The sequence below is a fragment of the Epinephelus lanceolatus genome, chromosome 9, assembly GCF_041903045.1.
Source record: "Epinephelus lanceolatus isolate andai-2023 chromosome 9, ASM4190304v1, whole genome shotgun sequence".
Lineage (NCBI taxonomy): Eukaryota > Metazoa > Chordata > Actinopteri > Perciformes > Serranidae > Epinephelus > Epinephelus lanceolatus.
The window spans coordinates 26583715-26727893 of NC_135742.1; the positions used below are offsets into that span (position 1 = coordinate 26583715).

General features: G+C 41.7%; 6 protein-coding genes across 10 annotated transcripts; 5 read left to right on the forward strand and 1 right to left on the reverse strand.

Moving 5' to 3' along the window:
* Window positions 1–814: 814 nt before the first annotated feature.
* Window positions 815–68397, reverse strand: LOC117253022 (single-stranded DNA-binding protein 2). Of its 4 annotated transcripts, none has more exons than XM_033620344.2 (17): window positions 68259–68397; window positions 39460–39532; window positions 35609–35670; window positions 35171–35255; window positions 11805–11894; window positions 10337–10396; window positions 9623–9689; window positions 8337–8407; window positions 8168–8235; window positions 7728–7776; window positions 7592–7627; window positions 6686–6740; window positions 6050–6120; window positions 5871–5949; window positions 5713–5741; window positions 5505–5603; window positions 815–2995 (listed from the first exon to the last, which is right to left on the reverse strand). In XM_033620344.2, exons 1-17 carry the CDS (start codon window positions 68312–68314, stop codon window positions 2966–2968), a joined length of 1080 nt encoding a protein of 359 aa, XP_033476235.2. In that variant the 5' UTR covers window positions 68315–68397; the 3' UTR covers window positions 815–2965. The 4 variants fall into 4 exon arrangements, with proteins under 4 accessions (XP_033476235.2, XP_078026901.1, XP_033476234.2 ...); XM_078170775.1 differs by lacking the exon at window positions 68259–68397 and adding an exon at window positions 68047–68166; XM_033620343.2 differs by lacking the exon at window positions 68259–68397 and adding an exon at window positions 42557–42754.
* A 26900-nt stretch (window positions 68398–95297) lies between these two features.
* Window positions 95298–105936, forward strand: LOC117252706 (arrestin domain-containing protein 3-like). Its single transcript, XM_033619790.2, has 6 exons — window positions 95298–95765; window positions 95860–95929; window positions 96257–96404; window positions 98617–98719; window positions 98828–99093; window positions 101474–105936. Exons 1-6 carry the CDS (start codon window positions 95489–95491, stop codon window positions 101570–101572), a joined length of 963 nt encoding a protein of 320 aa, XP_033475681.1. The 5' UTR covers window positions 95298–95488; the 3' UTR covers window positions 101573–105936.
* A 141-nt stretch (window positions 105937–106077) lies between these two features.
* On the forward strand, window positions 106078–110355 carry LOC117253170 (arrestin domain-containing protein 3-like). The gene is made up of 6 exons (XM_033620548.2): window positions 106078–106375; window positions 106771–106831; window positions 107074–107224; window positions 107336–107432; window positions 109667–109923; window positions 110020–110355. The coding sequence occupies exons 1-6, from the start codon at window positions 106120–106122 to the stop codon at window positions 110143–110145; spliced, it is 948 nt and encodes a 315-aa protein (XP_033476439.1). The 5' UTR covers window positions 106078–106119; the 3' UTR covers window positions 110146–110355.
* A 4212-nt stretch (window positions 110356–114567) lies between these two features.
* LOC117253169 (arrestin domain-containing protein 3-like) lies at window positions 114568–124912 on the forward strand. Its single transcript, XM_033620547.2, has 7 exons — window positions 114568–114881; window positions 116252–116296; window positions 117478–117538; window positions 117788–117938; window positions 118405–118501; window positions 118582–118838; window positions 123353–124912. Exons 1-7 carry the CDS (start codon window positions 114620–114622, stop codon window positions 123629–123631), a joined length of 1152 nt encoding a protein of 383 aa, XP_033476438.2. The 5' UTR covers window positions 114568–114619; the 3' UTR covers window positions 123632–124912.
* Window positions 124913–126504: 1592 nt separating this feature from the next.
* LOC117252257 (arrestin domain-containing protein 3-like) lies at window positions 126505–132762 on the forward strand. 2 transcript variants are annotated; one of them, XM_033619009.2, is made up of 7 exons: window positions 126505–126882; window positions 126981–127041; window positions 127130–127277; window positions 127381–127477; window positions 130081–130337; window positions 130839–131092; window positions 131286–132762. In XM_033619009.2, exons 1-6 carry the CDS (start codon window positions 126624–126626, stop codon window positions 131082–131084), a joined length of 1068 nt encoding a protein of 355 aa, XP_033474900.1. In that variant the 5' UTR covers window positions 126505–126623; the 3' UTR covers window positions 131085–131092; window positions 131286–132762. The 2 variants fall into 2 exon arrangements, with proteins under 2 accessions (XP_033474900.1, XP_033474899.1); XM_033619008.2 differs by having other exon boundaries at window positions 130839–132762.
* A 38-nt stretch (window positions 132763–132800) lies between these two features.
* Window positions 132801–134970, forward strand: LOC144464282 (arrestin domain-containing protein 3-like). Its single transcript, XM_078170779.1, has 6 exons — window positions 132801–133348; window positions 133477–133537; window positions 133656–133827; window positions 133989–134076; window positions 134166–134422; window positions 134668–134970. The coding sequence occupies exons 1-6, from the start codon at window positions 133090–133092 to the stop codon at window positions 134794–134796; spliced, it is 966 nt and encodes a 321-aa protein (XP_078026905.1). The 5' UTR covers window positions 132801–133089; the 3' UTR covers window positions 134797–134970.
* The last annotated feature ends 9209 nt before the right edge of the window (window positions 134971–144179 follow it).

Here is a 144179-nt window from a genome sequence, read left to right on the forward strand (position 1 = left end):
AGTCCTAAAACTTGTTCCCTCGTCTTGAATTCAGTGGGTTTCTTGAATGGGTTTGATAAGATGCCTGAAAAAAGGTCTGTGACTGGCACAAGCTTCAGAGATTTTCACGTCTTGCTGTATGAAAATATGTCAGTAAATACTTTCCTTGTATTTTTTAAAGCTTTTACATGTCTCAAAAAAGGCGATTACTAACAAGTGGCTAAGCGAGACTACAGATGTTGCCAGGGACATTTAACATCATCATTCCCAACATGGAAATTCATCTGCTAACTAGACTGGTCTGCCTTCACAGTGTTGTGTTGTGTTTATACTTGCGCTATATTTTTTTTTTGGTTGTTTTTGAAAAACTACCGTTAATGTTAATGTTAGCCTAACGTTAGCGTTTTACTTCTGGAAATTGCATTTATGCCTCAAAAATGATTTAAGTGGTGTTCATTTGTGAAGATAATCTTGCTGAACAAAACCTGCTAATATCATAAGCCAATCAAAAACTCCTATGGGCTCTTGGTCGGGAGAACCCGGGCGATGCTAACTTCCAGGCTGGCCTACAAAACAACGTTGTCCCTGCAGCACTCCACAAAAAAAATCTTGCCTTTCCCCTACTAGGATAGAAGTGTATGGATCACAGTTAGTGGTTTTTCTTTCACATTGCAGACACTTCTCTGCTTCACAACACAGAGCAGATTGCACCAAAGCACACGACTTAGAGAGGCATAACTCGTGATAACACTTTGTCTACAATATACACCCTGAAGTGACTGCGCTCATGTCCACACACGCAGTCCTCACAAACGACAAGAGCTGACACTGTGACTAAGGGAAGAGAAGCTTTATACTAGCATATTCAAAACCCATGAAATACTTCTCTGTGTATTTACAAAAACATAATACAAGAATAAAAAAGAGAAAATGAACACGTCACAAATGGAGTCCCACATACTGCCACAAAACAGAAAAACATGACCCAATTTACAAATGCATCTTCTTGTACTCCCACTTATGGCTTCAATCTAACACACACACAAAAAAAAAAAAAAAATCAAAATAAAATATCTCTGTTCAGTTGTGATGGTGCGTCATCAGTCCATCCCTCCCTTTTGCATGAATTCTCTCCAGTTTTTTTCTTTAAATAATAATAATATCAAATACACATACGAGACAGAGGAGCTACATTTGTGAGCTGTACACTTTGCAGTAAGAGAGGGGAGAGGAAAATGTTCACAGGCATTATCGTCCGTTTGTACACAATGATAATACATTTTGGGCAGTGAAAAAAGTCTAAAACATTGATTTAAAAACAAGCTTGTTTTTAGCTTTCTGTACCAACAAACCTTTCACATCACACTGAGATCACAGTTTATCCGGATGGCAATAAAGTATGAGTGACCAAAGTGACTTTATAAGCTTGTGTCTTACAGTTTACGCTCAATACTGGTCATGTGTCTTTGATTTGTCTCTGTCTTTTTAACGTTTTACGTCCAGAGAATGTGGGCCATTGTATCCATTTTGCAACTGTTGCTGCAGGACATAAACTGATAAATCATTTGGATAAAAGTTTAAATAACTAGAGACGAGAGAGGCCTCAAAAAAAAAAAAAAATCAATAATAAAAAAAAAAAAATCGTATGACTGCATGCACAAATTCAGTATCCCCTCTTGTAAGATAACACAGTCCCAAAAAAAACTCAGCTATCCTAAACTTTGCCCTGTGCCTGTGCAGTCAACAGAATGTAAAACCCTCCAAATGTAAGCCACTCACACTGGGAAGTCTAACAGTGTGAACGCAACAAAGGTTTATCACTGAATACAGAACGACGCCATGCTTAATTATAGAAAACATTTTCAGTCTGTACTACTGGGTATCGACCTTTGTGCTAACCGTATTCCTCAGTGTCAGTGTAGTGACTGATCTGATTTAAAGAGAGACTATGTCAACTTGAAAAAGAAGTAACACATTCTTCCTCTTATGAATAGAAAGTTAAATTAATAGGCATTGCTCAATTCAGTACACGCAGGGATTTTGTTTCTACAGCCTTGCTTGGTCAGGTATGACTGGTAGCGCTGTTAACTGAAGTTGCATCGTCTCGCCTTAGGCCTCGAACAAAGCACTTTATTTTTCTCAAAAACCATTCGATAGATGCGGACAAATATTTCAGTTGAAGCCTTTCTGCAAATCGTGGTTAAAGAGCTAACTTTAAAGAGATTTCACATTTCCCACATTTGTGGCTTGAGTTTGGGGAGCGCAGAAAAAAGAAACGGCCCATAGTATAAAACATGAAACACAATGTTAGTGGTCTTAAAGATTCAGACAACCACAAAAGTTGAAAAGACAAACACCTGCACAAGCCTCAGATAAACTTATTGGTAATATTGTGATGTCTCTCCAATTCTCTTTCAGTTATGGACAAATTAATTTGTAAAGAAAAGAAAAAAAAAAGTTCCTTGTGAGACCCACTTAGATTAAATTTGACAATCAAAAAGTATCTGTTATTTTTCAAACCCTTGGAAATTTAAACTTTAGCATAAATAGGATACTGGCCGTTTGTTTTTGGGCATGAACTCTGTAATATGATGCCAAAGGCAGACACGTCTGTCTGTGACTGGAGTGTGTGCACAGTCTCATACACACCGTATGCAAATATACAAAGAGTTCTCCTCCAGGTTGTTTCAATTTGGTTCCTTTGTACAGTCTCATAGTTGCAGAGGAAGAACTGATGAATGTAGCAGAGTCACCACTTAGAACGGGAGAAGAAACAGGAGAGAGAGACGTGGACAGGAACAACGGAGGAGTGGGGTGGGTGGGGTGGGGAGGGGAGGACGGAGCCTGGGGCAACTGTCCTGACTAGGCAGGTGGTGGTGGAGGTGGTGAAGTCACTGGCCTAGATGACATCACATCCTGTCTCTCTGCTTTTCACCGATCCACACCAGGTTACTGGGCGACTGAACCAAACCTGCGTCCAGAGCCTTCACACGCTCATTGTCATGTTCGGAGAATACTGCAGAGATACAATGGGAAGAAAAGCGTGTGTGAGTATTTTTCACCATTATACACCAAAATCCCTCCAAATGCAATGGTTAAAGTCAAATATTTTTTTTATGAATGTTTAAAGGTATACTATGCAGTAATTGTCATTACTTTTGTATGAGTCTATACATTGTTTTTTAGGAAAAACCTTCATAGTATACCTTTAACTTTAGTTAAAGGAAAAGTTCGACAATTTGGGAATTATGTTTGTGTTTTAGGGTTGTCAAATTAACACATTAATTTTGATTAATTTATCACAAAGAAATACCATGTTAAAAAAATCAACACTGATTAATTGTGTTCCATGGTGACCTTTGACCCGGTGTGTCATTGAAGGCCACAGTGCCTTTGTCACATGACGGAGGGAGACGATGCTGCTTGGCCCAATGAATGGAACATTAGCATTTTAAAAACGCCCAGATGGAACTGTTGATAGGAGCACCGTTCTCTGCATTTTATACAGTAAGGAATTTTCGTACAATCGCAGTAATTAAAACCTGAAATATCACCTCAGCGCAAAGCATTTAGCAGCAAACTCAGAGGTCCAAGCTGGCACAGCCTCTGATGCTAGTGCTAGAAGTCAGCCTCATCACGATCAGGGCCCGTATTCACAAAGAATCCTAAGACTAAAGGTAGCTCTTAGTGATGTCATTCTTAGAATTCCTCAAATTCTAAGATTTTTCTTAGAATTTCTTAGAATCTTTGGATTGCAGCGCATACCAGCGCTTCTCACATTCATCGCTTGTGCGTAAAAGGAGAGGGAACGACGCATTGATTTGTCGGGCAATGCGCTCCCAAGTCTACATCTTCTCTTGTGTCGTGATCCCGGGACCGAATTTCCCTCTTAAAACTCCTTTGTTCTCCTCCACAAGCTGCGCCAACAGCAGGCACTGCTCTTCTGTCCAGTTCGGCTTTCTCGTTCTTTTTTTCTCCATTTCATTTGTTGTTTTGGCCATTCTGCCAAATCAAATCGCTTTTTACAAGGCCAGCAATCACAGTAATTGCTGACAGCTGATTCTGCGTCCACCATTAATATCAAGTAGATTAAGTAGTAAAATTACCAGCATGGCGAGTAAACATAACAATAAGCAAATCAATATAATAATCGGCATGTGAATGAGGTACGTTCAAACATTTTGAAGCTGTGTAACAATTAATTTAATTTTGCTGAGTTTCATCATCATGACATAAAATTATTTTCACGATTACACATTTCTTAATAGCCTGCAGTCTAAGTTCTATGATCGGTTGATTTCACTGTCCATTCATTACTAGGAGCGCATTTTTTTCAGATTTTTTTTTCTTTCTTTTTTTCCTTTTTGTAACAACCAATCACAGCTTTTAGAAGAATGCGTCATACCTAGTAACGGGGTCAACCACACCTCACTAAGATAAAAGTTTCTGTCCCCTCCTTGCTCAGAGTTGCTCTCAGAAACTTCCTGAATCCCTCTTAAGCTAAGATTCCTTGCTAGGAATTTTTAGGCTAAGTTAGGAGCTCTCTGAGAGGACTCTGAGAATCTTCGTGAATATGGGCCCAGGCATTCAGACACAAACTGAGTGAGTCTACCTGTGACCGACTGACAAAATTGCAATGGACTACAGACCAGTTTCGGTGGTAGACACATATGCCAAAATTCATTCATTCATTCATTCATCTTCTAACCGCTTCATCCTCTTGAGGGTTGCGGGGGGGCTGGAGCCTATCCCAGCTGACATTGGGCGAGAGGCAGGGTACACCCTGGACAGGCCGCCAGACTATCGCAGGGCTGACACATAGAGACAAACAACCATTCACACCTATGGACAATTTAGAGTTATCAATTAACCTAGTCCCCAATCTGCATGTCTTTGGACTGTGGGAGGAAGCCAGAGTGCCTGGAGAGAACCCACGCTGACACGGGGAGAATGTGCAAACTCCGCACAGAAGGGCTCCCACACCCGGGATCAAACCAGCAACCCTCTTGCTGTGAGGCGACAGTGCTAACCACCACACCACCGTGCCACCCTGCCAAAATTCATCTGAATTTAAATTTTTTAAATACTTTCACATTTTTATTAAATTCAGATTAATTAATCACCGAGCATGTAATTAATCAGATAATCTTTTTAATCATTTGACAGCCCTACATCCACACATCTTGTTTATTTAATCCAAAGTGACTTCCTGGAGTATTGCTGTCACAGTGTGGTTGCCAAGCAACAGTTGGAAACTCCTTCACATGACATATTACGTGTATCACTTAAGAGATGCTAAGTGGATTTCTTCTTCTTTGGACAGAGTCATTTGTTTCCCCAGAGCCAACTAGCTGCTGGCTGTAGTTTCATATTTAGCGTACAGATTTGAGAGTGGTATCAATCTTTTCATCTAACTCTCTGCAAGGAAACAAATAAGAGTATTGGCCAAAATGCCAAACTATTCAGACCCATTTTTAACCTAACTTTGGTATTAAGTTTTGAGATCCCGCTAACTTCTGACTTACACTTTCATTCTGAAAAGGGTTAAGGAAGTTTCCTCCCATCTCTCCATCCTCCCTGGGGGTCCCAGGCTGGTTACTCATACTTAGGTTACCAGGAGAGTTCTGAAAAAAAGATTGTAAGACAGATTATTGGTAACTGAATGCTACTAAAGCTATGGAAGAAAAATACTGCAATTTTAAAATGGAGTTTCAAGGTAGCATCTTGTCTCACCTTGGGGAGACTGTCCATATCACCTGACCCTGAGAGAGGGAACACAAGGATGAACACAAACCACCATTATTGAATGAAAACTGGTTTTACTTAAATTAGGGGAAGAAAATATAACCAGATTAGTGTCAGATTTAGTGTCAGTGCAGCACACACTGTACCTAATGATCCATTCATGTGATGGGGCTCCATGCCAGCCATGCCACCTAATGGACCGTCGCCACCTGCACCCATAGGGAACTGAGGAGAACATACACAGGAGACATCACAGAATGATTACATCCACACACAATGTCTACAACCAGACACAGTGATGTATACAGAGAGAGAAATGTCTCACATTTGGTCGGCTTCCCCCTGGAGGGACTGTGTTTATCATAGTGTACATGTTGTCACCAGAGTTGGTTGAATCTGACGGAGAAACATTAAGAGGATGAAAAAGCATAAACATGTGTACTGTGAAAGTAAGATGAAGATTAAACAAATAAGGTTATCATTTAATAAGGAAGCACTATTATGAAACATTAGGGTTTTTTTTTTTTTTTTTAAATCGTGACTTTTCTCGCAGCCTGCTTCATGGACTTTGGTTTGAGTGGGCATCTGAGGATACACAGAACTATGCTTTGTAACTGTCTAAACTAAAAGTTAGTGTCCAGATATGGTGACCGTAACATGACTATAGTATGACTTTTAAATGGCTTTTTGGGATTGGAGGAAAGTTGTTATCATTTGGCAAACAGCCAGTCACTTTGACTTTCTTTGTCTCTATAATATGTAATGGATATAGTCTCTTTCACACACTGAGACAATTTCTGTATAAGAAGATCTGTATTTGTCTCCTTATAATTACAATTATTTTACTTAAACTCTTTTGGTGTTTGGTGTGTATTGATAATGTGACTGGGTGCTTCACATCTTCACAGTTTTCCATGACAGTACAAACTCACACTCACGCACATGGATACACAAGCCTTACCTGCTGGACTCGGCATTATTGGAGTGCCGGGTGGCCCCCCTCCTCCTGGAGGTCCCTGAAATCACAGGTGGTTTCCGTAAGATTCATTAATGAACTAATAAATTTCAGCCCATACAGCTAGTGAATAAAGACAGTATAATGGGGACCTGTTATACTTTTTCTCATTTTCTGTCAAATCTGTAAGAATGATGGATGTTCATATTAAGCGTGGCCATTGTATGTAAAAGGAACCCATGTAACAAAGGTACTGATTTCAGGGGGACGCAAAGGACACCTCCCCCTCAATATTTACAACCTGTGCATTTCTCCCTCCCCTAATAAAAACATTCAAGTTGCTGAGGGCAAAATCGTAGACATTTACACCGTAAATTGATGTGGATGAAACCACAAATTGGTGCATTAAAAATCTCCAGAATGCAAAAAATTACATGTTTGATTCTTAAAATGTTCTGGTAGAGTACCCCCAACCCCCCCATTGCATATGTTCCCTCACCTCCAAATATGGAAAGGAGAAATGTATGCCCCTGTGTGTGAGCAAAAGCCTGTTATTGTCTACTTTTGAGACCAGCTGACCTCAGCTCCTGACGAATTTCTTGTTGATCTGCTACAGGCATGTAGCCCACACTGCTTCGTGTGCCTACATGCACTAACAGAAATATGCAGTCTTGGTTGCTGATGTTATTAATTTCTCCCTGATTTCTGATCATATTCCTGCTGGATCAAGGTTGTGTTTAGAAGGGTGGGCTGGATCTTAAAGAGACAGGCGCAAAAACGTAGCGGTTGGATATAGGTGTTCCAGCACCTACAGTTTTGAACATTAAAGCATTTACATATATATTTTAGTCGAAAACTTAAATACAAATATGACCCTGAAAATAATCATAATTTAAACTCAAACATACATACCACGTAACTTCCTGGAGATGCAGAAGAGTATGGGGTCTGGAAAAAAAAGAAGGAAAAAAAAGAAAAGAAGAGAAATCATTAAAGAAATGAAATATCTGTTAAACCTTGTCTTGGGTGTCTTTGTAAGAGCACTTACCGAATTGGAGTTTGGAGGATTTGGCCAGGGTCTACCCCCACCAGGTCCCCTGGAACACACACACAATTATACACTTTAGTTGTCCGCTTTTGGCAAGCATCTTTGTTTCCAATTCATTTGGGCAGCGTTGGCAACAACAAGCTCCTCTCTTGCCAGCGAGAGGTGATGGGAACAACAAGTTTCAAAAAAAAGAAAAGAAGAAAAGAAAACAAAATAGAGGAAAGCTGGCTTCTCGCTCCGCTTCCAGTCCTCTAAGAGCCAAGAACATACAGTAAAGTGTAATTAAAAGCTACAGAAAGCAAATGGCTGACTGCATCTACTGTCGAGAGAGATTAAAGACTTTTGCAGTTTAATGTCCCTCTGAGTGAAAGGTCAGTTACATTGTGTGTGTGTTTGTGTGTGTGTGAGTGTGTAGATCACATTATGTTGCTACCACTCACATGTTCATGCCGGGCATCCCAGGACCAACCAGGGCATTCAGTGGAGGTCTCATCCCACCTCCATAGCCCTGAAACAGAAGACACCAAATGTCCTCATTGATGTCTACACGAGAGTAACTGTCAGAACCAACGCTTTGTATATATCCCCTGAAATCATCTGGTCCCGTACCTGGGGCCCGAGCGGTACCATGCCTCTGGGTGGAGTCATCCGCTGCATCGGTCCTCCCATATTTGGATGTCCTGAACCACAGGAAAACTGTGAAACTACAACCGACCATCCGTTTGTTCCACATGAGTGTATTTGGGTGTGACTGGGGTGAGTTTTCTATTATTCAGTCAGCAATTTCCCGTCATGTGTTTTTATTTTCTACTGTACTCTCTTCAAAAAAGCCTGTTCCCTTCATGTAATGTTGTATTTTACACCTCCATCTGGACACCGCATTGTTGCAAAACCCTTAGAAGGCATCAATTTCTGAGATGATGGGACTAACCATCATACAAAATTCAAATACAGTGTTTTTTTTTCATTCTAATGTTGAGTTTAACAGTAACTGAACATTCTGCGTCTTTTTACTTCTGCATAATTCATGTGCTGTCTGAAGGAGTAAGTAGTATGTGTAAACAGGGTTGTACTTAAAGGGTAAGAAGAGATCTTTTTATTACTATCTACAAATCCCACAAATAGACTAAACTAACAATGAACTCATTCACATTAAATTTGGTACAGACATCCATAGTCCCCACAGGATGAATCCTACTGACTTGGTGACGCCCTGACTTTTTCGCACCTATGATGGTGACAGTTGTGATTTTGAGATGACATTCATGTTCCCGGCAGTGGTGCAGTAGTTAGCACTGTTGCCTCACAGCAAGGAGCTTTCAGGTTTCCAGCCGGCCATTTGGGCCTTCCGTGTGGAGTTTGCATGTTCAGTGGGTTTTCTCTGTGTCTTAACACTTGGTGATTGGTCATTGCTGACTTTAAAATGCCTGTAGGTGTGAATGTGAGCATGAATGGTTGTCTCTATGTGTCAGCCCTGTGATAGTCAGGCGACCTGTCCAGGGTGTACCCTGCCTCTCACCCAGTGTCAGCTGGGATAGGCTCCCCCATCAAGTCAAATTTAAATTCATGACTAAATACCTGCAAAGCTAAAGACATTCATATTATCCTTTTAGTGCTAATTAAATATGTTAGCATTGCCACTGGGAGCATGTTAGCATGCCAACATTAGCATTTAGGTCAAAATGCCACTGTGCCAAAGTGCAGCTTTATAGAACTGTGGCTGTAGACTCTTAATCTTGTAAATAGTTCTGGGACATCAGTTCTATGATAAAAGCTCTATCAGGCTGTGACTCTGTCTGTCTGTCTATCTGTTCCTCAACAGGCTGGGTGCTGACTGAGCACATGTGCTGTAACATCATGTGTCTGTGTTTGTGCATACCAGTGTGTGTGCATACCTTGCTGTCTTGTGGGGTCCATTCCACTGGGCAACATAGGCTGACTACCTGGGACTCCTCCAAGTCCCTGCAGAGGGAAAAGAAGACCCATCCCCTCATTATCATCACAGTAACACAGATACTGTCCATTTATACTAATTCATTTATTTCTTTATTTTCTATTTTTGTTTGCCAAATCATTTGGCCCCATTCCGCATGGGATGACAAAATTATAGTACAAACATCTCCCGGTCTTGCTTATATAAAGCATGTGAAAAAAGAAAAGGAAAGAGACACAAAAACAGTATCCCAAATGAACTGTTATCATGTAAAACTATTAAATTTCTACAGATTATCTAGATAATCTGCTTTTCTTCTTATAAATTAATACCGTCTAGTTTTAACAGTCAAAGGCAACATAGCAGATCTCAAGTTAGCACACTGAGATCTCCTTTTAAACAAGTTATACACAGCATAAGTGTCTGTACCATAATTCAGTTTTTATCATTGTAAAAGTACATAGTTTTGGCTACGTCAGTATGTCACCAGCCCACTGACCTTTGTCCTTTGCAAACAAGCCTTTTCTAAACAAACCAACACTGAGCTTTTGACTATTAAAACAAACCCAGAATTGGGAAACAGTGTGCTCACAGGTTTATTTTTAGACCAAGAGCCAATCATTTCTAACTAGCTACAGTTCTGTCTGCCACCTGCAGGTGTCAGTGTGGCTCTTACCTGATTCGGTAATCTAAGAGGTGGTCTGGGTCCTCCGGGGTATCGAGGTGACATGAACGGCTGAAATTAAATTAAAAACATTAAAGCAGGCTGAATCACAAACACACAGGACTGCTATTTTAATACCTCGCCCACAGAAACAATAATGGTGTACAAACTGCACAGAGCACCATATGGGGAGTTTTCTCACACTTCAAAACAGGAAACCGGCCACTGCAAAAATCTGCTGTTGAGTTTTGGGCACATTTAACAACAGTTCCATGACAGCAGACTCAGTACGCCAACCACATTTTCATTGGACTGGATTTATGGAAAAAGAATGAAAGACTAAGATGAGGTTGGTTAATAATGATGTCAGTGTTATGTGTTAACTGTGAGCAGTTTGGCAGCAGGAGTGAGAAGCTCTTTTGCAGCTGCGAGTGGGTTTTCACTTGTCCTCACCACAGACAGTAGCAATGCTGTTGCTATGTCTGCTGAACCGATGCCACTGTGGTCAGAGGAGCCAGTCTGCAGCGTCGGGGAAGCAATGCAATGTGTTGCCACTAGAGAGCAATGGTCCACTTGTTTTGATCAGGGTCTCCTCTTTAATTACCCCTCGTCTCATCTCCCAGCTGTGCTGAATGTCCATCAAAGGAAAACACCTACACTATTCTAAGTCTATTGAAGCTCTATAATGATTTACATTCCTGTTTTCATACATGCACGAACAAATAAATGCAAACAACTAAACACAGAAAGTAATAAACTGAATGAATGAATAAATGACACTGAAAGCTAGACGTTATATGTCTGTGAGCACGGCTGTGCATTGTCTGTGATGTGCAATGCTTTGCTAATAAATATAATTATGTGATATTCTCCGATCTCGTCCATATGCAAATCATTTTATGGAGCCCGAATGGAGAACTGGCAATCTGGCAATTGTTGCGTTTCTTTCACCGATAGGTCCTGACAACACCTTGTCTTCAAAGAACAATTGATCTTCAGAAGGAGATGGAAAAGGATGTTTGGAGTTTTTTTGAAAGCGGAGCTGAGAAATGCCTATGAAGGATATTGATCTGCGTGTCAGATGCAAGCGTCTGAGTTTGACTGATAATGACGGCTGATCAATGTGCAACTGGCAGAGTCATTCTGATGGAGAACAGCGATGATCTGGGGCGAAGCTGCACGTGTGACTTTTTGTTTGCGAGACATTCATTTCAACTGTCAGGCCCTTTTCTGTCCGTTTTGAGAAACACACAGAGGTGCACCCCCCACACACAGAGGTGCACCCCCCACACACAAAGGTTCTGTACATGAACACAAACAGTGAAGTATTCATGAATTAAATTCTCACATATGGAAATATTCAATAGAACTATTCAGTGGCCTGAAGGCCCCAAAGAAAACTCTCTTTCCTCTCTTTCACTTTCTGTATGTTAGTATGTGTGTGTGTGTGTGTGTGTGTGTGTGTGTGTGTACCATATACCTGAAAGAATCCCGGAGGGACTGGCCCCACTGGCATGCCCTCTCCTGGGGGAAGGTTCCCAAGGACGGGGCTGGGAGCTGCTGCAGCACTCTGGAGGATGCAAACACACACAAAGAAACAGAGTTAAAATCACAACTCAAACCAGTCTGCAGACACTCAACACTTCTTTGCTCAGCAGTGGTGGAAAGTAACTTAGTATATTTAGTCAAGCACTGTAGTTCACATTACTGGAGTTTTTCTATTTAATGCTATCATACAGTTGCATGCAGAATAATATACATTCACCAGCCACTTTATTAGGTACACCTGTTCAACTGCTCATTAACACAGATAGCTAATCAGCCAATCACGTGGCAGCAACTCAATGCAAGACGACCTGCTGAAGTTCAAACCGAGCATCAGAGTGGGGAAGAAAGGTGATTTAAGTGACTTTGAACGTGGCATGGTTGTTGGTGCCAAATAGGCTGGTCTGAGTGTTTCAGAAACTGCTGATCTACTGGGATTTTCATGCACAACTATCTCTAGGGTTTACAGAGGATGGTGCCAAAAAGAGGAAATATCCAGTGAGCAGCAGTTCTCTGGGTGAAAATGCCTTGTTGATGCCAGAGGTCAGAGGAGAATGGCCAGACTGGTTCAATATGATAGAAAGGCAACAGTCAAATAACCACTTGTTACAACCAAGGTATGCAGAAGACAGAAGACCATCTCTGAACCAACAACATGTCGAACCGTGAAGCAGATGGGCTACAGCAGCAGAAGACTGTGCCGGGTGCCACTCCTGTCAGCTAACAACAGGAAACTGAGGCTATAATAACACGCAGGCTCACCAAAACTGGACAACAGAAGATTGAAAAAACGTTGCCTGGTCTGATGAGTCTGGATTTCTGCTGCGACATTCAGATGGTGGAGTAAACAGCATGAAAGCATGTATCTACCCTGCCTTGTATCAACAGTTCAGGCTGCTGCTGCTGGTGTAATGTGTAATACAGTGTAATACAGTAAAAATGATTAAAAACAGTAACAGTATAACACTCACAGGGACATTTTTATCTGAGTACTGAGTGTTGAATTTTGACTTTTGCTACTTCAGATGCCTGCTGCTTATGGTCTGGCACCTGGTTGCTTCCTTTTATAAAGCCCTGACCTCACCTGAGCTCTGTGGGGGTTCACGCCCATAACAACAAACAGAGAAAGGAAGAAAAGAAGAAAATGCAGGCAGAGGGCAGAAAAATACACTGACACATATTTCTGGTGGGTCATAAGTGACGATTGAGAGGGATTACTTCTGTATGAGTCTATAAATAGTTTTTTTTAGGACAGTCCTGTATAATATATCTTAAAGTAAAGGATCTGAATTCAATTGCTCAGTCAATACCTACAATACAGCACCTCTTCTGAACACGCCACCAATAAAAGCCATGACAACAAAAAGAAAATCTGCAATCCAAAGGTCTTCCCCAATGTCTCACTTGCCGTCTCTCCCTCAGTGGGATATTTCCTGTTCCTGCAGATACCCTGCCATGCTGGCACAGGTTTATTTTTATACCTTGTGTTTTTTGTTGTGCTTGTCCCAGACGGGCGGCGCTGGCACATTTCAGCACAGCCTCCGTCTGCTTCCTGTGGCATTGTACTACTAACTAACCCGGAGTTACCACCCAGCACGGGCCTCTTCCTCGTCCTCATTAAGTCTAGAGACCAGACAACATGCAGTGTGGGAGAGTGTGCATCCATATATATGATAATGTGTGAAGAGTGCGCACATAAAGACAGCGTGCCTATGTCTGTGTGTATTATTTTTATTTTTTTTAACTATCTGCCCACTCTGTCCTATTTCTCTGATCTCCCCTCTCGCTTTCTCTCCCTCTCTGAAGGCATCGGCTGGGTGTAAAGAGCTCCAGTGAAATTCACCCACAGTCTCTGAAGTTTCCGCCAGCTGACTTTTTAGGTCAGACAGGAACAGGGTTTAATCAGAGCTGAGATAAAAGCGGACTGACGACACTCCTGTATCCTCCTCTGCTCCACCCCACCACCCTCACTATTCCCTCGTCCTCCCTCATTCTCCTTCACATCTCCCAATCGTTAATGTTCGGCAACAGGGAACAGGATGCCGTGCAGCTTTTTGATTCAATATTCTGTTGCAAACAGAGCTTGTGTTTGTCTCAGCAGATGAATGTACAGATGGACGCAGATGGATATTGTATCTCTATAGTTCAGCGGTGGGAGACTGGATTTGTTTGTGTGTGTGTGTTTGTCTGAGTGTACGACGTCATGCACAGCATCAAGTGTGTGTTGTGAATTTGTGAGAGTTTTTCCCCCTTTCTTTCCCTCTTCCTTCTCGCACCCTGGATTACCCAGAATGCCTTTACTCCCTGGCAGCCTGGAGGTCTGCTGAGTTTGCCTTCACGCACAGAGAGGGAGAGAGAAAGAGAGGGAGCAAAAGAGGAGAAAGGAGGACAAAGCAGAGATTATAAGTGTGTGTGTGTGTGTGTGTGTGTGTGTGTGTGTGTGTGTGTGTACACTGTGAGTGTGTGAGTGCACTTAATGTTTGTTTGTGCGGGGAAAGGAGAACTGGGGGAGTGAAAAAAAAAAAATCTACCTGACCTGCTGACAAAGCAGCATTTTCCAAATACAGCAACAAGAAAAAAAAAAAATAAATAAAAAACACGGCAGGATGTATTTGCCTGCCCCAAAACCAGCACCACCCAGAAAACAAAAACAACACTGGCAACAACACATCAACTGCTCTGGTGCTGACAGTCTCTCTCGATTATGACAAATCAGATTGACTCAAATGACATTAGAAAATTAGAATGAATCACGCTGAGAAGGAATCACAAAGCCTATTTAAAAGAGAGGCTGTGAATCTTTTTTTTTTTTTTTTTGCATAAACCTGGACCAGTTACACAATTTGCATAGTGATGCTTGTGTAAAAATTGTGCAGCAGCATCTATATTACTAGACATTTTGTGAATAGGCTTATTTGCTATCTTGCGGAGAGCTAGATTAATGTCACTCTCATATTTGTGCAGTTAATATAAAGCTACCACAAGCAATTGGTTAGCTTAGCTTAGCTTAGCACAAAGCCTGCCCAGGTAGCCAAAGTGACCTGGAGCTGAATTGGCCTGAACTCGGCATGCTGGAGAGATGTAACAATGACATGTTACACTGCTAAAGAATGGTCATCTACCAGTGTATTTCTGCCACTGGTGTGCTGAGATGCCTATCCAGGTGTGCCATGGGATTTTGTGATAACCACACATACTGCAATATTCAACTGGGTCTGTACAAAAAGTTACAAATACATTTTTAATTGACTGTATCAATATGTTGTGGGCACCCATTTCTTAATAAATAGTCAAACTCTAGTTAAAAAATGTAATTGATTTTAATTTATTTAAAAAAAAAAAAAAACCTTAACAGGAAACGTGTTTGTAGCCGTGCACATGTGGGAATCTTAAGTGTGTGACATATCAAGAGCCCTGATTGGCAGCCAGTGTGTGACAGATATAAATACAGGTGTGCCTTGAGATTTTGGCTTGCCCTTTGGTGTGCCTTGGGCACACAATGTTTGAAAACCACAGGGCTAGAGCAATAAATCAGCCGGGCTAACATATCGGCAAACATGAGATTGCTGCAGGTGTACTGGCATCTGCTTATATGTTGGTCGATCAGTAACAAGGAACTGCAGAGCAGAAATGTTAAAAATATGTTTCAGACCATTTAGAAACATTATCACAGTTACATCGATTGTCCAAAAGAGAGAGCTCACATCAACTACACTTTGTTCCTCTAAAAAACTAATTTCAGGGACTCTGAAAATTTAAAAATGATCAGCCCACCTCTTAAACATTGGTATTGACCTGCAAAAATTCTAAATCTGCTGGAATACAATAAAAATGACACTAACCACACACTCACACGTTGGACCTGAAAGTTGTTTCACTCAAGCAGTGAGAAAACAATCTACGACGTCAGTTAAATTGGACTGATAACAATATGAGGGACATTCAAAGAGTCCGTGGCAAACAATCGATAACGCCTTAAGCACCTATAGACTCATAAAACCTGGTATCTTTTAAATACTGGCAAGAGTTGGTGCTTATTTCAACATTTAGAAAAAAAAGGAAATGCTTACGACTCTCTCAGTTTCACTAACAACCTTCATCTGCTGACTTGTGGACAGTTACAGAGAATTATTCGAGCAACACTTAATGTTTATTCCATTGGTAACGACTACGATAACAGTTAGATTAAACATGCTGATGTGCCAACACCTTAACTGTATTCAAACACTGCACCGCTCATGGCTGTTGATAACTGTGTGAGCCTGCAGGGCTTCACCTGCTCTAATATGAACACATCAGTGTGGTGCGATTAGCTCCAGTTAGCTACAACAGCGCGGTGACCAGGAAGTTAATGTTTACTGTCGGCTGTCATTATTACACCACTGTAAATTAGACTCAGTGAATTCTTGTTAGCCGGTTCTGTTTAAATACTGATTCACAGCCAAGCTCAACATATTCCAGCACTTAACCTTTGTAAACATCAAGCACACACACATTGTTACACGCTTTTAATGAGTCCATCATTTACACTTCTCATACATCAGTGTTTACACTTTTCTGACAAGGCCGAGCGACAGGGACAATGAGATATTGAGCTGGTGGCTTTACACATTAACACACTGTATCATAGCACGCATTATTGTGTGTCTTGTGTAGTCTTTGTACATGTTTCACTGAGCTCAAACACAGTCAAGTACTTCTCATAATATTAATGGCACTTGACCTAATGGAGTTGACTGCTGATTCAATTTGAGAACAAATTGTAGAGCCCATTATAAGAGCCGCATTATCTCACAAATTCAGAAACTGGTAAATGAAAGCTAACTTGCTGCTGTTGTTGTCGTGTTACTTTGGAGCAGGTTAAGGAACAGGAGCCAACCTTTGCATCCCAAACCACTCCAAATTATCTGAACACACTCAGCCAGCGCTCTGCCCCCTCCCCTGTCTTTGTCTCTGAGATCCCAAAAAGACCTCAGCCTGAAGACACTGAAAACAAGACAATCAATTAATCTGTTTGTCCATTCAGCCTTTGCATTTCATGAGTCATCAAACTGCTCAATGCTTCGCTCTTAGCGGTTTGTTGTGTACTGTGATCTCACCGCATTCGTAGTCACTGCATGGCGACGTAACCAAAAGGTGTTTGTGATGAAACCTGAGGCGGTGGAACGGCCCCCGCGTGTCCTCAGATGAACACCTGCATCTCCTGGCAAACTCATTTGTTGCATAAATTATTCAAACTACCCCCCTCCAGGAGGACGCTACAGTATACCAGACATACACAACAAGACATTCAGTACAGTGCACTACAACATCACTAAATGTGCACTGAAGTATGCCGCTCCTCTGCAAAGACAGAATGTCAAAAAAGAGGGTAAAATGAGAAGAAGTATGTGCCAAAATAGATTCTGATGTGATTTAAAAACTGGCGAATAGTCTATGTATTTCATGTGGACTGCTTAGTCATGGTTTGTGTGTAGGACTGTGTGCATTTGTTTCCTGAGGCGGTACAGAATCACCAAGATATACATGATACATACACCCACAAAAACATACAAAGAAAGATTTGAGATAAATGTTTCAAAAGGTAAAACAGTGTAACACTGGATGTACAGTGGGGGAAAGTCTTATTAGTTATAATGTGCAGTATGATGTTAACTTTAACTCTTATCCTGGTTGGAATCATAAGCAAATATTTCTATATGTCAGACTGACTGTTAAATGTGGTCAACAAAGTCAGATATCTGGGTGACATCATCTCTCTATGCACAGTATGCTAGCATGTAAGTTTCACATGTGTACAGCTGTTTTCAGAGCCCTCTGTACTCCACCATACACAGCCTGCTTGTGGTGCAGTTATAGTGAAGCAAAAATGCAAAAGCTTCAGGTGGCATGTAATGATGCATTCAGGATCTTGCTCAGGGTCCCGAGACAGACATGTGCAAGTCATATGTTTGTGGCTGCTAATATTCCCACCCCGGAATTTTATGTACAAAAGTATGTGTGGATTTAAAAAATGTAATTATAATAGCATTAACTGGGCCCACACAAAGTGACACAATGGAGTCCTCTTGTTTTTGGGAACAGTGGAACAAATGTCTGTATGTGTCTGAATCAGGGGCGTCGTAGTGGGGAGGAAAGTGGGAGTGATTACCCAGGGCCCCAGTGGGAGGGGGGTGCTCAAATAGCCTGGAATGAAAAGTTTGGTTCTGTGTGGCTTTTTTATCTAAGTAATTAGAGCCATGACTAAATTAAAGTTTGTTGAATAAACTGGTTGAGAGAGTAAACTTTGTATAGAGACTCTCTGAGGCCGCTCTCACCCCTTAAAGATGCAAAATAGTTTAGTCCACATCTGCACTAGGATTAGTATTTAAAAACATCATAAGTAACTGTTTATGATGATAAATGGACTGCATATGTACAGCGCTTTTCTAGTCACTCAAAGCGCTTTTACACTACATGTCACATTCACCCATTCACACACACATTCACACACTGGTGGCCGAGGCTGCCATACAAGGTGCCACCAGCTACTCAGTAACCATTCACTCGCACTCACACACCAATGGAACAGCCATCAGGGGCCATTTGGGGTTCAGTATCTTGCCCAAAGATACTTAAGCACGCGGGCTGGAGGAGCTGGGGATCGAAACCATCAATTGTCCATTTGGTGGATGACCCACTCTACCTGAGCCACAGCCGCCACACCAGCATCAGGCAACTGTACGTCCCCAAAAACAGAAAATTGGGGTTCCAAAACAGAAAAGACAGAAAGACAGATAGAAAGGAAAGGATAACAAAGCTATGGCTATGCTCTCCATTCACAAAACATGATTTTACTGTCTATACTGAGGTTAAGTACAGAGTTTTGCAAGCGAGCATTTATGTATGCAGCTCCTTATACGTGGAATCTTCTGCAGAAGGAATTAAAGTTGCACTCATTGGTTCCTCTCGGCCGTTTCAAAGCAGCGTTGCAGGATTTTTGTGCACAATCTTCTATATGCCAATGTCACAGTGTGTCATAACTGGTCCTTGTAATCATGTGTAGTTGCCATTTTTTGCGTTTTTATGGTGCATTTCTGGTATATATTAACATACCTTTTGGCTTTTCTTTGTAGTAGTCTGATTTTGTGTTTTATATTGCTTGTTTAAGAGCTTTACATTCTTATTCTGTATTTTTTTTTTTGTTATATGTTTTCTGTCTGTAACTTATGTAGCTGCCTGTCTTGAAAAACACTGATCAAGAGAGGAGGAAGACCCAGACCCAGAAGTTGGTGCTACATCCCTGTTTTTTTTATCACAGTACATTATACTAATATGGACAAATGTGTGTGAAATAAAGCCAAATTGAAATGTCAATATCAAAAAGGACTTTGCATGAGTTTGAGGTCAAGTCGTCTGAGTACAGGTTCAGATGTGTGAGGCCTAAATAGGAGAAGGAAGACCATAACAGTGCTACACACATTGCGTCCAATGTGTCCAATTTCTCCATCCGAAATGACGCATTTGCCAATATATGATCACGTTGCTTTTATCTTATCAAGCATCCTTTGCTTGACAGGACACTGGAATGAGTGCTGGGATAAGAGATGACTCATCATGGACAAAACAAAGCAAACATTTACAGTAGATTGAAAACATTTTATATGAAGTGATCCGATATATGCGTTACCGTAGAACACACAAAAACTGTTGAAGGAAGTGCAGACGCTGAGATGTTGTGCAATTACACTTCAGTTCGCTACTTTACAACCTAATCAGACTTTCTTAATCCCATCAGACTAAAGGGCTCAGTAATACTTAATGAGATAACTCGCAAACTCTTTCATCCCTATATGTTTACTGATTGTGTTCCTTGCTAATGTCTCTGCGTAATGCATGCATACTGTGTGTGTGTGTGCGTGTGTGTGTGTGTGTGTGAGTGAAGGTGGGGAGTCATTTTCATTCAATACTTCAGAGACCGAGAGACACTCAGAGATGCGTGAGTGGAATCTCAAAAGGCTGTCTGTGTCTATCTTCTCTCTCGCTGTCTCTCTGTCTGTTTATCGCTCGCTCTCTCTCACACACACACACACACACACACACACTCACGGTCCCAACCTGCATCGGCCGTTGTCTGCTTTCTCCACCTCTCTGTCTCTCAGAGGCACACTTCTCGCACAAATCAGCCCTGTCTCGTTTTTTTTCGACTCATGTACCACCCCATAACAATTTGTTTCTATCACACATCTGGAAGTTGACTTCAAGGATCGGGCTGGTGATATTCTATATTTTTCTTGTCAACAAATCCCACTGTTGCCTCCTTCCTCCATTGTTGTCAAAAAAACTATTAGATGCACACAAATGAGCTGCATTGTGGCACTGGGTGACATGTTTCTTCATCATGGGTGCTGCTCTTTGTTTGGAATCAGTTCCACATACACTGTCCTACTGTGGTAAATATACAACTTAACACGTTTTCACATTAAGAGTGTCACAATTCTCCAAATCCATAATTCTATTGGACTTTCAATATTGAGGTCATGATTTGATTAAGTTTCTGACTTAAACATTTTTTTTCAGCATTGACTAGACTATGAAGTCTTATTTATAAAGAACAGATCATTGACTTTATGTCCTGACACCTGTCATTTACATTTTCAAATTCATCTCTGAATGAAGCTACAGGGTATCAAGTGTGAAATGACCGCCACATATTTTTGGAATGTACCACGAGGGCTGCCCCATAATAGTCAACCAAACGTTAGTTGACCAGACAGGTCATTAGTTGACAAGATTTTATTGGTTGCTTAGTCGTAAAAGAAAAAAAAGAAAAGAAAAAGTGAACGTCTATTAGGAGCTGTGACTTGTTTAAGTAAATCAAAACCTATATGTCTGGACCGTGTGGGGGTTCAATTTGAAAGGACAGACACAGGAAGAGGCCACGCTCAGCAGTCAGACAGGAGTCACGTTACAAACCAATCACAGCCGACAGATGTCTTTCTCTTCTTACGTAAATATTCTGATAAATACGGAAAAGTTGATCATGTTAGAGCAGGGCTACCCAGAGCTTTACATCTGCCCCACGGACGATAGGCCTACACACTTATAAACAGCGCCTGGAAGAAGATCAGCTCTGCACTCAGGATTTCAGGTAAACAGGTTATAGCTATGATGCTTGCAAAGGTTGCTTAGCAACCTCAGAAGCAAACCTGCTGCCATGCTCTTGAAAAGCTGGCACAAAAAAGGCACAAGAGTAGCGCCCAGTATCGTACCGACGTAGTTTGGTTGGTACCCTTAACTGAAAGTAATGAGTTCAGTACCAAACTCTGGTGGCCATGGTGTCTGGAGGGAAAATGCACAACCTGCTTTTGATTTCGACGATCAAAATTGAATGTTCATTTAAATCAATTTTAAATTAAGAACTGAAATAGTGACACCCTTAATGTATATAAATAAATATACCATATAATATTTATATAATGATTCCAAACAAATGTACAACCACAGTTGTTTTAAGGAAATTAGGAAAATGAAATTACACAATTGTGAACAAGGAAGGAAGGAATAAGTGGGATTGAGGTCGACCCCACAGACAGGATAATACAGTCTAAAGGTACTGACAGACTAATGTATTATTGGCTTTGGTTACTGGATGGAATTTGCTGAGAAAAACCATATACTCCAGCCTTATCATTTAAACTACTACTTCTATGTGAAATTATTTATGAGAGCTGCAACTAATGATCATTTTTAGTGTGAATGACTGGTGATTTTCTCTATTAATTGCTTGTTTGCTCTATAAAATGTCATAAAATCCCCACAATGACGGGGTGTGGAAGAGTTACCACTGAGTCTCAAGGCCACACGCAGTACAACAGGATCTACAAATGACACACCACACAGGAAGGAACTCCGTCCCTCCTCCCTCTTTCCCTCTTTCCCACTCCCTCCATCCTCTCAAATGCCATTAGTCCACTTCCTGAATGAAGGAGGGAGGGGAGGGAATGGAAAGAGGAGATACTACCAGTCTGCATGACACACACACACTCACATACACACCCACAGTCAAAAGTAGAAACACATTCACTAGAGCGTGAGAGCAAAAACACAATAAGACAATTGATTTCTGCATTAGTGTAAATGCACAGAATACTTTTGTAGTGTGTCAGTCACTGACAAAAGCATAACTAGAGCATATATATATCTATATCTACTGTAAGACTGATGTATAGCTGTATAACTATGTGTTTTAACTAAGAAATAAATGCCAGGCAGCACAGAAGTAAGAGAGACAGAGGGTTAGAAGAAGAAGTGCAGCGCAGAGATGAGAATGGGTGTGCTCTGCTTTTAACCATGTATTATTCACAGTCTCCTGTGGCGACCAGAGACAGATCAACACGCTCCACTGTCCAATCCTAAACCAAACTCACTTTTCAATTTCAAGGCAGATAAGCTTAAAATCGCCCTCTGGCATTCAAAGCTCCCTTTCTTAACCAAAACATGCCATATGTTACACCAGTAAAACACAGCAGCGAGTGGAAGAAAGTGGATCTCTGCTCGTTAGAAACAATATCTGACTGTGTGCAAGCTGCCAAGGAAGAAAAAAGAAATAACGTCAGTGTCCATGTGTTTGTTGTTAGATGCATGTTTTTATATTGTCTTAAATGCAATCCTGATTATACTTCACTGTTGCCGTAAATAGTCATAGAACGTTAAATGTTTATGAATAAATGTTCTAACCTTAACCCTTTGGCCCCCACTCGGAAACCCCCAGATGGCACGATTACTCTCATTCATAGTCTCAGTATGTGCATCAAGGGATTGTAACATCTAATACTAAACAGAGCTTGTGAGCCATCTTTAAAGGAGCTGCATACAATAGTCAGGGCATATCTGCGATTCAGAGCCTGATTCATGTTGTCTTCACATGGCTCTCAACATGGAGGTGGGCCGAGCTGGTGGCTATGAGCTAACAACAGTGCTGACGGAACTGAAGTTATGTAAAATGTCTAATAACAAGGTTATTTGTGGATGTTAACATCATGACGCTTTGCAAACACTGGGTTTTGGTCTCCATACCTCACAACTAAATGCCATTATTCTACGTCATGACCTAACCTGTTTAGAACAGTGGTTCCCAACTGGTCCAGCCCCGGGGTCCAGATTTCTCCTTAGTCATCAGTTCAAGGTCCACACAGTTAAATATATTCAGCGTCATAGTTGTGTTTGGTCGTTGAACTAGTTTGCTGTCTCTGTCAGGTAGTTGACCATTAGTCACTCATTCTACAGCAGGAGACAGCACTTCAAAACAAAAGCCCTGTACTGGAAATTCACTGTACTTCAAAATAACGTATATTTTTTACAAACTTGACACGTTCGTAAATCACTTGAAGTCCATTCAGAATGGACCTGCGACCCACTTTTGGATCGTGACCCACCAGTTGGGAACCACTACTTAACAATGTAACTTAAACCAACAAAATAACCTCATCAGTCGTCATAATTCTACATCAAACGGACGTTGGCATTAGACGTTGTCCTGACATTGAATTTTGGTCACCCTATGTCCAAACCTAAATCTGGGGTCTGGGCGACGTTTCTACAACAATGCTGTGTGTCAGGAGTCCAGGACAGCATTATAACCCTACCCTATGAGCGCATATAAGGACTCAAATGCACTAACATGCACACGCCACCAGACCGTCTTCCAAAACAACAGACGGAGAAAGTTGAATTCCAGCCCACACAGAGGAAGTGTTACATCATTCTCTGCTCGGGATGCCATTACTCCACTATATCTTTATGTAGAAAATAGTTGTATGCTGCCATATCTATACTCTAAATGTCATGTACAGCTCTTTTAAAGATTTGACTTCAGTGGGAACCAGGGGCTTAGGGCTGGGTGCCACAGTCAGGCTTGGAAAGGCTGAAAGTATGGAGAGGTTAACTAACGCGAAGCATGTTTTGGTCTTTTCATTGCATCGGGTAAACTATCTTATCCTTTAATTGCTGAGTGCTGGGAATGCAGTGACATCACCAACAAGAGGTAAGATGGAGCAAGAAACACAAGCTGTCAGACAATTCCCACATCTCTGGGGTTACTAGAATCTGCAGACACGAAGGCCAAAACAACAAAAATTAGACCCAAGTCATAACAAAGTCAGAATTTCCTTTAACAAAAGAAAAGAGAATCTGAGTTGAACAGAAATGAAGGGAAAGGTCAACCTATTTCAACAGCCCTGTGTTCACCCCCAATCCTTCTACATCTTTCAATCTTTATTACTTCCAGCAGCACATTATCCCCCACAACAGAATTCCCCACAGCACCACTCTCTAGTGTAACATTACAAGTGATTACCAGGTAAAATGGCTGCACAACACTAATCTACTTGGTCTCACTGGGTGATTACAGGTAGGGCGATATCAGCTGTGCAGGGGGGTGACACGAGGGGGGCACTGGCCGTGTTTCCTTTATCACTGATGTCATTATCGACCCTTGTAAACATCTCTGAGGCTGCGAGGAGCTGTATAATATGTGAGGTGGAGCCGTGGGCTGATGCACTGTCAGATACACATACAGAGCTGAAAATGATAGTCACTTTGGCGCTTGGGAGCCACACTTCTCCCACCACTATCTGGCTTGGTTCAACGACACGGGGGAGATAAGGGAGATGGACTGAACACAGAGGAGAGGAAAGGGTACAGAGACATGGAGGAAGATTTAAAAGCCACGGCTTCAGATGAAGAGGAGACTATGCTGTGGTCTTTTCTATCTGGCAGATTGCTGCAAAGACAGAATATTGATTCAGCTGAAATCCACAGATTGTATGATCTTCAACACTGTATCGATCCAATTCTTTTAAGATATATTAGAGTGCAATTGCAGCATTTGAAAAGTGGATTGGAATTAGAAAACTGGCAGAATTGTAATACTCCTCAATCCAAGCCACAGGAAGAACTACTCAGAAGTCACTTTCTGTGTCTTACCTTGCAGTCCTTATAGCGCGAGAGGGGCAGACACAAGAGACAGTGCAAGATAAGAATATGGGTGTCTACAACAGCAAAAAAAAACAAAAAACGCCAGGGTTAGTTGGGGTCAAAGAGATAACGTGCTGGTCTGATCGTGTCAGCATTCTCGCTTCGCCCTCCTGCTCTCCCTCTGTAGTCCTGCTGCAACTTCTACAGCTCAATTTTTGGATCACTCACCATAATCCCTTTCACGCACACAACCTGTCGGGTTGCTGCTGTGTAAACTTTGTGCAACATTTCTATAACTTCTCTCCCAGTTGGGTCGGGGAAGACTGGATGTTATATTACACAATGTCTGATGCTAACTTTGACTGATGTCAAACTGACATATTTTATCCCGGTCTCTTAAATATTTTAGAAAATTTCAACTCTGACTCCAGTTAGAATTTCACAGCTCACACAGCACTGTATCACCTCTCCTCACACTGCTGCAGACACACAACATATGCTCCTGACTAAGCCCCTTATTTTCATAATCAATAACATTAATACCCGCAGCCAAACTGGAAACCACTCTTCCGTAGCCCACCGCTCTGTTAGCGCTTGCTCTCATTCTTACACCTTCTTGTCTTCCGCTGCCCCCAGTTAACCTCTCCCCTCCACTCTGCGCCATGCCCTAGTCTGTGCCCCCGCCTGCTGCAGAGCAGCAAGGCGTGCATATGTCAATATCACATTAACACTCCACCTCGTTCATGTCCAAACACGCATGTGACATGACTCAGCGTAACACGCTGGTGGAAAACACGCTCCTCTGAGACCAGAGGGCTGCGTGCAACAGGCCAGCGAAAGAGGAAGGAAGATGATAAGAGACATAAAGAGGAATGCAGAGGGACGGAGAGCGGGGACAGTGATAGGCAGAGGAGATGAAAAAGGGAGAAAAAACTGCTGATGTGAAAGAGAAAGGGAGGAAGCAGTGTAGAGAGTGAGGGGGGACAAGCAGGGGAGGGAGAAATGGGAGAGATTGTGATGTTTTTCTATAAAAATGCAGAGAAGTAGCATACAAGCATACAGCAAGTGTTCAACACTGACAATTCCCTTATTCTGTTTTTATTTTCAAACTGTTGGAGATCGTGACGACCGTTTCCAATTCTCCTCAACCTATGGAAATTCCCGTTCTTTTTCTCCCTTCACTCCCTCCACACTCGGCTCACTCTTCATTGCCATGGCAATGATGTTACAGTGAGTCACCTCCACATCTCCCTCCTCCTCAACACCGCCGAGAAGGAACATGGGAGCATGTGAGAGAGAGACAGAGAGACACAGACAGAGAGAGAGGGAGAGAGACAGAGGAGGAGAAAGGGCTCTGTTTCCCTGGAAACAGACTGGGGGTCTCCCCAACCCCCATTGGTTCTCAACTGGTTGGAATCAGCTTGTTACCCACAATGCTTGGAGCCAACAGAGTCTCTGTTTCTAGGTTGTCTCTGTCCTCTCTGTTTTGCTCTGTCTCCTCATATGCATGCGCACACAAACATACACAGGTTCAGAATTCAAGTTTGCATTTCATGCTGCTGAATCAAGCCAGGTTTGTTTTACGCTGATCAATAATAAGATAATAACACATCCGTCCCTGACAGGACCTTACCATGTTTTCTTTTGTAATTACTGCAGTCAGGAGTGACTGGATTTACAACTGCTCCTCTGAAACAATGTGTCGCAGTTTGCAGCACTTTTAATATCATTTCCTGATGAATTACGGTAATGTAAAAAAAAAAAAAAAAATGCAACCCCGGGGGGAAAGAAATGAATTAGTTTGAGGAACTAACTAATAATCAGTTAATAATGTTTCCAGTAAGAGGTAAAATTATCTTCAAAAGGTTCAATGCAGCTGGTGGTAATTGCAACAATATGCAAGAAGGGCTTGGAAAAACAAGTATCGATGCTTCAGCTCAGACTGAGGGTTAGAAAAGTTTTGTTGAGATGTGAATTGGTGGAGCTTGTTGGGAGGCAGCTTTGCCTGAGAAGACGACTTCAGGGGAAAGAAAGTCCCACAGTCAATAACGTAGCTGCAAAGAAGTTGGATTGTTGAGGTGGAATACTGATTTGATCTGGGCTCATAGGAGTGGCTCTGAATGGGATTATTTTATCTAGGAAAGCACAGTGATTTGAAGCATTCTTTCAATTTGAGCGTTGTTTGTGAGAGTTTGGAGACAGAAAACAAGTCAAATTAGAGTATTAGGTAATTATAAGGGCCCTCACACACCAGGCCAACAGTCCACCATTGGTCAATCTTGGGCTGTTGGTTTATCCAGCACCGTTGGCACTAGTCGGCCCTTTTTGGCCCTTGTTGGCCGACTAGTGTCAAAGACGGTATGAGATCTAAACAAATGTGTTAATGCGCTAACTGGCTAGAATTAGACGTTTTCCCTTTTTAATGACAGTTACAGACCACCTCCGCCCGCTGATAGGGAGAGTTAGGGTGCTTTCACCCCACCCTTCCAGTTCATTTGCCCCCCAAAGTGTTGTTTATTTAAGCAGGTGTGAACACAGCAATCGCACCAAAACAACCAGACCGAGACCTTCTTGAAGCAGTGGTCTTCATCCGGTTACAAACGAACTCTGGTGCAGTTCTTTTGCGGTGAGAACGTATTCTGTCCTCAATCCGAACCAACTGCAGTCACATGACACATTGTTTGGGTTAAACATGAGCATGTTACAGTCCCAGAGGATTATTAATGTGCGCCTCCTCCTGTACTGCCTTAATATGGACATTCAGCACATCCAATGCATCAAAACATTGTTCTCTAGTTGGAGCCGCGCCTCGTTTTCAAACTGTATGGTTTGACTAAAATGAACTATGACAGCAATATAGTCCACGATGACCAGCGCTAAAATCAACCTGCGTAGTTGTCCCTCCATTGTGACATTAGAAATGTCACATTTATCTTGCAAGTGTACTCTTCTGTAATGTTTTGTTTACTTCCTGGATCTTTCCCGCATGGAAATTCTGACCAATCAAGAGCAGCTTTCTCGCACAAGGCATTTTACCTGGTCTGCTTGTAAATGCTGCCATGAAAACAGGAACCAACTCTAGGTACTTATGCAACTTTGTAACAAAATTAGTCCCTGATCAAAGCAAGCGAACTCTAGGTCTGTAATTACCCTTACTTCCTCTTACAAAGGCGCATTAAATGTGCTTCGCTGTTGGCTGTAGTCTTCGCGGTGTGTTCTGGTACAACTTTTTGGTGGCAACACAACCTTTGTCGCCACTAGTTCTTTAATGTTGGTTTGGTGTGTCTGAGCCTTAACAAAGTCTTTCGGCCCGTTAGTGACAAAACAGAAAAGCACCTACGTCCAAAATGAAGAGGGTTTATCCTCTAGCGAGCGTGACTGTGCTTAGTGAATTTCATGGCACTCTGACCTTCATGTTCTTTGACTTCCAATGAACAAGTCGTCGGCATTTTAGTCAGAAAACATTGACTCAGAGTGCCATCCTTGCAGTGCGAGAGAGAAATTAAACATTAATAATTAATAATTTAACAGTACAGCATATTTGATTGCAACTTTCTGGGAATCACTGTGTGTTAGTGGGTTATTAAAGCTGCAGAACATCAGTACTTACAGAAAAGGGAATCAGGCCTATTTTATGAGAAGAAACAAAGCTTGTACCAAAAAGACCACAGAAAATAGAAAACATGTCCATGGTCAAGTGTATGTAAGTGTCCTTCTGTTTAGTGTAGCAGCGCACGTTCATAATGTACACTGCATGTTTCTCAATGTGGGCGGGAGCTGTTTTCAGTTAAGCCCCAGGGTCGTTGCCCCCTCCTGTCCTTCATTCAAGCACACACAGTGCAGTACAGTATGCACGCACTTGTTTTTCCCAGAGTGCATCAGGATGTAGATAAATAAAACAGTCCTGTGTGTTACTACATATTTACAAATGTGTGTATCCCTTAGCTGCGCAATCAAGACAGAATATGTGTGCTGGTGTTAAATTGAGCAGTGTGAATACATTTCCATGCATGAGTGAGAGAGTTATGAATGTGAGATCTGGCAGCGTGAGATGGAGCATTTTTATCAAAGGGGGTTGCTGTTGGCGCTGCCTCTTGATCTCTTCTTCCCCTCTAACTGCCGTGTGCCTGCCATCTCCCACAGCGATGCCACACAATGATACCAGGCTCTCCTTGCTTTGAGTTGCCTGTAACACCGCTGCCTACAGCCGGTGGGGCACAATGACAGTAGTTTTTATTGCAGTTTTATCATTTTTGCCAAGTAGCAAAAAAAAAAAAACAAACAGTCGGCCCTAACCCGGACGTGGGGCCTCACAAAGGTCTCTCTTGATAAAGCTAACGGGTCATGAAAACATTAAAGGGATAGGACAGAAATATATACCACTGAAACACAACACTAATCCTTTTTTCCTTTTAGAGGGTTAGGGTTCAAACACCTACACCTTTTCAGCCATTATAAATAAAACTAATTGCAACTACAGTACGCCTAGACCATGGCCATAACATGAGTTAAGCCGAAACAATCTGTTGATCAATCCATCCGTCGCTCAAAAGAAAATTAATGTACAACTACTTCAATAATCGAATATTGGCTTCAGCAATTTTTCATCTTTCACCTTCTCTGTCAGCCTGTCATCTCCTCATTTTAAATATGGTTCTTTCTTGCAGCCGTCATGCACGCCCTCCACCTCCCCATCACATCACCACCCAGTCTCTACGTATTCATCACCCTCATATCCCTCAGCAGTCAGCAGCCTCAGAGTCATCAGCCACCACCGCCACCACCACCAGTGTCTGGGCTCCATGGGGGGATTTATATGCTGCCGCTCAGATGTCCCTTAATCACAAAATATCTCCCGCTATGCTCCAAGCGCCAAAGACTTCTGGTTAATCTTAATCAGCACAAATCATCTGTTAATCTGTACAATCATGTTCTGTATTAGATATTATCTTTACTTCATTCTTCTGTCTCTCCTGATTGAAATGGCCTATGTTGGGGCATTTTATGACCCAAACAATTCATCAAAAAATAATCTATCATTAACACACAACATAAGCAACATTTAGTTGTGAAGTAATACTTTAAGACACTCATTGGAATGTCTGTTAAGTTGCTATCGATCACTGAATGAGATAACACAACGGGGACTGAGCCGTGGCCCACTGATGACAGCCCTTGCATTTGTAGTAGCCTATTACAGACTGTCTGTGGTGACTTTCCTGGGAAAAACCACAAGTGGCGCAAGGTCATTAATCCACTCTCACATACATGGAAACATACACACACATACACCATCCATGCTGTGGTAACTCTCATCTCACCCGCTGCAGGGCTTGTGACACGAGCCGCACACTGCAACTACCTTTATTGTCACAGGTGCCACCGAAGACAATGATACGGCGATCATCGAGATTGCAACTTTAAAGACGTAAATTAAAACTGAATAAAAAAATCACTCTGGTATCAGGACTCTGTGCAAAAAAAACCCCTTTCATTAGACTAAATGAAATTGCCTTATCGCACTGGCATAATTTAATTTGGTAGAAAAACATATTTAAAGATAAAAAATAAGGTGAACTATATATTTTTGCTTTAGCCTTGGTGTCAGCACATTTCTCAAAATTTTGTGGTATTTTTATGAGTCAAAATATCCATCAGCCAGTCTGTCTTTCTGTGTGTCTGCATTGCAGTTTTTCAAATTTAATGCCCATCTTTGCCTGCCATCCTGAGAGGCTGCATGCCAAGCTGATTCTGCACATGTGCAGTTTTTGAGAAAAACATATTAAGCAAGAAGTCCAGTGTGATATTAACTGTACATGTTGAGGCCATTACAAAAGACTTTCACAACCACCTGCTAATTTCACTTCACAGCATGTTTTCATCCACAATAATCACTTTTTATACAAAAACCCACAATTCATGCTGTTGGACTCATGTCTTTTTTTTTTTTTAAACCAACGACTTGCTTCAGTTAATAAGCACATTCTTATCTGGAGGCTGCACAGCACAACCAGTACAAGTGTCGGACACTGATAATCTCCTCAAATCAGGAGTGAGATATCTTTCTGAGTGTTTTTTTTCATCAGCTCTCCCAAACTCCCCCAAATTTTTCTAACTCATCAGCCTTTCTACCACCAGTCTCCCTCGCCAACATCTATCTCTCCCAACGTTTGCGAGAATAATCCACTGAGGGTTTGAAGTTTAAACATGTAGAGTGTGACTGGATAATTATTGTGCAAACTCACAGTGCCACACACAAATACACAACCACGCACCACTGCACTCAACACAACTTATATGGAAATGTTTGTATTTCAATTAAATAGAGTGTTTTTCAGTACAGCAAACATTTTAAAAGGTCTAAATGTCATAATGTAGCAGACGAAATGCAGCTAATATGCTCAATATTGTTTCCACCAGTCTTACAAGCAATTTCATGCTGGCTCGATTCTTTCCTGCTCCGCTTTAATTTGACCGTATTTTGTTAAAGATCACAGAAATTAGGTGGGACAAAAGTTTGGTGTCGCAAGAGAAAACACACAGTTCAAAACAGAAGATTACCTTCATATTAATCTCCATTTATTTACAATTATTATTATTATTATTAGACCTTGAAATATTGCATGATGTGGAGTATTTGCTGGAAGATGTTACAGCTGAATGACAGCTGTTACCTTTCAACTTTCACACTAATGACTCTTTCAGGACGAGCCTGAAATGACCCGCATGGACTAATGACTTCTTCTTCAAAGACAGAAAAGCACCAGCAGCTGACATTTGTCTCTAATAAGGCGATTTCCGGGCCAAGCATAAGAATTTAAAAATAACTTGTTTTTATGACTTCATGGCCCCTCGCAAATGGAAACCGCTCATTTAGTATAAAGAACACAATTTACAAAGCACTTAACAGAACTGTAAACGGCCTTTCTGATGCCTGAAAAGCATCGTCTGAGGATGGAAATCAATAACATTGCATCTCTCTTCACTGTGTTCATAAGTCTTTTCTTTCTTTCCCTTTTAACAATGGATTGCTGGATTAATGTCCTGGAAGACCATCCTCGCGCACTCGAGTCTGGTGATATGATTAAGACATGCTGCACACAGCAGCACAGAGCTGCATGATATGCAAAGCTATATTGCAATTATTTTGGATGGATATTGTGATATGCATTGTAATTTTTGTAGGAATAGTATTTTTTGCATTTCATTTTCACTGCAAAGTCTGGTCCAAACAAGCCTTTTGCCTTAAGTCTGGAATATGTTTTGCAGGCCGGAGCATCTCTGTAGCACCACAATGCTTCATTTATAATGGTAGGTTGGGACACATTCATCATAAAATTGCAGCTCCTGCAAATGGAAATTGCACTTAGCCATATTGCAGTTCTATATCTTGATTATTATGCAGACCTACAGCCGCATGCAAAGCATCATGCACATGTAACCAGGCAGAGCAGAAACACTCTGTTAAGACAATTCCTTTAAATCAGATTTACTCAAAGCCAATTGTATCTACAGTAGGTAGTTCAAACTGGGATAATCGTGCAAATCAAGTCAAAAGCCTTGTCACAATCCCATCAATTATCAAAAGGAAGGGACCCAAAGACGATGTGAACGAGCTCCTACATCTCCCCAGCATTAATTAGGACTTCACTCAGTAATTAGCTATCTGAAAATAATTACCATCAAAATGTCTGATTAAAATCTCCATCAGCCTCAAAGTCAGGAGACTGAGAGAGAGACACCAACATCAAATTAAGGCGTGCTACTTTTTCCAACGACGGCCACCGCGGTTGTCCCCTCATTTTGCTTTAATTGAGCGGCAGATATGTGAGTAGTACCTCTGATTGGATCTGAGAAGCAGCGCAGCATTGGAACAGTTGATTGAAAGTGACCTTGGTCTAATTACAATTGGTCTAATTATAATTCTCTGATTACATCCCTGCAGGAAATGTAAGAATAAGATGTTGCTGGTGGCCTCCGCTAATGACGTTAAGACAGGTTCTGAGTGATTCCTGAGCTGAGCTGATTCTGATCAGATAAAAAGACACAACAAGATATTGTTGTTGTCATCTTGAACACAATTGGATCGAATCACTCTAAATGTGTTTGGTTTTTAGGTGCTGCGAAAAGATGAATTGATAATTTAAAGAAGAAATGTCTCCTCTTTTTGGACAGTTTGTCCCGCTTTTTTGACTCATTCTCTCTCCCCTGTTTTTCTCCCCCTCTGTCTTCTCTGTCTGTCTGTCTCCCAGGGCTGAGGTCGTGCTGCCCTCCAGCTCCCTTCCTAGCAGCCAGGATGACATCATCACATAGCTGCCTCGTCCTTGGAGTGCCTATTCATCACCCTGATCATCATCGCCGGCATCAGCAGCATCACCTGCGTATGCGCACACGTTTACACAAGCACATACACCTACTGTCAGAAGATAAAAGAGGAGAGAGCCCCCACCGGTTCTGCAGGATTGCGAGCCTAAAACGAAAAGAGGGGCAGAACCAGAGAGAGAGAGAGAGGAGGGGAGAGGAGAGGAGTGGAGAGAAGAGGAGGGACGATCCTGCTGGGGTAGGCAGAAACCCCTGACCTGTGCACTTCCAACAATACATCTCAATAAACCACAGTACAGACAAATCTGATGAGTCAGACTTAGTGGGAAAACAACAACATAAAAAGCAGAGGAGAAGACCCCTCCACACCTCCCTGTCCTCCTCCTCCTCCACGTCGCAGCTTCCCACGAGGAGAGCCGCACTTCCTCTCTCTTAGTCACCAGCTAATCTAAAACTTCAAGAGCCCTGGCACTGCTCGCTGAATTCCGGTTACTGGACGGCGCATGACTGAATAAACCGATGCCTTGATGTGCGGGAATTACAGCAGTGAAATGGAGCCACACTGAGAAAACACAGCAATAAACAATGTTTCCACCACACGGGCCACTGTCTGCCTGCCCGGTCTGCTCCTCAGCGCAATGTGCTCACAATACTATGGCAGGATATGTGCATGTGCCGGATTCATGTCGCAGGTACTGCGATCATTAAGCATTATGTTCTCCACGCTTTGTTATCACATGCTTTGAACATCACACCAGGCACTCAATTAAACACCACTTCAGATGAAATGAGATTCATAAGGAGATAAAACTATTTTACAGGGTTGTTAAGACAAGTTGCAGCCGCACGATAAGCAAACAGTGTTAAGTATGTTGTTCTGGGCTTTGATGTGAGAAACTGATGAAGACTGTTGAATCCAAATCCTAAGCCGTAATTTTTTTGCGCTTTTAGATGTTATTATTGTAATCAAAAAACAGCAGCAAGCAAGCCACTCATTCACGTTACAATCGTCTATATGGATCTTTCCATGATCTAAACTAGTAAGCCAAATTTTTCAAAGTGAGTAACAGGGCTGAACAATGTGGATGAAATCACGTATCACAATATTTTTTGACAAATACTTTCAATATAGCGACAATATTGTAGGTACTCTTGCAAAATATTTACACAATGAGATTTTTGATAACACTAATCAGTAATGTGGATATAATGACTAAGTGGGTAAAGGCAAATAATATAACAGCTAGGAAAGTCTGGTGAGTTCAGAAACTTAAGTCAGTTTGCTGTAATACAGCCTTTAAAACCGGGAAAAGACAACACTTACAATATCTAAAATCTAAGCCGATATCTAATCTCATATCACCGATATAATATCGATGGACTGCCCAGCCCTATTATGTAATGTAAATTCAATTAATCAGTCTTAGGTTCTTACTTTCACATTTTAACACCAGTTTAAAGATATCTCCTATGTGGACACCAAAGTGTTCGATATTAAATAAATAAAAAGATGTTATGAAATTAATATTTAAATAAATATAGACAGTTTTGATATATTTTTTTAGATTCTAACATTATCTAATTATATCGTATCCTGCTTCTTTTCATAACGACACTTTACTGCAGGTTATTTTTTATTTCATTTAAGCAGTAGCTTTTTACAGAAGCGTAAAGCATTCACTTGAGAGAAAAAAATCATTATTTGCAAAGCCATTTTTCCTAAAGATCATCTTATTTCAACACTGCTTCTTATTATCACAAAGTCTTCATCAATCAAGACAAACAGGGCAGAGCTATTTATGTAGCCAACAACCAAACTCAGTACAACAAACAAAGCTTTATAATTATGTGTTGGAACTGTTTCAGCTGCTTCTACACAGTATTATTCATTTAATAATAAAAATAATTGTTGATTTATTTACATAATATCTAACACTTGCGGTTTTCCATATAATATGGTGTTAATCGGACAGTGACATTAAGCCAGGGAGAACAGAGAAAGCTGCATCAGTGCAGACTCACATAGTCATGGAAGGCCTTGGCTTCACTCGAGTGTTCACATGTGTCTCTTCTCTCTGGAGCCGCACAGTACAGGTCCCAGAAAACACTGCGACACACAAGAGAGACAGTCAGAGAGAAGCGTGATGGCAAAAACAGAAACATTAAAGCCTGACAGATAAAAATAATAGTCCATTTTGCAGGCAGGGTAATCCAGCATCGAGGCAATAAGTGCAATTCTATTATCATCATCGGAGTACACAACTTTAGGAGAGCGCGTTACAATTAGCAAACAGCAACCTGAGGAAGAGCTTTCGGGGACAATTAATGAGATGGAGATAAATTAAAACAGGAGAGAAAGGAGGGAGAACACTCATTTTAATTAATATTGTCAATGATGGAATGGAGAAAAACAGCATGAGGAGGAACGTAACTTGAATCATTAGACATAAAAACACTCACCACCACCATGAATGGAGGAACCCCGGAGGTTCTCCTAATGTGATGTTCTTCTCCCATCGGATCTGCAGACAGACAGACAGAGAGAGACAGAGTCAGAGAGAGATGCTTCAGAAACACGTTAAGTATGAAAACATGCCCGACATCTGAATTACCTGCTTTACATGGCTGGAGAGGGTGCAAGGGAATTCTTATAACACATGCCATTATGTAATTATATTATGATTCTCATGCCATGGAATCATAAGTGGATAAGTGAATCTATCTGTGCTTGAAAGCCCGTTTATTCACAAGTGTGTGTGTGTGTGTGTGTGTGTGTGTGTGTGTGTGTGTGTGTAAGAGCCAGGGGATATGCAGAGTCTGAGGTCAGGAACATGTACCAGCCTGAGGAGCCCAATCAAACCTTTGTATAACCCACACACCCTTCAGCCTAGTCATCTACCACAGTGTCTGTCCTTCTGCTTCCAGTGTTTCATTCACTTTGCTTCTGTCTGGCCGTCCTTACAGTGGCTTTCTACCCTGTATTACTTTACTCATTTTTCCTTCCTCCATTCCTTCCTTCCTTCCTTTCTTCCTAATGTGTGTCCAAGTCACAACTGAATAAAGAGCTGTTTATATTGTTCTGAACGGACACACTGGACAATGAGATGCTCAAATTCTGACCACCTTCTCACCTGTTATACCTAACCCTGTGTCACTTTAAAGGCCGGGGGCAATTCATAAATGATTTTTTGGGGGGTTACAGGTTGTGTTAATAAAGCCCTTCTCACAACAAGCTGCATAGTATTAAGGGGTCCTGGATGCTATCAGAGTTCAGGGTAACATTAGCAGCTCTGTCCTGCTATATAGGATCTGGAGTTTACACCCCAGAAACCCCAAGCAAACTCTTTATCTTAGATAGTTGGTCCTCATATTCAATGTTTTTTCTCTTGCAATGTTAAAAAGGGAACATACTGTTTTAAAAATACCAACAATAAAGCATAGATCTAACCTCTGTCTTACCTGTCCAAGTGCTGCATGTAAGTTAAGCAGCCAAATAGGGAATTGAGGAGTCTGACCAACTCCTGAAACTAACATTAGCATACTGCACTAACTATCCTCTATCCTCTATGTTCCCAGGGTCCTGCGTTCCCAAGGGCCAACTCTAGCCTTGTGTTGAGTTTTGAGCACGAGTCTCTTGATGTAAACCAACATTGTAGGAGATTAATAGGAGCTATTTTTGCAGTTCAAATGAAAAATCAGAACAAAACAAAACAAACAACTGCTGCTTGAATAGTTAAAAAAAAAAATCCATCCAGCCACTGTGTGTAGGCTATAAGCTGTGGGTGAGTGATTTCAACATATTGACCCCGGACAACATACATTAAACACTTGACCTTGGGAGACAACATATAACTCTTTAAAAGGTCTCTTTAATGTGCCATATCCAGAGGATATAGAGCTGGGAACAGAGGACGCTGGATACATAGATTTGCTCCCTCTTCTGATAGAAATCTGCTTGGCACAGTTGTAATTTTAGCTGGAAAAAATGAATGATTGCTGGCTAGAAATGAGAAGCTACTTTGGTCTAATAGACACATACAGCAAAGGAACAAAAAGACACACAAAAAAAATACATACAATAAAATTCACATCTACAGTAAGATTGTTGTGCATGACACGCACTGGTCGTCTGAAATCAAGGACCTATTGCTTTCAAAATTACAATGAATTCCAAGTGATACATCTGCCACTGTTATCATTGCATAATGTGCCGTGCCAGAACAGAAAGACAGGCAGATGTTGCAACAGCACCTAATGGGGGCGGGGCTTAGCAAATGGTTAATTCCACCACTGTGTTCCAGTGAAAGGTGTGGGAGAAGACCGTTTCATCTGACAAACACTTCAATTGAAGCATTTTGACGCCCTCCGTCAAGGTTAGTGACTAACATGAGCGCTGCTGACATCACCCACAGTGGGGATGATTTATGTTTGCAGACAGTGTCAACTGACGTGACAAAGCACAGAAGAAAGCACACAGTTTGAGCAGCACACAGTTTGAGCAGCAGCTGTGGGCAGCAGTCGGGCTTCTCCTATCACACTATGACGCCATTGTTTAGTCTGCCTCACCTCTCCATAAACACACTTACATCACTTTTAAGAATGACCTCATGATCGTCTTCATGAACTGAAATGTTTCATATGGGTGAAAGAATACGACTATTGTACCACCTGCTCTGCTAGTGGAGTGAACAAGCTCTAAAATAACAGGAACAACTGAATCACTTCAAATCAGACCGTCCTGACCTCAGCTGCACATCAGACACAGTGACTTTTAGAAGGAATGTCTTGCTTTGAAGTTTTTTCTTGTTGGGTCAGGAACTGCCTCTCTTTGTTTATGCCACATGCTTTCAGTCCAAGTTAGCAGTTCTAGTAAAGACATCAGTTAACTTGAAACATTATAGGCGGCCAGCAGTTTCCATACACACTGTGACAAAGAAGGATTTACCCCCTCATCGTTGCTCACATGGCACAAAAGATGCAGCATGGGCATGACATCCTTCATTTCTCACATTTAATTGGCTGTGGCTCAGTCCAAACACGTCTGCAGACAGTTCGGGTCAGGACACTTTTTAGCGTGCTCCTTTATTCCCCCTTTCATCTGGAAAGAAAATAGCATTGACTGCGCCCGCATATCCTGTCTTCTTGTGGTCTGCGCTCCCGGGAGGTTTGTTCATTTACCTTCACCATGTTACAGCGAGATGCCTTTAGCGTGATTACTGGCAGATGTAGGCTGCGTGTTGCAGGGGCTGCTCTCATTGCTTGGGAAAGCCTTATTTTTTACGTCGAGGTATTTGGGTCTGATTCGTGACTTGTCTTTCTGGGCTCTTGTTTCCTGAGCCTGAGGATACACTGTAAACAGATGTGGATGATAAAAAGTGGATAACAGGCCTTTAAAACTGTGTTTCACTCCACCACCACTACCACTCCAGCGAGAGCTACATTATAGGGTAATGTTTACCCTGTGTGTGTGTATGCATGCTCATGCGTGCACGGCCATGTGTATTGGATACAAGTGGCTGTGTTTATACTTGTTGCACTCTTAGCTAATGCGTTCCCACACTTGAATGCGACGCCGCCTATCCCATTCATCTGCCACATCTGCCGAAGAAAGAGCAAGTGATACGGCAGAGAGGAAAGGGTGTCAGGGAGAGTCCACGGTATGTGTGTGTGTGTATGCACATGAACAAATCAGAGTGATGAGAATTGGTGCCAGCTGATGATGTAACCTTTTCCATCCCCCTCTCTTTGTTCTCCTCTTCCTCTGGCCAATGTACAACCAGCCTCCAGCCGCTGTCTCCTACATTGTAATTTACCGTCATTTACAGCAAAGCACCGGAATCAGCTGACCTCCTTTTCACCCCGTCACCTTTTTACCTCTGCAGAATTAAAGTGAGGACAAGCTCGCTTCGCAGGAACAGCAGTGGAGAGGTAGATCAAAAAGACAGGGGATGGATCACAAAGAGAAGGTGGGGGAATAAGAGAGGACGAGAGTGAAATTGAAAGAGATCGACTGAGACGGGGCCGCAGAGCGGATCAGTGAATGATGTCAGTCGAAGACGTCAGCGGCAGGCCGAGGATCGTAACTCTCCCCACGCTCCGGCTCCAGTCCCACTAAATGCAACACTAATGTTAAAAAGCCCGTCTGCTGCTCCTGCTAACCTGTTGGCTCAGCACTGTGAGGCCAGACTAATTCAATTAGCTGCTACACTTACTGGACATGTTGTATTAGGGTCAGACCACCTTTCAGAGTGGACACATAAAGTACATGTGCTGTACTCTCACAAATATGTACACCAGTTTTTGAGGCTTACCTCTGAGAGGAAGGTCTGTGCTGACTTCTGTGCTCCTACATGCAGCAGGTACTCGTACACATACAGAGCTAACCTGCACGGAGAGATAGAGAACACAGTGGGAGGAAATGGGTCAGTTTGTTCTTCAAGATCCAAACAGTAAACAACAGATGTTAGCAGAGTAAAAAAAACAGCTCAGAAATATGACAAAATTGAACATCATAAGGAGCAGAGGCAACATATGTACAGTAAGAGATAGACAGTTCAGAAAAAACTAAGCATTTGAAATCCCCTGAAGATCCACCTCATGTATCCCTAAGTTTGAGCATCTTTAAGTTTTAAGTTCTAACTTTGGGGCCAGAAAACAACTGCTTTGGGAGCTAAGACAATTATACTTCCCACTCCGTATTTAAGATAAATCCATATTTAGGAGGGAGTTTCTCCCAGGATTGCCTAAAAATAAAGATGAAGGAGCCTACGCATGGATACAGATTGCCAAGCAGCTCCGAGATGCAACGCGCAGTGATGTGTGAGGGCGTCACAGTCCGTTACAAATCTCATGAGAAACCTAAAGACACACACCAGCTTAGGAGCACTAATCATCTCCCCAATGCCAAACAACAGTCAGGGCACCCTTTAAAGACATTTGAAATTCGCCCGACGTTATGCTAAACCTAAAACCCACCTGTTTGAAGAACAAACAGCGTGTTGATAAGAGTATGCTCGGTAGGGATTGCACTGTAAAACACCTCACCCTCGTGCCTCGGGCTCTCCGCAGACTTCCTCCCAAGGCTTTGATCACAGTAAGAATTAATTACAGGCTTGATTTGTTAATCAATTCTCCTCCCAGTGTGTCTGTGCTGGTACTAACAGCAACTTAGAGAAGAGGGGGAGCAGTGATGATCTACCAGGTCTATAAATACAAGATAAACATTGATCCACAGAAGATCAATAGCAGATCACACTGACTCCTAACAGCACCCTGTAGAGTTGGTCAGGAGGTCTAGTGTAACAACATATGGTCACTGCACATAAGGAAGGAGAGGTTTGTAGTGGATTTAAAGGGACAGGTCATCCCAAAATCAAAATGTGCCACTTATCAATCTAGATTGTTTTGGTGTGAGCAGCCGAGGGCTGGAGAAATCGCATCTTACTGTAGGAACTATTTTCTTTCTACCGACCTACACTCTCCAAGCGAGATGTAAACATTAATGGTGTCCTCCTCGGCTGAGCTGTAACGTTAACTCGCTCAGTGGTGCACGGTGAGCTAGCAGTAGATACATGCTTCCTTCTGCACGGTGATACAGGTGGCGGGTGTAATTCAGTAGAAAGAAAATAGTTCTTACATGAAACTGCTCACAACAAGATCTGTAGTAGGCCTGCCCCTTGAAAGTCGGAGATTCAAATCATCAATCACAGACCCCTCAAATGATGAGATTGTTTCAAGTCAAACAGTCGTTATTGTTTTTTGCTAGTCAGTGTGATGTGCAATGTATTTCTGGTGACAGTTTGGTCCCCAGATTTTGCTAAGTGAGCACTCTTGACTTGACATGATGCAGCAGGACTGAGGAGGAGAGACTTTGCACCGTAAGGCTCTGAGATAACATTATCTCTCTCTTCTGCTTAGAGGCAGTGAATTTACAGCTCACAGCAACTTAATACGACAGTCTCTGGCTTTTGTCGGCGAAAAAATGTTGCTGCAAACTTCCTATCCAACTTCATTTAGCTTGTTTACTATATTAAGTGAATGCCGCTGTCACAATGAACATATCGCTGAACCCCATTCAAACTTTAACACTTTATGAGAAAAAAACGTTTCATTGAATACTGGTAGTCGACTGATTCGATTGACATAATTCTGTGTTGGTACAGCCCTAGTCTGTGGATTATCTGTAGTAGTGTCTGTATGATCTCTGGAGAGAGACACTGCTCTTTTGTTTTCATGTGTACTTTTTTGGCACCACAGCACCACAAGCTGAGTGCCATTTAACTCCATTAAATTTGAGAGAAGGCAGACATCTCTATGGCCAATATCTCCAACACTCTTACTACAACTCACACCAAAACTATCTAGATTTATAGATAGCACCAAAAATGAGAGGAAAAGTATGTATTTTGGTTTTGGGGTGAACTGTCCCTTTATCAAAGGGAGCAATGAGTACATTTGTGCTTAAAGATATGTCACGCAGGATATTTCTAAAAAACAATTAGACTCATACAAAAGAAATCCTTCTCAGTTTGTCAATTACAACGCCCTGAAAGTGTGTGACAGTGTATTTTTCTGCAGAGACCCTGCCTGTATTTTATAGACGTGTACCCCCCACAGCGCTCAGGTGAGGTCCGGCTTTTTAAAAAGGTAGTGACCAGCTGCCAGACTGTAAGCAGCAGGCATCTGAGGGCAGAAAAAACTCAAGAAACATCCAAGAGATTATCTGGTGTGGCTTTTACTTTCACTTTCGCTGGCGAGTGTGTTCATATAAAGTAACTGACAACTCTGCATATTATACCTTTGTATTCACAGTTCCCCTTAAATCATATTTAACAGATTAAGGGCAAGACTGGTGGTATTCTCAAGTGTTTTCATATTCCTGAGATGCACTGTATATAAATATTTAGCCACATAAAAAAAAAAACAAAAAAACAAAACCTCAGTTAGAGGTCAGTGCACTGAGGTAAAATGGAACCTCAAGTGTGTTACCTAAGCAGATTGTTGGTAACATTTGAGAAATGGTAATTAATGCATGCTTGGCATTTATGCATGAAAAATTACTGACATGATTAGCTGATGAAGATCAATATGTTATTTGACTAACTGGTTACATGACTAATCGTTCTGCATTCTGATGTACAGATAGATAAGACAGACAATATAAAAACCTTAAGTTGAAGCATGACACAGCACAAGACTTTGGCGTGTCTGTGTGTGTTTGTGTCACGTGTGTATGATTGTATATTGTCAGGTGTGAAAGATGGTCACACTGAGACAGCAGCTGTCCTAGAGCCTCCACTGAAAGGTGCTACCAGGCTGCTGTAGCCGATCCACACACCTCCATATCGAGGTAAAAATAAACTCCCCAGACAGCCCTGTCTGCCTGTCTGAGGATGATGGACTGCACACCTTTCTGCTCTGCACACAGGTACTCCGTCTCCTCCAAAACCCCTCTCCTCCATTTCCATCTCTCCTCTTCATCACTTTCATCCTCAGTCTCCCCTCTTCCTCCTCCTCCTCTTACTGTCTTGATGGCTCTGCTTTCTTCTTGCACTCCTTTTGGTAAGAGGCCATGTTTGTTTAATGATGAAAGGATGAAGGGAAGCAGCAGAAGCTCTTCCTCACCATGCTCGCCTCCCCTTTTCCATCCCTTCCCCTCTCTCTCCGTTCTCCCCGTGGCCTGGCAGTAATGTTTAACCAAAGAGATAGAGACAGAATGTTTCACAGGGACAAGGTTAACGGAACAGTGAGAGGCTTGACAAAACTCTTGACACCTCGACAACAGAACATGAATAAAAGATGCAGCCATTTTTTTTTTCAAGGCACTGTACAGCTCTGAACATTCCCAGGTACAAACTCGTCGAGTCGCTCTGTGCTGCATCGTTTTCCTGTCAACCTGTCTAAATGTGTCACTCTCCCCTGTGAACCCTAACATCAGCCACAGCAGCGTCAGTACAGATCTGTTTATTAATACTGAAAGATCTCACGTCGCTGCGGTGAATACGTTCACAGCGATGACGACGAGCCTGACGGACTGTGCGAATTAATTCATTGTGTCAGTGGGGATAAACCAAAGAAATGAAAGTGTGTCCTCAGCATGCGTTGGCCTGTATCCAGTCAGCTACCCATTACCACATAAAAACACAGGCTCCCTCAGTAGCTGCCTTGGAGGCAGACTGAAAGGTCTGACCTATGATTGATTCCACAGGAGCTGTAAGATGTGACCTTTGGCCCTGATATAGAGAAAGGGTCAAAGAAAGTGAGGAAACCTGGTAAAGGTGAAGGCATGAGGGCGGCGCTGGGGGGGAAAGGTGATCCGATGAAAGGAAGAGAAACATTACAGGGTGTCAAAGGTATGCAGGTTAATGCAAGTTTCGTAGAAAACATGAAAGGCAGGGGAAAAAATGAAGGATCTGATTCATTCAATGCTCCTGACCTTAAACACAATGGTTTTAATGCGCCGACGCCTGCGGAAATACATACATAAATCAGACTTCTACTTATTTATTAAATTTATAACTTATTTATGTAACACGCCAACAGAAGGCAGAGCTGAAACGGGGCTGATAAGCAGACAGCAAAGCAGCAGAAGACGCCACTTTGTTAGTGTTCAATATCTATTGAACTTTAACTCAAACTACTAATTTCCTCAAAGACGAGTGATAGGCTTTGAAAACACAAAACCCTCTCACGCTGCTCTCTCATTGTTCACTTACAACTTGTTCAGCTGAGCCTCCCGCTGATATTTATATATAAAAAAAAAGCACCCAACTATGTGGAACTCGATTGACTGACAAGTCAAAATAAAGAGCGGAGATAAGGTTTGAGGATTAGAGCACGGTGGACTGTTCAAGGTTAAGAATCCTCTACATCTGACACAATAAAGTGGAAGCATTACAAAGACTCTCTTGTCATTAAATAAACTGTCACTTTAAATAATCTTTGCGTTAGGATTTTAGGTAAAAAAGTGCTCAAACTGAGGGAGCCAATGCATTTCTAATGGTTCCTGACTCCGTATTAGTCGCTTCACATTAAAGCTCTTTTGGTGTTTGCCCTTGCTGTCGGACACAGACCAGAAAATTGAAGATATTTTTTTTAATACCTGCACATCTACCCTGGAAATTTGAGTTGTAAATAAGAACCACTTTACATTAATCACAACCAGGATGATTGAAGTGATCAGGTGCCTCCCACTTTGTTTCTTCTCCCCCCGTACATGCTGTGTGTGTGTGTGTGTGTGTGTGTGTGTGTGTGTGTGTGTGTGTAGGGGGGTGTACAAATGCAAAGGCAGGACAAGTGAGTGGACAGAAGTGGAGAAGGTGGGGCAGAGTGAGACTTTAAGATCCACACCTGACTCTTTTCTCCTTCAAACTGAAGCAGTTTTGTCTTCTGTGAGTCACATTTAATTAAATTCATATTTGCAACCAAACCCACCCTGACTGCTCCTGTGAGTCTGCAGAAGACCAGACAGCCAGCGAGCTTAATGACGGCAGCAGGCAGAAACAGCGCCCAGCGTCTATGTTGCTCTCTTACTGAGCTGTACAGAGAGCAGTGCAGGAAGATGAGAGTAGCTCGGAGCTCAACCACAACCTCAGCTTACGACAAAGACCTGAACCAATTTTTCCCAAATCAGCATTTAGGAGGGACCAGTAGATCACTGCTAATCAATTTACTGCCATGGCGATCAAAGTCTGGCGGAGCTTCAAATGACAACAGACAATGGCTTCACTGATTGGATTTGCCTGTTATAGATTAGCTCCAGATTATTTCACCCTTGTTAAAGATGAAATGGAAAAGTGATTATACCTCTGATCTAAATCGCCATGTTAATTGACATATTTACAAGACTTGCCGCTGTGCTGACATAGCCTAATAACACCTATTTGAAAAGTAATAAAATCCTAAAGACATTGTTGCCTGTAAACATCCCCACCGGTGATACACACAAGTCACTGCTTCAGACGTGTGACAATTACGATAAACCAGTGATACCTTGCTCCCATGATGCATTTTAAGTGAAACTGTCTGGTGTGTCACAGCTTTTCTTTTATAGCTGCAGATATGTTTCTGTTTAAGCTGTAAAGATGCACTGTCTTATCCACAGTTGAGACAGCAGCGTCTCACCCCATCTAAGTAAGATGTTATCCATCTGCCTTCTTTGCCCAAATTAAATTCTGGTGTTGGGTGTGGGCAGTGGCAGGAAATCGTCTCTGCCCACAGGAAGTGATGAATACAAACCGTCTCCTCAGCCGCAGTCAAGAGAGCGATCCAGTCAGAGAAAGTTGTCTTATCCCTTTTGGTACTTAGTAATTATGACACATTGTAAACTTCACAGAGTGCGCTGAGTGGGGTTAAATGTTGCATGTCAAATTACATGATATCTAGACCTGCTTTTCTGGCCACTTGGGGGCAGCGCAACAAGCTGAAAACCAAACATTAACAGATTAAAAAGTTGATATGGAGAACTTGTAAGCAAACAGTGGCTAGTTCACACAACTGTCGGACACTTATTAACATCAGCATTCACTTAAAGTTTTGTTTATGGCCACCTGATGAATGTAACTTCTTTTAGCTCTGTTTTGTTCTCCACCAACTCCTGAGGGAAATATCCGGCTCTTCAGCCGCTATATACTCCATTTTCCTTTTCATCAGCATACCACTGTCTTTGTCTGTCTATTGGTGCTAGGCAGGTAGGGTATAATGGGTTTTTAGAGCTGTTTTCATTGGAAAAACAACTGCCTGGAAATGACACTAATAGAAGCATTGAGACTGAACTAAAACAGTCAAGTTGCAGCCTAGAAAACCAAAACAAGGGTTTAAATATGATAAAAGATTTACTGCGTCGGATTATAATTCTTTGTGGATTTATAACTATGACTTCTATCATATCACAATCATTACTAATATAAAAATTGTTGATTATAACGGCTTCAAGTCAAATTTTAGAGCAGTTACATGACGTGATGTCATATGACGATACAGGTATGTATATAGATATGACTTTGTGACTTTATTTTCTGTATGAAGTTATCAAATATGAAAATGTTCCATTTAAATCATACATCGTGAGGGTACTGTAAATCTCACTGCACAGCAAGGTGATTCCTCCAAGTTTTAAAACTAGAGCATTATTGCTTTCTAAGAAGTAGTGCCCCAATTAAGCCTATTATATGCCTTTCAGTGACACGTGTTATACTAACCCCTTTTACACTGCCTGTTCAAGGTGGGAATATCACACCGTTTGGCAGCCTTGCCATGCTGTATGTAAGGTGCCATGGCAGAATGGGTGGACAAAGTGGTCTCGCCTTTAAGCTGCCATGGGAGGTTGTAACTATGGTTAAACAGTCTCTGTATAAACAGGACAGCTGGCAGGTCGGGTGTGACATTTTGACGTGTGACCCACTGTGAGAGATTTAAAAAGTAGATGTTAGCAGTTAGCAGCTAACATCTAAAATAAGAAGAGCAGCCGTAAATGTCTGCAAATTGGTAAACAATGAGATTCGGGAGTTACTACCCTCTGAGCAAAGGACAAGATGAGACGCCATATAACAGGGACACTAAATGTTTGTTTTTCCATGTTTTACCATTGTTATTGTTCATAAGCACTACCTACGCATATGTTATGTCACACTAGAGACTGACACTGTTGTGTAACATGTCATGCCCGTTGTGCCTCTTTTGATTCGACAATGCCGGCATGCAGTCTATAATCACACACTGGAGTGAAATGATGCCGCCGTCATTTGGATCTGGTTAAAAAAGCAAAGGTGGCATGTAGGGTTACTTTGTAGTGGCCCTACAGATCTCTGTGTAGAAAGAGCTAACGTGCCATCAGACACAGTGACTGGTAAATTGGCATTTATGGGGATACTGTTAACTATTATTATAAAGTCTGAAAAAAAAACAGAGAGTGCAGTTTTCAAGTTAAGCAGTCATGTCCATTGAACAACAGCTGCAGACTGAAGTCTCAGTGTTAACCAGGGATTAACTTGTGATGTCTCTTATGAACAGGTCAAGCACAGGTTGAACACTTGTTCAGCAGAGCGTGTTAAACACAGAGTTCCTGTATTTAACAAAAGTGTAAAATACATGTTATTCTCCTATTTTGGTAAAATTTGACAAGTGATTTCTGATAGACAAATGAACGAAATATAAGAACAAACAGCCAACAGAGTAAAACATATCCCCCTATCCAATTCCGTTGAAAATTACAGAAAGAGAGAGAAAATGAGAGAAAGAGAGTGATGGGGTGACGGGAGCGTAGCAGAGAGAGATGAAAGGTTTTGGTGAAGAGACGAGAGTGAAGAAGGGGGATTAGAGACACAGGGAGAAAAAAAAGGCAGATGGGGAGGATGGAGGTGATGGGTGCTAGCGGATGAGCCCCAAGATGAATACTCGTGAGATCTGTAAACTTTCATATTCTAATGTTGAGGATTCTCACTGAGCGGTGTCTCAGTTAGCCAAGCACCCTGCTGTGACCTCCTTCTGCAAATTAACACAAAACCCTGCAATGAAAACAGCCCGGCTAAAGAAGACCTGATTCCTACCATTCTCTAAGAGAAAGAGCAAATGACTGCACGCTGTGCTGAAAACACAACATAAAGAAAAGACATAATAAAAGATACATAGGCGTACCATGCCGCTGAGTATGCACTGGATTTCATTATATTTTTATAAATGAATTTCAATGGGTTCTGTGCGAGACGTAACAACAATGGAAAAGTAATCCTAGATTGAACTAAGTCGCAGTCAGGAAGTTGAAATACTGTAATTATCTCCTGGATATGCTTACCTACTACAAAAGACTAAATTGCCGTCTTAAATCTCTGCTGTGTGTGTTCACAGCAAAGAATAATGTTAGTGGAAGTGACACTGTGAAGTATGCACTGAGAGCTATAGTGTCTTTGAAGCACTTTGCTTTCAAGCGAATGGAACACTTTACAGAATAATAAAGCAATAAGGTGAAATAAAGTGACTCCTTTAAATTCCCCATGGACACAATAGCAATAATATCTTACAATAAATTAGACCTGCAATAAACTCCAGTTTGGTAAAGCTCATGAAGTTTCCTTACAGCATCATTTTCAATGTATTTTGTCTTGTTGTTAATCAAATATCCCACAGTATGTCTTTCATTCAGTGTTTGTGAGAATCTACCTGTGCCTCTTTGTTAATGCAGCTTGTTTGGTGTGTGTTGCCATGATTTTTGAGATACTTTTCTTGCCATGTTACATAACTTTGCAGCATATAGGACTGATGCAATACAGACAGTGACAGCAGTAACCGCAAGTACAAAGGCAGCCAGTTCAAAACTGAGCCAAGTTGATTTCCACTTAGCAACATGCATCAGTTTTATAAGGGCCGTCAGCATTGAAACAAGTCAGTTTTAAGGCTTTCAATGTAAGTACTATAAAGTCAGATGTTCTAAAGCCTTGATCTGAAACCTTGATTTCTGAGGCTGATAAAAAAAATCAGATATTGTTATACAGCCAGTAGTATTTTTTTTAACATAATATAAATGAAGAGTCTCGATGCCTCTTGATCTTATTTTCATTTTTTGAAGGGACAGTTCAACCCAAAATAGAAGATTTTTTCCCCCTATCTGCAGTGCCATTTATCAGTCTACACTGTCTTGGTGTGAGTTGCTGAGTGCTGGAGAGATCGGCCGTAGAGATGTCTGCCTTCTCTCACATATAATGGAACTAGATGGCACTTGGCTCGTGGCGCTCAAAGTGCCAAAACAATACATTTGAAAATCTGACAACAATGTCTCTTTCCTGAAATACTCCAGATGATGCACAGACCTTGTTGTGGACAGTTTCATGTAGGAACCATTTTCTTTCTACCAAACTACACCAGCCAACTGTTTCACAGTGCAGAAGGAAGTGTGCAACTAGTTATGGACAAGAGGCTCATGCTTGTGACAGTGCAAGACTTGAACATTAATGGCATCCTCCTCACAAATGCGCGTATTCTAGGATAGAGAAGGAATGGCCCGTCCTATGCTCCCGAAGATTGGCTAGCACTTGCTGCCTTTGTTGGTTGGACAGGTTGGGTTTGGGCAAGACGAGTAGGAAAGGTTAAGGTTAGGGTAAGAATGTCAGGGTAAGCCAACAGGAGGCAGAGTAAGGAGGGCCATTCCTTCACTATCCTAGTAATTGCAAATTCGCTTCCTCTTCGGCTGAGCTGTAATGTTAGCTAGCTCAGTGGTGCTAAGTGAGCTAGCTGTAGATGCACACTTCCTTCAGCACTTTGATACAGTTGGTGGGTGTACTTTAGTAGAAAAAAATAGTTCCTACATGAAACTGCTCACAACAAGCTCTGTGGATTATTTTGAGTAACCGGGTCATGATTTCTGGAAAGACATATTGCTGGTAAATTTTTCACATGTATTTTTTGGCACTTTACTTTGAGCATCCAAAGCTGAGTGCAATTTAGTTCCATTATATTAGAGAGAAGGCAGACTTCTCTACAGCTAATATCTCCAACACTCTGCAACTCACACCAAAACAGTCTACACTGATAAACAGCACAACAAGAAGAGGGAAATATGTATTTTTGATTTTGGGGTGAACTGTCCCTTTAAGAATCGTGACAACAAAACACTAACACTGACATTTTAAGTGTAAAAATCAACTTTTATGTGCCCTCTGCCAAACAAAACATGCAATGGTTTGAAATTACCTCAAACTTATTTTGATAATGCTGTGCTGCAATTTCTTGTGAATTATCTGCTGACATACAAATACACAGACACATCTGCGATAAGATAATCGGCTGCATATTCACCTGGCTGATTCATTGTTCTAGCTCTATTGTTTTAGCATTACCATATATGCATTACACTGCTGGGCTATGTGTTCTAAGGTATTCCTGTTATTTTGTGCCCCCTTTATAATAATCATATGATGAGACTGAATCTCCTGCACGCAGCAGCAGTAAAGATCTGTAGTTGAAAGTTGTTTACTCCTTTGTTTGTATCCTTGCCCACTAACAGCACTGTCCTCTCATAACTCCGAACCTCAACACAGAGCCGCGGGCCACAAGAGCAATACAAATCCCAGACACCTGTCTTTGACTCAGATGTAGAATCATCAACATTATCATCACCATCACGCCCAGTCTACAGCCAAGCCAAGCAGACTCCCGCTCTGCAATCAAGCCTCCAAAAAGCCCACCATCAAACAGATGCCACCTGTGGATGAGGAGAGCGTTGGCAGCTCGGGCTCCAGACAGCTCTGGCGAGAATAGAGAGGGACCCCGCCATAAAAGAGAGCGCAGCGATCAAGCTGCTGCCCCTGCTGAGGACAGCCCTGTGTGTGACAGCCAAACACTTTCCCTGATTAATCAAGCCTAGCAGCGGGGCTTTATGTGCCATTAAGAGCCTTGCTAAATGACTTCACTTCATTCATTAAAGTGGAGCATCCTCTGCGGGTAGAGGGGGCTGCGCTCGCCAGACAGACAGACAGACAGACAGACAGACAGACAAGTGAAAGCTGGGAGAGAGATGGTGGTAGGGCAGCGATGAGGGTGGCAGGGGCACTGAGGCAAGATAAACAACGACAAATATAGACCCATTACAATGCTGAATAATTCATCCTATACGCAGGGCTTCAGGAAAACAACAGAGAAAAAAAAAACAACAGCCCAAACAACCATGGGGATTATGGAGCCTTTATACAGTGAGGAGCATCTTCAAAACAAGGCTATTTATGCACACACCTTGTCTGGGAAAGGTACATCGACAAGATCACGGTCAAATCGCTTTATGTGGAAAATCAAGTTCCAGTGGACTAATCCCTGATGCATTTTCATTAGGCAAAAAGATAGTTTTAATGAATCTGTAGAGGGGAGTTAGACAGTGAGGTGTGAGTGGATTCATTGTTTGAAAGTGCTGTGAGCTGCATACAGTAGACGCTTTGTTTGAGCTTTTCTTTTAACTCTTCTGCAAGCACAAACATGGATACAGTAAAACTCACACACACGGGTTTGAAAGAGGAAAAAGCCAGAAAAGAGGAAGATTATGGAATGCAAAGGCAATGACACACACTGATAGTATTGAGGGAAGGACAAAGATAGGTAATTTACCAGTCAACAGAGAGATAAAGATGTAGCGATGGAGGGTAAGATAAAGAGATAAAGATTAGCAGCAACAAGAGGACTGGAGGGTAGAGAGGAAGAGAGGAGAAGAGGGAGAGAGAAAGAGGTAGAGAAAGAGAGATGGAGAGAGAGACACAGAAGAGGGAGAGAGTAAATGATTAATGAAAGGAGCTGGGAAGCGCAGCGAAGGGAGGTCAGGACGGAGCACAAGAGGAGTGATGCTGCAGCCTGTGAGCGAAACTGAAAAGGACAACATTATGAACATGCCTGCTGCTGTCACACACCTTTATCAGGGAGGATCTCTGAGAGAGACTGAGCTGGTATTAAGCTGACGCATCCCTATAAACGCTAGATTAGCACAAGTGGAACTGAACACGTCTTGGGAAAAAAAAATGGGAATTGCAGTCTGTAAATGAGACAATCTCTCCTCTTTTAATTCATAGAGGCAAAACTAGTTGGTTACTATGGCTTTGAGAGGTTTTGTGTTCTGTGTTTTACTGTTTTTTACTACCAGTCAGAGACCCCTAATATGGCTGAGATTCCTTTAAACTGAGTCAGTGTGTAGTGTACTTCTGTGGACTTTTTGGTCCCCAGATTTTGCTGCAGAGTGAGCACTCGTTGCTTTCATGTTGCTCTCCCATACAGGCAGCTGCAGACACAGACCCAGGGTGAGTCTGGAGGCAGCTGCCTGGAGGAAGAGAGGCTTGGCCCGATGAGGCTCCAAGATAACGTTATCTTCCACCTTCTGCTTAGAAGTTGTGAATTTACAGCTCACTGCAACTTAATATGATACAGTCTCCGGCTTTTGTTATGTTGGTGCACATTTCCAATCTGTCTTAGCATGGTTAGCACCCATTAGCTCGGAGGGCTTGTCTTCTATAATACATGAATGTCTGTCATCTTCAGTGTCCCACTGAACTTTATTCAACCTCTCAAACTCTATATGGAACAAAAGGAGCAAATAATGGTATCTGATTCGACTGATATCATTCGTCTGACACAGCCCTAATATTTAAGAGCATCAAATAACATGAAAACCTGCTTGTAGATAAAGTTTCTCTCATTATGTTGGAAGAAAACAACCATCAACATTGAGATGTATTATTTAAGTGTGACTTCCATTAGACTCCTTCAACTATCTCAGTCAAATACATGCCTTCAATTAATCCCCAACTGGCAGTGTGCTGTGGTTCTATCGCTGGCTGCTCGCTGATGCATTTCTAATTGGTATTTTTGCTGATGGTCACAAGTTAAATCTATATTCTCCATTACCCTTCCGCGGCATCCCCTGAGGCCTCTCTAATGGCCCCTGCTAAAGGCAGAGCACTTGTATTGAGATATTCATATAGAGTGTATTGTCTCTGACGCTGACTGGCCTCTGCATATACTTCAGGTTTGGCGCACAGTGAAGAGTCGGGAAGAGCAGTGAAAAGTTCACTCCAGCTTTGAAGATTAACAAAACACGCATCATAATCCGGCATTGGAGGCAGCCTGAGGAAAGACACTCGTACTCAAATAAACTGCGCTTTATCTGCCCGCGTTCCCTGTTTTGTCTCCACTGAGATGGTCTCACACGCTGCTTTGCTGAGCAAATGTTTGTCGTAGCCTTTATCCCTCTCACTTCCACAACACATAGTAAAGCCCTTAGTGGAGCATTGGCTGGGTGACAGGCCCGAATGCTCCAACACTGGCTTGGCAAAGATCGGTGAAGCCTGGAGCTGGCTGACTTCAGAACTGTGTGAGAGGTTGACCAGGCACGCAAAGAAAATCTCTATGACATTACGCAGGTGGCTGATAAATGCTGTCACATGAGTTAACTGAACTCAGGGGATAATGATGCTGACATGAAGCTCTATACTGAACATCCTGCAATCTGCTGACATTAAAGGAATACTTCACGCATGAAATGATTGTTTGTAAATCATATACTCACCACCGTTACATTAAATTTGTGAAGAAAATTTTATTTTTCTCACATGCCTTTATGGTGAACGAAGAATCCAAAAACAGAAAATCCTTGATGAATTGACGTCATAGGCGACTGCGTTAACCAACAGCAAAACTATATCAAAACCTCCATTTACAACTCTCATACAACTTCTGCAGTATAATCCAAGTGCAATCTTATTCAGTCATATGTTCAGTACTTCCCAAACATGTGCATTTCTGCTAAAATCTTAGGATTTAAAACACTTCTGCCTATTAGTATCACGCCTGCATTCAATTGAGCAGAGTTTAACACATATGCTTGCCTGTGCATGCTGCTCAGACTGTTAATGTGGAAGTGTGTGTGTGTGGAAATGCACGTGTTTGGGAAGATCTGAGCATATATGACTGGATAATTTAAACTTTTATGGATTCTTTGTTCACCGTGGACGCACTGTTCAAAATTCAACATCACACCAGGTAAGTAATTGATATACAAATTATAATTTTTTGGGTGAAGTATTCCTTTAAGATGACAAGTTTTTCATAGTTCACATAATCATACATGTGGCTGCAAACAGTGAAGCAGCTTTCAGGGAAGTGTTCCTCCTGCAGAGAGGAGGAATGTGCCAGTGGAAGGGTGAAATGTCATGCGTAAAAGTATGAGTCAAAAGAATGAAGCTCATATCCTGAAGGAGAGTAAGACTCCTGCGTTCTTTGGCTCACCTCAGTGTAAACCTTGTGTTTACCTTTCATTAACTCAAGATCCCAGAATCCTCCCCCTCCCCCTCCTCACCCTTGGGACAGTCCAATACAAGGTGAACATAAAGGCTGTAAAACACACTTGAAAGGCAAATATTAAAGCAGCAGAGATAATACTGTTTGAGTTATGAATTGTTAATAGATGTGCATGAAAGACAACGCTCAGTTTTTGTTGTTTGTATTAACGCACTTGCTTGAGTTATATTTTTATGTCTACTCATTCACTGGAATGCACAAGTTTTATAAAGGCAAATACCCTCCACAGCCAAGATGCAACATATCTTAACTTGATTTAGGCTGATCAACTCATCGACCAATCAGCCACCATGCACGACTGAGGACTAAAATGTTGCAATAAACAACAGCCGATTCTGCCATTGCTTTCTTGATCCTCTATGAGAGAGAAAAATAAGTAACCCGAGCTACATGGTGAACAGGATGGAAACTGATAACAGCCAACTTATCAAGATACTCTGACCACAAGCACAACTGCAGTTGCAAACCTCCACCCTTCACTGTAAGGACAGCACAGACTCCAAAAGACTCCACCCAGACTGAGTTATCAACAAATATGTTGCTCATGAAAAACAGCACACAGACAGAGCACAAAGTCTAACAGACAGAACAGAAAGTGAACGATGTAGTGAATGAGTAAATAATGTGTAAACCACATCCTCTAATTGAGCTAAGTGTTGAAATGTCTTTGTGGAGGCAAAATGCAAATGAATGAACGTACAGCACAATATAGATGAGACACTTCTGCAACAAGATAATTAAAAGTGTTGATGCAATGTTGAATCTGGGCTCATAATAAAGAACTGATGTGTGGTTACAGCCTCGTGTTACATTAAATACAAAACAATTACGCTTCACATTCAGTATCATGAGGAAAAGTAGGATCTCCAAGCAGGTATGGGTATGACTTCACTACATGTTTTGGTGTAAACAATTTCAGGGCTGTAACTAACAATTGTTTTCATCATTGATTAATCCGCTGATCATTTTTTTGGTCAATAAAATGCAGGAAAACAGTGAAAAATGCCCATCACGATTTCCTAAAGCACAAGGTCATGTCATTGTAGTGCAAAACCTAAAGATATTCAGTTTACTATCACATAAGACAAATAAAAGCATGACATTGTCATAAGTTAGAAGCTGGGGTGGGGTAATGTATTTTTGATTATCAAACCTAATTGTTTCTAACATAGGCTGGACAATATGGCCTATAAATAATACTGTGACATTTTTAGGCTTTATAGTTATACATAATATATATCATGTTATTTCGAAATCGTCCCTAAACTACTGTAGACTATTAAAATACTAATCTACTAAATAAACCACTGTCACAGTAAAGTTAAATTGAGTACTGTGACAATACATTTAAATAAAGTACTGTTATAAAAAAGTTAAAGTACTTATAATAAAGTTAAACAAATTACGATTGCAATAAAGTCAAAGTTAGAATAAAGTTAAAATAAAGTTGAATTAAGTATTGTTCTGATAAAGTTCAATAAAGTACTGTTGTAATTAAGTTAAATAAAGTATTGTTATAATTAAGTTAAATAAAGTACTGTTGTAATAAAGTCAAATAAAATATTGCTATGATAGAATTAAATAAAGTACTGTCATTATAAAGTTCAAGTATTGTTATAATAAAGTTAAATAAAGTACTGTTGCAATAAAGTTAAATAAATTACTGATGTAATAAAGTTAAATAAAGTACTGTCATTACAAAGTTCAAGTATTGTTATAATAAAGTTAAATAAGGTACTGCTATAATAAAGTTAAATAAAGCATTGTAATAAAGAAATGAATCAAAGTGAAACCACTGGTGTTTTTATTTTGGAGCACCCTGCTCATCTTCGTCCGCACGTGTTGACGTATGTTAACTAACAGTTGTCTAGTTCATACATCAATAATGTTTGCAGGTTGCACTGGTGCTCCATGGTCGCAAAATGCAACTAAATGGTTGTAGTCTGGAGCACTTCAGATACAAAAACAAACGCCTCGCCTCACACACTATCACCCTGGTCTGGATGGGTGGGAGAGTTTATCTGACATATGATGTTTGTGCCAGTAGCTTAAAAAAAATGGCGAGACAATTTTTACTTGATGTTCGCAATGGTTACTACATACATCTCACATGGAACAAGCCCTGGAACATCAAATATCGATATATCGCCCAGGCTCTATTTCCAACATTTTAGTTTTCGTCCATTCACTCACGTTTCTAGTTGTATTTTTCTGTTTGTCGATTCCTGCTTTGTGTCAGTGGAATGTCCGTAGTAAGACAAAACTAAGCTGTTCGCCTTGATTGTGGCTTAACATTGATAAATTCATCAATGTGCTGTGTGCTTGGTTTGTTCAGTGGGTGGTGTGCACCAGACTATACAGACTGACTGGTGGCAGCTCTGGCAGGATACACTCCCACACTCACATCTTGAAAACAGCAAATTAGTGCAGCTGCAACTAAGACTTGAAAATACAATACAATAAAGAAGGAAGCATTCCCCCACCCGATACAGGCACAATCAGACAAAGTGAAACAGTTCTTGTTCTGTCAGCAGTGCAGAGACTCCACTGTCTCACACAGCAGACAACAATGCCCAGGGCTGAGATAACAGGAAATGCCAGCTTATCAGAGAGCGGGTGAAACAGAGAGAGAGCGTGATGGGAAGCTCACTGTTTACCAACACACTAATTGAGCAAAAATCCAGTTGTGCCCTTTATATAAAAATCTGTCATTTACATATTAGGTTTCAGCCAGTAAGGTTTTTCTACAAGTGGAATTTGTTTGCAGAACATGTAAAGTGGATAAATCAAATAAAAGCGGGGGCAAATCCATCACTTTCTTAATTCAAGTTCCATTTCATTGGCTTTGATTTGTTTAGATTGAGTCACCTCTCATGGGGAGTTTGTTTAATTTCACAGCTGAAAGAACACCAATGATTTTTAGGAGTGTTTTCCTTGTTCAACTTTCTCTACAAGCTATTACTGTAAATCTTGAATGCAACACAGCCATAAAGCCCGGAATATTAAACTCCTGTTTACAGAGGGAACTTAAGAGTTTGATGACAACACTTAGCGATCATACGAGGTTAATTACTGTATTCTTTTAAAGTCTATTTCCAGCGTTTCACAGGAAGAGGGGAGCTTAATGGATTGTGAGTGTAGAGGCAGTTATACATGTAGCAAAAATATTCCCCAGTTCTTTATAAATTGCCAAAACACTGGTATGTATTATGCTGGAAGACGATTTACCAATTTACTACAATATAAAGCAGAGAGCCCAGCAAACCCTCGAATTTGAGAAGTCTGAGCCGGCTTAAATTTGACACTTTGGGTACATCCGATAAATTAAAATAAAATAAAATTAAAAAAAAATAAAATAATTGCAGATTATTTGTCTGTTGATCAGCTAATGGGTTAAATGTGCTACAAACTACAGTGCAACATCAAAAATGGCGACGAAGTTGAATAAACAACTCTCTAAAACAACAAAAATTGAACACTGCAACCTTCATATAGGTAGTGTTTATTGTGGTGCTGCTGTATTAGACTGCATTAGTTTGAGCTGGGAGTGCCTAATAGATGGCTGACTTAGTGAATGAGCTCTAAAAGACAACACAATTGAGTATTTGTGAAGTCTGGCCCCTACATTTCTAGCTGGTGCCTGTTTATTTTATCTCTTATACCTTGCTTACATTAGCTCCATGAATTGAATGAAAATGTTCTCTCTCGCCTGATTTTAATATTACAAGCATAGACTGTATAAAGAAATGGATGTAGCTATTATGACGTTACCCATTAGTTTGTAGTCTGCCATTTTGAAGCAAGGTAGCAAGGAGTGGATCTGAATCAACAACTGTAGTGATGCCTCATAGACAGCCTGTCACTCAAGCAGCACTACCCTTAAACATGCATAACTTTGAGCCTTAATTAAATGTAAATGGATGAGTTCATATAAAGATTCACCCCTATACAGTTGTCATGGATGTTGAAATTAGCTATAAAGACCAAAACTGTTTTTTGTACCAGGCTGTAAACATGTATATTTCTGTTTAAAAGTTGGGCATTTTAGCATGGGGGTCTACAGGGATTGACTTCTGGAGCCAGCCTCAAGTGGACATTCAAAGAACTGCAGTTTTGGCACTTCTACGTGGCTTAATTTTTCAGCCCAACATTGCCGCTTAGTTATAAGATGACTCTTATTAGTTGATGGGTACTCATGCATAAATCAAGCTAAATAACTAAGGCCTAGTCCACACTTACAGTTCTTAAAATAGGGTCATTCTCAAAAGAAAATCCTGTCCACACAAGCATTGTTTTAAAAAAATCTCTGTCCAAGCAAAAACACTGACAACAACAACTGAAGTGCTGACAAGACTCTGCCAAACCAAGGAATAGTAGGAATGACCTCTTGTGCAATCTGACACCTGTGTTCATGTTCCAGTGGAGAAGTAACTGTACATGTCAGGTTGAAAAGGTGGACATGTGAAAAATAAATATCCAGATTGTAGAGGAACAATAAAATTATAGTATAAAACACAATAATGAATGTTCTGTTAATGTCGGACATTGCCTAATGCAATTTAAAATAGTACATAAGCTGCATATTTTTAGTAGATAGTTTCTTCTCTGTGCGACAAGCGTCAATAAACCATTATGCTATAATGTGTCCTAAGATTCAGAGGTACTGGTGCAACATTTTCCATACAATGTCAGACATTCTTGATTCAAGCATTGAGCCTGAACCTCACATCAGCTCAAGGACGACTTATCAACTATGTCCTTATGTCAGCTAAGACATGCTTGCTGATGTTGTGGAAGGGTAAAAATATTCCTAATGTGAATATGTGGCTTGATGATGTCGTCAGTGCACCCGAGATGGAGAGGATCAGATATAATAGAAATGAGCAGTTGAATTTATTTGATGCCATCTGGCAACCTTTTATTCAATATCTGGAGAGGATAACAGTGTAAGGATCCTTCCATTTTGTTTTGGGTGTCTAGGTTGGGTGGGTTGAGTGCTTTATGTTTTTCTTTTTTTCTCTTTTTGTTCTATTGTGGGTTTTATTCTTACTCATATAAATTCTGGACAAGAACAGTGTCTGTATCAATTGTGTAAATACACTTATTATTTCCAAAATATTCATGTACGTGTGGGTTAGGTCTGAGGCTAAAGGCTACCAGGTGTCCAAGGCAAAAAAATAAAATAAAAATAAAACTTAGCACACGTACCAGCTCATAATCGATGTAGAAGACATGTTAATAAACTGTTTAAATAAAGCAAATCTTCTTGTATCGCAGTGGAGAGCTAGTTAGTCCTCGTATTACAATTATAAATATGATAAGGATCAATGTAAGATCACACTGTTGTTTTGTTCTCTGACGGGACCATCACTGTTCAGGGGAGGGATTACTTCACACACTCACACACACGATCCTGTCGCATAAATTTTTACAGTAGATTGAGTTGTTTCACTTTAGGATAATCTTTTTCTTTTACACACACCCCACTCTTCCTTTCACAAACACACACACACACAAAGTGAGGCTGAGGTATTTCCTTGCTGCCACACACACCTCCCTGCCCCTAGCATACAGTATGTGACAGCCCAGGACACTCTCCTCTCCCGCCCGCCACGCACACCGTCCAGTGACACATCGTCATTGTTCACCTCGCACAATGCAACATTCCACAATCAGCAGCAACTCCAACAAAACCAAAGGGAGAAGGAGACGACTGGGAGGACGGCGTTGCTCTAATCTTATAGGATTAGAATTCCTTTCTACGGGCTCTAATGGGCCTCTATTCTTTTGAACAACAGAGCTTCGAGATGAGATAAAAGAAACTGATACAGATGAAGGCAATCTAGAGCAATTTGGGGAAGAATGTGAGGCTATTAAGGCCTGCACAGAGGCTCGGGAGGAAGTATAAATAAATGACTAACCATTCAGACAAATACATCTTGCTGCAACGTGAGGGTGTATAAACTAGTAGTAAAATTTATGCACCGAGGTGTCTGTAAATTAATAGCGCCAGTTAATAACAAGAAGAACACACTCAGAAAAGACAGTGAAATAAATAAATAAATTGAATTTAGTTAACTGTACTGGTAGCTGCCAACACTGGCGCTATCCTGATGAACAGCCTCACTGTTGCCTTGCTCTGCACCTTGTGTCACTCATTTATCCTCCCTGCTTCTCAATGGATGAGAAATGGCATTTAGTGGACCTTAAAAAGTCAAGAACTCAATGTCAGAGAATTAAATCCTGAGCGAGAGGATATACTGCCTTGCATTCAGAGGGGAGAAAATGTCATGAAGGACTTTATATGGATCAGTGGACAGACGGCCTGTATGTTGGTCAAGTAAGGACAGTACATTTAAGGAGAATTAAAGCGAAGAACTCTGTGGCTTAACTTCACAAAACAGACAAGGGACAATTGAGGCCAAGACATAGAAGAACTGAGGTCTATGCAGAGAGGAGGCACAGTAAGAGAAAACGTGTGTGTGTGTGTGTGTGTGTGTGTGTGTGCAGGAGAAAGAGAGAGGGATACAGAGAGAGAGTGTCTGAAGCAGTTCCTAAGCCTGGCCGTCACGCATGCTTAACCTTGCGCTAGCGCCTGTGCGATGCAGCTTGCATATCAATGATGGAGGGATATCAGCAGAGAGGCCTCCAACCAACCTCCACTACACTCGGAAGGCGGGGAAAGCATAGCAGCATCCGCAGTTACACTATACACAGCAATATGCAAGTTAAACCACGCTGGTGAGCACGAGAGCAGTTGTCACACACTGAAAGTGAGGGTGATACAGCTGGGGGGCACTAATAAAAAAAATGGGAAAAGATGACTATTATTCACACGTACTATTACACAGGACAGGTAAGGTAAATAAATAAAAGTGCTAAAATAATTTATGTTCCAGAAAATCTGAGAAATAAGAGCAACAAGCTGGGCTTCTCTCATCTGAGCCCAGAGACAGTGAGTGTTGTTTCCACTGACAGCATTTACTTTTGGCTGGAACTCTCAGGTTACAGGAAGCGCTTTGAGGGAGCGTCCCTACCGCGCTGTGGTTTGGAGCGAAGCCGTGCATATTTGGGGTCACCAGGGGCAAAAAGAAAAAAAAAAAAGTCCTAACAAAACCACAAGTGCTACCACTAACGACACGAACAAAGCCTGACAGCATGGATCGCAGTTTACAATCATGGTCAACAAAGCGTACAATGAAATACCCCCCCTCGTCTCTGCTCCGTGTCTTACACTCATCTACAGTGCACTGATCTGAATCCTCCACTCCCTGAATGTCAGTATCTCACTCCAAAGATAAAGCTGAGACACTGTAACTGTTGCAGGGAGGATGTTCCTTGAAGAGAACTGAAGAGAAAGGAAAGATATGTTGTGTTCCTAATTAAAGCAGAGGCATTCAGGGACACCCATGGGGTCTTCAGGGACCAACACCGGGTGATAAACTAACTCATCTGTACCCTCCATCTTTTGAAGGGAGTGATAAAAGACTTTGAGGATGCTGTGCCCTCTCCTCCGCTCTTCCCCTTCTCACCCGCGTGCTATCTGATGCCGACGGAGGCCTTTTGTCACGTCGATCCTTCTCAAGGACCCCAAGGCGTCCTGTGAGAATGCCTTCTACAGGGTCCTCTCTGTTGATTGACATGTCACCCCTTTTTCTGCCTGCGTCGATCAGAGGCTGTCTCCCCCCGCCTCACACAGCTCAATAAGAGGCCGCTGCTTTGATAGCAGTTCTGTGGCAAGTTACATCTCTGGCAGCAGGGATAAGAGAGAGACTAGGAGGGATGCCAGCAGATAAAAGAGGACTTTTAACAGCCTCTATGTGTTCAGCAGGTTAAAAAGTGTTTTCTATCAGGGCCTTGTCAAACTGTCATCATCACTTTCGTTTGAAGACAGCTCTGTATACCCAGAGAAAAAAAAAAAAGAAAACATATCAGAGGTTTTCTTGTAATCCCAGACTGATGCTAATCTAAAACGCTGCAAGGATTAAATACATCTGCAGCAGTTTTAAGTCGATATCTTTCACTGACCGTCAGTGTTGCTGGAAGACAACAAACGGAGAGCGGTGACAGTTCTCCGTGTTCTCACAGTTGTTCACAAGCGTCCCATGAGAGCTGAAGAGGCTATTAGCTGTGTAATGATCACTGGATGTTGTAGTTTGCGTTCACACAGGCAGCGTGACAGACAGATGGAGGTTGATTTTGAGGGATGAAACATATGGGGAAAGTGCTGTAAGCAGACAGCTCAGATGGGCTTACAGACTTACACACGCAGTATGCTCTCTGTTGACCCAAAGCGGCAAAGAGCGGAGACAGACACACACACATTATCACACACTTTTATATTGTTCTCTGGAGCTAAAGCCGAGGTCCACCATGTGGCTTTATGTTTGGGGTTAAAGGGTTCCTTTTTACTCCGGCACTGGACTTGAGCCAACAGAACCAGGTGTGGCCACTTACCAGTGTAAGTGATCCACAGAAAGAGTGAGATGTGTGCAGAGTGCAGAGGTCCGACACACAGTCATTATGGAGCATTAGACCATGAGGTCCTGCAGGATATCACCTGACCTCGTCTGACCTGGACACAAAAACTCTCCCTTTCCCTTCGGATCTTTCTCCGATTCAGCCCGTCTTTTTTTAACCTCTCAACTGTTGAACTTATGTCGACTTTTAAATGTGATAGTTTGAAGCTCATTTTCCATACTCTGCGTCCCATTTCACCCGCCAAGTTGACCAGGAACATATGCTTATCCTCTGGCTACATTCTTTTCTTCACGCTCTAACAAATGATCCCACTCTCTCCTTCCCCTAATGAGTGCGCCTCCATCATTTCTCAAGGACACCGAGATGTAGTAAACAAACAAAAAACTCATCAATTACATTCATAAGGTGGCAGCTGGCACGGACAGAATCAGATTCCCCGCACAGTCGATGCAAGGCATTGTGAGCATACACTGTGTGTGTGTGTGTGTGTGTGTGTGTGAGATACTGCTCTATTTTTATTGTAGTTCTCCTGTAATGCGACTCACTGTCAGAGCCAGAGTGGCAGCCTGAATTGCTTCTGTCGGATAAACACTCCCAGCATGCACTGCTTTGCCTCAGTCTGCGCAATGCTGCATTGGCAGCCTCCTGGCAGGATTCTGAGGTGTCTCGGTTCAGAAGTAGCTGTGTGTGTGTGTGTGTGTGTGTGTGTGTGTGTGCAGAATGATGATCCTTACTAGAAATGCTTAAGTCTGCACCAGATTTATGGCTGGCACCTGAACTACAATACCACCTATGATACTTGGCCTTTTCACAAATGTGCATTTACAGTTTGTGCTTTTCAGTCTGATGAGTAAAAAAACAGTTGTACTTTCTAGGAAAAAAATCCACAAAAGCAGATATGCTGTATACGTCTGTGAGTCCAACAGAAATAGAGAGCAGCGAGAAGACTTGCAAGCATGTGTATTTGAAGTAGTGTTTGTTCCATGATTCACTACACAGCAAAGAAAAAAAAAGGAATGTGTACTATGTGCTGCAATGCAACTCACACAGGACCACAATCCCAGAACTATGTGGAATGTGTCCTCTAACTGCCAGTGACTGAAACCTACACTCGTCGAACAACTGCAGTACACAGTCAGTGGTCGTGTACTGTCACTTCGAATCAAAATCAAGTGCAGACCGTAACACAGGTACAGCCAGAGAGAGGGAGCGAGAGGAGAGAGTGGAACAGTGTTGCTGTCTGAGACCCACTGTGAGCGTTTGCTACAGGCACACGGGTGTAAAGACTGCTCCCTATTCATATTTCTGTTGTCTTAAACCTTAAAGGATCAGTTCAAACAAATCAGAAGCTACATATTTGTGGTGGTATGAGTGGTATCTAGCTCTGCAGACAGTTTGGGTTTTATTTGCACATGTCCCTGTTACTCAGCATAATCCATACACCATGCTGCCAACAGTTTGTGACTGCAACCACAGTACTTCCTGCTGAAGAAGAAGTCCTATCAAAACTATTGTTGGCTAACATTAATGTTTTTTCACTTGGGCAAGTGGGTTGAATCTACCTGTCCGAAGCCAATTTTTACTTTCCCCTATACAAACTGTTATATTTATTAGCGATTATAAAATAACAACAAAGACTAAAATTAACTGTCATGTTTAATCTTTGGCCCAAATCCTCTACTACCACCCAACTAAACTCCTGTTTCCAGGTAACTGAAATTCTAGCTTGTACTTCAGCTCATAAACTCTGTCTGATCAGTGCTGAACATGTGCAACTCTCAACAGAGCTAAGGAGTAATGCAGCTCTGGAAAAAATATGTATTGAATTCTTCCACCATTGCTAGATTTACTAGCCCGACGTGGCATTCTACTTGCCCCGGGCGATCAGGCAATCCTTATTGCAGAGCCCTGTATTGTTTCTGCGCACATGTTTCCATTAACTTTTTAGAGCTTTGAACAACACAAACAGAATCCCATGGACCTTTATTGAACTGGCGTGCAGGTGCACTTTTTAGAAGCAGAAGTCTCACAACTGCGGCACATCCAACCTGAGCTATCTCCGTGACGTGATACCATTAACGCTAAGTGTGACAATGTGTTTCTGTTTATTTATTTATTTCTATAACTTGGGTAAAGTGAGTCTTTGGAGCATCATTTTCGTACTCATCTGCTTTTCTTTATCTGCACATCCTCCTCTGTAATGGTTACAGATTACATATAGGAGACATCGATAAGTGATAACAGCTTGAGCCACATCTTTAGTGAACTTCATAAAATGCTTGTCTACTATTTGGTGCAGTCGTAGTTTTCTTACCATAATTTATGCAGCATAGAATACACAATCTGGAAAAATGTCAGGTACTTGGGCCTTGATATAATGATTTAAGCAAAATCATTTTCTCTACAGGCCTAATTTCTTTTGGCATATTTTAACATACTACATTTTCCTATATAGGAGGACAAAAAAACGAAGTGTATGTTTATAAAAAATCTTGCAAATTAATAAAATTGTTCACAGAATTTTGAGCTTTTGTATGCAGAATACCTTATGTGTCTGAAAGTTTTTCATATCAAGAACAAAAAGGTTAACGGACATGCCAAACAATAAGCTCAGTGATAGTGTACGAGAAAATTAAGCTTCCTTTATTTTGTTTAAATATCTCAGGCAACTTCTGCATACTGTAAATATACACCGTAATACAGCCTTTAATATAGGGTCTTTTAAACGTGCCACATTCTGTGATTCTCCTGAAGCAATATTTTCATCCTGCTTTATTACTTTTTATCTCCAAGTACGCAAACTGCAAAACTACCTGATAAACATTCTGCTAGATATTAACCTGCTGGGGCAAAAAATTGTATTCCCAAAATGCATTTGTAGCAAGGACACAACACACAAATCTGATTCTAAGAGCACACACACACACACACACACACACACACACACACACGAGTGAACAGAGTAGCATAGAGGTCAGTTGCATTTCAAGCTCCTTTACATCTACATGGGCGAGATGCCAGCGCCCTGTGTCTGCGGGGGTCCATCCTGAGGTCAATACTACAACACTGTAAACTAATGATCCAGCAAATTCCCTCAGTCCTGCTCTCTCCCCTCCTCCTTCTTTCCCTCAATCTGTTGTTGCCCTCCGTCTCTCCCACTCTCTGATCCCCCACTGCGCTGCAGAAATGAGAAACAACTGAAGACTCGGCGGCGCTGGGCCCCGCTCTGCTTCTCCGATACACACCACTGATAAACAAGGCTGCTTGTTAAGAGACGAATGAAACTCTGCCTCGCCTGATTTTTGCCTTTCCCGGCCCCTTTTCATCTGGTGTTTTCTTGTCACCCCATCCTTTCTTTTGCCATGGCCTTGGCATTAACGCCCAGTGGAACATCAACTCTCGCCTTGAAAACACTCGTAAACACAGATAACAAAATGATCTGCAACAACGGGGAAGTCTAAATTAAATGTGATGCCACCCAGTAAGATAGAAAATTATTAAGTTTAGTGACTGCAGGAAGGATTTTGCCCGTTTTAATCTCAAAGACTGATCTCCAAAATAATCAGAAGATCATATAGGGTTGGGCGATATGGATAAAATCAAGTATCACAATATTTTTTAACCAAACACCTCAATATCTATTGCAACAATATTGTAGGGTTGACTACTGGTGCCTTTAGAAAATGTTTACACAATGAGATTTTTGATGAATAATCATCAATAATGTGGATATAATGAATGAGTGGGTAAATGCAAATAATAGAACAGTCTGCTAAGTTCAGAAAACGGCATCACCTTATTATAATGCAGCCTTTAAAACCAGGAAAAGACAACACTTATGATTCTAAAATCAAAGATGGAATCTAGCCACAATCACATCTACCACTGTAGATAGGTCATTTACAGCATATTGACAGACTGTATTTGTGGATGAAATGTTAAGACTCGCTCAATAACATCAGTATCACACAGAGCCAGGTGTTCATGAACGTTAAACCTCCCAAGTAGCTCCAAAAAAACTAGGTCTTCATCTGAGACACATCGCGTCTGTCACATCTATGAACAAAGTTTAGGCAGATGTTCCCTTTAAAGACAGCAGGTAACCTACTTATAGGCCATGTTAACACAGCGCTGTGATCTTTAGTCTCTTCATCGTAGGTGAACTGAGCCGCTCTGCAAACTCACAGGGGACTCCTGACGAACACTTTTACAGAATAAGTCTCTGCTGCGTTTTCCCAAAGAAAAGCTCTTTCACATACAGTACATGCTTACACCCACACACACACACATACACACACGCTTACATGTGTTGACACAGAGTATTTCCCAGGCCTGGAGGAAGCTTTCCATCTCTCTGTCAGCGCATGCAGTAAGGCAGCGATAGAGCCACACTGTTCAGTCCTATCCTTTTCATATCGATTGGGGGATAAAGAATGGGGCTCGAGGGAAACGCTGAACACTCAATCACACTGTTGACAAACATGAGTGAACTGGATTCAAAAGAAATGATATAAGTAGCAGTGGCTGGGGGGTGGAGGTGAGACGACTCATCTGATCTTTCATGAACATCTCACCAGGGCATGTAAGGACTCTCAAAGGTGGCAACAGCTCAAACAACACAAGTCAAATGCACTTTATCCTCATATAGTTGTGTCATACTGTAACTGTTGCGGAAGGCAAACCCACCGTAAATAATTGTTTTTGTCTGCTCACAGCCAAAAGGCACATCATCTATATGTACTTGCTCCTCTTTGCTTAGCAGGTGCTGATCTATGATCCCTGCTCGCTGACCATCTGACTCTGAGCATCCAAAAAAGTAGCGAGCAGCCGTGACTTCACCTTAAGGATCTTTGCATTTCAGAACATAATGAATTTATGGTGTTTGTTTTCACATCTCATGCATTAAAGTAGACAAGATGTGTAGAAAAGTGGCACAAATTACATGCATTTTATGAATGTAGATATTTAACAACCTGATATTTCTATTTAAACTACTCTACTGTCAGTTTCCACCTCCAAAATTGACTTAATTCTACAATATAAAAGCTGTTGTCTGATAAGGAAAAAGCCTGATTAGTTCAATTCTCGGGTCAAACTCTGTTCTGTCTGTGAGAAAGCAAAGCACAGCCATATCTTTCCTTGCTGGTATGTAAACACAAATTGCTGTACATCCTCTTCTATAGCCTATGAATAACTATCTCACACTGTGCCTGTCTCGCCAAAATGTGGAGACAAGATGACTGTCTGCTGTCACAAATTTCCTCTGCCGTGGCGGTGACTGGACTCACGGAGCGTGGCCATAAACGCAACACAGTCTCTTTCAGAAAAGCGACACCTTAAAAAAACGCGCAGCGGCTCGCGAGCAGCTAAATGCGTGGACTTTTTGTTGCCGCTTCCACAGCCCGACACACGGTCACGGGTGTCTAGTTTGGACTCTGCAAAACTGCCAAACAGTTGTGCGTAAAACACACGCAAAATTACAAACAGTCGCTCGGCATGTAATGAAACAAGACAACAAGCACAGAAACGCCAAGACATGACAAGAGAAGAGGAAAATCCTGAAATTAAGCAGTGGAGCAGAAACTGCGTGTTACATTTTAATCTAACTGCGCTGAAACCCCGCCGACAAAATGTCTTATCTTTCTTCAAATAAATGAAGCAGTCAACTTTCCAGTGCTTGCAGAGCGCAGAGCTGAGAGCTCCGCGCCGTGCGCCCTCCCCTACCGCAGCTCCGTGTGTGACTGCCCCTGGCCGCTCATGAACTTCCCTCACAGCCGCGGTTTCCTCCCCCATAAATAAAACTTACTTTTCTCTGGCTTGGCTGTCGGACGGCACGTTGCTACTCTTGCCTTTGGCGTACATGCTTGCAGAGAGCTCCGATTGTCACGCACCTGTCAACCCATCACAACCTCCCTGGGCACAGCCCCGTCACCATGGTGACACAAGCAGCGTCGGCTCCCATTGGATGTCCCGCTGTTCGGGACCGCCCGCTCGCCATGGCAACCGCCAGTGAGTGACAGCATCCTAGCCACGCCTCTCCACTGATAGCTCCACCCCCCGCCTCTCTCTCTTTCCCTCTTTCTCTCTCTCTCTTTCTCTCTCTCTGTCTTTCCCTCTGCTTTCCCAGTGTGTCTGTCTGAAGTCTGTCTGTCTGTCAGGGTCTCTCCCATCCCTTCCCTGATTGGAAAGGCTCTCTCCTGACATGCAGACAGACTGACATACACACACACACACACACACACACACATACACACACATTCGCACCCCCCTCCCTCTATTCTCCTCTCTCAGTGCAAGGGGGGGATTTGAAACCGTCCAACTAGGATTTTAAACAACTGGCTTTGGCTGTTCCTTTTATAGACAATCACACCCTCTACCGACGCACACACAGCGCACTGCGCAAACAACTCTCGCAAATACGAACTGCATTTGCATTGGTGTTTATTTACAAAGGTGTTAAGATATCCAAACGTGTGGAGCAGAGCATGTTGGGAACAGACTGAGCACTACTGAGGGCCTGTAAACAACACAACCCAGCATGCACTGTGGGGAAGACGTGGCCACAAAAGAAGGCTTCCTTTACATACATGCTTGAAACACTGCCACTGTGCAGCTGCTCCATCACTGAGAGGAAATGTTTCAGTGATACTAAAGTGTCGGATACATGCTATAGGACACTGAGGATGATTAGCTGTTAAGTGTAAATGCTGACCTGTTGGAGTACACGTGTGAGTTTAATCTGCAATCCTCAAAAGGCCTCACCCTTACTAAGTGATCAGAGGTGCTGATGGTCACAGGAATGACGCAGGTTTGGTATGTTCACAAAAAGAAACAAAGGTCACGATGACTGCGGAAACATCTTCACAGAACACTGTGTGTGTTTTTTGGATATGCAGCAGGCAAGAAGTGCTACGTCATGCTGCTGTCCAGTCTGGCAGCTAACAGAGAGGAGGGTTCACTCCACTGTCACGATGTACTTATCACAAATCCACTGAGAGAAAGAGCGCAAGAGAATAGCTCTGTGCTATCCAGGACCTGAAAAACACTACAGACTGATGGACAAAATGCTTGATTCCCAGACAGTAGTAAGCTGTGGAAAGACACAGTGTGTGTATATGTGTGTGTGTGTGTGTGTGTGTGTGTGTGTGTGCGTGCGCTAAGGGCATAGCACAGGGGCAGCAGTGTTTATGCTTACGCAATGCTCCCGTGATGTGACCCAGTTGGAATGGATGCACACTGCCTCATTCTCTCTTGCTTTCTCTCTCTGTCTCCCCTGTCCTCCCTCTCTCATCTCTCCCTCCTTGACTGAAACCTCTCTCTCCATCTCTCTGTCTCTCCATCTCTCTCTCTCTCTCTCTCTCTCTGCCTCCCCATGTGCCAAATGAACCCCCATCCCCCTGGAGAGAGGCGGAGGTTCTATTTCAGACAGGCAGAACTTTTGGTTTTGGGATGAGTCCCCCGGGGTCGATCACCATGACAACCACTAGCAGGCGATAACCATGTGTTCCAGAGGATGGCGGAGGAGGAGGAGGAGGAAAGAGGCGAGAAAGAACGAGGAAGAGAGATACACAGAGACAGGCAGAGGGAGAATGTAGAGGTTAACAGGTCATGTTATGTCAAATAAAGAAGTCAGATCGGATCTGACGTGATCTGACTGGGTCACCTGTTTGTTGTTACGCTCCCAGATGGTTTCGATAATATGTTCTATCATCATATTCATATGTGAATGGATTCAGTGAGCTGTTGCCACACAGCTCCAACATGACAGAGGCTGTGATTAGAGGGAGGGAGGGGGGGACAGAGTGACACTGATAAAGGGGAAGAATTTGGATAGATAGAGAGATGGATAGATGGATAGAGGTCCAGATAACAGGGGAGTAGTAAGAGGAAGAGGTAAAGATCATTGGCCAGCCCCCCCCCCCATGCCGAGGTGACCCCTGTTAACAACACAGTGCTCAGATCCTCACCAAGGTAATGAACAGTTAGCCTCTCCTGAGTTCGGAGATTAACTTCCCTTCCCCCTTTGTTTCTGCATCATTCTTCCCCATCTCCCTTCGCTCGCGCTCTCTTTTCTTTTCTGCCCCCCCCCCCCCCCCCCCCACCCCCACCTCTCTGTTTTCTGCTACTCCCACATCCACTGGTTTCCTGTCAGCAAATTTGTGATTAAAATAAAATGTTATTATGCTGCCTTGGCATGACAAGACAGAGACAGAGACAGAGACAGAGACAGAGACCTGCTATCGAATTCTGGTTATTAAGCTTACAAAAACATCACCAGCTGGCAAGAAGAAATACTCAAAAATCACTGGACATCTTGAAAACTGATATAATAATTAGTCGATTGAAAGAAAATCAAGTAGTTGTCATTCATCAAGCAAATACGCCGACCCTTCACTATTTTTAGTTGCTCAAATGTGAGAATTTGCTGCTTTTTTGTACTCTGTACTATTGTAATTTATTAGGCTGTTCCATTTAGCTAAATATATTCAGTTCAATTCAATTCAGTAGAACTTAATTTATCCCCAAGGATATTCTTGTGCCAGAAGTGCTTCTAATTACAGTAACACCAAGTACAGTAACCACAATTTGAACTATTCACAACCAGTGCCAACCAATCAGTGCATTTGCTGGGTCAGGGTCACTCACTGGGCCCAGTTTTAGAACAATAGAGTATTAAAAATATACAAATATACCAGATAGAAGTGTTTTCAAGGAGCAGAAGCAAAAAAAACAGTGTCTAATAGAGTGACAGTATGTTTACACGAAAACAATCTGCTGAAAACAGAAATCATTTCTCATTTTCGCTTTAAAAAAAGTTCCACATTCATACGACAACAATTTGATAACAACTGTCGTGCACACGGAGCCGCAAAAATGCTGTAGTATACATGCCAGGCCAGTAGTTGGCGGTGTGACTTTGTAATGAAACAACGCGCCTGTGCACATGTGCTTCCTTCTACAGAGTAGTGACGTATAAACAGACGAGGTGGAGTTGCTACAGTAAATCTACACTTTGCTGGAGGAACGTTGATTAATTCAACAGGGTGAGTAGCACAAACAGAGCTCGGGAGTCCACCATTGTTGTTGTGATGGTTGGCTTTCTCGCGCGTGCCTAGTGACTGGAACTGTAATGCGCATGTGCAAAAAGTATCCATTTTAAGAGGAACTGCATATTGCAAGTGTACATGACAATGGAGACGGTGTTGTTTCCAAAAGATGAAGAAGAAAAGAAGATTAAAACGCTGCATTTTCAGGCACCCAAAACACTACTGTCGTGTAAATGAACTTAACTAAAGTTTACCGTTTTCGGTTGAAATCATTGTCGTATAAACAGGGCCTTAAATATAGCATCTTATGTTTCGCTTCAGTATTTGTCCTTTACCAGGTGTTTCTACATCCTTTCCCTTTTCTTCCTCCACTGTTTTCAACTTCCTGTTTGCTTCTGGAAGCCTCAGGTGGGAACATGGTGTGATGACCTCTGTTGTGCTACAGGGGGCCACAGTCTGAACACAGCTGATCACCTCAACCCCCATTCTTCCCCCCAAGGAAAGGAAGTAGAAGTAGACTTAATGGCTTGAAACTTGTCTTACTGACTGATAAACTTGCCGACATTTTGGCCGACTGATGGACCGACTGGCTGGCTCGTTGACTAACTGAAGGATTGACTGACTAGCAGGTTTCCTAACTGGCTGGCTGCCCGGGACGCAGTCTGGCTGAAGGCTGTAGATGTACTCCATCACAGGGGACTTAGCTCTTTTCCCATTGACTGTGGCCCCATGTAATCTGTGGGCCTGTGGTGACAATCAAAACTAAGCCCCAGCATGCTACACTCCATCACTGAAAAGCGCAACTTCAGTCAGGAGAGCAAATGATCTGATCCAGACAGACAGAGAGGGCAGAGTGAGGACGAGACAAAAGACACAGATCATCCTATTCATTTTTACAAATCGTATTTCAGATTTGCCTTTTCTACAGCCTAAGTTCTAGCTCCACCTTTGCACACTACACTGTATATTCAATGTTTCTGTTTATCATTTTCCCCTTTATACAATCCCACAAACCTTGACTTCTTGAAATGACACAGACTGGAGGATACATGGAAAAAGATCTGGCTATTGTAGCTCTGTTTATTAGTCAATATACTACCGTTTACAGTGGTGAAAGAAATACTAGGACCCTTGACAATGGTAAAAGTTCTACAATGTAAAAATACTCCATTACAACTTCTATGTCAGTACTATCAGCAACATATACCTAAGGTATGAAAGACAAAAGTGCTCCTTCTGCAGAAAATCCCTTGGTAGTGTTTTATTACTATACATCATTGCATTGTTAATATTTCTGCATCAGTGCGTAAGCAGTATTTTACTGTTGCAGCTTGTCAGGGTCATGGGCGGATTATAAGACAATGAGCCCCTGGACGCAGATATGCAAAAGGCCCCAGCACCTCTCCTATACAGGAACAAGACACATATTTTGTGGTAGTTTGCAGCTCTTTGAGGTCATTTTGTGTCTTCTTGTGGTTGTTTTGCCTGTTTTGTAGTTATTTTGTGTCTCCTTGCAGTTCACTTGCACTTTTTTACTGTTGTTTCGACTCTCTTCCTGGTCAGTATTTGTTAATTTGGGATATTTTGCACATAAAGGCCAGGGGGGCCCTTGACACTTTGGGCCCCTGGGCCTGTGCCTGGTAGACCCATTCAGTAATTTTAACTAATTTAAATACAGTTAGGTGGCTTTTGGATGGTGGTTGCCAACCAAGCAGCACCCTCCGCAGCTCAAAAATGAAGCCAACATGGGAGTCCCAGAAACTGCAGTTCCTCTGATGGCCACTTGAGGCTGGCTCCAGAAGCCAGTCAGCCCCCATAGACCCTCATGTTATAATGCCAGACTTTACAGCTTGGTCTATATAGCTAATTTCAACATTCATGACAACTTAATGGGGGCTGAATTTTTAGACAACTCACTTGTTCACATTTGATCGAGGCTTAAAGTTACTCTTAATGAAGGGCCAACCACTTTGAATGACGAGCTGTCTGCTTATAGTGTCCTCAGCTTCTCAGTCAGAACAACCCTTCGGTTGTCCACAGCTCCAGACTCACACAAATATGGTCACGTCTGGCTTCAGAAAAAAACAAGATGGTGACGGCCAAATGCCAAACAAACCAATGGGTGATGTCACAGTAGCTACATCTATTATTTTCACAGTCTATGTCTCCAGCCAAGGGGTCGGACACCTTTCCAAAGGATCACATGATAAATCTAAGAGGTCAGGAGGTAATTAATAGGAGAGAAAGAGCAACAGAAGCAATGACAACAACAACAACAACAAAACAAAATTCTGCTTGACAAACTGTTTTCCTTTTTTGAGCTATTTACTAATGTCAGGTTTTTATGTGAAATATTTTGACCATTTTATCTCTTTTGGCTTTGAGCAGCTACTTAAATGAAACCATCTGAGAAGTTTAGCAGGGAATGTCTTTTTGGGGAAACTGCTAACAACTTAATTGGCATCTGAAACATGAGGGGTCCCAACTAGAATTTTTTCAAAGTGGTCACATGATGAAAATGAGTGGGAACTACTGTATTTTAAATGATTATATGTTTTATATAAAAGTGGCTATAGCTGTCAAATAAAGGTAGCTGAGCAGAAAGGGCATTAAAATGGAGATATTCTTGTAAAGTACTTATTACTGTACCTGAGTAAATGTACTTATTTAACTTTCAACTACTGGTCATAAAAACACCACCCCTACATCTGTCAGCTAACATCACTCTTGTTACTCCTCTTCCTCCTTCTCCTTGTCTTCCTCTCCGTCTCTCAGTCCACCCACCACTCTCAGTTCTGCAGCACCGAGCCATCTGTCTGAGGTCACCTATTCCAGACTGTCTAGACCACAGACTCTCAGCACTGTCACTTACAAACAAACCAACATGTTCAATTAAATCAGGTTAACACGCAATCACTGTGAGGCACAGAGTGAAATCATAATGTGCCCAACAATCACACTCTTCTTCTCCTTTGTTTTACTCCCTTCCTCTCCTGTGTCTCACTTTCTTTGTTTTTCCTCTGTCAGTCATTCACACACAAATGCGCACGCGTTCACATACAGTAGGCTGCGCGCAAGCACACACAGAAACAAATGATAGATTTGCCCCTCTCCAGCTTTACAACAACTGCTTTGGCAGTTTGGCAAACAGCCTTTGTTTACTGAGCCTGTCGATGGGCTATGTAATCGTATATTTCCACTGAGAGTGTCTGTTAGCAAGGACGCTAATTAGCAAACGATTAAGCTCTCACACAAAAGAGGTTCTTGAGATTAATTGGCGCTGAAGTTTACAAAAGCTTGTGGCTCAGTAAATAATTTAGCATGAACAATAGTACACCTTGTCACACTGTGTTTTTGTTTTCAGATGAGTAATCGCCGGTGTCAGGACTGAGCATATATCACTGTTCAACAACAGCTCTCTGTAGTGGACACTACTATACATGATGACACCATGCCTGTGTCCCCTTTTATTTTATTTAATGTATTTCATTTGTCATTATTCATCATTGGTAAACTGTAGACAGGTGTTTTCTTATGGAAAAAACCCTGTTATTCAACTTATATGGCTCATGTAGCTACAGTATACCCTGCACGTATGAGATCTTTACACCACCTCATCATCAGCACCACCTCGACCTGCACTAAAATGAACCATGTCTGCTCCCCCTGCGGAAAATGCTCTCCCTTGAAAACATGTGAGAAGCTGCTTTACAGTCTTGTCAGCCCTGCAAGTGCTAGACACATACTGTATACATGGACACACAACACAGCACAGACGCAGATACATCACAGGCTCCTGCAATACAGATTGTCGGAGAGGAATCGCGTTGTGATAAATGTGTGGATGCAGGCTCACAGATGTACAACACAAACACATAGTACACAGGAGAAAAGAAATAAAACTCTTCGGTCCCAGTCTCCTCTGGTCCAGGGGCGTCTTGAAACTGCCTGCTCCAAACAACATTTGCTGTTCCCTCCTCCCCCTCCTCTCTGCTGATGAAGAGGGTGTCCCAACCAGGGGTTTTGTTAACGGTGGAAAAAGTTACAAATCCCACTCTACAACTGGCTGCAAAACTTGGAAATTGCTTTCATAAGCACAATGGCACCTCCAATATGGTCTACACAAGCAACTCGCCTCTGGGTGTAATTGGATCAGCAGTGTAAACAAGAGGCAACTTACAAACTGGTTACACAGTTTATCTAACAGGAATCAACATGGAAATGCTGCAGCCTCAAGATCATCCAGACTGGGCTGTGAAATAAACTTGGCATTCAAGCAGAAGAAAAAAAAAATGTTTGCTTTCAACCGCTGATGCAACAGGAAAGCAAGAGTTGAAAACATCCTAATAAGCATGTCTAGTAACATTCTACGTTTCGCTGATTTAACAGACATCTAAAGTGAAGCGGTCCTGAAAATGTAGGCCCTGCTGTGTCTACTCTTCTGCCCTGATGCTGGTTGACTCAAAGGATTAATGCCTGTTTGCAAAATAGCCTGTCAGTTCGTTGCAGGGAATCAACCATCCAATGTGTGTTTAACTTGAACTGCAATTCAAGAAGGCATAGCTTATTGATGATTTTAAAGGGGTTTTTGACTGCTAACACATATTTAATGACACAGCAGCAGTGTCTTTAATTGTGTTGAAAGTTACAAACAAAAGGTGACAAACATTTTTAAGCTTAAATATCTGTAAGAATATCTGTGCATATCTGACACTATTAAATTTGTTTCTAGTTTGGCCAAAAGATGCAGCTTCTCAGACAAAATCTGGTACTTGACTGTTTCCTTGCAGACTTTCAGCTACTCTAACAGACAGACACACAAGAAATTAAACTTCTGCATAACAGAGAAGAGCAAACCCTGTATTTGTTCGACCGTTTTACAGACTATGATGCTGATTCATACAGCAATTAGGCAGCTGTTAAATGGTTTATTACTAAAAGGGCCTCTGGCATTCCCACTCAACAGATGTTCAGAAATCATACAGATGATATCACTTTATTTTGATGACTGAGTTATGTGCAGTGATGCCACTAAAAATAATGGTTATGATGCAGATGTAAATATGAACGCAGGAAGCCCCATAGCCATTGTAATCACCACTAAATAGTCACAATTTGTCATGATGATTGAAATATACCTAAGGGGGCAGAAAAGCCAGTCATCCTGATTTGAACATGCAAAATAGACCTTTCTTATGTCTTGCAGATTTCATTTCTGCGGTTAATTACACTGGTGAGATGAAACGGCATTTCATCCTGGGACTGAGCAGAGAAAAAGAGCAGTTGAGCCGGGATGGAAAACTCCATCACAATTAGATGTATGCACAGCCTTTTTCTGAATTCTGGGCAGGTTTTCCATCGGTGAAATTCCTGATGATCTGAGCTGGGTTGAGCGTGCGCTGGGTGCTGATGTGACTAACAGAACACTCCAGCAGCGGAGCGCCGGTTGGGCTGCTGCAGAGGACTCTGGGTAATAAGGCTGCAGATGAGTGCTACCAAAAAAACAAAATGGGAGAGTGGGGATTGGATGAGTGTGTGTGTCTGTGTCTGTGTCTGTGTGTGTGTGTGTGAGCAATGAAGAAACAACACTTCTTATGCCGCCAGCCAAAAGCACACTCTCTGATCTGCGATACTGAGATGACCCCGAGCCAGACTTCTCCAAAGAGTACAACATGCTTAAGTGAAAGAACAGGCAGTACTGTGGGCATTCTTCAGGTGGTATACACACACACACACACACACACACACGAACCAGGCAACATTTGAAATGTGTGAAGTATTTTTTTTTTATCATATGAGTCCATAGATAAAATAAAGTAACAAAACATTCTGTACCTTTTATATCATATATTATTGTCTGCATGTACTTGCATTTAACATACAAAGACCAGTGTTTGAGACATAGTGACCGGTGTTCTGCATGAACGTGCTAAGAGAGCACAGTCATTGAACATGTTCATTGCTCATAAGATAAACCGGACAGTTTCCATCTTATAAACTTTAAAATCAGCGTCATTCACTCATACCACAGTTAACAATGCATATTTTTCATCACCAGAGCCTCTACGGCACCCAGCATGCCAACACAACACAACAACTGCTAAAGCAAGTCCATATGGACTTTAAAAGACTTTTATTGACAAATCAGTAAGTCACAGATTTCCAACAGAAAAAAAAATCTTATATTTATATGCAAATTGTGCCCAGTGGGTCTGAAAACAACAAAACCAACAGCTACATTGGCAGCTAATGTGAAATGATACATCGAGTTGAAGCATCCAGTCAGTCTTGGGAAATATCTGCAAGTAAACGATGATCACAAACTTTTATTTGTTTAAAAAAAAAAGGACTTGTTATTTTTTCGGACTCTGAACTAATTCAAAGGAGCGGCCCGGTGGTGTGGTGGTTAGCACTGTCGCCTCACAGCAAGAGGGTTTCGATCCTGGGTGTGGGAGCCCTTCTGTGCGGAGTTTGCATGTTCTCCCCGTGTCAGCGTGGGTTCTCTCCGGGCACTCCGGCTTCCTCCCACAGTCCAAAGACATGCAGATTGGGGACTAGGTTAATTGATAACTCTAAATTGACCGTAGGTGTGTATGTGAGCATGAATAGTTGTCTGTCTCTATGTGTCAGTCCTGCAATAGTCTGGCGGCCTGTCCAGGGTGTACCCTGCCTCTCGCCCAATGTCAGCTGGGATAGGCTCCAGCCCCCCCGCGACCCTCAAGAGGATGAAGCGGTTAGAAGATGAATGAATGAACTAATTCAAAATTCAAATTGTGAACAATAACTGAACACTCATCCCCTTATCCATCACTTTCCAAGTATGTAGCGAATCTACCGTGGCCTTCAGGTAACATAAAAACATGAGAGGCTCTCTCTAGAGTCAGTGTTTGGTTTGTTTGTTCTGGGCTTCTGTAGACACATTGCCAGTGCAACATGGCCGACTCCATAGAAAAGGACCCACTCCCCCTGTAGATATAACAGGCTCATTCTAAGGTATCAAAAACAAAACAATACCTATTTTCAGGTGATTATACGTTTATGAAAACATATTATATTCCATTTCTGCCAATAGAGCCTCCTAAATCCTACGCTGGACCTTTAAACGTTCTGTTCAATAGTTCCTGGAGATGTACACATTTTCTGGATTTTCTTATTTATTTTTACATCACTGGAGATTTGCTTCAATTAAACAAGATTTTGTCTGGTGCTATAACATTTTGGCAGTTTTTAGAGTAAAGATTTTATAATAAATAGAGTTTAAAGCTGCTGTATTCAATATTTTTTTTTATTAATAATGTATCAAATGACTACTTGTATTGCTCATAGTAATAAACCCACTAAGAATTGTTACCATCTCTGCAGTTCCCCTCAGCTGTAAGCTGCTTTTCCACATCTTTCAGCTCACTGTTTTGGATTTCTCTGGCCTGCAACTCTACTGTTTTGGTTCACTCTCATCGCTCTCGTCAGTCTTATGACACAGCAGGCAGCCATTTCAGTGACAAAGCTCTGAAAGCCACCAAGTGTAGTTTTGTAATGCTTTGCAATGGGAGCACCACATATCTACACCCCGCTACAAATGCCAGCAATGCGACAAGGTGCTGAGCGTGTACTTAGTGCTGAGTGCTGCCGGTTGGATGTTTCTGAGCGCCTAGGGTTGAAAAATGTTCAACTTTGGGTAAAAACGCTGCGTTTGTCATGGTCACATTGACCGTTCAGTCACAGTTGGAGAGAGACAAACCATCACATCTTACATGTACACTTGCTGAACAACAACAATGGGGGAGAAATCTATTAATATCCCGTTTATATATTATGTTTCCTGGCAGGTCCGTTCTCTCCACCTGCAGGCTTCAGCCTTCCCCTCATCCAGGGCAAGTACCCTACTTTGTACCAACATGTTTACTACAGCGGATATTTCGTATCATAGCAACCACACACGATCATCTTGGCCAATATAACTCTGTGCCTCCAAAGCGCTCTCACACTCTCAGCTACGGCTTGCTCACGAACGTGCTAAAAGAGCGCTTCTCGTTCATTGAACATGCTCATGCCTTCGGTTAAGGCTGAACTGAGCGTATCCGTTTGCAGCTAACGTTCACGCATTTTTATTTACGGCACCTGAAGATTTACAGACCTGACAAGCCGATGTTGTGTTGACTGCTTTTTCACTGTTCATATGCGTGTCCTCCTACCTAAGTCTGAACTAAACTTTTTCCTTTACCAAAACACTGAGGGGGGCGCTCTGCATTTTAAGAGGGGGAAGTGCTGTGCAACAGGGGGACAGACTTTGACACAACACCAGCATGGCTAGTACAAAAAAGCAGATACTGCTGAGGCCAGTTCATATAAACATTTGAAGGCGTTTGAAGGCAACAAATTTGAAACGACACATTGAATTGAAGCATCTGACTAGTTTTTGCAAGTATCTGCCAGTGATTGATGATTTTATTTTATCCTAAAAAATGGAAGAATTTAACATAAAATATTTGATTTTTTGGGAATTCAAAACTTAGTTCAAAAATCAAATTGGGAACTATGAATGTGAACCACCTCATGTCAATATGTGTGACCTGAACTTTGAATCAGCTCTTGTGAAGTAAACGTGCACAACAGTGAACACTGTTCACACTAGCCATTTTTAGATAGGAATTGTGCAAATTTGCAGGAAAGCCCAATCAGTCTTTTTTCAGCATTGGCAGTATAAAAACAAAATCGGGGAGTGCGGCAAAATGCTGTCTCCCTAGTTTTGTTTATACAGAATGCACCTTTTTCGGGGCAATGGGGGGCGTGAGCAAGTACCAAAGCGTGTAGCTCAGCGTGTGACATAAACAGTGACGTGGGAGGGAAGCCGCGGCTGGTCAGTCCTTTGGCGATTCTCTCGTTTGCAAGGGCAAGGAGGGCGCGCAATTCCTTGTCTCCCCAGTTGCTCATCTTTACAGTGTCTGTCAGGTTTGCGTTTCCCTCTTGCTACTAGCTGCTCGCTAATTCCTGCTATCAGCTGTTTCCTGTTTATCCACCACCAGTGGCTCGCACGTGCGGCATCATCAACAGCTCCTCCCACAAGTCTTCAACAGCCCTTCCTGTTGTGGAAGGCCGCCTCGGTCTGTTTAAACTAAAAGGGTTCTGCCAATATGACTACCCTACGAGGCGGAAAATTGGGCACTTCAGATCAACTCGCCAATCCGGCTCTGTGTGTCTAAACGCTCGCAGCTTGCCGGCAAAACGGCCCAACATTCGTGGAAAATCTGGCAGTGTAAAAGGGGCTATAGTGCATTTTTTCTTTACTGCCACTTGGGGGCACTAAAATCACAAATCTTTAAATCCTACATTTGGGGCTTTAATATGAAACTGGGACTGTTTATAGCTTTAAGTGCATTGATATTTTTGGCCTCATACAGCTTGTCAGAGAGGTTTGATGAACTAATTACAAAATACTGTTTCTTTAATTTTAGCATATATGCATGTAGACCAATCACAATTGCAATTAACAGCATAAAATGCAGACAACCTAAAATTACACTTGTGTTTTGAATGCGCAGATGTATTTCACATGAATGTGTTCATATTTTTAATGTGATTTTACGATAACAATAGCAGCAGTGTTGTGCCTTCTCTTGCACTTATTCTCCCTAATTCTTACTCCGCTCACCTCTAAAGAAAGGGACGGAGGCTGTATACTGTGTAGGACGTAGAGGCTCTAACCTGGGTTAAAGTGTCCTCCATCTGGATACACCTCTCAACCTCATCCCTTCTCTAAGCTTAGATGATGGATGGTCCTGCATCAAGGTCAGGACAGAGGTTGTGTGCCCATATTAACTACCCTCTTCCACTGATAGACTGTCAGACCCTTTGCGTCTGGAAGCCTCCCATTGGCCCTGATGTAAACAACTGCAGCAACAGTGGCTGTGCGGTGAGACACGGAGGGGGAAAGCGGTCTCAAACATACATCATGTGGACAAAATATGTATCAGGCAGTTTCCTGGAAAAAAGGGCCATTTTCATTTTTTATTACAACCTGTCTTTTATGGTGTTTTAGTGCCTCATAATGCGATCAAGCTGCATCTCCCTTAAACAGGAAATGAGAACAAGTTGAGTAAGAGTCAGGACTACAGTGGTTTGAGTGATGGCGTCTCTTTCTTCACTGAGTCATAAAGTGGAGTTTAGAGGGGAGATCAACTGGATTTGATTTCAAGGATCTCTGTCACAGGCTGGAAGATTTGTTTTGTAACAGCCGGACAGCTCAAGGCAAATATTTCACCCAGCTTTGACAGATAACGCTCTAATTCTGCAGTAGCGATGCTTCAAGTGGTGACTATGGTTTGAGTTCAGAGCAAAGTGTGCATGTTTTATGGCACCTGTGTTTTTCACACATATGTGAAGTTTTGCTGCTCAGGGAAGCAAATGTCACATAAATGAAAATCAGTCAGTAAAGATAAGATAAATCTTTACTCTGTGCCTTTTGTAGCACCTCACATTGACTGTCATCAGTGAATAATAAAGCACAGACACATCTTACATCTGAGGTGACACTAGAGTGTATTTTTAGCCATGCATGTGTCATGGCTCTGTGGATGGAAATGCTGTTCATGTCGGTCGGTCCACCACTTCAGTCCAGACTGAATTATCTCAACAACTATTGGATGCATGACTGTGACATTATGTAAAGGCAATCATGGTCCCCAGATGATGAATCCTATTACTTTGGTGATTCCCTGACCTTTCCTCTGGGGCCACCAACAGGCTGCAACTTTTGTTTCTTAGTGACATGTCTTAACAACAAGTCAATGGATTGCTATTAAATCTGGTACAGGTATTAATGATTATAAGACGATGAATTCTATTGACTTTACCTTTAGTGTCACCATTAGGCGGAGTCCTGCATCAGGTCAGGTGATTTTATTTCCGGGTTTGGTGATAGGTGAAAAAAGAATGGGGTCAGGCTGTGGGTGTTGGATGATAAATATATTAGAATAAAATGAAAATCATTTTTAATTTAATTTAATTTAATTTAATTTAATTTAATTTAATCTTTAATCCTCTGAGTGCTGACTTTGTGTGTCAACTTCTTCTTCTGCACCAGCTGGAATATGAGAGCCGCTTCAGTCAGGTGTGTTGCTAAAATGCATGTTAACTGTGGGGATGTGCTGCTCAAGTTTAAAAACATAATATCTCAAAAATTTTATACAAAATTATTCAAAAACAGTTTACAGGATTTATAGTTACTAGCTGGCTGCAGATCTTGTGTTGGCAGGTCGGGTCATTGCAGGTCGGGTTGCAGCACAAAGTGGTCATATGTACGGGTGGTGGGTACTTGCAGTTCCATTTATTTGAAAAATCAGACCCGTACAGGACTCTGCCCCTGAGATACACTGCAATCATTCTGGTGATCCCATAACATTTAATCTCGCACCATCATCAATATAAATAAAACACTTTTTGCTTTGCTCCTTATTTTTGGGTACTACCTGTCAAAATCAATGACAATCCCATCAGTCTCAGTTGTACTTTGAGTTTGATTCTAGCAAATGTAGCATGCTAACAGGATAAACTAGGATGGTGAACCTGGTAAACATAATACTGTAATAATAATAAAGTGCTTTACATGTCAATATTTAAAACAGACAGTAAGCAACAACTTTTAAAAGAGCTATATAAAACCTGAGGAAATAAAAGACAGTCTAAATGAACTCAAAACTCAAGTAAAATCAGGAAAGGCTCTCCGAAAGTATGTTTTACTTAAAAGAGATCACTGACTTGGCTGACCTGATTTCCTCGGGCAGACTGTTCCAGAGCCTCGGGGCCCTGACAGTAAACGCCCTGTCCCCTTTAGCTTTCAGCCAGGCCTCTGGAACAGACAAAAAACTTCTGCCCGAGGACCTCAATGTACGTCCTGGTGTGTATGTTACCATTACCGCTGAACAACATCAGCACATGTCCCTGTTAGCATGTTAGCATGGTGTCATGAGCATTTAGTTCGTAGCACCATTGAGTCTCAGAACTGCCTCACAGAGATGCTAGCATAGCTGTAGACTCTTGATGTTGTTATATGTAGGTATCACAGATATGGTATGCAGATCATGTAGCCACTGTCATGTTAATGCGATAAATCAAGACTCAACATAATAGGGCCTTCCTCTGTGAGATCAACAAACTCATAAGGAAAGGGAAATCTTCATACATTTTCTAACAGCTCATGACATTTACTTGAAGCGCCCATCTTTCATGGGTGAATCACTGGGTATCGCACACAGAATCTAGACTAAAAGCAGTAATAATAACTGTGGGGAAAAGCATGTATTACTGACAGTAACAGTTGACAGTTACACGTGAAGCATAAAAAACCCCTCAAATTATACCAGTGTGTCTGTGCACCAACATCTCTCTCTGCTTTCATGTCATGCCATTTATTACTTATGGCTCTATTTTAAATGCTAAACAATCATAGTCAAATACAGCCTTGTCTCATGATACCAATTATTTTTCACAAAAATCCAAATCTGACAGCGACATACACTCTACATGGACAAAATACCCGCTGCAGACACCAACAGAGGTGCAGAATCATAACATTTTGTTCAAAGCTTACAGCGGCTGAAAAAGAAGAGTGATCGGGCTTTGCCTTTCGAGCGCCTGTGTCTTCATGCTCCACTGCCTGCTTTAAAAGAGAGAGTGTTGCTCTGTTCCTCGCCGAGGTCTTTGGAAGGTGAACGGTAATTGCTGAGGGAGGATTTAGCCTGACGATGGAACAAAGCACCTCTTTTGTTTTACTGAGGTAACTCTTATACTCTGAGATGGAGCACTACTTTAAGACATGAACTTAGACATGAATATAACATGTGGCTTCCATTTTGTGTTAGTGTGCTGGGGTGTTTGTGTGTTAACCGCAGGGAGAGAGACAGGCCGACTGACAGACAGAGACTGATTTGTACGTGTAGACTACATTACGAGACTCCATACTGTTCCTGGCTCATTAGCTGTAGTATCGGCCCTGTGGTAATGACATCATGGTGGCAGTATTAGCTTTTAAAGTCTGACCACAGAGTGAGCGAACTGTGATGCTCTTTTGAAAAAGGATTCTTTCACTCTGACTTCATTTTGTGGTAAACTTTCCAGGAAACCCCAAACAGGTCTTCTCCCATTGTTTGACTCGTATATAACAGTTATTAGATGGACAGACTGTTATTGAATTAAGAGGCAGGCAGACATGGATTCAGACACACAAATACACTCTCTCTCACTCACACACACACACACACACACACACACACACACACAATAGATGATTCACAGAACGAGGAAAGAGGCTGGACATCTAGCCTGTGCTCCTGTGCTTTGGAAAGTCAACAATTTTATATTTAACATGCTATGAGTGCAAAGGAACGAAGCAAAGAAACAACAAGGCAACTGAAAAAATTAAGAGGCATGACTGTTTAAAGGTGACTAAAATCTTTTCCTGGTATTACATGAACATGTCTGAGTGTTGATCAGTCAGAGGGTGACAAAGATCTTGGCTCTGCCCGGTCGTTGGGTCTTTCAACACCCCCCCAGAGCCTCCTCGGCCCTGACCGGCATTGTTTGTGGAGAAGAAAGCTATCAGAGGATCTGCACAAGATTAGGGTAGCCAACTGTTCCCTCTGTGGCTTCCTGTTTGGCCGCAGGAATTCTTTTAGCGGGTGCAAAAAAAAAAAAAAAAAGCACATAACTGCACAAATCTGACATAGTTAACCCTTTCCTCTTAATACACTCCTTACTGGAACACTCACATATTCAGTGTTTTAGTTTGGTTGGCACTCAAGAGATTCTTCATTCTCCAACTTTATGGTGCATGTGAGACTTTAGGTTTCTTCAGATCTTGGCTAAAGGAATAGCTCAACTCAGAGGAAAGGAATTTTTTATTTTTATTTTTTTTTTTACCATTTTTTCGTACCTCTTATAAATAGAGCTCCTCTGAAATAGCCCTCCTCTTGTGTCAGTCCAATCCTAATTTAACATCTTAAAATGCTCTTTTTCCTCTCTCACTGCACTAATTTGTCCAAAATAATCAGCTCTTGAGATCAGTGTAAGAGCCACAAAAAACTGAATTGGCTTATAAATGGTCTCAGAGATCAAATTCAAGTCTCCACTGTGTGTACTTTATCTGTTCTCAGAGTTGAGAAACCTTTGAGAAGCCAATGAGCACAGAAAAAAGTCCTGCTGGGGGGTCAGGAGAAACTGATCAGAAGTTAGCAATCTCCAAATATAAGCTGATTTATTTCTGATACCATAAAGAAAAGACTGTGAAAAACATTTTTTTTCCTCTGGGAACGAGAGTTAGATAAAAAAAAATTGGACTCCACTCCCATGTGTATACAGAAAATATGATGCTGCTACCAGCAGCCGGTCAGATAAGTTTAGCATAAAGACTGGAAAACAGGGGAAACAGTGAGCCTGGTTCTGTCTGAAGGTAACAAAATCCACCTCCCAGCACCTCCACAAAGAAGCACATTACCTTTTCTTTGTTCAATGAAAATTCTGAGTCACCATCATGTGCGAGACTGTAGCTGTGTCTCAATTCAGGGGCTGCAGCCTACGACGGCTGCATTTGAAGACCAACTGTGTCACATAGGCGCGATTTCCCATTCCAAAGGCTCCTTCAAATGTGGCCGAGAAATGTAGCCCTCTTTCCCAGAATTTGGAGGATGCAGCGGCTTAATCCTTTGGGGCCCTGCCTATCCCAAGATGCATTGTGCGCCGGTGACTTTCATACATTGACTTAAGTTAACTGACTGTTGTTAACTAGCTACCGCTTCCCTCATAGGCTGCGGCCCCTGAATTGAGACGCAGCTTGTATCCTGCCTTGTTGTCACCTTGAGGTCGCCAGGCAACCAGAGAAGACTCCAGGAAGTCACTGCTCTCAGACAAGAATTATTCCCCCACACACAAATCCCATAAAACAGTGTTTTTTTGTTTGGAATAAACAAATCAGATATGAAGCATTACTCTACAGCCTCATGAGATGGATCAGATCTTTCGAAGTGAAGTTGAATAAGGTGCTTATCTAGATTCAGTGTATTACATAGCTACAATAGATGTCAACTGGTATACCCCCAGTTTGGAGAAGCAGACAGGAGTACCGCCACAGAGGCTAAGCGACATACTTCTGTGGAAAGGGTCAGCAGCAAAACATATTTTAGCCACCTAAAAAATAATTATCAGTTTCAGAGTATACTATTTTGGAAATATTTTCACTGCTTTACCTTTCTGTCAGATAGTGACAGTTATCTCTTCAAGGCCAGGCTCCATTGAGGAAACAGTACTTAACATTGCTGAGCAAAGGAGCTACCGCCGCCTCAGTTAGTTTGTTTGTGATATTGTGTGACTTTGTGCTGACTGACATCTACTGAAGGCAACACACTGACTATAGATGGATATCTCACACAATCCCATTTTAAAAGATCAGAACTATCCCTTTAAGAGGTGCTGGTAGCCAGAGTCTTTTTCCTTTGGACAGCCAGGGTAGCCGTTTCACCTTGTTTCCAGTCATTATGCTAAGCTAACAGGCTGCTGGTGGTAACAGACAGATATGAGAGTGGTATCAATTTTCTCATCTATGTTTTGGCAAGAAAGCAAATAGGCATAACTCCAAAATGTCAAACTCTTCCTTCATGTATTAAGTGAAAGCTGCCAAATTTAGTTATTGTGACTTTATTGTGTGAGACATGGTTTAACCCAATCAGTAGTCTCTCACTGAAATTCTCACTTTCTGTCATTTAAATCCACCCACTCTATTTTCTGTTTTTCCCCCATTTTACTGCAGTGCACCCATCCTCTCACTGTCTCTCTTTCCTGTCTGTTCCTTTTATCCATCATTTCTTGTACCCCCCTTTCCCTGTCACTTTTTTCAGCCCCCCTGTTCCTGACCCGTCTCCCTTCTCCTTCACTTTCCCTCCTCGTTTTCACCCCCATGCACCTCCTCCTCCTCTTCTCCTTTCCCTCTATCTAAATTGCAAATGGCAGCAGTGCTGACTGCCAGAGGAGCTCCTCAATGTCATTAGAGCTGACCCTGTGGATTAACTAGAGGAGAGAGGCGGTGTGTAGAAACTACAGATCAATAACGCGGCTTATCCTCTGGGTTCTTTTACTTCACTTTGGATTTAGATCTGATAAGCTGAAATGTCTACTCTGTTCCTGTACAACAAACAATAGGGTTATGACTGGGTGACACAGTGAAAAAAAGAAATTGTTACATGAAGACTGAAGAGTGATTAAGGAGTGGGATATATGACAGAGTAATTCAGAGTAATTCCTCTGTTTGAGCTCATATGATAAATGGACAGGTGTACAGAAATGTCGATGATGAGGGAAACATGTTGCACATACCAGCTGCCTCATTACGGGAGCTGATGAGGGCTGTTAAAGAAATTCCGCAAGTCAGAAGAAATATAATGTTTCCACATCTGTTTGGGTGTATTTTGGGATAAAGTCAAACAACATAAAAAATTGAGACAAACAAAAATTAAGTTGTCATCCAGATGTAACTCCACCAGTACAACCAGATCAAAATACCAACTGCAGCCGTCTGGATTATCCAATTAACAACGTGATGTGATATCTATGAGATAAAGAGATGGATGGAAGAGATAGATGTGTGTGTATGTGTGTGTGTGCGTGTGTGTATGTATGTGTGCAGCCGTCATACTGTGTGTGGTTGGTTTACCGAGTTGGCAGGCAAAGTCAAGTCACCATGAGCTCAACTAAACCCGATAGGTGCCCTTATCAGAGACAGCTAAAGGCAAAGCCTATTATAAATGGCCGTGTGTGTGTGAGTGCATTAGGCCAAAGATACACACACACACACACACACACATACACGCACACGTTAATGTCTAACATGTAGATCAGCATCAAAAGATCATGTTGCTAAGACTCTCACTTGATAGCAGAATGTGCCAAACACTTGTCTACATCTGTCTTTCACATTTACAACAAGCAGCTGGCTTTCCCAAAGCCATGAAACCATATTACATGTTACCATATTGCAGCCATATGACCTCTCAGACGCTACAAAAACAAACAAACGAAATTAAAAAAAACAACAAATATTCAATACAGGACTTGCTGAAATCATCTCACACTATAACATTCAGATTAGGTTTTTGTGTCAAAGATCTACTTGACAGAAGAACAGCTGTGGAGGCATAAAGTCAGCTGGAGTATTATTATCACAATCAGTGACGCCCCACAGAAACTTTTCATAAGGGTGGCCAGATGAGGCCTCCGAAAATCTTGGGGTGGCACACCAAAACCAAAATCCATAGCTGAATCTCAGGAAATTTGATTATGCTGTTCAAGTATATTGGCTAGTTGAAAACTATATGATGAGCTAATGAGTCACCAACACATTCTTATCCCAACTCGTCAGTGGACATACACGTCAAAATATGAAGCGCTAGGTAACCTCCTGCATCTGTTTTAGATGTTCACGGGTGGCATGTGAATTTATGCTTGTTACATGCGTTGTGTCCTTGCAAAATACTCTTCCATTTTCACAGGATACAGTTTCTGCTAATTACATAGCCTACGTGGAGTCTTTTTCAAAATAAACTTACAACATAGGTAAGACACTTCATTTTTAGGTTGATTTCCTTAAGTTTGGCCAACAAAAGCACGTGGTTAGGTTCTGAAAAAATCATGGTTTGTCTTGAAGTTCACGCAGGAACTGAAGAGCGATCTCCTGTATGAAAGTTTGTGTGACTCATCCACCTCCCCTTCCATCCTCGCTACATGGACTTTCTCGCTCTTTACATTACTATAATTGCCAGCAGCGTTACAAACTGCCGCCAACTGGTGCGTATCACAGTGAAGAGAGTGTTTGCGTCCCGATTATACAGCCAAACCTGTTCTTTTTTCCTGTTTTTGTTGCTCAAACCCAACCATGTGCGTTAGTTGTTGGAGCAAAAAAGAACCTTAATTCGTACTTGTGGAAGTGTATTTTGGAAGAAAACAATGCATGTAACGGTCAGAACTTGACACAGCATCCCAGAACGTCAGCAACCAACGCACCCAGGGTACCTTTCACGTAGTATCTGGACGTGGAGGGTCCATGACCAAACATCAATATGTGACGAGGTTGGAGTGAGAATGTGCTGATCTGATGCCAATGTCCACCACCAAAGACAGGGTATTTGATGAGCAAATTCCAGTCGAAGGTGAGAGTACATGATACCCCTTTGAAAATGGCCATGCCAGTTGTTTTCCCTTGTAAATTTAGCCTAACTTTAAATTGTTATTTAGCCCCCTTCTCCGACAAGCAAAACATTGTTAGTGGATGCCTTAGATTGTCTAGTTTTACAAGATACCACTACCTTCACTGGCTTAAAAATTGAGCGCACTACAACCTCTTAAAGACAGTAACATCGGCCTCCATATATATTTTTGCTGGGGTGGGGGGGTCATAAAGGCCTCCTCCTTGGCAATGCCACTGCATACAATGTATTATTTTATTTTTTAAAAGCAAGAAAAGTGACAGTTTATCAAAAAGCTAAACTTTCCAGGAGTTTTACCAGCAATCCTTAATAACATCAGGCAAAACAGCTGGGATATGAATGTCGTTGTCTGGGTCTCCATGTACCATCACAACAGTGAATTCTTTCCACTGTTTATAAGCCTGACTATGAAGTCTCTCAGTGGCTAATGGACAGTTAGATTGAATAACAGATGATGATGATTAAAGTTTGTTGATTGAAGCGACCTCTGCTTTTCAGCTGTTCTTGTCTCAAAATGCAGTTAAAGCGTTACATCAAGAGTTTCATCTAAATATCACAAACTGTGTTCTCAAACTTTTAACTTGATGAAGTCTCACACATAAACACTAAGTAAATAGAACTTGAGCCATAAAACAAGGCATGGAGGTTTTACACTCTTTGTACTGGAGGTTTGATGGAGTGGAAATAGCTCCTAAATAATTTCCTAAAGTCCTTAAGCTGAATTCCTGCAAAGTACATGTACTAACAGTGCTGTTAATCCATTGTAAGCAATTGTCCATGTGGTTCAGTGTGTATAAAATCCCATCCTATATCTGTAAGTTAAATATGTTTCAACATACAGTCGAACCGCACCGCCAAAGGGCAAGTCTAGTATAGCAAGCAATGCACGGCTGCCATACATCTGTAACAGCCCAAACATAATCTCTGACAAGTCATTTGTACAATATGCTGTGCCTCACTACACTCCAAAGAAAATCTCATACTTCAGAGGAAACTGCTGGCAGGTCTATTCCCCTCTCAAACAGGGCGAGACAGCAGGTATGAAAAGATATGTGGTCAAGTTAACTTGTGCCAGGAGGTTTTATATACCTTGTGCTGTCAGTTTTAATGGGTCGTTATCAGCGTTTTATGGCTGTATTGTGTACCATAAACCTATCAAAGGGCAGTTAAACCACTTGTTATTGAAGCATTACAAAACATTATATTAAAAATGCCTCAGTTAAGTGTATTCAGGAATAACTGATCTGCATCGTGAAGAAACATGACATTTGGGTTTGTGATGACAACTTATGTTGCCATTAAGTTCTGTATAGTTGTGGTTTACACTGTTTGAGGCAAGAGGATGATCAGACTAAGGTATTTAGTGCCATCTAGTGGTTGAATCATCACAGAGTCAGTTCAGCCAAATTATAAAAGTCATATTTTCTCACAAATCCCTAGTGATGCCAAGGCATGCCAATAACATTTTTTTTTTCACACTTACATCATTAAGATGCCAATAAAATGCAAATGAATGGAGTTTGTTTGTGGTAGTGACAGCACTTACAAAAAAGCTGAAATACTTTACCACTTTCACTGGATAATCAAACCTCACCAGATATAGTTGAGGATCTACATTCGACAAAAGAAATAGTCCCCATGGAAATGCTAGACAGGATTATCCATTGTAACAGGATTTTGTTGGTTGTTCCAAAGTGCAGAACTAAAACATTGGTGCATCCTTTGGCTGTTGTGCTCTGAGTCATGGGAAAAGTCTGCCTAAGGAATCTGAGAGCAGCTGGAAGTGCTAAAATTCTTTAACATAAACTTTAAACCTACCTTTTCAGTCAGGCTTCTGATTAAGAATGGTTTAAAGACATTTTCTTTTACAATATTTTATTCACCTACTTTATTGTATTTATATTGTAAAATATTGTTTATTTTATCTTATCAGTTATTCTATTATTAGTAGTATTATCAGATATAATTTATACCTTTTTTTAATTTTATTTGTCTTTATTTTGTTTTGTCTTTTAATGTATTTAATCTAGTTTTTAGTCTCGCTTCTATTTACTATTTTATAGTTATTAATATTATTATTATTATTATTATTATTATAGCACTTAAATCTCTTTTATTGTTTTCATTTTTATTCTTGTTTTTTTTATAATTTTGTCTAGTTCTTTAATTTAACTACTTTTACTGTTATTACAAGTCTAAGTCTATTTTGTTACATTTTCATAATTTTTATTGTCTTGTATGTATTCGTCTCAAATTTTTAAATAATTAAAATTGAGCATAGCATCAGTTCAGGCAGGACACGATGTTAAGGCCAGCTCACATCACAGCTACATCAGCTGATCTCAAGCAGCCCAATCAACTGATGGAGCAGCTAACTGATGAAAGGGAGTCAGCTGATAGATCACATGATTCCTTTCTATGCAACCAATTGGTGAATCTCATTCAGGGCGCCCTATTTAAACTGCTCTGGCCTGCCTACTGTTGCTGCTTCCTCTGTAAGCTGCTTTGCAACCTGTCTCCACCCCAGCTCCTCCTTTTCATGCTGTGTCTGACTTATCAATGTCATTTCTGTTTGTCATTGATGCTGCTCTGTTCTGTTCCCGAGGGGTCTTTGCTGCTGATCTCCCTGCCTTAGGCTTTCCATGTAGGCACATGGAAGGGCAGGGAAGTTTGCCTCTCTGCCTCAAGCTTTCCTCATTTGCACGTGGAAGGGCGGAGAGGTGTGCTCTCTCCACCTTAAGCTTTCCACGTAGGTGCATGGAAGAGCCTTTCTGTGTAGGCCTAGGAAAGGCAGAGAGGCCCCAGAACAGAGCCATACTGCCAAATATAACACTGCAAATGGAAATAAAGTTTTCTTTGACTAAAGTGTTCCTGACTGAAATGTTTTTTATGTTGTTATGGTCAACACTTGTCTTATTATCGACCCTGTCAGTCAGCACTTTTAACTATAACCTGCAAGGAGCTATACAAATAAAGTTTGAGTTGAGTTTAAGTAACAGGGACATTATTTTGGAAATATTTTTAAGATAAGGCTGCTAGAGTTGTTAAATGTATTTTCCAATTCTGTGCACACTACAAATTAAATTTCATTCACCTCTATTGTACTGGGGTAATAGAACACATCTAGAGACAGATATCTCAAAACCTGGACAGATCAAGAAGTGAGTGTATTCAGGCGAACAAACCCAACGCTCCATTCTTAAACCACAACACAATGAGAACACTTTTTTTTTTTTTTTTAAAATCAAAGGTAAATAAAAGTCCATTGTCCTGACTCATTGCAAGGCACAGGAGCCAGCAGTTTAGTTGAAACCTCTTCAGTGTTGAATTTGGCAACACTGATACACAGAATCCTCTTGCTTTTCCGTCAGCTATGTCTTTTGAGCAACAAAATCTCTGTTGTTTCAGCCTCCAGCATGAAGTGCTTTGGGAGTTCACTGTCTACACCAGTATCTGGACTTTCATTTCAAACACCAACATTTTGATCATGATCATTTAGAGCCATACCATCCTTGTGGGTAAAAATACATTTCTTTGGAAATATGAAAATGTGTCACCAAAGTCTTTGAACAACTTTAATGGTAATAGTATGTTTTTCAAATGTTGTACAATCTGTCTTCTTGTCATAATCATTATCAACAGATCATGATTTAGAAATGTTTGTTGGGTAAAAACATCCCAGTCAGAACACCATATGGTTTGTGATATTCCAAATCTACCACAGAGTTTTCATAAAAAGTGTTTGAAAAATAATGTTTGTGTTGATATGAAATGATTCAGAAATTTAGAAGCACACTAGGCACTACCCTCAGGCTAGAGCATGAGGAATATTACTTTTCGTGTTTATGACAGATGAAGAAAGAAAGCAAGAAACAAATCATATTCATTCATGTCATCAGAAGAATACCCTGCAGAGCAAATACATTTGCCTTCGGTCTCTGTCCCGACACACTCCTGTAGAAAACACCCAAGTTACCAGTTTTTCATCAGACATAAAGTTATGAGTGGAGGGATTCTACTATACTACCAGAAGAAAAAAATAGTTACCTATCGGCCTACCTTAACCATTAAGGTCAAGGATTTTCTGTCTTGAGCAACCAGTCTGCTGCTATTTAATACTCAACTGATAACATTATCTTAGCCTCCAAAACAACTTCAAATATTTGTATGAAAAAAAAAACTGAGGAATTAAAATTAAATTGTAATAAAAGATACAGATTTACAATAAAAGGGTAAAGAGGAAAAAAATATATCCTGTCAGCTGTCCGAGATGCTGCTGCCCCAGCAAACCACTTCATTGGAGTTCAATAGAGTCCCCCTGTGCTCCAAAGGACCTGAACCTCCTGGGTAAAGTACCAGAAAAGGAAATATTTAAATAAAGTAGAGGAACCTCAAATTAGTAGGGGATACCAGGGTTGGTTGTCACGGTGCTCATTACAGCAACAGTAGAGTGCGCTGTGACACTATGTTGATAGCAAACAGTTGGCCTGACCCAGCCAGCATTTGTATATGGGGCCCATGTGGGTAGTAAATGGGTTGAAAAATGAGCCCAATATGGGATTGTCCATGGGTTTCATATCGTCTCCATGCCAATTGCCCACATCGATGGCTTTTCCCAAGTGGGACCCACACAGTTATGCTAGGGCTACTTGGGTACCAAGTGGGTATGGGCCCACATTGGGCATCTTATCTGGAGCCCATTTAGGTAAACCCACCCATGTGGGCAATTGGCATGGGGCCAATATAACCATGAACAATCCCATAGGGCCCATTTTTCAGCCCACATACAAATGTTGGCTGGGGACTTCCTGCTCATTTTGCAGTGGTCATTTTGGAACACACACAAAACATTGAGGAGAGGAGATATTCTGCAATTTCTATGGGAAGATATGCAGGTTAATTGGTGACTCTAAATTACCCGTAAATGTGAATGGTTGCCTGTCTCTATGTGTCAGCCCTGCTATAGTCTGGCGACCTGTCCAAGGTGTACCCTGCCTCTCGCCCAACGACAGCTGGGATAGGCTCCAGCCCCCCGACCCCCCGCGACCCTCAAGAGAATAAGCGGTTATGAAAATGGATGGATGGATGGAAATTCCTTCACTGTTCTTTCCTTACAGAGGATAATTCAAACAAACAATCTCCTGGTTCAAAATCATGGTTTAAACTTAATGGGCATTGATGAGGAGGTATTTATTTCAAAACTTATTTGGTATTTCTATCTTAAGAAATTAAAAAAGTTGCACATCTTTTAGAGTCTTTATTAATTGTTTCTTCTTCTTCTTGAAGGGGGTACAAATGCAAGGGATACCCACTTCAAGCCAAGACCTTATGCTTTCATTTAACGTAGGAATGACTATTGAAAGATGTTTAGATGATGAGCAACTCATAGCAAGAAGTGTGACAACCAACCCCGGTCTCCCCTACTTGAGTAGTACTCGAGTAAATGTACTTTGCACCACTGCTCTGACATTACTTCACAGTCTGCTCAGCAGTTCCCTCGGGCTCTGGCTCCGCCCCAAATCAGGGCTGGGCCAGAGGCATGTTCTACGCATGCGCACCACCGTAAATTCCACATTTTGTTGTCAGCTGTGTGTTGCAGTGTTTTTGCCATTTAATACTTATATAAGTGACTGCGTACTCGTTTGCATTTAACCAAATGGACCGTTTTAACTCGGGGAATCTTTTGCTTTTATAAAACTAGATTATTTTATCTTCAGTAGACTCTTTTTTTTAAAGTCTCAACGATGTTCCAGCAGACGATCAAGAATTTCACCATCAACTTCAACAATTTGAGTGAGAGGAACACTGTCTCCAGTGGCGACCTGATAACGGGACACATCTCCTTCGACGTCACAAAGGAGATCAAGATCAATTCCATAACGCTGAGACTGAAAGGGGCGGCGGATGTCCACTGGTCCTCCGGTGGAGGGGGAGGGAGGAAGAGGAGAAGACAGCGGCGAGTCTACTCAGCAAAAGTGGACTTCTTTGACTTGAAGAGCGTCCTCGTGCAACAAGAGGGAGGTATGCGCTCCCTTAGGCCGTTCATGTGCATGAAAAGTTTGCAAACAATCAGTCATTGTTCAGTAAAGTCACTGAGTTTATCTTCCCCTTGCAGCTGTGGGTGGAACAACAAAACTTCAGCCTGGCACGCATGTGTATCCAATTTCATGTCTTCTCCCACAGGGGTGTGTATGATATGAGCTCTTTCCATATCCAGTGTGTTGTTTTCCTTGTTTCTGTAACTCCAGAGGGGTCACATGCTACCTTAGATAAAGATACATTGATGTGTACTCATCATCATAACATGTAATCTTGATTTAGAAGCAAGACTGATTACTAAACCCAGGGAGCATCAATAATGTTGTCTACCATGTGATCACTTTAAGATAGTTCCCTTTGACATCTGAGATTGTTTATTACCTTTATCTTAGTCCAAAATGGTTGCAGTGGTTGCATCAGAATTTTAACTATTTCCATTTCCTTGTTTAATTACTATTCTTGCATCATTGCAGAGACTTCCCCTCCACCTTCCATGGGGTTCATGGAAAGGTATTGTACACTTTGACAGTGGGCATCAACAGACCGTGGCATATGGCCAAGGACTTCGTGACAGAGTTAAATTTTGCAAACCGCTTTAATACCAACCAGCCAGAGCTGCGGGTAAGTGATCCATGCCATATTAACATGCCAGGGGGGCCCAGGGCCCTAACGACCCCCTATTATCTTGCCACTCCCTGTGTAGAATGTACAGTTTCTCTTTAAATGGAATACTGCTTGGCCCCAGGCTTGTTGTTTGGTCATCTGATTGAACACATGATTTAAGGAACATTCAACATGTAAGATCCTTTACTTAAGTGAAATTGTCAGTACCACATAGTCTTGCATTCAGAGCTAACTGAAGTATAAGTATATAATTTTTAACTGTATAATTTACTTATAATACCAAAGGTAAAGGGACACATTTTGCCGAAGAATGTTTAACTATGATACATGATGGTTTTGGATTGATATTACTGTTACATGAATGTGTGTGTTACATTTTACTGTTGTAGATGTTTAAGGCTGTGCTAATTTTAAATGCTTTGCATACTGTTGGGTAGTTTAATCTACAACAATGTACCAGAGTCTTTAAGATTATCATATGTTTGAAGCACTGCTGTCCTGTTAGGCGGGATTTAAGGTGGATCTATACTTGTACAGCAGACCCTACGCCGTAATCTAAGCTGCATCCTACCCTGTAGCCTGACGTACACCTCTCCAGAAATGGAAATGTTGCAGTGAGGCAGACCTCCTGTCTATTTTTGTAAACTGACACCATTTCCCTCAGTGGAGATGAAGCTTTTATTTACTTTAATTTCACAGATAAGAAACAATAAATTGTGAAGACAATAAGGCCTCCACAAAATAGCATTTTAGTCTTATGTGTCATATATCCTTCATACAAATAAAGGAAATCTCCACTCATCGCTAAGCATACTTATACAATGTAAAATACCATAGGCTTGTGCTAATAACGTTAGCATGTTGTATTTTTTGCCACAAGCGAGGGAGTTCAAGTATCTTGGGGTCGTGTTCACGAGTGAGTGTAGAATGGAGCGTGAGGTGGATCGGCGGGTCAGTGCGGCTTCTGCAGTGATGCGGGCGCTGCACCGGTCCGTCGTGGTGAAGAGGGAGCTGAGCCGGAAAGCAAAGCTTTCAATTTACTGGTCCATCTATATCCCAACCCTCACCTATGGTCATGAACTCTGGGTAGTGACTGAAAGAATGAGATCGCGGATACAAGCTGGTGGAAATGAGTTTCCTCCATGGGGTGGTAGGGCCCAGTCTTAGAGATAGGGTAAGGAGCTCGGACATCCGGAGGGAGCTCGGAGTAGAGCTGCTGCTCCTTCGCGTCGAAAGGGGTCAGTTGCGGTGGTTCGGGCATCTGATCAGGATGACTCCTGGGTGCCTCCTGCTGGAGGTGTCCTGGGCACGTCCCACTGGTAGGAGGCCCCGGGGTAGACCCAGGACACGCTGGAGGGATTACATCTCGTCTGGCCTGGGAACGCCTTGAGGTCCCCCGGGAGGAGCTGGAAATTGTTGCTGGGGAGAGGGATGTCTGGCCCGGCCCCGAATAAGCAGATGAAAATGGATGGATGGATGGATGTTATATTTGTTTGGAAAACGTGTTAAGTATGGGACAGTTGTTTTGTCGGTGAACCTTGTGAGCTGTGATGCAACTGAATTTTTGTAAGGTTACCTTTGATAAATTTTGCGTAGTCCCTGGCTTCATTTGAGTAAAAGAAAAGTCAGCTAGCTGCTAAGCTAATTTATACAATGTAAAATGCCATAGGCTTGTGCTAAAAACATTAGCATGTTGTATTTGTGGGGAAAATGTGGCGAGAAAAAGACAAATGCTTTGTCTGTGATTGCTGCGAGTTATAGTGAAGCCTAATTTAAACTGTTAAGCCATGTTTAATGTGTGTTTTGAATCAACTTAACTTTACAGCACTTCACGTAAACCCTGAGTGTTTTGGAGGTGTAACTGCAGAGTGACACAGACGCACCACCGCACAAGTATAAATGCTCACAACGGCGTAGGCTACAGAACAGACTCTGCACAGAGCTGACACACAAGTATAAATGCTGCTTTAGAACCGCATATCTCCATAAAGTCAGCTTTTCATGGTATCAAAAAAAAAACACTGTTTCAGCTTTGTATTCATGCATTTTCTGGCTGATCAAAGAGTGTAGTAGTTTATGAAGCTTACGAAGAGGATAATTTTCTCATCCTTTAAAGGGACACTATATCCTACGGTCTACGGTCACGTGGATGAATTTACATCGCTCACTTTGTCTGTTGCACCGCTGTCCCTGTGTTGTTTCTCTGCAGGCTCCTCTCTCAGGCTCCAACAACATGACACTGTGCTGCCTGTGGTGTGCTTCAGGTCCTATCACAGTGACAGCCAGTGCAGAGAAGAAAGCATTCGTCCCTGGTGCTGTTTCCATCTAATCTTCCCCAAAAAGAAATAACCAATATTTTGATGTTAAGAAAATGTCTCTAAAATAACCACATCCAAACACTGTGTCTGCTCTTCCTTCAGGTGAAACTGTGAAAATAATCTGCGAGTTTAGCAACGCTTCCTCTCGAACAGCTACTCCAAAGGTGTCACTGCAACAGAAACAGGTTTACTACGACCGCAGCAAGGTCGCGAGGAGGAGGATTCTCAAAAACCTGGCGTCTGTGACTGGACAACCCGTCAGCGCTCACACTACTGACGTGCGCACTGAGATCATGCTCACCATTCCCTCGTCTGCATATCTCACCATCTCAAACTGCAGTATGCTAGACGTCGATTACTTGATAGAGGTTGGTGCCAACGACAACGTCTGTTGAGTGCAGAGCTACAGTATAAGATGATGGAAGAAATCATGCATGTCTGTTTGAGTCAGTTTGACTCAGTTGTTCAGAGAGCTTTCATTTGCTACTTTTAATACATCTAAACCTCATGTTAGTATATATGTTATTGATTTTCAGTGGATCGGAACTTGGATTACTCACTGGTTCTTCAGTCCTCTTAGACCCACCATAGACCTATTTTGTCTTTTTTTTCAATGGGGGACTGGATGTTTCGGGGGAGATGGCAGGTCAACAGTGTGTGTCACATAGAAGTAGTAAACATCATCTGAAAGCTGGTAACTGGAAGATTAATTTGAGATGCAGCTCAGCTCTGTGTCAAGTTTTAGTTGTCATAGTAATAAACTTTGTGTTAAAGTTGAGAGTGTATAGGGGCTTAGGACATTATGATATAAGTATATGATGGCCATTTCAATGTCTCATTGGTTGTTGCAGCAATTTTTGGGTTGATATCATTTGTCACATGAATTTTGTGCACAATTGAATTATTTTGGATCACTTGAAAATTGATAACAATGGTCAAAAATCCCGTCACACTGCCACATTAAAGGTATACTACGCAGGATTGTTGCGTGAGTGAAACTAGAAGCCAACCCCAGATTTACTCTCATTTGCCGTTTCGCCTCACTGTATTTGCGTTTCTTTCGGCACTGTGTCTCTTGGATGCCCGCTGCTACAAGTCTGGCACCTGGTCGCTACGTTTTTTATAAAGCCCCCACTTTACCTGTGCGCTGTGAAGGTACACGCCCATAAACGTCTCGAGCACTGATCACAGGAAGAAAATACGAAAGCACAGGCAGAGAGGAGAGTCTCTGCAATAAAATACACGGCCACACACTTTGGGTCAGAAGTGATCATTGACTTCTGAGTCTATAAGTAGTTTTTCAGTAAAATCCTGCATGGTAAATGGACCTGCACTTGTATAGCGCTTTTCGAGTCTTTCGACTACTCAAAACACTTTTACACTACATGTCACATTCACCCATTCACACACTGGTGGCTGAGGTGACCACACAGGGTGCAATCTGCTACGCAGTAACCATTCACACGCCCTGACACACCGATGGAACAGCCATCAGGAGAAATTTGGGGTTCAGTATCTTGCCCAAGGATACTTTTTCCACTCTACCTCTGAGTTACAGCTGCCCCATATGGCCATCGTATATCTTAGAGACATAAAAACCTTGAGGAACACCATAGAAAAATCCATGCTGTGATTCAGTCTCACAAACATTTGGAGATTTCTGTAATCATTTTATTTGGAGACTGGATGGTAGCACTTCTGTTCTGGATATTGAGGATACCCCTTCTCCACCAACATGGAGCAGGATCCTTCCTGGTTTCCGCACCAAATTTTCAACCATTCAGAGCATTTTGACCAAAAATAAATTGGTTTGGAACTGGAAAAGTTGGTTCCCAGAACCAACAAATAAGTTTCCTTGACCTGGAGTACCAACCATGAAGATCGGTTGGCATGTCATGAGAGCATGCAGTGTGCTGATTAATAGTTGGTCCATGCTGGTTTTTTGGATGAAAACAAATACAGTATCTGTAATAGTGGAACAAACCATCTTGCTATTACTGTTTACTTCCATTGTGCAACGCCCTCTATTAATGACACATCTCTGATTACAATGGTTCTGTTCAAAGCTGGTGGAAACATGGGCTGGTTCTCTAGATAGCAAGGTTCCACGAGTCCTGAGCTGAACCACTTCAAGAACCAGAGCTAATTTGGTGGAAAAGAGGTATGAGAGAAACTCCCTTATTGTTCATATACCAAGGAAAGCCTCTGAATGTCTGAAGTCTCTAGTTTTTGGTTGTTAAGGCTCATGAGACTTTTGATTTTTGTAGAGGTCACAATAGAAAATGATCTTACTATGATAAAGTGACTAATTTGAGAAGTAACATCATCACACATAAATACAATTGGGCATCTCAGCTTTTCAGTCATACCCAATTTATGCTTTTCTGAGACTGTTAAGTGACCCTAATATGCAGAAATATAGTAATATACCATTTTTAGAATAGGCAAAAATAACATTCATTAAAAAAAAAACTGCATGATTCTTGCCAAAACACTGCCTTGGATTAGCATAAAGTGGTATGTCTGTAAAGGAGAGACCCTTGGGTACCCATAGAAACCATTTTTATGCAGATATCCTGAGTTGAGAGGTCAGAGAACTCCTTTGAATATGGCTATGCCAGTTTTCCCTTTCCAAAATTTAGCCCTACTTTGGAGCATTAATTAGCCCCCTTCCTGACAAGCTAGCATATATGACATGGTTGGTACCAATTGATGCAAGCTCTGTCAATGTTTTCTTGTCTCCTATAGGTGAAACTCAGCGTCAGAGCTGCCCCCGACCTCACTGTGCTGATTCCCATCATCATGTGTGACACCCCTGTTAACTCTGCTCCACCACCCTATATGTGAGTTTCAAATGTATCTAACATGACATGATGGTGGAAGCTTTTTATACTGTATGACAGACATTATCCTCTCTTGCCTTGTTGTTTTTAATGATAGTATCCTAAATAGTGTCTGTGTTCAGTACTGTAACTGAGCGTTGACATTCATACTGTGGAAACTGCCTTCTAGCATCATACTGCCTTCATTTAGCTTTCAGAGTGTGTGTGTTTTATCTATGAACTGTTTACTATGGGTTGTTGAAACACTCTACAGGAAGTCTGTTCTGTTTAGGGCTGTCCCATATACCATTTGCGGAGCTTTGAAGCTCAAGTGATTATTACCGGCAAATATTTGAAGCTTAGATGGGATGCGATGGGACCTTAGGGGGATAACCGTAATCAGTCATATTCATATATGCCAATCAAGTAGTCGACTTGAGTAGGACTTTGTGCAGCTGGTTATGTGTGTTACAAAGAAAGTCATAGAGAAGGTGGAAGGTGGACTATTTCAAGCAATGTTTCTGTAAGTTAGTATAGCTCGAAATGCCGCAGGTTGAGTCTCATCACTAGATGCAAATCAAGTGCTTCGCTACAGGTGGCATCCGCATTTCATCTCACCTATTGTTTTCCTTCTCTTACTGCAATTTTAATGCTTGAAGAAGGGGTCGATGACTGCGCTAAGAACACTGGCCTCTGGCCTCATTTGCGTCGGATACTTGCCACTTCCTTTCAATTTCCCCCACTGTTTTAGTGGTAAAAAAGAAAATCGAAGCATACTATACTGATTTGGACATTGATTACCATGGCAGTGATTGACGCTTTGAAGCTTTAAGGCATTTGAGCCAGCCCTAATTCTGTTTTAGTTTCTTTTTTGTATGATTGGGTAGATTGAAGCATGGGGGGAAAAGATGTGTTACAGAATGTTATTACTACGTGAGCCACAGCCGGGATTTCATTATCAATATGTATTTCCAGTATCCAGTGTTTACATTCCGATAAAATTTTCCTGTACTTGTCTAAATGCAAAATATGTTACTATGTGTGATCCAGAGGAATCTTCAAGGGATTGTGAGATATTCCTAATAATGTACTATGAAGATTTGGAATATATTATTTTAAGTATATGTCTGTCTATGTCTGTAAGTATAAGCCTGTTTTTATAGTTTTATCTCAACTATCATCATGTATTTTAATATATTAAGTGCTGTCATATACGTGTTGTTTTGTGAGTATACTGTGTTGAGACGTATTTTATCTTATAATCGGACTAATTCAGAAGTTTGGGCACAGTGGGGGTAAATGTGCTCTGAATGATCATGATGATGATGACAAAGCCATGCAAACAGCTGAATGCTTGACTGAACTGACTCAAGACTATGCACCAAATTACTTTTTTGCTCCCTTCAGCAGGGAAAACGCTGCGCTGAGGACCGTGTAAACTAAATTCACTCTTTTTAGCCTAATTATGTGTCATTGCGAACACCATCAGCGTAATTTCCTGGAGGAAAGCCGTCTCCTCTTTGCCATTCAGCTGGCACTCACTGTAAGCCAGCCGGTATGTTAATATCCACTAACTTCACATGGCTGCCAATGTGGGCTCTATTATCTCAGGTTGCTTTGTTCATATTGCTGCTGTGAAAATGAAACTTTGAATGTGTTTGTTTGTTTCATGTATGAAACTAATTTACAGTGCTAGAATTTAGCTTTTATTCAGAGTGAGATCACACCCTGATAGCCACAGCTGGTGAGCGCATTTACGAGCTACAACAGTTGCTGAGCTCCAACTTCAGTGCCTCTTCTTTTGGACAATAAACTAGATATCAGTGATTTTATGCTGCAAGTACATCCAAAGTAAATGTATGCAGACCCTCCAGGTCTCACAGTTGTATTTGTGCCATGTCTTGTAAACAGTGGGTCCATCAGAGCTGAAAGTGGTTTAACTATTTCTTGTCATCAGTGTGCCTGAAAGGCTGCTTTATATCAGTTTGAAACAACATTATTTAAAGGTGCTGTATGTAAATTTACACATGTATTAATAGTTTTTCATTGACAGTGGGTGAACAGGTTGTAATGTAACTCAAAAACTGAGACCTTCCCTGCCTTTCTTGGTTGCCTATAACATCATGTGGCCTTCTGGAGAAAGGACTTTGGCTTTTTTTTTTTTTAAGAAAACAACCAAAAGGTGTGAAGTTATGTGCAGTATTCTAGTGCCTGCCTTCTCTTAAGCTCCATTACAGGGCAACACTAGCCAGTGTTAACTAATAAAGGGAGTCCACCATCGTCACCATCACAAATGACCAGCCCCCATCACAACGAAGAGGCCTCTATGCATTTTGTAGTGGCAGCCCGTTGGAGACAGACTTAACTCAGTGCCCTGCAGCAATTTGAATTTAGCCAGAGCAAGACCAAGTGCCAGGTGTCTGATCCTGGACTGCCCTTACTACTGCCCTGAGTCCCGCTGTGAACCGCAGGGCTGGGGTTTGCATTTGCTGAATTGGAGTTGCTACAGTGGCATAGGTCGGAGCTGCTATCCACTCCTGGTGAAAGTTACATACAGAACCTTTAAAGTGAATGTGTCTCAACTCTCCACCAAAGACTTCGCTCACACTCCTCTTATGCTGCTTTCTCTCTGATGTCACCATCTGATCCCTCAGGTCTTACGATAGTGTCTTTTTGCAAGATGGAATTTCAAGTATTCTTTAACATTGTCATATAATTACAGTAGGATTAACATATGTAATGTTTAGATGAACTGGAATAAAAAAAAAGTGATGTTAGTATGTTTTGTGTCAAGATGGGGTTTTTTTTAATTTAACCTTTTTGCCTTATGATTATCAGACTATCAGCTTAAAACATTGATCCATTGCATCTGGTTTCCTATAGGGGGCATCAACGTGCAGTGTCAGGAGCTACTAATTTTGGAGGCATATCTCACCATGCTTGCTCTCTGTATAAGATATTTTTTGCACACTTTTTTTTTGACAAAATGCCACAAACCTGTCAGATGAGTGCCGAGAAGTGCTTACTACTACCACGCATATTTCCCATAGCTGTTCCTGGATGACGCATATGACTTCAGCTCCAGCAAATAGCAGGCCCTGTGGATAGCGCTGTCAAAGGTGATCAAGTAATGAAATCAGTGCAGATGTGCAAGGTGACTCTGGGACAGGTGATGGTACCTTTACAGCAACCCACAGCTGTTTTCTGGACAGACTTTTCTGTACTATAATGGTGATGTACTCAATGATTTAGGTTTTAGCACACAGGACACTGACACAATATGGCAATAATATGTATCTGTTGAAGTTATTTATTAATCAAAGCTTTTATGGATGTTATAACTTTAGAGCATTTTATAACCCAGGTTTTGAAAAATATGAAAAAGGAGTTTTACTTCCTCTCTGTCTGAGAACTGAAAACACCAAAATAGCATTTAACTATGATAGGGGATCCTTGCACACATTTATAACAAAACAGGTATACTGATACACTTTGCCTGGATTCCACCTCAGGCCATTGCCATAGATTCAACATTGAGAGGCAAAATGTTAATGACATTAATGACTTAAAGTGGTCTATCTGACAATTAAAACATAATAAAGACATTAACGATAGGTGAATACGCCTGTGAGCTGGTTCTGCTGGGATACGGCAACACCACTTAGACAAACCACATGCAGAACTGCAGTACACCATAATGCTAGAATGGGTTGTGGCAGTGATGGAATTTTGTCATGTTTATATATGATTACATTTGATAATGATTATTTCAGACAGCAGTGCATGGCTGCAGGTCCAACTGGAGGCCCTCATGCCATCCTCATGGAGTCTGTTTCAGACGGTTTGGTCAGAAACATGCACACCAGTAGCTGCTGGAGGTCATGTTGTAGGGCTCTGGAAGTGCTCCTCCTGTTCCTCCTCACAAAAAGGAACAGATACCGGTCCTACTGCTGGGTTGATGCCCTTCTACGGCCCTGTCCAGCTCTCCTCATCTAACAGTTGTTCTCCTGGTATCTCCTCCATGCTCTTGAGACTGTGCTGGGAGACACAGCAAACCGTCTTGCGACTGCACGTTTAGATGTGCCATCCTGGAGGAGCTGGACTACCTGTGCAGCCTGATTGGGCTGCAGGTACCGCCTCATGCTACCAGTGGTGACAAGGACACTAGCAGAACACAAAACTAGAGAAGAAGGAGAGAGCAACTGTCTGTGGCCACCACATGTAAAACCATTACCTTTTTGGGGGTTGTCTTGCTTTTGCCTCTCCATTGCACCTGTTGTCACTTTTATTTGCACCAAAGCAGGTGAAACTGATTCACAATGTGCTCATTCATTACATGGAGTTGTCTAACCACTGCACTGATTTATGCAATAAACATATGATATTCTGTTTGCATTTAATTTATTTCCTTAAAGTAAAATCTTATATTCTTAAAGCCAATAATTTTTCATTTAGCATCTACCAATTGGGTTCTAACCAGTGAGCAAGATTTTTTGAGGCACTGTGGTTTAATTATTACCAAAGCCAGTGTAAACCTGCTTACAGCTCTGCTTGGTGGTTACACTGTGTAACATGCCAGACAATGTCAGGAGCTTTTCAGTGGGATATAACCCCATTAACAAAAGTGATCATTTCACCAGTGGTGACTTTATTACAGGACAAGTTACATTTGAACTGTCCAAAGACTGCAAAATAGATTCACTCTGTGTGAAGCTGAAGGGAAAAGCACAAGTCAAATGGCGCAGCAGATATCGAAGACAAGTCCGAGCATACTCTGACAAACACAAGTACTTCAGTATCAAGCAATTTATCATTCGGAAGGACCGAGGTAAGTCAGCTACTCATGTCATTCAATTTAGACACAACCTGCTGTAACCAGATTTATTATATTGATTGTAAATTTCATTAATGTAGCACTGGTGCATCTCTGTTTAGATGAAAATGGCACACAGGATTGTAATTTCCCAGTTTTTACCAGTGAGATTTAAAGATACATAAGCGTGTGTGCGTTTGACCCAGTCACACTGATAGCAAACACACATCACATTACAGGAACAGTTAAAATTTCTCCCTCTTCTGTCCTGATTATTCTTCAGGGTGATCAATGAACACTTTTACCTTTCAAATTTGGTTACCATGCTGACAAGATCAATCTAAGAGTTAGACATTTGTTAATTAATGTTTTGATTAATACAATTTATGATTAACTTTATTGCCTTTCAGGTAACACTGTTGTTAGGCAGGGCAGCCATGTCTACCCATTCACCGTTCATATCCCTGTAAAGTGAGTCTAAAAGTCTAATCATTATAATAAACATAATTTTTCACAGTGTCTTTAAACATGAACACATTTCAGTTTGTTCTTCATTTCTAATTAGAAACAATCTATCATATAATGATCAATATTTAATTTCCATTTGATATGAGTATCCACCTCAGACATTTTAAATGTAGTGCTACTGACAGGATATTACTGTCACTCATCCAGTCTGTCTTGTCTGTACATTGTGTCGTCACGTCTTGCAGGGACCTGCCGTCCTCCTTCAAGGGCTCGTATGGAAAAATTACGTACAGACTGGAGGCGAATCTGAGCAGGTCGATGAGAGTAGACACCAAAGCAAAGACGAAGTTCACTCTCCTCCACAAACAAAGCCTTAACGGTGATCCACTGCTGATGGTACACACACACACTCACAGATGCATTCAAATGTGTTTGCTGTTTGATTTTGTTGACACACTGCTGCAGTAATGAGAGGTGACACTAACTAGTTTGTCATTTTCTCGTCAGACTCCACAGCAAAGCACCATTAATAAGAAAATGATTCTCTGTACGTCGGGGACGGTTGGCATGGATGTCAATATTGAGCGGACAGGTTTTTACCAAGGTAATGATTGAATAATACATTCACTCCACAGATTATCTGCTGCAGTAAAAGAAAACCTCTTTGCAGTTGGACCTTGTGTTGCTCAAAGTCCCTTTGCTCATGCACCATTTTTTATGGTGTAAAGATAAGACAGCAACAAATGAGACATGTAGTAATAGTGATGGCAGAGAGATAATCCAAACATGATGCTCTATAGTTTAGAGGTTGCTTGTAGATGAAGAGACCACTGTTTAGCAAAAGTTATTTAGACTAGCTTTAATCGTTTAATTAAGGGGGAACTACGGCCATTTTCAAAATCCATACATGTTATATCTATCGTCTAAGACAGTCCAAAATATTAGTAAACATGAACAACTCTCTCAATCCAAAAAAATGTTAAAAAGAGAGCTAAAACTCAAAATTGTGATGTCATAGGGTATAAAGTCTGGAGCTGCTCCATTTACAGTGAATGGGGAAAGATGTTCTAGATCAGTGGTTCACAACTGGTTCAGTCACGAGGTCCAGATTTCTCCTTAGTCATTAGTTCAAGGTCCACACAGTTTACATTCAACGTCATACTTGTGTTTGGCCATATTGTCAAGTTAGTTTGCTGTCTCTGTCAAGTAGCTGTCCATTGGTTACTCACTCTACAGCAGGAAGCAGCACTTGCAGAATGCCAGAACCTCACTACACTTCAAAATCAAGTGTGTTTTTTAACAAATTTGACACATTTGCGAGTCAATTGCGGTCCATTCAGAATGGACCAGTGACCAACCAGTTGGGAACCACTGTTCTAGACGACACTGAGAGCACCCAGGGGAATGTTGTGAGTATGTGGGTACAACGTGCTTGGAAAGGTAGTATCGGCACGGTCACTACCTGGAGCTCGCATGTACGGAGCCTGGGTTTGTTGAAGGTGGCAGTGCTGTTTGGGCTGAGAAAGCCATGTGTAAGCAAGGTAAAGGAGGTTGTTGGTTCGGTGTGGGGAGCAGTGAGAGCTGGCATTAGTGGAGTGTCTCTGGGACGCCAGAGATCCCTGTCTAGCCTCCTGGAGGTGTCGTGGGACCAACTAGACGAAACACTGGTGAAAGGAGGTTCCCACCTGATGACCCCAAAGACGTGTTAGTTATCACTGCTCACTGGTCTGTATAGTTAAGCCTTGCCATAATAGCTTATCATAGGGCTTAGGAGGTTATTCACTGAGTGCTGATCCTTTCTCTAGAGCACAAATTTCTTGTGTTTATTTGAACTATTTGTACAAAATTCTGTGTCAGAACTGAGAACACTACTGTAGAATAAACATCAATTGGGTATAAAAAAGAAAACAAATATTCTGTGAGTCTATAGGCTCCCATTCATTGTCTATGGAGCAGCTCCAGACTTTATACTTGATGACTTACTTATCTGGTTTCTGGCTTTGAGAGAGAGTAGCTAATGTATACAAATATTGGCTGAACTTTCAAACATCATGGAAATAATAAACTAAAACTCTGAATTTAGGTGGTGTCCCCTAGAGTCTGACTTGGGATTGCCTTTACACGTCTCCCAGCATGGAGGTGGCTGACTTGGTGGCTAATTGCTAACAGTGCTAATAGTGCTGACTCTGGCAACAGTGCTGTCAGAGCTAACGGTGTTAACACTGGGGGAACAGGGGGGTCTTGCAACGACGCCTCTCCCCCACTGTGGGTTGGACTGACATTATTAGCAGTAACTGTTGTATGAGCACAGAATAGAGTGGTGGCAATTAGTCAGACAATGGTGTATACACAAGGTTTCACATGCTGCACAGCCAAACATGCTACCACAACAAAGAACAGAGAAGCTCGGATTACAACACACACAAAGGGAGCCTTCATTCGGTGCTCAGGATGCCATTACTCCAATATATCTTTACATAGCAAATAGCTGTTTGCAGCTTTATTAATGCTCTGATGCCACATAGACCTCTTTTAATTAATGTAAATACTTCAATAATACTTTAAATACCTCTAAAACAGAATAGGAGTTTTTAACAATATGAGATACAATTCAATTTCATAGCACTGACTCATCATTAAAAAGGGGCTGTTATGTTAGTGCAGGTTTATAATGTTATGCACTGTGAAAAAAAACCCTTATATCGTATGCAGTGAGATTATTGCTATCAATCACTCATGTGTTGGCGTCAACCAGAGAGTAAGAGGGATAATTATATTTAAGAGAGCATATTTTGCATTTACAACCATTGTGTATTACGTGCTGCTCTGTTTTCGCAGGGGAAGGCATAAAGGTCATGGCCTCCATTCAGAACAGATCATCTCGTGAAATCAAGCCCAAATTCTGTTTGTATAAGAAGTACAGTTACTTTGCAAAGGAGAAGAGGAGAGTTGAGACCAAAGACATCCTGAAGGAGGAGGGGGAAGTCATCTCACCTTCTGCGGGCCAGACTGTCACCAGGATCATCACCATCCCTCCCACCACGCACGCGTCCATCTTAAACTGCAACATCATCAAGGCAGAGTACAGGCTCAAGGTGTGTATCTGTCCTCTCAAAACATGTCAGTTAAGTCTTTATGTCTATAGGGCTGCATGGTCGTTACGATAAATGCTGTCTGTTTGTCCACCACAGGTCTATCTGGATGTCAAATATGCTCGAGACCCCGTGATCAAGTTCCCCATAGTCATCCTGCCGGCTTTACAGGAGCCTGATAATGAGGAGCATCCGTCTGCTTTTACATCATCCATGTTTGGTTAATTGCTGTTATCCAGGTGGCAACAATGATGACGTGGTATTAGTATTTAGGATGATGATAAGAACAGTAAGAGAGGAGAGGAGGGAGCTGATCAGCTGCTGTATCACTGGGATGACTTGATGGCCAGTAAATACCTCTCTTCCCCTGATCTCATGGTGCTGTGTGCAATAATAAGGAATACTGAAATTGTGTAAATAAAGTCGTACACAATATGGCTGTGCTTGCTTCTTTTAAATGAACTATAAATAAACAATAAAAACTCTTATTCCAGAGACTATATAGTACCACATAGAGAAAAATGTTAAAGTTAAAGTTTTAATTTTTTCATCATTTCCTCTGTCGGTCTGTTACAACTAAAACTATTATAACTTTGTAATGGATTTGTAGATATAGAATCTAACCTTTTGAGCAACTGCTATATCCCAACTGGCCACCAACTTTGTTAGATGTTGATATTTGGTTGATTTAAGTTGTGAGGTCAAAATTATCAGCGTCTAATGCCAACCTTAATTTGTAGAGTACTGAGTACAGGTGACGCTGATATTCTGCTGGTTTTAAGTTATGTTGTTAAGTAACCAAAATCCAGCATCTTCCAGACATCTCATGCAAACATCATCTTAACATAGAATAACAGCACTTGGTTGAAAGGTATGGAGTACAAAACCCAACTTCTGCAAAATATCAGAATGTTAAAATATTGTCAATGCGATTTTCATTCCAACCAGAATTTAATATCTGTCCAATGTAAGAGTCCAGCTTCTTTCTGACGTCATATTAACATCCGGTGCAGGCCGGGATGTAACTCAATACCATTAAAAAAAAAGAGTATTGGGGCACCCACTAGTTCACCTGGTAGAGCAGGCACCCCATGTACAAAGGCTGTGTCCTTGTCGCAGAGGACGCCGGCTCGATTCCAACTCACGGCCCTTTGCTGCATGTGATCCTCACACTTTCTCCCCCTTTCATGCTAAATCTGTGCTGTCTATAAAAAGCCCCAAGAATACCTTTAAAAAATAAAACAAAGAGTATCTGCAAAACAGGAGCTTATAAGTGAGAAGAAAGTGAATGAAAATGATGTACTAATGAGCCCCCCCTGTGGATCCTCAAACTACTCTCACTGATTATCATTATTGAATATTGTACCTGCATTAATAATCATTTATGACATAACGAATGACTCAAACCTTCAGTCACAAGATGCTGCCAAAGTATTGTTATCAATGCGCCTGATCATTTGGCGTGTGCACTTCCTTGACACTGGAAATACAACCTGCATGAGTCACTGATAGTGATCACACTTCATATTGTTTTTTTGTTTGTTTTTTTAAGTTTTTTCAGTTTACATAACATGACAGCAACAAAAACAGACAAGCGACAAGATAAAATCACACACAGAATAAACGGGGGGAGGGGGGACGGTACATGATACTCCGAGATAATGTCAGGGTAGAGAGTCACACAAACTCAACAAGTGATGAATGTAGAATAAATAAGATGCACAACAAGGTATAAATTCATATGTCTAGAAGGACAAAAAATAAATAAGTAGCCTACATTTGCATGCCCTCATTTCCTCATGAGGGAACATAATTCATATATGAAATAAATTACATAAATATACAGACTATCAATATCTAATTCAAAGTTTCATTTACAAGGTTAATTCTTTGCAATTGGAAAGAACGAAAGCCGACCTGTTTTTCAAAGGAGGTATGGCTCGAGGAATACTTAGACCTCCTTAACATGGAGAGAGCAGCCAGTTTTCTGAAAGATTTCGATAGGGGTCTTAGTGGACAATGGGATATTATTATGAGATATTTGAATTACACACTTCATATTGTAAGTTTCATTGACCTTAATGTTCAAAGTGGGCTGGAGGGTGTGGATTTCCCCCCCGATGATTTTTAAAGGGAGTCTTAACCTGTCAACTGATTACATATGAACAAGACAGCTCCAACATTTAAGGTGATAAAGATCATTCCTGTAGATAGTTGACTGAAGGAATTAGTGAAGGCAGAAACCTTCCACACCTTTATTGTGATTTGTTTGTGCAACAGATTACTCACTCTGCAAACATCAGTATGAGTGTGAATTTATAGATGTGTTATGCATAATAAATGTTTCCATAAGCTGTCATGAGGCATTATATAACAACGGTCATAAAACAGTGCAGGCATCATGTGACTTTACAAGGTCAAGTATCCCAGTGGCTCAACTCACTCTTCAATGAATGTCGTGGCTTTTATTCACCTATAGCCGCACCCCTTTCATTCCAACACAATAGTCCAATAAATCCAACCGTTACGAGGCTTATAATGTTCAAGCTTTGTTGGCAAAGTGTCAGAGAAATGTTGTTTGTAGTTTTTCATGTGACCAAAAGTAATTTAATTTCAATTCAATTAAACATTTCACTAGGATTTAAAGTGTTTTATTGAGGCTTGGGCAGTTAGTAGGTTCACTCAGCGCTGTAGATTGTCTTATCTTATGGGACTACATCTGCAGTTTTTTGGTGTGCAGCATCGTCAATGAACTGATAATAAACAGAGGTGCTCCACATGCAGTGTTTCACAAATTATTGACATTTTACTCAGATTTCACACGGGCTTTCTTGTGATTTAATTCTGTTACGTTTCGGTGACTACACCCTCATCAGACAAACAGTTTTGTAACAAAGAGAAGCCATCTTTAGTCGCATTACCCACGTGCCACGGAAGGGCTAAATACCAAACATCCATGAGTTTAACAATCAACATTATACATAGAAACTGAGGAATAAAGAAATAAAATAAAAAAAAAACTGCTTAATGACAATCTTAAACATACCCCAAAAGTTTCATTAGATAGGTACAATCTTGAAAATAAATGCTTAAGTCCTTATTATTAACTTAACACTAGATGAATACGCCTGTGAGCACCACTGTTAAAGATTCAAGACTGTCATCAGGTAAAGGTGTACAAGGACGTTGGAGTTCTTGCGCAGGTTCCTGTGTGCAGATTTGGTCACTGGTTGATCATGTGGATTATTAACTGCAGGTTTCTCAGCTATGATAGCTAACATCAGTGATGGTTGATTGATTATCTAACCACATAAAGAGCTGCAGTACACAGTAATAATAGCACCAGTAGTAATAATAATGGTCATTTCTCATTGAGTTTATTTGGGATTATGACTCCATTTACTAATGACAGGGGTGTGTGGTTGCCTGTCGTAGCATAGCAATTTGTTTTTCATTTATTTTATCAATATACTGGGGGGACATTTTATATGGATTAGCCTACTGTAGTTTTAATGTGCTGAAGAGGGAGCTGAGTCAGAAGGTGAAGCTTTCGATGTACTGGTCCATCTATGTCCCAGCCCTCACCAATGGTCATGAGCTCTGGGTAGTGACCCAAAGAATGAGATCACGGTTACAAGCTGCCAAAATGAGTTTCTTCCATGGGGTGGGTGGGCTCAGCCTTAGAGATAGAATAACGAGCTTAGACATCCGGAGGGAGCTCAGAGTAGAGCTGCTGCTTCTTCGTGTGGAAAGGCCTCCAGTTGGAGGTGTTCTGGGCACGCCCCACTGGTAGGAGGCCCCGGGGCAGACCCAGAACATGCTGGAGGGATTACGTATCTCACCTGGCCCAGAATACCTTGGAGTCCCCACAGGAGGAGCTGGAAAGCGTTGTTAGGGAGAGGAATGTCTGGGGTGTTTTACTTTGCCTGCTGCCCCTGTGACCCTGCCATGGATAAGTCAATGAAAATGGAATGGAATGATCTGTACGCGTGACATATATTGTACGTCTGTCCACCCTGAAGGATGGAGCCCTCCACAGTTGCGCTTCCTGAGGTTTCTACCAATTTATCACTGTAAAAGAGTTTTGTTGGAAAGAGTTTTTCCTTATCCACTGTGAAGAATGCTGTATGTTGTAAAGCCCTCTGAGGTAAATTGTGAATTGTGATATAGGACTCTATAAATAAAACTGAGTTGGGGCGTCGGTGGATTAGTGGTAGAGCAGGCGTCCCATGTACAAGGCTGTTGCTGCAGTGGCCAGGGTTCAACTCCAGCCTGTGGCCCTTTGCTGCATGTCCTTCCCTCTCTCTCTCCCCCTTTCACACTTAAGCTGTCCTATCAATTAAAGGCTAAAATGCCCAAAAAATATCTTTATAAAAAATAAAACTGAGTTGAAACCCTACCCCTGCCCCTAAATATGGCTCTGTAATGAACTGGTAGGGCCATGGTGTGGCCTGACTAAATCGAATTAAAATCCCATAATTAACTTCATGAGATTTATATCTAACAGATGAGAGGTGCCAGACCATGATTCAGTTATTAAATGCGTGGATGAATAAATAAGTAGCGCTGGTGGTGGGTTGGAGAGAGGGGAGGAGAAGTTCCTCCGCACGATTGGGACACACCCACACGGAAGTCAGATGTGGTCTTTATTTTGTTTGCCTCACATTTCCTCGGGAATTCTCCGTGTGCGCCACTCACCATGTCGAGCACTGTGAAGAGCCTCAAAGTCACCTATAACCCCATCAATGAGAAAAACACTTTCACCAGTGGCGACACTGTCTCGGGTGAAGTCGCGCTGGAGGTGGCCAAAGACTGTGAGATAAACTCTCTGTTAATTAAATTCAAGGGGAAAGCAGAAGTCCTGTGGACCGAGCGCCACGGTCAGACCACTGTCGTGTACCACTCCAAGGATAAATACTTCAGCATCAAGCACTACTTTGTGCGAGACAAGGATCACAAAGGTAAGTGCGTAAATGACGCAACAAAAATTTGATGAATGTTTCTGCTGTGTTGCAGAAGTTTCAAAACAAAAGCGAACAAAACAGAGTGAATGTTCAGATGCGAGTCTGCAGAAGTTGTTTGGGACAGTGAAAAACATCCCAGGCAGACCCCCTCCCCCTCTGTGCGGAGTAATATAATTGTAGGCGGCACCCTGTTTACATATCTTTGCCCGAAAGAGTCTCATGGCGCAAACAGTAAATGTCTGGAAAAGACACAAACTGTTGATATGATAAGGTGAGATGCAGACAGAAGTAATGGATGGTGATATGTTTGCAGAAGTGCTCACAAAAATGTACAGAACTCAATGCTCTGTACATTTTGTACACACACACACACACACACACACACACGCAGGCCTAACAAAAAAAGTACCTAATTTAGCTAAGATTTAAATCACTGTTAGCCGGGACTCATTATTTTGGAAAACAACACTGTGGAAACCCCAAACACAATATGATCATAGTGTCAAAGTATGACCCCGTTAAATGCTGATAAATGATTGGAGCTGAAATGATTAGTCAATCAATCGATTACTCAGCGGACAGGACATTCATAAGCATCATGGGTCAGCCGTTAAAGTCATTTACTCAGTGCAAAAACATCTCTGCCTCCAGCGTCTTACTTGTGAGGATTTGTGGCTTTTGTGTGTAATCTGAACCTCCCTGGGGTTAGATGTCGCCTTAGGTCAGGGGTCTGCAGCCTTTACCATTAAAAGAGCCATTTTTGGCCAAAACAAAATGAAAAATAATCTGCCTGGAGCTTTTTATGGTTATTTAGTTCTTAAACTTTGCAATGTTGGTGGTGAAATCAATTTAACCCATTCACACACCAACAAATTCTCATTTTCCCCCTTTTTGGGATTAAGAATTCATAGCTAGCTTATCTAGGGAGACTCAAGACCAGCCACTGCTACTGAGGTTTGGCAAAATATAGAGGAAAAGGCGCCAGGTCGTAGAATGACGAAGCACATTTTAGTTGACGAAATGTTAAAACATTTTTTTATTCAGTGTATAGGCTACACATTTTTGCAATTGGAGAATTCAAGAATCACTTTTGGCCTACAACAGTGATCAGTGAAAATTAAAATCTTAAAAAATGACGTCATTCATTTCCATATCATTTTTTGAAGTCACATGGAGCCACTGCAGAGGGGCCAAAGAGTCAAATGTGGCCCCGGAGCCGCAGGTTGCCTACCCCTGCCTTAGGTTGACAGAAATTGTGATGGCCATTTGTTTTTTCACTATATTTTAACATTTATTTTAGACCAAATGTTTAATAGTTCACTTAACAAATGTTGTTTACATTTCTTTTCTGTCAATGCTTTCTTTAGAAGATGACAACGAAATACTGCTGACAACCATGAATGGAGACACACGTGAGTATATCACAGTTCTGGCTCAGTTGTGTTTTACTATACAGTTGTTATTTAAATCAAGAATAGCTTGATACAGGTTTGTAATGCAACAATTGTGTTTTATTTTAGCTTTTAATTGCTCGTCTACAGTATTTTATTGCTTCAGTGAGCTGAGAAGCCAAGGCCGCGTTGACCAACCACTCTGTTGTGCTATCACAAACTAAAAACAACCCACAATTCCATTAGCAAAGAGTTGCGGGTGTACATTTATTCTCTGCTGCCTACCAAGCTTGTGAAAACATTTCAAAGCTGTGTTGGTTTTCCAGCTCCTGTGTTTTTATTCTGTTATTACATCTGACCTGAGGCCTGTGCTACGGAGCCAGTTCAACTTACCTGGGATATCTTTTTTAGTATCTGGTTTGATGAACCCTAACATTGGCTGTCTGTTTTTATTATTATTATTATTATTTATTATTTTATTATTATTATTATTATTATTTATTTATTTATTTAATGAAATACTGTCTTTTCCCCCTAGTTTTCATTGCAGGTATTTCATGTTATTTTGAGCTGCAGTGATGGAATCAGAGTGTAAAATAGCAGCACTATCACTGCAGACTAAAATAAACTTTGCATAGTAAAAATGCTGCTAAAATCATGTGTTTAGTGTTGTAAACAATCTCTGTGTTTGGTAGAAGCTCTGTTATAAAGCCAGAGGAAATACAGCCTTGGAACAGTGACATGATTCTACTGACCTGTGACAATATATAGGCTACTCATTATTACCTGAGACTTCGGACTTTTGTCCATAAATACTTTTTCTTTAGTGATCTGATTGGTCAGAGGTCGGGGTGTTGACAGGCTTTAATCTGATAGTTAACCCGAAGTAGATTAGCTGTTCATCATAAGTTACCATGGTGATTTATCCTGGTAAAAATGGAACCAGCTTCATAGCACTGAAAACCCAGAGTTAACCCTAAAGTTACCTCGTTAACTCCAAATCCTGCTTCACAGTACAGGCCTCTGATGCTGTAGGCGAGGTCAGCCAGCTCTGATTCAGATAAGAAACTGCATTGTACCACCACACCAAGTCCACCTACATCCAAAGCGTTAGTCCAGACTTGAAACTGACTGTGAAATAAACAGTTGTTGGAACATGTTCTCCCTCACCAGCAGCTTTACAACTTCCTGTTGCTTTTCAGACAGCAGTGTTATTGCCCCAGGGTGCCACATTTACCCGTTCACCTTTCAGATCCCGCTCCAGTAAGTAATCATTCTTTTAATGGTTCCATAATGACTTGGCTAGACCCGTATGTTCTCCAGACTTAGTTTATTTAACAATACTTACATACGTTGTCTTCTGAAAAATATCTCAATAGATCAACCTCGGGTTCAGCTTTTATAGACCTACTGTAGAGTATGTGTATTCATTCGATAGCCAGCTTTCTTGTATGTGCAAGGCATAAAAAGTGCCCAGTCAATTCATCATGTTCTTCCACTCTTGTGCCACAGGGAAATGCCCTCCTCCTTCACTGGCTCTGTTGGTAAAATCATTTACTCGCTGGAAGCCAAGCTGTGCAGATCAATGAGGATTAACAAGAAAGATTCAACCAAGATCAACTTTGTGTCGAAGGCGGACCTGAGCAGTGACCCTGGGCTGATGGTATGTGCTGAGTTACATTTTCATTCCTGTCAGTCCAGCAGGGAAGAAAAAATGTGGTGGTGACAGCTGCTGAATGACTATAATGCAGCCCAGGTGTTCAAGGTGCTTCAATGCCAGCAGCCTTCAGGTGTAAATATATATTGACTGGGTATGTTCAGTAAACCAGTCCTGTATAAACAAGCTTTGAAATGCACTTAGTATACTCAGTGTCATGAGTGAGTTATCACTTTTAGGCCATGTAGTGAAATGGAAATGTTTTCTTTTTTGTTTCCCTGTTAGAGATGTTATCTAATTATTTTAACAGCACAACTGTTGCGTTAGCTCCATTTGCATGGCTTTTGTTGTGCTGGGGCGCCGGACAAGGACATGTGAGACACCAGAGAAAAGCTAAAAGGATAGGTTTTTTTTATTTCTCTCTCTGTTGTTGTTTAAGTGTATTGCATTACTATGTTTGGTCTTGTTTCAGATGCCACAGCACGAGTCTAAGGATAAGAAAATGAAATTTTTCACCTCAGGAACAGTAGCAATGGACGTGAATCTTGAAAAAACAGGTTTCTTCCAAGGTCAGAGCCCTTAAAGTGACATTGACTCTGTTAACTCTCATGCCAAGGCTTGTTTTGATATTTCTGGTCTCTTTTTTCAGGCGAAGGATTAAAGGTTCTGACCTCTGTTCAGAACAACTCCTCACGCGAGATCAAGCCCAAGTACTGTGTGTACAGAAAGCACAGCTTCTTTGCAAATGGGAAGAGAAGACTCAATACTAAAGACCTCTTTAAAGAGGTGGGTGAGCCCATCCCTCCTTCTACCAGCGTAAACGTCACACAGGTCCTCCCCATCCCTCATGATCTGGAGCCCACCATCCTCAACTGCAGCAACATCAAAGTGGAGTACAGACTCAGGGTAAGTTTCTAATTCAAAATGTGTGTGCTTGTTTTTATGTGACTGTGAACAAGAAAGATCATATGTCTCAAGACAATTATATGGATTTTTTAACATTTCAAATCAAGTCAGTTGTTCCTATATAATTTGAAATTACAAGTTTGCTTCACACACCCCTTTTCCACCTAATTAGCTCTGTTTCGTTAGCTCTGTTCAGGATTCATGGACCCTTGGTGCTATCTAGTAAACCCAAGTAGTTTCCCAAGTTTCCACCAGTTTTAACCATTATAATCAAGGATGTGTCATTAAAGGATGGTGTTGTACAATGCATAACAAAAATAAACAGTAGTATTTTGATTGGTTATTACAGATATTTGGGTTTTATCCAGAAAACAAGCATAGAAGAAATAATAAAGCCGTAGCTGGTAACTTTCAGGAAAAATAACTTTAGTCATATTTGCCAAAACTGTTACTATATTAAATTTAAAAAAAAAAAAAATCTTAGGCCTAGATAAGAAATTAGCTCTCTAGCGCTCCCATTTTGTTTGATCGGGTCAATAATGGAGGGGTCCCCTCAGATTATGTGTGGTCATATGCCTACAAAGTTGCGTGGTGATCGGTAAAGCCCTTGAGATGTTATACACCTTTATGTGATGAGCCACGCCCTCCGCAATATTCATTGCCTTATAGAAGCTCAGTTTTAGTAAGTTTTCCAACTTTTGCCAAGAGGGAACTTTAGATATTGGTCCCTAGATTATGTTCACCGAGTTTCATGCAGATCGGTCAAACTTCCTAGGAAGAGATCAATTTTAAGTGTTTTTCAAAAAATTCAAAATGGCGGAAAATCTATATAACCGGAAGTTATGGGGTCTTGAGGCAAATTTGTTCCTCATGAGGAGAGGCATCTCTGTGCAAAGTTTCATGTCTCTACGACATACGGGGCATGAGATATGCCCATTCAAAGTTTGCAATTTCAGTCGGTTGCTATAGCGCCCCTCTTTGGCCAATTGATGTAATATTGCTTCATTTGCATCCTCCCATGACCCTCTACCACTGTGCCAAATTTCACATGGATTGACCAAGTCAGTGAGGAGAAAAACGAGGAACAGACACACATTTATATAAACCTTAATTTAATCAGGAGGTCCATTGAGATTGAAAATCTCTTTTACAAGAGAGACCTGGCCGAGGTAGCAGCCAATCAGAACACATTTAAAATGCAGTAAATACAATGTAATACAAAAATCCACAATAAAACAACTATTCAAACGTAGTGTCCTCTCAGGAAAAACAAGCACATGTCTCTGTCACCACATTCTTTATGATGCCCTTGAGCATTGTCTTGTAGTGCACCCAATGGCCTTACCAGTCTTGTCTTGTCAATGCCTGCTCATGAATCACAGTCAAACTGTCAAACTAGCTGTGCCGATCAATTATGAATCAAGATTTGTTATCACATTGCCTGTTTCTCGCCTTAAATGTTTTCAAAAAAATATTTTAGTGTAGTCTACTGGTTGTGAGAAGTTTTTGGCTCAACTGTATCCAACATGGCGGCTGGATCACAAACTTTATCAATATTTAGTGTCATACTTGAGTTTGGCCATGTCGTCGAGCTAGTTTGCTGTCTCTGTTAAGTAGCTGTCCTTTAGTCGCTCACTCTACAGCAGGAAACAGCACATCAAAATACAAGCTTTGCACCGGAAATTCAGTGTACTTAAAAATAAAGTTTTTTACAACTTTACATGTTTGCAAGTCACTTGTGGTCCATTCAGAATGCACCCACGACCCACCATTTGGGACCCACTGATGTAGAAGACTATCATGAATAAGACATCTGCTGTGTCTCAAATTGCGTACTTCTGTACTTTCACTTAATATTTTGAGTGCATAAGTGCGTTCACACTGAGAAGTATGGAAAAATGCAGTGCATCATGAGTACCCGGATAGTGCGCTCAAAACGGTCAAGAAGTTGAGTGTGGAACTATGGACACTTGGCGCCCTCAATGGTTGCCATCTTGGCTATGTAGCGGAAGGGGAGGGACCACTTTTCAAACTGGAAATAGCGGCTGAGGACTGTGCGACCGCGAACGTCACTGCATTGTACAAATACATGTGTTTTGTGCACTAAGCACCACTATACTGTTGTCGGGTATAAGCCAGCAATATGTTTACTGGGTTAATTTAGCAGTCTGTAATAATTTGGTACCGCGAACGATAATGCGAATGCTAATGCTAGTTTGCTAACTAGCTAATTTGCGGTCGTCATTTCCGGTGAGTGCACAATGGCCGTGTTTGGTTTGAGACAACACTACCCTGTCGGAATTCGTGCACTACGCCAATGAGTACATAGTACACATAGTATACTACATGTAAGTGTACTAACGGAAGTATGTGAATTGAGACACGCCAATCGTCTCTTTCCAACCTGTAGAATATGACACGCCTACTGATATTGTCATGGTTCCCACTTCAGCTCAACAAAAACCTGCTATTTTTTGGTTCCAACCAACTTTTTGGGTTCCAAACCAGTTTATGTACAGTACAGGCCAAAAGTTTGGACACACCTTCTCATTCAATGCGTTTTCTTTATTTTCACGACTATTTACATTGTAGATTCTCACTGAAGGCATCAAAACTATGAATGAACACATGTGGAGTTATGTACTTAACAAAAAAAGGTGAAATAACTGAAAACATGTTTTATATTCTAGTTTCTTCAAAATAGCCACCCTTTGCTCTGATTACTGCTTTGCACACTCTTGGCATTCTCTCCATGAGCTTCAAGAGGTAGTCACCTGAAATGGTTTCCACTTCACAGGTGTGCCTTATCAGGGTTAATTAGTGGAATTTCTTGCTTTATCAATGGGGTTGGGACCATCAGTTGTGTTGTGCAGAAGTCAGGTTAATACACAGCCGACAGCCCTATTGGACAACTGTTAAAATTCATATTATGGCAAGAACCAATCAGCTAACTAAAGAAAAACGAGTGGCCATCAATACTTTAAGAAATGAAGGTCAGTCAGTCCGGAAAATTGCAAAAACTTTAAATGTGTCCCCAAGTAGAGTCGCAAAAACCATCAAGCGCTACAACGAAACTGGCACACATGAGGACCGACCCAGGAAAGGAAGACCAAGAGTCACCTCTGCTTCTGAGGATAAGTTCATCCGAGTCACCAGCCTCAGAAATCGCAAGTTAACAGCAGCTCAGATCAGAGACCAGATGAATGCCACACAGAGTTCTAGCAGCAGACCCATCTCTAGAACAACTGTTAAGAGGAGACTGCGCGAATCAGGCCTTCATGGTCAAATAGCTGCTAGGAAACCACTGCTAAGGAGAGGCAACAAGCAGAAGAGATTTGTTTGGGCCAAGAAACACAAGGAATGGACATTACACCAGTGGAAATCTGTGCTTTGGTCTGATGAGTCCAAATTTGAGATCTTTGGTTCCAACCGCCGTGTCTTTGTGAGACGCAGAAAAGGTGAACGGATGGATTCCACATGCCTGGTTCCCACTGTGAAGCATGGAGGAGGAGGTGTGATGGTGTGGGGGTGTTTTGCTGGTGACACTGTTGGGGATTTATTCAAAATTGAAGGCACACTGAACCAGCATGGCTACCACAGCATCCTGCAGCGACATGCCATCCCATCCGGTTTGCGTTTAGTTGGACGATCATTTATTTTTCAACAGGACAATGACCCCAAACACACCTCCAGGCTGTGTAAGGGCTATTTGACCAAGAAGGAGAGTGATGGAGTGCTGCGGCAGATGACCTGGCCTCCACAGTCACCGGACCTGAACCCAATCGAGATGGTTTGGGGTGAGCTGGACCGCAGAGTGAAGGCAAAGGGGCCAACAAGTGCTAAACACCTCTGGGAACTCCTTCAAGACTGTTGGAAAACCATTTCAGGTGACTACCTCTTGAAGCTCATGGAGAGAATGCCAAGAGTGTGCAAAGCAGTAATCAGAGCAAAGGGTGGCTATTTTGAAGAAACTAGAATATAAAACATGTTTTCAGTTATTTCACCTTTTTTGTTAAGTACATAACTCCACATGTGTTCATTCATAGTTTTGATGCCTTCAGTGAGAATCTACAATGTAAATAGTCATGAAAATAAAGAAAACGCATTGAATGAGAAGGTGTGTCCAAACTTTTGGCCTGTACTGTAGGTTGAAATGCTGCGGATGTTTCAACATTAGGTGCAGGAACCAGAAAAGAATCTGCTCCATGTTGGTGGAAAAGGGGTAGAAGTGCTTTACAGTCTGCAGCATGGATCATCTTACACCATCAATTCAGAAAAGAAAACAAATCCCCAAACTTCCCAAATCTAACTCATGACATCACTAAAATACTGAGAAAAAGTAACAATACAGCTGCACTTCACTTTTGAAACCACCCCTGTCTCATTGTCTGTGGTGTTTGCCAAAGGAGTCAGTTACGCAAACAGGGTGTGAATATTTGTAAATGTATACAATGCTGGTCGTTCTAGTAATTAAATAAAATCCAACAATGTAACATCATCAATTTTTTCCACAGGTCTACCTCGATGTCAAATATGCCTCAGACCCGGAGATCAAATTTCCCATAGTCATCCTGTCGGCTTCTCAGGTTGCTGCCAAGGCACCACCACCTGCTGCTTCTGGCTTTGGATTTGAATCATTTGGGAACACAAACCCACCAGTCTGGGGCATCATGCCGCCACAACCACCAGCACCAGCGGCAGCATTAGCAGCACCCCAACCTTTCGATCCCCCACCTCCCTATGGATCATATGGGATGTACCCGCCTTTGTCAGGTTTTGACAAAAAATACTAGTGATGAGACTGAAGATACTTAACAGTATCAGTTTCATTAGTGATGCATTTTGTTATGATGTCCACTAAATATTAGGTGCTACAATACATTTACTGCTCTTAAATCATTCAAATTTTGCATCATATTGTGCTGGAGGGCATTTGTGTTCTTTCAAAGCTTTGTGTTTGGAGTGAAACCTGGTTGATAGAAACTGCCGCTATCCACTGCTATGATCTGTAGCTCTTGTGTACTGTATACATGGGAGCATTATGTATTGTACAGTCCTTGCGGAATTTCAGATACCCCTGGCTTCATCTCTTTCAAGCTGCAGGATTGTGCCGTCTGTGATTGTGCGAAGCTCACACTAGCTCATAGAAAGAGCGGGGAGCACTTAAACACCAGTGCATATCCTAACTTTCAGAGGTGTAAATATTGTTGAAAAAGAGGCATGTTTCATTTCATTTCAACTTGGAATCTAATAGTTCTCCTGTTTCAGATGAGACTGTGATATTTTCTGTGTGTAGAAACGCTGCCATGCAGATAGTGAATGACACTAATGTACAATTCATTTCTGCCCTCTGCATTAAAAGGCCATTCCGATGATTTCACACATGAAGGTCAGTTTATCCATCAGGGTTCGGCTACTCAACCTGTGGAAACTGTCCAACGTGTTTTTTGTGGCTGTGTCGAGAGCTCTCTATGGTCTGAAGGAATAACCCTTGTGATGGCCTCTGATGATGTCATAGGGGTTATCTCAGACCTTAAAGTAACTGACAGAAAACTCTGCAGACTTTAAAAGATAAGGGCATTTACCAGGTGTTGTGAAAGACATTGTCCAGTTGCATGGTGGGAATTGTAGGATCCAGCATATTCTGTCTGGACTCATAGGGGCTGAAAGTCAGGAAATCTCAGCCTCTGTTAGTTAGTTGTTGGAGTACTCCCCCAAAATCCCCATCTTTTTACTAATTTGAATAAAATCCAATTTTATTTTTTTTTTCATTTTCTTACAAAAACTGTCCTGTAATAATGTGAAAAAAAGTGTTGAGGGGGCTGCTCTGATGCTTCATTTCTGTATGTCTGAGTGAGTGAGTAAATGAAGCAAAGATATGTTATTGTCCCTGGAATATAAACTGTTTTGTTGATGGGTGGAAACACTAGTTGTAGTCAGTTTTTGTGCTCAGTGATGTGATTGAATGTCACCATTTTTATCCATTACATTTCTCTGTCCTGTTTTCACTGAACTCTCCTGTGGCCTTAAAATATACTATCCTTGTATAACAAAGTAAAGTGTATCAAGTTCTTGCTCCTGTTTTGTCTGTGTTCTTCCATTCCACACCACATAACTGAAGGGTAGGTCAGTGTCAAAGGAATATTTATACACGCACAAATCTGACTGTGAGAGAAAACTAGTGTCTGGTAAATAATAGCAATTAAACTGGTCTTGTGCTCTAAAAGGAGCTGGTTATTCAAAACAGGTAAGAGTCTTGCTCACTTTTTCCATTCGCTGGTTTCCGCCAGGTGACTAATTTGGTTATGATGCAACACATGAATGCAACAGAAAGACTGGTTTGATTTTTTCTTTGCATTTGTGTTTATGATTTAAAAAAAGACAGTATAAAAAATCATCTGTTAAGGCGAGACACTGCAGGTGAATAGGGTAAAATTTTAAAATAATAGATATCATCATGAAACTTCCCCAGCTGATTACTTACAATAGTATGAAAAAAATGTATTACAAGTTTTTAAAATTTTAAAGTTTAATTATGCAAATTAGGCAATGTCTCATTAAATATGCACTGATTTGCATAGATTTTAGGAAGACAAATCTGAATATCTGATAAAGCCAGGTGCAAATTTATTTTCATTTTCTTTACATATAAGATAAAAAAAAAATTACAGATTGATTTAAGGATATTTTCTTTTATTACCTAGAAAATCAAAATACACTGTCTAGTCTTAAAAAATTGATTTTCGCCCATATTTTTGGGAATAAAATGTCACATAAATCAGGATAGGAATGATTTATTAACAAATCCCTCTGTGAATATCTTAAGAATATAGCTATGTGTATAACTGGGAAGTTTGGTGTACATAGGTGCTACATAGGCTGAGATGTTCTACTTTGAGTATTACAAAAAACTCATTTTGAGAAAATGGCATTCAAAGATTTACATAATAACATAATACAAGTAGACAAAATGTAATGTAAATTCTATTTAACTAAACATCACCCGTGTATATAGACGTCTTTTAATTCAAATATTTTGATTCCACAGAGTTGGCTCACACGTGCTGCACCCAAATGAGGATTCAAATTGGCCTAGTGAATTCATACCCGCTACTTATGCTGCCACCCAAATACAGTGGCAGTGAATGGAATTTCATTTGTGGTGTGGTGGTGAATTTTCATAAAAGAAATGTCTGTAAGAAAGTGGACACCATAGACCAATGTTTTAGTGTTTAACCCACTCGAGTTGTTCCCAAATGATTGTCAAAGTGACGTCTGTGGATTATCAGTAACCAGGTTATTGCGTAGAGACTTGTCTTTGACACTGACCTATTGAAAAATTAAGCTTTTGCTGTTCTGAAAGCCGGTGAAATAAGTTTCTTTTAGTGATTTATATAATTTCCATTCCCCCACTGTGACTATTCTGAGTCATCCAACAGCAACCCCTTGGACTAAATTTCCATCATGTCAGAGAGCACGTGCTAATAATAATTTATTCATTTGATTGGAAAATGTGTCATGTGAAACACTGAGAAAGCGTAGCATGTGACAGTCATGAGCCCAGGTGCAAACGACAGGTATTATCTCCGCCCACTGAGGTGGCTGTCAAGAGAGCACACTCCCAGTCACAGTGTGCGTGTCGCATCTGTGCTGTGGGCACAAAAGGGAAAACAGGTTCAACACAATTTGCATGCCTGAGATCATATAAACAGTGCGGAGCAGGTGCTCGGGGTTCACAAAGCTTGACTTGGTTTCACAGGAGATTTTGACATTGCTCTGTGGAGCATGACCATCACGAACTTCTCAATTGAATATGATGCCATCAACAGCAGAAACATCTTCACAAATGGAGATACCATTAATGGGAGAATCATCGTGGAGGTGTCTAAGGAAACTAAAGTCCAGTCTCTTGTTTTTATATCACAAGGAAAAGCTCGTGTCCGCTGGACTGAACATTACGGGCAGTATCATACTCATGTGTACTGGGCTGATGAGAAATATTATGATGTCAAACATCACATCTTGAGAGAGTCAAGACAAGATGGTAACGTATTAAATGATACATATATTGATATGCAGCACATTGTAGGTAATGCAATGACTATATAAACTGTTTTATGACTTAAAGTAATTCTGTTTCAGGAACTGAAATCATTGGCAAAGGACGACATGTGTTCCCTTTTTCCTTCCAGATTCCCGACAGGTGCTTATTCTTTACCTAATTTCTAATTTTAGATTGATGTTTTACTTCTTTTCAAATCATTTAACTTTCTCGTGATTGTACTCCACAGAAAAATCCCATCATCTTTCAAATCCTGCATTGGCAAGATTGTTCACAAAGTGAAGGCAGAGCTTAAACAATCAATGAAGCTGACAAAAAAGACCAAAACACACTTCACATTTGTGTCCAAAGCTGACATGGATATTCCAGGACTTCTGGTGAGAAATAGTCTTGAAAAACAGCTATTTTGTGAGGAATGTTTTCGTAACAGAGGAGACAGTTATCTGACCGTGTTACCCTGATGTGTGCGTCTGTTCTTAGGACCCTCAGTATGGTAGCAAGGATAAATCTGTCAAAGTTTTCGGCTCTGGAAACATCTCAATGGATATTCAAACCAAGCGGATGGGATACAAGCAAGGTAATAATCCCTCACCTCAAAGAGGAACAGTTTACAACATCCTACATGTTTCGTCAAGGAAACTTTAGTGACAAACTCTTGTTTGATAACACCCTACTCCTACCTAACCTGTTAGGTGAGTCAACTGAGTGCCTTGAAAAAATGTTTTTGTTGGGTCATGAGGTGGACTTGATGCCAGCAGAGGAGAACCTCATTCCTTGACACTGCAGCAGTTGCATACCTTAAAATGCAAGATCATTTTTCCTGTGCTGCTCTCTCCATCTTAACACTATAGATCAGTGTATGAGCTGTATGTACATTGCAACTACAGCTGTTCTTCCTTCAGTGCTGAAATCTTTCTGAGACAGCTAGATAACAATGTGCACTGGTCTGGGTGGGAACGTGAAAGCAACAGGATAAACAACAATGCACAGAGCGTGTGTGGAGCGGGGGGGTCGGGGTCAATACATGTTCAACAAGTTTTTGCCTTGGTGCACTCTAGCAGGTTAATTCAACCATGGCCCAGCTGTGGGAAGCAGGAGGAGGCTGTCACCTTAACTCACAGGGGCAGGCCACTCAGCAGGGTTTTGATCAAGTGGACAGAAAATGTTGTATAGTGGCATCATATGGGACTATGTATTTATGGTTATAATTATTTTTTAAAAATAATCCTAACAGTTTTCAGCAGATTTGATAAGATTGTACTAGATTTTAGTGTGATATTTACATTTAAAAAATGTAAAATATAAATAAATAAAAAATCTACTTGTCACACTCAGTCAGGGATGTTTCGAATGGGCACCAGATTAGATAATCTGAGAACACCTGGAGGGCCGGCTGCTTTTCAAATCATACAGGTTATTAAAGAAAAGAATCACATACAAATGAGACAAACGCAACCATTTCATCTTTTAGTGAAAAAGTATTTAACTTTACACCACTCTCGAAAGCGGCGTCCCTCGCTGTTGACATCACACTTCCTTGCTGTGGCAATGTCTGCTGCTCAGCAGGAAATGTCTGCTGTTAGGTAACGCTTGTTTACCATCTGTTTATGAAAACACATTAGTTCCACCTGCGTACTTCCTACTTGGTGCATTTCTACAAACTGTACGATAGTCCCGCCATTGTGAGGCAGAAAAATGCAAAGTGATCTGGCATGAATATTGTATGGTGGGTCACATACACTATTTTTTGAGCAACAAACCGTGGGCCTTTTAAAATTGCATGTCTGATCTAGTGTGACAAACTGCAGTATATAACACTGTTTCTGAATGACATCAGAGCTAGCTTTGCATTTCTGTACTGATAAACTTTGACAAACAAAGCAAAGCAGAGACGAGATACCCCAAAAGCAAGATAACAGTAGGAAGCCAAACATTAATGCCAAACTAAAGCAAGACAAAATTAAGGTGAAATTTAGACAAGCAAGAGTACGCAAAACCATAGTAAAAAGATGACAGATAGAAATTAATTTAGTTTATTTAGTTCATTTTCCAGGAACTTTTATTTCCAGAAAATTTATTTACCTGGGTAAAAGAACTCCTGGTAATCTGTGTGGTTTGCGTTTCCATCGCACGTCAACGTTCCGAAATTTTATTTTCAAATCAGGCTGACGATGTATGGGGGAGTGTCTAATAATCTTGCTTAAGTTTCTTCAACTTTTCACGAAGTTGTTTCGGCATGTGCCCTATATTTAGCTCCACCAGCTTGTTGGCTACACTTCCATAGACTCGGTCGTTCCGAGTCACCAACTCGAAGTCCCGCTGAATTTCTTGCTCGGCAAATAGGCTCAAAAGGGGCTAGACCCTGTTGTCCGTCCACTTCTTGTAGCTTCTCTTCTTCAAATGATCAAAACACAAACTAAGTGAAGCTTTTAGAAATGAAATAAAGTTTGCAGCCACACTGGCACAGAAGTTCTTCAGCAAACAGCCCCGCCACTCAAGAATTCAGGGGAATCTGAAAAGTCCTAACCCCCCTACTAAGTACTTTTTTGAGGGAAACTTTGGGGTTGAGGGAAAGTTTTTCCCCTGGGTAATTTTGGTGGAAACGCGCCGAGGTTTTTCAAAATCCAGGGTAGATGATAAAAGTTCAAAGAGATCACTGATTCTGCAAGCCTAATATCCTCAGACAGGTTGTTCCAATATCTGCAATAAGCTAATAACAGCCAATATAACAGCCTGGCTGATTCATCAGTCCAGCTCTAATGTTTACTACAGTATGATATTAATTTGCATGGTTGTAAAATATTCAGGTTAACCCTGGAATGGGTCTGTATATGAACGCTCACCTTGGATATGGATGTAGAGAAAATGCATGTTCACTAAGAACTTAACGGCAGCTAAAATCTTGTTTTTGTTGACGTCCAGTAGTTTTTCACTTTGCTCATGTGATGTACAAGTGTGCTGGGAAACCATGACATCACAGTTCAGCCTATTTAATGCTTGATACTATCTTTAATAAAAATATAGGGATTTCTCTCTGTTACACTGGCCACATCCAGGTCGGCCTAATGCGTATCATACAGAAACTCACTGCACACACATTATCCTCTTACACAGTCAGAATTGTGATCGCCTACTGATTGGGCTTTGAAATTGATAACCTTTCTTTCCTCCATTTTACAGGTAGGGATCTAAAGGTCATGGCTGAAATCAGCAACCAATCAAGTCGTTCAGTGAAGCCCAAATTCATACTGTACGAGAAGCAGAGTTTCTTCGCCCAGGGTCGCAGGAGAGTTAGCACAAATGAGATCCTTAAGGAGAAGGTGGAGGCTGTTGAACCCTCCAGGAAAGAGACTGTGACCAAGGTGATCACCATCCCCAGAGAGCTACCTCCCTCCATCTTGAACTGCTCCATCATCAAGCTGGAGTACAGGCTGAAGGTAAACGTCACTGTAGCTTGTGGGAGGCAATCCTGCATTTCCTCTTCCTGAGATATTTAAATGCTTGAATGCTATTTTGTTAAAATAGCTATACTGCCATGCCTTGATATATAATATACAAAAGGGAGTGTTTTCTCCTCTGACTGTTACTTAAATGACCAAGCAAATATTAAAAGTAATCAGCGCAGGAAACTCCAGTGAAGACTAATGAACTCCAGAAACTCCTTAGACCAAACCTCCAGGAAACCAGAGGGGACCTCTAGTGACAAAACAAAGGAATAAGAAACATAGTAAAGCCTCACTGTCTTGAGCTAGATTGACACAAAAACTTCCCAAATATGAATTTCAACATGTATCTAGAGTTTTTGAACCCACCATTGTTTTTGTTGTGTGCCAAAGGAGTAAGTCATGAGCACACTATGTATATAAATGTGACTGCACAATAACTCTGGTGGTATAAAGAAGAAGATAATATCCAACAATATAACTTTTTTTCCACAGGTCATTCTAGATGTCAAACTTGCTTCAAACCCTGAGATCAAACTCCCTATAGTCATCCTACCTGAGCGCCCTGCTGAGAAACAACTGCCTCCTTCTGCCGGCGTTGGATTTGAAACATTTGGGAACCAAAACCAAGCAGCCTGGAACATGGTACCACAACCACAAGCAGCACTTGGAGCTCTGGATCCCCCACCTCCTTACGGAGCATATCCAAATTACCCCTCATTTACCGATTACAGCAAATGAAGCTCAGCGTAAGTTCAATCAGGAATCTTTGTGCTCATCCATTCACAATTCTCTCCATCCCACTCCCACTGCTTCCTCTAATCTGCTGACTATGGGCGTTCACTCTTCCAGTTGTCCAATCAAACTTTGCCATGATCTCTATCAGCCAATCAGGGTGCTACTGCCAAATTTTAAATCTGCTCTCCCCTCTGCTGCTGTCAGCCGTCATTTTAGGCAGAATTGTTGCGCCCTCCTCCACCCTGTTCACCTCCAGCCATCGTATCCAGAGTCAAGGACAAGGTCAACAAAGGCTCATTCCTCTACTCACTTCTCCAGCTTCCTCTCATCTCATCTTCACCACCTCTACCACCACCAGCGTCTAGACCCCGTGGGGTTCCCTATACAACCATGGATTCATCACCCTCCTTAAATCATACCATCTCTATGGGGTCTAATCGCCAAAGACTTTCCACATTTTTCATTCTTATGTGCAGATTCTTTTTACTATATAACTCTCCTGATTGCAATAAGGTTAATAATTCACAGCAGCAGGCTACAGCAGGCTCACGTCTTAAACTCCACTGCCACAGATTTCTTTGCTTTATTCGTGTAGTCTGCAGCCCCAACCAAAGTTTTCCATGCAGCTCTCTCTGGAGCCAGAAAAAAATATCGACTTTTCAGCTATGCTATGTAGCTGATCTGCTGTCAAACCATGTCTTTTTAGTGTAAAATGTTTATTCGGAGTTCTGCAGAGGCAGAAGTCCAACATTGCCTGCAGGAACACATTGTTGTGTATGCTTATGTTTGCAATATTTTTAGCTGTGTAACTGAAGATGCTTTGAATAAATAGTTGATATCTTTGTGTAAAAATAGTAATCATATGATTCTTGGTCCGTTCCCAGTCGCGTCGGTGCCATTTTTAAACCATGAACTGAATTCCATGTGTCGGAATGTTATGTTCACACTAACTAAATGTTAATCAGCCTGCTCAAAGGAGCTGTATGCAACATGCAGACCATATCCCCCCCTCTCACTTAAAATCATGAAGTCTAAAATCATCTTTTAAGAAAAGATCCTTTGGCCAGTGTGGAGATTTTGCACAAAATCTATTTTAAAGCAGAAAATTGAGCCTGCAGCATCTCCTGGCAAACAGACTGTGGCCAAGGTGATCACCATCCCTCGAGACAAACTGCCCTCCATCTTGAACTGCTCCATCTCAAAGCTGGAGTACAGGCTAAAAGTAAACAGCAGCATGTTACGGTCAGCTTAAAAGTTGTTGAACGTGTACTGACTCTTAATCTTTTACCCTTAAAGCAGATGCAATTTCATTATATTTCATTGCCGAGTTGTTCTACATATTTCTTTGATCAAATATCCTGTAATGAAACAGTCAGTTGGGATTGTTTTATGCATGCCGAACCATCTTCTCGGGAGCAGGACACTTTCTAGCGTATAAAGTCATCAATACAGGAAAGACATAGCTCTAAAAGGACGCTTGGTCCCTTCCTTTATCATCGATATTGTATTCCTGCCAGGTGAAAGTCCTGTGTCATCCCCCTAATTAAGATTAACAGTATATCATGTTATCCGAGTCAGCAGCAATATTGACCTCATGTTTGTTTCTACTGTCTCATAATAAATACTTAACATATAATATTGTCAGTGAACAAATAAGCAGAATAAATCCCATATATTGTTTTAGTGTTGTACTGTGTTTTTTTTACATTGTTTCAATAAGAATTACAGAGGAATACCAATTAATTTGCACACACTGTTATAATCGTTTGTCTTAGTGGATCCATGATGCCAGTCTTAATTCATTTGGCCTAATTTCGCCTGCAAGGCAGCTGGCTAGAGTTACCTGTGTGAAAGTGACACCTGCAGCTCTTGGTCATGTGATCATGTGTGACACAGATACAGCTTTTGGACAAGTTCGCTGCTACAGTGCTAGCCTCGCCTGATCCTTGTTCATCAAAGAGAGGCCCCACTTCATGAGGTATTTTTGCACAAAAGGAGGAGTCCTGTCATGACTGTAAAGCATCTCTCTGTGGACTACAACAAGGTGAATGAACGTGGCACCTTCTCTCCTGGGGACATCCTCTCTGGCAGGGTGACAGTGGTGACCAGCAAGGAAACCAAAGTGCAGTGTTTTCTGGTCAGAGCCAAAGGAAAAGCTAAGGTGACATGGCATGAGCAACAAGGACGAGCCAGAGAGACGTACAGCGACAAGAAGAAATACTTTTATTTTGAACATATTATTCTTCAGGATAAAAACAAAGGAGATGGTTGGTACTACCACTCCCTTGTGGCACAAAGAAAAGAAACACCTTAACACTTTTAATGTGAAAGATACTTCAAAGTCTGTAAACAAACTGATGAGTGTGTGTTTAACAGAAATGTTTCTCTTTATAAGGTTCAGAAATCATCCGCCCTGGAAGAAATGTGTATCCATTCACCTTTGTGATTCCAAATACGTGCGTGTACTACCTGTTTATATTGATTTTTTTAAATATTTATAGTATATTGAACCCTTCTTTTCCAGCTGGTGAAATAATATAACCTCCTTTATGTATTTGGATTATTTCCCCACAGAGATATGCCTTCATCTTACGAGGGGAAATGGGGCAAAATCACATATACTTTGCGTGCACAGCTGACTCAGTCAATCTGGCTCGTCCACAAAACCAAAATTGAGTTTCCTTTTCTGACCAAGTCTGAGTTCCCCTTTGCCTCCAAATCAGACATGATAATCATCGGACTTAAGGTATGAATCTGGCTTTTATTTTAGATCTTGTGCATCCAGTTTGGTTTATAAGCGTGATATAATTATAGTATGTAATATAGCAATCATCTGTGCAGCTAATACCACCTTAAATTGGTACTTAAAGATCTGGCTTCCTGACAGTTTATGTCTCTACTTGGTAGGAGCGACACTTTGCAACCAGGATTTCATTTTATGGCTCTACAAAGGTTACTATTAATGTTACCTCTGAAAAAATGGGAGTAAAGCAAGGTAAACAGATGTCACTATAATCATATTTTTTTCTGAATGGCCTTAACTGAATCATTAATGATGTTTTTTTCCCTCCTCAATATAAATAGGTGATGCAATGGGAGTTTCTGTGGAGGTACTCAATGAATCTGCACGCTCAGTAACACCCAAGTTCTACCTGTGTGAAAAGCAGACCTTTGTAGCTCAGTCAAAGAGGATAGTACACACAAATGACACCCTCTTTGGGATGGGAGACTCAGTTGCAGCTGACAGCAGTCGGACCATAACCAAAGTCCTGAGTGTCCCCCCACAGCTCCACCCTACCTTCTTCAACTGCAGCATGATGAAGCTCGAGTACAGACTCAAGGTATTTATAGTCACTATATTGTGTCATGGATTTAATCCTCTGGCTTGTATACAGTGTGGTTGCAAAAACACATCTGTGACTTTTTGTCAAGCTGAACAGGAGTATGCATCATGACAACAGCACCACATAGTGGCTGTATGAGGGGGAGAAACAGAGGAGGAAAGAAAGGAGGGGTCAAAGGGGACAGCCCTTGGTGGCTCGTCTCCACACTAACAGTATTAACAGTTGTGTGCCTTTGGTTGCAGGTCACTGTCGATGTCCCTCTGGCAAGAGACTCGGAGATCAAACTTCCTCTGGTCATTCTGTTGGGTTCACCAAAACCACATCAAGAAAAACCAAAGAGATCCATCTGGTTTAGAAAATTCCCTGGTTAAAAATATGCATTGGATCAGCTGTTTCTCAAACTCTGTCTGTCGTGTTCCCCTTTCAGAAGCTGAAATCACACAATTTTTGATCAATTATTAACAATACTTGGGGAAACAACTGATTAAAAAAAGATCCATGTTGCATTTCAGTGAAATAAAGGTCAGCATGACAGCACCGGCAAACTTTTGTGTTTATTTTCCCCTGCATTCATCATACTTAGTCAGCTTTGTTTCACTGTAGATTTCTTCCCTGGTCATCCACGCCCCTCCTGCTGTGGCTTTATGGCCCACCAGGGGGGCCTGCCCACAGTTTGAGAACCATGGTATTAGCTCAAACCACAGTTGCATGCATGTTGTGTGACAGAGAGCGACAGGACTCAAAATAACACATATATAGCTGCTATAAAGAAACCACCTCAAGTAACTGAGAGATCATTGTGTGTTCTCTTGTCCACTAGATGGAGATGTGTCACTAATTAGCCTGTCGTAACAGTTCATTAGAGTGTATGTGCTTAAATCCAAGTAGTCAGATCTTCCGTTTGAATCAAAGGACCAGTATCACATTGTAAAAATACTCCATTACAGCCGCTCCTGGGACTGACATATCATTAATATTGATATAGCATTTTACTGTTAGAGCTGTTTGAAGCAGAGCTAGTCTCACTACTTTATACATATTTAGGTAATTTAATTAGAATAATGTAACGTGGTGTGCTGCATATGTCTGTTTTCATCTTTGGAATCATCTCTAATCTTCTCTGCTCTCTTTTATTGGGTAAAATCTTGAATAATTTAACATCTTTGATCCTCAAACAGTCGTTTAAATGAAACCATGTGAGAAGTTTAGAGAGGAAATGTCTCATTGGTGGAACAGCTAACAAATCATTGACATGTGAAATGCGCCCTAACCAGACACTGCTTTTTTGGCGAGGGTGACAAACTAAAATGGTTGGTTTGATCTTTAACCATGTACTCTGTTTTATAAGTTTTACAGTCTTAGTTTTAGAGTTTTATAAGTTTTATAGTCGACATGGTTTTGTATGTCAGATATTTTTCTGATAAGTAACAGCACCTGTCAAATGTGGTGGAGTACAAATCAATAATTTCCCCTGAATTGTTGTGGAGTAGAAGTACAGACTGGCATGAAATGGAAAAGTATAGTACAAGTACCTAAAAATTGTACATATACTTGAGTAAATTTACGTAACTACGCTCCACCAGTGTGTCGAAAAAATTAATCCTTTAATAACATAAACTTGTTAAGGTGAAGACAGGCCTCTTCTGTATGAAACACTGATGCATTTGAACAGATATGAATAATATACATTCAAGAAGTCGTTCGTCATATCCTCACAATTGCGACCGGGACTGTACATTGCAGCACACAAGAGACAAACAATGACTCAGTAAGATCTGAGAATTAGATGTTCTGTATTTCTCACGCTCGTCCTTGTCCATGGACTCATTTTGCAACAGAGGAAAGTGCTGAACAAAGGCACATTCATGATTCTAACAGTACATGTGTTACCCAACCAGCGGTTAAGTGAAACCAGGCCCATGTTCTTGACAGAGACTCAGAGATCTTTCCCTGCCCAGGAGGGGAAACATGTTGAGCTGAGCATTTTATGGTTGGGATCCATCCTGGAAACATTAGATCTGGCTATTGTGACACCACATACAGCACACCCACCTACCCAGAGAGAGAGAACAGTGTTTGATTGTGGCGCACAAATAAGTCCAAACCATTTCACGTTCAGCTCACAAACCAGAGAGGAAAATTGTCAGTGTTCTACTCTCAACATTAATAATACAAAAGCAGGAGAATGACCAACAAAAACAGGCTTCGGATCCCACTGCTCTGGTGCACATGTCCTCTGCACCGCTGCTGTGGGATTTGAAAAATTAAGCTCATATTTCCGCTCAAATCTGCTGCAATTGACTTGTCATCATGTGTTACTTGAGCCTGTTAGAAAGTGTATTAATATTTGAGTGGAAACACATAAAATGTAATTTGAATAATATGTCAAACAGCTTTTAATGTATCACTTGTTGTAAGTAACTTTGATAGTATAATGACTATGTGGGTAGAGGAGGACTGACAGCCATTGACATTACTCAGCAAATGTTGAAAAAATGGAAAATACACGGCTGCATGATTGAAGAGAAATTTGCAGTGCGGTTTTATGGAGTGCAGATTTAGCTACTTCTGCCTCCTACACCTGCATGAGGATATCTGCAAAGCAGCAGTGTGGTTCATGTTCTTCAATAAAACAGAAACTTTCAGAGTGGTTTGGTATGATTCAGAACACAGTGTGACAGATTCCTCTAATCCCTGAATCCTACACCTGCATGAAGACGTCTCCAGAGCAGCAGCTTCATGTCATTCTGCTCATTTTTGGCAGCAGTCGTAGTGTTGGCTGTGCTGTAGCAGAGCCTGCCTGGTAACCAGTCTGGCTCCGTGTACAGTGTGCAGGCTGTCAGCCAGCCAGCTCCCTCCCTGCGCGCACACACACACACGGGCATGCACACATACACACACACCATGCACACACCATAGCCTTGCCTGGTTTTGGAGAAAGGGTAGGGAGGTGTGGCCTCTGGCACCTCCCACCTCCGTAGCCAGAGCCAGTACCATGACAACCATGCGGGCCTGCTGGCGACTCCCTGTCTTCATCGGCCACGGTTGCCATGGTAACTCCCCAAAGGGGCTCCCGCAGATCAGCGGGATGGCCGTCCAGTTGACTAACCCTCTCCCAGCTGGGGAACGGCTGAGAGAGCGAGCAAGAGAGCGGAGTGAAGGGGAAGGGAGGGTGTGTGTGTGTGTAATGTGTGTATGTGTGTGTGTGTGTGTGTGTGTGTATGCGTGTGTGAATGTGTAGGATGGCATAGCTCAGCCTGAGGAGGGAAAGAGAGAGAGAGGCAGTGTGCTACATAGTGAGAGAGGAAGAAGAGAGACCTCAGAAAGTCACTGGAGACGGATAGTCTGACCTGCTGAAGCGGCCTATCTCTGCCTACACGCAGCCTTCAGCTCGCTCGCCTGATAACAGTGGGCAGAGACGCTTTGATGTAAAAGCACATTATGTTTAACAACAGTCACAAATATTTCTTAATTCAATTGTCCTCCCAGGGATAGCTTTGATCCAACACCCTCCTTTAACTAACTGCTGATTCACGACTCAAATGAATGTCCTCGCCCCTTCGTCTCACTTTAACCAATTAGACAGAACGATACTTCTCCCAAAAAGTGTGTCTCTGTCATCTTTCTTCCATTTTCCAATCATGTCACTGACAAGTACCACGTTTTGAGTTTGGACTCAGCAGAGCAGAGCCACAGATGGCTCTGTGTAAGTAGTGCGGTTGGAGAAAGAAATGGCGTTACTAGGTCCGTTGGCTGCAGAGTACTGAGGGGCTCTAATTGCTCCAAGCTGTGTCCCCTTGAAGGCCCAGAGACACACAGATTTTCATGCGTGTGAAGGACTAGCAGCAACCAAAGCTGTGTAAATTCATTTAATGCTCAGATTTGATATTGTTTTTTTCCCTTTTTAATATTAACCACGGCGATGCTGCCCGTGCTTTAATGCCACATAAAGACACAGATGATCCAGTGGAGTACATCATAATGAAGTTTTTATTTTGGAAAAGGAGAGAGATAAACTTCCCATAGTAAACATTTTCTGATCTACTGTAAGTGCAGAAAAGTTTTGATTTCTTCTTTTTCATATAAAATCCTTCTCATTATTTTAAACGTATAAAAAGGTGACACAAGGCAATTCTGTCAGTGTTACAGAAGGCAAGTTGCCAAAACATTCTATACTAATTCAAATCATCTACTTGTTTCTCCGTTTATTTTCTCTATGATACGTGCAATAATACTTCTATCCTAAAACTAGCTCTACATAAAGTGTGTGACTATATTGTGCACTTGTAGTGGTAACCTTTGGAATTACAAATTGATTTACTGTTTTAAAAAAATCCCTTGACACAAGTTGTTTGATTACACAAAGGATATAAAAACAAAAAGCAGTTCAACGTTATTTATGAAACTCAGAGAAGCACCCTCCCCTGCATAGGTGGACATTGCATATCTTGCAGCCGAACACGCTCTCATGTCGCAGGCCCTTGTTGGTGCAGTTCCTGCAGCGACGAGAGCGCTCTGACATGCGCTCCAGACGGTGTCCGTACTCTATGGGTGAATCTGCGTGTCTCTTGCGTGCTGCCCGCTCCATGCCCCTCGCCCCCTGGTAGTCTCCAATCAGCTGCTGTGCCAGGCGCACCCGGAAGTGGCGTTGAGTGAACTGCTTCCCGTTGAAGCCTGCTGGCGGCGTGCCCCCTCTGCTCTCCCTCAGGATGATGTAGGCATTGACGATGCACAGGTTGACGTAGAACCACAGGAAGTAGCGCCACCACTTCTTGCACGGCCTGCCGACCTGGTAGCACTCCCTCAGCTGGTCGCACAGGTCGACGCCCCTCATGTTCTCCTGGTACAGCAGCAGGGGCAGAGGTCGAGGTACACCGAAGGACAAACCTGAGCAGTTCATGCTGTCGCTCTCCCCCTCACCGTCTGTCTCAGGCTGCTGCCGCCCCGGGCTGATACCCACAATCCCTGGGGCAGAGTTAGTGGAAAGGCAACTCACCACCTTGGCATCCCGTGTCACCGTGGCGACCAGGTTGCCACGCTGGCACTGGTAGAACTCACCCTGGGATAGCTTTCCGACATTACGTGGCCGCAGGACCTCTGGGTAACCTTTACGCCCTGGCTGGGTGGGTCCGCAGGCATACAGTCCATCCCTCAGCAGCCGCTGGAGGAGGGGCACTGAGGTGAAGAAGCTGTCCATGAAGAGATGGTGGTACTGACCCTCCAGGCCGCGCACTAGGGAGGTCACCACCCTGTAGCCCAGGGAGGTGGCTGCCTCATCTTCACCGGGCTTGCCTACGTAGATCTTGGCCCGGTGGCAATAGCCAGTGCGCGAGTCACACAGCATCCACACAGTCAGCCCTTTCCTCAGGGGCCTGGAGGGCATGTACTGGGTGGGGGAGAAACGTCCCTTCATCACAATGGCACACTTGTCTATGGTCAAACAGCGATTGGGTGTGTATGCATCCCACATGGTGTTCTCCACCACATCAAGGACAGGCCTAATTTTGAAGAGGGCGTCATACCCACGCTCCCCACGCACAGGCTCAGCCTCACGGTCACACAGCTGGAGATACTGGGTGAGCTTCTCAAAGCGCCTGGCTGTCATAGTTTTTTTAAAGCCTGCGTTGCCTATGAAAATGTCACTGGCCCAGTACATGCCAGTGTCTGGAAGCTGATTGATGCCCATCAGAATGTTGAGACCTACATAAGCTTTCATCTCTCTGACATCAGTGGGGTGCCAGTGGGGGTCTGATTTTCCACTCCTCCTTTGCCGATAGAGGGCGTATTTGTTTGTTTGTTCTACCATGTGTTCAAAAAGAGAATCTGGGAAGAGTATCCGGAAATAGTCACGGGTGTCAGCATCGTCCCCCAGCGAGTGCTGAGGGCCGCTGACAGCGGAGAAAGGTTCGATTGAAATTACCTGATCAGGTTCACCCCAGAAGTCGGCAGAAGTGCAGTCCTCGTCCGAGTCATCTTCAAAGCTGAAAAAACTCCTGCGCTCCTCCTCCTCCAAATCGGAGAAATCAATATCCGAATCGTTTGAGGTGGTATCAGAGCAGTTAGTGGAGGTAGAATAATAACAGTCCTCTGCGTACTCCTCCTCGTCGTGCTTGATCCCATTACTACCAGTGACCAAAATTATGTTGCAGCCTCCTGCAATGAAGCTGGCCGCGTCTGCAGTCTCCGCCGCGGCTGCTGCTGTGCTCGTGAATCCATTCTCCCCCTCGCCGTCCTCCTCCTCCCGCACTTCGTCTTCCTCGTCCGAGTCTGGCTTTCTGTACGGAATCTCAAACCACTTCACATCGGCTGAAAGATTAAGCGGAGAGTCTTGGCTGTCGCACACCGTGGTACTTTCTGTGTCCGCGCTAGTTTCCAAAATAGTAAAAAGCTCTCTCCCTTTTCTTGCCGTCGCCATGTCGGGGTATTAAAGTGCCCCTGCATGAGTCTTTTTATGTATATTTTTTCAACATGGGAACATAATCGCACAAACCGGTCCTCCGAAATGAACTGATGTGCACTTAACGGCAGCCTCTTCTCAAAAAACTTGCTGGTCGTGGACCTATGCGGCGTCTATAAGCTTGATTCTCATTGTTTCCGCTCCTGGTTTTTCTGGGCTTTGTAGCGCAGTGTGGCCGCAGACGTCAGAAGCTGCATGCATGTCCTGCTTTGTAGGGCGTTTTGCGACTGCAGCTGGTGGGGTTGCTAGTTCGCTAGGCTGGCAGATGGCCGCTTGCTGTTCTAATGCCCGCTGGCATTCACCACTATCAATAAGCCGGATACCCATCTCTGAGGCCGCGGAGATACACAAACCACTGCGTAAAAATCCAAACATCAAAATCACATACTGTCAATCAGCTGTCTGAACCTAACAGCTGCCAGGGTGAAAACTTTAACAGCTCACAAACTGCACACACTCCCCCCCCTAAACCTCATCTGTTTTTAACTTTATTAGGCTACAACTTGTATGTATTCATCCATAATGAGGAAATGCGTAAAAGGCACACAACATGATTAAAATGGAATGATGGATGTTTCCACATCACACAGGGACTCCTTATTCACCCGTTTGCTAAACAGACTACACTCAGAGCTCGGGCAGAGAAGCAGCTTGTTCATTCATAAACATGCTTCTTCCCTCTGACAGGTTCCTACATGAATCTGAAGCCCTATAGGCTATTGTGGAATTAGGGACCTCCCTCTATTTTATGAATGTGGGCAGATACTCTTGTGTTTTACTCCAGCACTAAGGATGAAGAGCTTCCCCTGATGAGATTGATTGATCCCCTGCCGGCTGTGCCTGCAGACCCACAACGTGCAGGCATTTTCTGCGCACCAGCCTGTTTTCAGTTGTCATTTTTGTCTGTGTAAATATTCACAGCAGACACATTAACATGCCTGTAACATTTGCCCATGTGTATCATTCTGTCATGCACATTTCAGTACAACTATTCACTTCTATAGTCACCCCTGTGCTTGTTAATGACAAACAACTCACCTATTGTTCCCTGCCTTTATTTCCTAATGTCCTCCCTCAGGTGTAACACCCCTGTGATAAGTAGAGGGAGCTCTAAATAGCCTTTGTGATGTGAGGATTGTCCTCTTCAGTACTCATCCAGGATGTTCTTGATACTCCCCACACCATCACAGTGTTATTGCAAACTAAATACAGTGTAGTGTCTGCTGATCGATGCAGTGTTTTTAAGCACACACACACACAGCAGTCAGTGTCGTTACAATAGAGGACAGGAGGAGTAAACCTTTAGGTTGAACAGCAAAACACTGGTCGTGGATTCCTCGCTCACTTGGGAGGAGGCTGGTTAAGTCATGTCTTCACTTATGGGGGGATGGGCTGCAGGAAGGGTCCTTTCCAAATTCTTTTAGCTGAGGCCTGAGTCTACATGGCTGGCTGAGCACTGGGTTGCTGCCCCTGGGCCCTGCAGCAGAGGCACAATTTATGCGTCCTTCCTCACTAGCTTATTGCACAGATTCCTGTTGTCTCAGTGGTATCATATTGCCTGTCTGAGCTACAGGCCTTACTGCTGTTTGTATCTGCAGAGAAGGCACCAGAGCTGTACGAGCAGCGTACACTGGGAACCAGTATGTTGGAAAACAGTGGAAAATGAGGGAGGCTGTGGACCTCCGATATCCAGCCCAAAAATAGAAGTAAGGGAAAAAAAATGGCTCACTCCAGCGTTTCCAGGCCCCTGGAGCAGAGTACTGCAGCAGACCCCTCAGAGACTCCCGCGGTGGGGTGGAGAGACGCCGACCAATGGGGGCTCAGGCGTTCAGTGTGTGTGTGTGTGTGTGTGTGTGTGTGTGTCTATCTGTGTGTGTCTGTGCGGCTAACTCAGCTCCTCCACAGCTCAGATCCTTTTCTCATGGATGAGTTCAGAGATGGTTTCTGTGTGTGTGTGTGTGTATGCTTCTGCCAGCATGTGAGCAAATGGTGCAACCACTGCAGCCCTGCTAAAGACAGACCAACCCTTCGCTCTGTCATTTCCTGACACAGTGTATGCTGTGTGTGTGTGTGTGTCAGTGGGAGGCTTATTAATAGTGATGTCTTCTTCCGCCGCCTATGGCATATTTAGTCTTAGCTGATGTGATTGGAATTAAGAAAGCATTCATAAGCGATGTAGTGGATCTGTTAGTAACATCAACTCATTTAAACACATCATAATCTGGCACATAATTGGTTGAACTGACTCTGACAGCAGAATGTTATAAAAGTAAACTAATGCGTACCTATCAGGACAACTATGATATGATTTTGGTCCTGTACTATGTTGCTGTTCACTCACAGAACCCTATTACCTGCCCAAATAACCACTGTGATGTGTAATACTGACCTTGAAATACACTCACCTGGTTGCCCCCTTCCATAAGGCAACAGTGGCACACTGCCCTCTGGTGGAGGTTGGAGAGAAGTAACTACTCATCAAAATGTTTAACAGGGTGTATTTTATCCTGTTAAGGCAGCCACATCTGATATTTTGGGATATTTAATAACAATAAAGACGACCATGGCTGAGATCAGCTATGCTGTAAAAGTACAGATACCACATTTTGCTCTAAAATTAATAAACTTTATTTATATAGCGCCTTTCAAAACACAGTTACAAAGTGCTTTATGAGGCAAAATAGTGTGTATCATCAAGTAAAAAACAGCAATAAAAACATTAAATATTGGTGCAGACCAGATAAATCAGAGTGTGTAATAAAAATGAATAAATAGTAAAATGACAAAGAAGGATAGAAACTACACACACAACAGATTTACTGTAAAAAAAAGCCTTCCTGTAAAAGTACGTTTTGAGAAACTTGAGTTTGCTGACCTAAATTAAATGCACACAGAGGCCGGCAATGTGCATATTAGTATAATTAACTTTAACAAATATCTCAAAATTAATACAGTAATGACAATGAACATTTATTAAATGATAATAGAGAACAAAGTGTGATTTAACAATCGGTTCCCTTCATTTTTTCAAAAGCAGTCAGGCCATCTGCTGGGTTTATCTACTGCATGTACAGGGGCTATAAAGGTTAACAGTTAAGTAAATCAAACAAGTCATATCTATACCCTGTGTTTAAGATGAAGAAATACTGTAGCTTGCAACAGGTTATGCTATAGAGTGGTTATTTGTTTACTCTTAACACCACTAGATGGAGGTAGAAGACAGATGGAAAAGGAGTCTTTACTGCACTGAATCATGATTTATGACTTTTATGTGCACAAAGTGCTCTTAACAGAGCC

Coding starts and splice junctions, on each gene's coding strand:
- LOC117252706 (XM_033619790.2), top strand. CDS start 95,489: ATGTTCCAGCAGACGATCAAGAATTTCACCATCAACTTCAACAATTTG. Junction 95,930..96,256: donor TCATGTCTTCTCCCACAGGG/GTGTGTATGATA, acceptor GCATCATTGCAG/AGACTTCCCCTCCACCTTCC. Junction 98,720..98,827: donor GAAGAAAGCATTCGTCCCTG/GTGCTGTTTCCA, acceptor CTCTTCCTTCAG/GTGAAACTGTGAAAATAATC.
- LOC117253022 (XM_033620343.2), bottom strand. CDS start 42,615: ATGGAAATGGAGGAGAGGGGTTTTGGAGGAGACGGAGTACCTGTGTGC. Junction 7,777..8,167: donor GGGATGCCCGGCATGAACAT/GTGAGTGGTAGC, acceptor TGTGTGTTCCAG/GGGACCTGGTGGGGGTAGAC. Junction 5,950..6,049: donor CAGGGGGAAGCCGACCAAAT/GTGAGACATTTC, acceptor TGTTCTCCTCAG/TTCCCTATGGGTGCAGGTGG.
- LOC117252257 (XM_033619008.2), top strand. CDS start 126,624: ATGACCATCACGAACTTCTCAATTGAATATGATGCCATCAACAGCAGA. Junction 127,278..127,380: donor TGGATATTCCAGGACTTCTG/GTGAGAAATAGT, acceptor GTCTGTTCTTAG/GACCCTCAGTATGGTAGCAA. Junction 130,338..130,838: donor AGCTGGAGTACAGGCTGAAG/GTAAACGTCACT, acceptor TTTTTTCCACAG/GTCATTCTAGATGTCAAACT.
- LOC117253170 (XM_033620548.2), top strand. CDS start 106,120: ATGCCAGACAATGTCAGGAGCTTTTCAGTGGGATATAACCCCATTAAC. Junction 106,376..106,770: donor TATCATTCGGAAGGACCGAG/GTAAGTCAGCTA, acceptor ATTGCCTTTCAG/GTAACACTGTTGTTAGGCAG. Junction 106,832..107,073: donor ACCGTTCATATCCCTGTAAA/GTGAGTCTAAAA, acceptor CACGTCTTGCAG/GGACCTGCCGTCCTCCTTCA.
- LOC144464282 (XM_078170779.1), top strand. CDS start 133,090: ATGACTGTAAAGCATCTCTCTGTGGACTACAACAAGGTGAATGAACGT. Junction 133,349..133,476: donor GGATAAAAACAAAGGAGATG/GTTGGTACTACC, acceptor TCTCTTTATAAG/GTTCAGAAATCATCCGCCCT. Junction 133,828..133,988: donor TGATAATCATCGGACTTAAG/GTATGAATCTGG, acceptor TCTACTTGGTAG/GAGCGACACTTTGCAACCAG.
- LOC117253169 (XM_033620547.2), top strand. CDS start 114,620: ATGTCGAGCACTGTGAAGAGCCTCAAAGTCACCTATAACCCCATCAAT. Junction 116,297..117,477: donor AACCATGAATGGAGACACAC/GTGAGTATATCA, acceptor GTTGCTTTTCAG/ACAGCAGTGTTATTGCCCCA. Junction 118,502..118,581: donor AAAAACAGGTTTCTTCCAAG/GTCAGAGCCCTT, acceptor CTCTTTTTTCAG/GCGAAGGATTAAAGGTTCTG.